This window comes from Berghia stephanieae, chromosome 2 (genome assembly GCF_034508935.2).
Source record: "Berghia stephanieae isolate SIO BIC M18660-M18661 chromosome 2, UCSD_Bste_1.3, whole genome shotgun sequence".
In the NCBI taxonomy this organism is placed as follows: domain Eukaryota; kingdom Metazoa; phylum Mollusca; class Gastropoda; order Nudibranchia; family Aeolidiidae; genus Berghia; species Berghia stephanieae.
This window is the reverse complement of record NC_088361.1, coordinates 117,133,588-117,270,811: the sequence shown is the minus strand read 5'-3', so window position 1 is coordinate 117,270,811 and position 137,224 is coordinate 117,133,588. Positions and strand designations below refer to the sequence as shown.

Below are 137,224 nucleotides of genomic sequence, written 5' to 3'. Positions count from 1 at the left end.
TACTGGAGCTGACTCTGACATTGCTCTTTCAGTTGTTTACGATTAGTGAGAAAATCCATTACCCAGTCGTGTGTGTTACTCATGATTCCATATCTCCGCTGTTTAATAGCCAGAGTATGGTTATTGACTTTGTCAAATGATTTATTGAAGTCTAATAATATAACATCTGTTTGGAGTTGTTTATTCATGTTTTCTGTTAAGTTGTTGCAAGTTGTTATTCGTTGTGTTTCACAAAAGCTCTCCTTTCTGGAGTCATGCTATATATAAAACATTCAAGTATAGAACAGATCAAAGAGAGAGAGAGAGAGAGAGAGAGAGAGAGAGAGAGAGAGAGAGAGAGTCCATAAATTTTCAGAATTAATCAAGATGTATAGCAAAGAATGCTGAGAAAGAGTTTGCACCCAATCGTATGTTCACCCAATCAGGTTCAGAGACAGACTACTAGGCCTCGAGAGCTAACCTCAGGAAAGGAAACATTTTTAGCCTTCAATAAGACAACATATTGTTTTCTTGAACACACTCACATGGAAAAAGCTGACGAGATATTGGCTTTATCTTGCCCCGTTAAAATAATTCAAAGAGGTCAGGATAAACTAGAAAAGGCTGGTGTTGAATTCTCTCAAGTCTTCCAAGAAAAATGTGTTCCACAGTCATTTGTCTAATAAATATGATTTTTGTTGGATCCTAATCATATAAAAATGTTATTATACGTCACCAAGAAAGTTTTTCATTTTCGAAACTAAGAGTTACCAACATCACCATAATCACTACCACCACCTCATCATTACCATATTCATCATCATCGTTACCACGATCACCACCACCTCATCATCATCCCCATCACCATTATCAATACTACTATCTCCATAATCACCTCATCGTCATCATCATCATCATCATCATCATCATCACCGCCACCATCATCACAACACCATCAACACCATCCTGATCATCACCTTCATCGTCGTCTTCGTCATCACCATCATCATCATCACTACCAAGATCAACACCACCACCACCTCATCAACATCATCATCACCACTATTATCACAACAATCACCTCATCATCATCATTATCACCAACATCACTTCCACCATCATCTTCACCACGATGACGACCAACACAAGTAAAACTGACACCAGCACCATCTCATCCTCTCCCCCCCCCCCCCCCCCCCCCCCCCTTCCAGTCCTCATAATAAAGCTATACTACCGGCCCATACGGTTCCTATATCACAAAAAGTCACATTTTTAACAATTATAATTATTTAAACCAAAATAATCAACCGCTTACACGGGCTAAAAATAATATATTTTTAAAGCGCCGAATTGTCAAAAAATATTTCATGGATTACGCCCCTTTGTTTTAATATAGCTCATATAGGCGGATTTTCATCTCCCTATTTTACACTGTTAGAGGAATTTCTCAGTGTGGTTCTATATCAACATCGATTAATAGTGGTCTCAAGTTACTTTGTACCAAATTTGGTGCTTTCATCACTAATTTGCACAATTTTACCCTAATTCCCCTAGCTAGAAGGCCTCCCCCAAATTTTCTAGATAGACCCTCTATACTTGAATTTGAAAGAGCGGAAATTGGAGACCCATTGCTGAAAAGTTGGCAAGCCTGTTAATGTCAAAAACCCTATATTCATAGAATGATGATCGTGAGAACAACTCACCATAAATGAAAGGCTCAACACTCTTGAAAAATCTATTGAAGAGGACAATTGATGCGATAACAACTGCACCGAAACAGACCAGGATTGCTCCTGTTGCGTGAAGCTCATTTTTAACTATTTTTGATTGGTTTAAGAAGTATAACATCGGTAGAGATGTTAAAGAAATGAGTAGCATTCCAATTATAACTGCTTTGCTCATTTTACTTTTATTTTGTCAACACTGTATTTGATGATAAATATGCAACAAGAAATCCAAACTTCGCGCGGCGTCACCTCCACCCTGTCTTCTTACTGACTTACTGACGCTTCCGTCAACAATGAATTTTCATTTTTCAAACAAGAATGTCAGATAGTTTTTGCATAAACTGCCAAACTAATCGTAAAACAAGCCAAATTTACATGAGGTTCATATCCCAAACGAAAGAGTCAGGGAAATATATAATTTGACTTCCAGCTAATTGCAACATAATGATTTTTTTTCACATTTCATTCTATACGATTAAATGAGTAAAGTAAACAATTGTTTTCCTTTATAAAGAGGTGCTCTTTTTTAAATGGAAAGGCGTCAAGAGAAAAGCATGGTATTTAAACAATATAATATTAAGAAAAAGTATTTTCTTATTAATTTTGACTCAAAACATTTCCACCTTGATTTTAAAATAACATTTTCAATCCTGTACCCTTACCAATGAAAATCTGTTAATAATCTCAACAATTCTTTTTTTTTTTTTTTTTTTTTTCAGTGGTGAAATGTTGTCCGTCATGGGTTCCATAGCTCGGAAAGGGACCGAGATCGATTCCGGGTACAGTCGAGATTTTTTTCTATTCCCGTCCACCCAGCAGTCACTTGGGTATCTGGGTTTGCGATAGACTGGCACCATGAACATTGTTATAATGGACACTATTTTACGTTGGTTTGAGAGTACAGTCGAACTTTTACGTGCGGTCACTTGTATAATGCAGCCAGCCAGCCTTCGTTGCTGACCATTGTCTTTTTTAAAGTTCCATTGTGTTCATCTGCGGCCATATTTTCGAGACAATAAAAATCCTTTGGCCGTGTATATTGCGACCAGATGATAACTAATTGACAAAATTAAAGGCATCCATATTGGTCTTTAAAGGGCCCAGAAATGATACAGGAGCCTTTAAACTTTAAAAAAAAAAACAAGATAGATAATTAAATAAATAAAATCATTTTATTCACACACTCTACTCGTCTTTGCAAAAGTCAGACTTGATCAACCATAGTGATATTACATGCTGAGACTGAGAACAATATACCCAGCCCCCTTACGCACATGCATTGGCTTGATGACCAAACGCGAATTGAAAATAATAAATCGCGTCTTATTGTGATGCCAAAGTGATCTTATTAGCAATTCGGGGAAATGGGGGGGGGGGGGGGGGGGGGCAATTATTATTAGTTATTATTATTATTATTATTATTATTATTATTATTATTATTATTATTATTATTATTATTATTATTATTATTATTATTATTATTATTATTATTATTATTATTATTATCATTATTATTATTATTATTATTATTATTATCATCAGTAGTAGTAGTAGTAGTAGTAGTAGTAGTAGTAGTAGTAGTAGTAGTAGTAGTAGTAGTAGTACTAATAGTGGTAGTAGTTATAGTAGTAGTATTTTTTTATTATTATCATTATTATTATTATTATTATTATTATTATTATTATTATTATTATTATTATTATTATTATTATTATTATTGGGTTTTTTTAAATGGATTTGAAAATGCCAAACTGGCCATCCTAATTTCAAATCGAAATCTTTGCCAAATAGGGACACAGACGCTCGATTCATTGACCTGGGAAGAGTTGTCAGGTTGTTTGATTGAAACGAGTTTGTATAATTTATTACAAAAAGCCGAGGCCCTACACCGATAACTATAGAAATTTATGCCAATATGTAAAGTAGGCATAGTGACTTAAGCATTAAGATAATATATCATGTCTTTGTGCTTTATCAAACGCATTCTTGCCTTTTTACACATTTCTTTTTTGATGTGGCAGAAAAACAATTATAATACCTGCCTCATTGAACTTAATCATACAATATTATAGACGGAACGAAATGAACCTCACTCAGCTCTTGTTTTTAGACGCCCATTTTAATGTTCTCACTAAATTAAGGGTTTTACGGTGCTTGCAACACATTAAGGTCATATCAGCGCCAGTAAAAAGGAAGAAAATGGTACAGTAAAAAGTTCTAGAATTACAATTAAAGTACCCAAGAAAAGGTAAGACAAAGGGGAATTGGTTCAAATAGGAAACAGATGTAGATTCCAAGAGCACACTATCAGTGTACTTAGTTTGAGATCACCTAAAAGTCTCATCCAGACACCAGCACAAGTGCCCACTAATGTTTTTTTTGTTTTTTTTTTGTTTTTAAGGGTTTTACGGCGCTTGCAACACATTTAGGTTATATCAGCGCCAGTAAAAAGAAAGAAAATGGGATAGTAAAAAGTTCTGGAATTACAATTAAGGCACCCAAGAAAAAGTAAGACAAAGGGGAACTAGGAACAAATAGGGATCAGATGTAGATTCCAAGAGCATACCACCAATGTACTTAGTTTGAGATCATCCATAAGTCTCAAATGCTTACATTATACATTAAAAATAACAAATATAATAATACATAACAGAGAGATGATTTACAAGAAAAAAAACATCATCTCCCAAAACAATAACTATGCATTTGACTGTTTCCCTCCCAGTCAAGGACTCCGGCCAGGGTCAGGACAAAACCAAGTATTCTCATTCCAAGGCCAAGACAAAGACAGAAGCAATTGGAAAACAGATACAGGGGGATAGAAGACATAGCAAGTTCCTCCCTGCCCACTATGGGAGGTCAGGAACCCCACCTAGTAAGTGCCCACTAAGAGGAATACACTCAAATGCTTATTTTTTGTTTGTTTGTTTGTTGCTTTAGGTCTCTTCCAACACAATTGAGGTTATATGAGAGACCGCTGAAACAAAAAAACAAACAATCTAACAAAAATAGTACAAATGTCAATCAAAATCATAACCTAAAGATATCATAAGCTAAATTATAAATAACCAAGAACAAACAGGCAGCGGATTTACAGGAAAAAAAATATCCCCTGTCAAAAATACAATCACAAACCAAAGAAGCAGGATAGGCTAGTAAAGAGAAGAAGAAACGACATCACTATCGGATCGTACACCCATGCGAACATCATAGGTATATGATTCAAGGGTGATGCTCCCATCCAACCACCCGCTCAAATGCTTACATTATACATTAAAAATAACATATAACAATAAATAACAGAGAGATGATTTACAAGGAAAAAAATATCATCTCCCAAAACAATAACTATGCATTTGACAGTTTCCCTCCCAGCTAGGACTCTGGCCAGGGCCAGGACAAAACCAAGTAATCTCATTCCAAGACAAAGACAGAAAGCATGTTGGAAAACAGATATAAGGGGATAGAAGACACAGTATGTACCCCCTGCCCACTATGGGAGGTCAGGAACCCCACCCAGTGGTTCAAATAGGGAACAGACGTAGATTCCAAGAGCTCACTGTCAGTGTACTTAGTTTGAGAACACCTAAAAGTCTCATCCAGACACAAGCACAGGTCCCCACTAAGAGGAATACACTCAAATGTTTACAAATCATATATAATACATAAACAAAACATAATACAGTAAATAACAGAGAGGTGATTTACAAGGAAAAAAATATCATCTCCCAAAACAATAACTATGCATTTGACTGTTTCCCTCCCAGCTAGGACTCCGGCCGGGGCCATGACAAAACCATTCAAAGACAAAGACAGAAAGCAAGTTGGAAAACAGATATAGGGGAATAGAAGACACGGTATGTACCTCCCTGCCCACTAGGGAGGTCAGGAACCCCACCCAGGACCCGGCAATGTGATGTCACATCTTGTCACACAAATTGTGGTGTCGAATGCAAAAATCAGCAAAGTCAGACCCCATGACCTGTCAAACAAGGCACTTTGCATTCATGTCTTGTTATTTGAAATGAAAAAAAGCAAATGCAAATATTCAATAATGCTCTTTTTATTGTGCACACATAGGTAACAATTTATTGTCTCAAGATTGGTGTGTAAAGCATAAAATATGCAAACCTATATAAAGAAAAAAAAGTATTAAATAATTATGGCAGAGAAATAAATTGCATCAACTCAAACCAAAATATCCTCCCACACAATTTGCTGAAAAGAAGCTTCATGTATGAGTGTATGGCATGAATCAATTATTGCACAGAAAGCGTTGGGACAGACATTCAACATTTATAAATCGTCTTATTTTAAATAAATATATCATAAGATCTAAAAAAATATTTTAAAAATATGCACCAAATTATTATAAAATCGTAAAAGACAATATTATACTACATATATACACTTTTGAAGATTGGCAATCATAAACAAAATCACAGATATCTGATTTGGCCTTAAGAATGTTACAGCGCATACTACTCACGCTTTCAAGTCATTTCAGCACTAGGGAAACAAGGTACACGATGGAATGGTCAAAAGATTGTAAAAATAGATCTTGACAGGGAGTCAGAGAAAGGAAAGATAAAGGTAAAACAGAAGTGCTGGGCTTGTGTAAGCTTCCCACCACCCCCCTCCTCTCTATCTCTCTCACACACACACATATGCACAGACAAAATTGCTATAATAAAAATGTGCATTTCCTACAGCCTACAGTCTAGAGAAATAGCCCAATGAATACACACACAAACACACACACACACACACACACACACACACACACACACACACCTTTTCAAGACAACACAAGTTTTCCTTGAAAACTAATGATGCTTTTTATGGCTACAGCCAACAAATGATTCAGGTTCAAAGGTGTTGATAACAACCAGCATGTGAATAAGTTAAGTCAACTATCTGTACAATGAAGATGATCTCTTTACTAATAATATTCTATAAGAGATCCTAGTATATCATAAAAACTGTCAAATATGGAATGGTTATATGGGATCAGATATTCTACAATTATAATATCACAGATATAAGGTATTCTTGTTGATCACAATAAATATTGATCAATTAAACAAAAATAATCATGCTTTTCCGAAAAAAATTGATGTCCCAATGCAAAGCGACATTTCTAGTTTTCTTTGTTTTTTAATTTACTTTATTTCCTTTCATAGTCTTGGTTCCATGACACTGTCTTAAATATAACTTTGTTTAGATTTCCACTCTTCACTTTTTTTTTCTTCTACTATTTTTTTCCTTTACTTCTTCTCCTTATTATTATTATCATCATCATTTTATTATTATATGAATCGAGCTGCAATTAATTCATCGTCTTTGACATAAGATGCCAATGGGTGGGAATATTGAAACTTAAGCATAATTCTTAAAAATAATGATGATATTGTCAGATCCGTCACTCTGGCTTGGGATATCATAGTAAATAGACAGAAATAAAGTGTATCATATTTATAATGAAAAAAAGATTTCATGAATTAAAACATATTTGTAAAATTTATATCCAAGGCTTAAAAACACACATATATATATAATACTTTCATAACGATAGACATAAAAGATTCTATCTTACAGTATCATAGTAAAAAAAAAATCACATATTAAGTTTTTATTGACCAATATATATATATAATTTCATTAATCGTTATTCAATGGACGGAAAGGTATTGAAAACGATTCCAAAGAGGCTTAGAAAGGTATGAAATTTTTTTAAAAGGGAAAACTATAGATAATAAAAGATTCATACTCATCAATTCACTGATATCCAGGTAATTTTCAAAATTAGTCAGTCCCGTGAGCTAGTTTTCAGAGTTTAACAGCACTTATGTCATGTCCATGCCTAAAAAGTTTAATCTGTCTAGGTATCAAAAGCTAAACGAATTACTTCAAAGGATCTTTGCCTGAGGAAAAATTACATGGCTTGCTTTTTGTATTTGATAAATTAAAAAATATTTGCATCACTACAGGGTCAATTTGGCGCTAGAAGAAATGTAAAATAAAAGGCTCAATTAAAAAGGGAGAATAGAACTACATGATTGAAGAAATGCACCTCTGTATCTCAATTGAGGGGAAAAAAAACATGTCCCAACCAGATCTTCACCAAAAATGAAAACATATTTGTTCAGTGTAATTCTAATACATATCTAGATCAAAATAAAAAATAATATACATACATCTAATCCCTCATGAATAAAGCGTGAATGACAACAGTGACCATATCTCAATGACATGCTACGATCCCACGCCCAAGATGTTCTAATATGATCCCACTCTCAAGATGTTCTAATACGATCCAACACCCAAGATGTTCTAATACGATCCCACGCCCAAGATGTTCTAATATGATCCCATTCTCAGGATGTTCTACTATGATCCCATTCTCAAGATGTTCTAATATGATCCCATTCTCAGGATGTTCTATGATCCCATGCCCAAGATGTTCTAATATGATCCCATGCCCAAGATGTTCTAATACGATCCTATGCCCAAGATATTCTTATATGATCCAATGGCCAAGTTGTTCTAATATGATCCCATGGCAAAGATGTTCAAAATGATCCCACTCTCAGGAGGTTCTACTATGATCCAACACCCAAGATGTTTTAATATGATCCAACACCCAAGATGTTCTAATATGATCCAACACCCAAGATGTTCTAATATGATACCACGCCCAGGATGTTTTCCCTCTCCTCTTTAAGTACAATAGCATTCAGCAATCTAGATAGCTAAGGACTCTATGCACTACAGAAGAAACGATCATTGCATCTTGTTTCAATCACAGCAGAGAATAAATTTTTAAAAACAAACAAACAAAACAATAAATAAATAACATCAAAGAAAAATAAAACCTGGACAAAAATATAATCACAGGTTAGTCACAGATGGTACAATGTTGGTACAGCCCATGAACTCTGCAGTTGAATGTCAGCCATGGCCATTAATCATATCATTTCTCAGCATCATTGAAAATGCCTCGTTACCCTAGATATCTATGATAATTTGAATCACTATATATTACTGTATGACAATAAGAAAAATAACTGATGTCATTGAAGAATTAAAAAAAATAAAGACATTATTGGGACAATGGTGTCTCAGAACATTTTTTAAAAAAGAAGGAAGAAGAGAGCAAAGACTAAAAGTTGTAATCCGTTTGCTGTGGATAAGTTAATGATAGACTATACTTAAGAAAATAGAGAAGAAAAAAAAAACTATCTCTCTTTCACGATTTAATGCAAGTCAGATAAATTTTAACTTGATTTGACTATTTTAAAAATTATTCTTTAATAAAAATGAAAAAATGGAATATCTCAAGAATTGTATTGCGGCTACCTATCCATATATATTCACTACATCAATTGAGGCTTTCAACGCTCCATAGGCGAATTTGATTAAGCAGAGGAGAGCAACGAGGCTTGGTTGGTGGCCTTTGAGTTAAAGTAAGCCCTACATTTTTTAGGTACTTATCTAATCTATTCAAATGAACAGCTGGTATGGCATTTTTAAAACCATTATATAAAATTTGCACAATATCCTTCTTTAAAATCACCATCAAAGTGGGAGCTATTTTTGAAGCAGACGATAAAACATGAGATGGCCACATTTTGGGATTAAACATGCTGTCTTTCATTTTATCTGATAAGCACTTTTCAATTTTGTCCTCAACATTAACACCAGCAGAAGTGCCGACTGGGCAAGCATATCCAATGCACCCACATAAAAAGGTATGGCAAAAGCTATTTTCAATACAAAAATGGATTTCATTTCGGTATAAAGATGAAATTCTATCAAGCACATGCCTGAGAATGTAACTTGATACCTGCTGCTCCATAGAGAGCTTTCTTAAATTTTTGCTTTCTACTTTGAGCAAAGTGGCGACATAGCTGTTTAATTGCATGTTCTGACATAGCTTGCCATCTAAAATGCTCAAAACTCTCTTAACCCTTTCCTCTGATCCCTCACATACTTCAGTTATAATACAGTTAGCCGAATTTGAGGAAGATACATCGAGAGTATTTTCAAATTTTTTATACAAGGCACAATGGTGCTGCTGAGCCAAAGATATTGTTATGGAATTTATGTCAGGACTAATGTATGATATGATAGGGCTTGACATACCTTCTCGTAAGCTATACACGAGGCTAACAATATCTTGAATTGCATTTTGGGCATGAAATTTAATGTCTGTTATTCTATCGGAATGACTGAAATATTTACTCAAACATGTTTTTTCAATAGTTGTTTCATTAGTTCCATCTTGAGAAATGTTTAAATACCCAATCCACATGACCCAAGTATCTTCACTGATAAGCAAAAGAAATGCAGAACTCTTTCCAAACACAGGTGAAGCTATAATTTCGACGCTAAAAATAGGATAGAAATGAAATGGCAGTCTTGGAAGAATTCCATCATTAATTACTATATCCATTTGAATAGAAGTGTTTCCACCTTCCTGCATTGAGAAATGCTCCAAGGTACTACTGCATGTGAGATCCATGATGCCTGGCAAGGCTAAAAATACTCTGGTTAAAACATCATTGACAAGAGTTCCCTTTGGACCGCTTATCTGAAAAGCATCTTTCACTGTAAAAGGTATAGGATATAGTTCATACATCAGAGCATGCGAATACATAAAACTGGATCTAAGGCCACATATCAACCACATCATATACATGTGCTTCAGTGTGCCAATTTTGGTCAGATACTTGGAATGGTACAGCAACTCTTGTCCATTTTCTTTATCAATCTGTAAAAATGAATAGATAAAAAGATTTAGTAATTTCAATCAATTTGATATAATATGACTACAATCTGGATTATGTCCATACCAATCGCAAAGTTAAATGAAAGAAATAAGCTAAAACCCTCCACTTACAACAAATGAAGCTGTCACATTCAGATTCACCAATTTTCCAATACAGTAAAAAGGAATCTCACCTTAATTATTTCTAATTAAGTGATCTCTTCTCAGGATGGCCCTCTGTGGCAGCCGAAGCGTGTTCTAAAAACAGAGGGCAAGATGAGCAGTGAGGAGTAATTGATAAAATGTCTCTGCTCCGTGATTATCTCCTGTGTATTCCATGAAAATTTGTATTGGTCCAATGTCAAATGTCACTTAATAATGTTCTGCTATTTTTCTTTTTCGGCTGACATTTGTTGTTATACTTTGAATTCTCATTGTCAATATTAAGATTGGATAGAAATTCATATCTTCAAACTGCCTACATACCTCGTCATCAACAGGATAAATATAGTGAAACTTGCTTTATACCAACCCTCCCCCTTATGTTGCAAACCTTGTTTATTAACCAACTTAAACACATGTATGGATTCAATGCATTTTACAGTCAACTTTGCTGAGATCCAAAATGTGGCAGTATAATGAGATTTCACTGTATACAGGGTGTCCAGCAGATTATCAGACTTAAAAATCCTACCTCTCCCCAAAAAATCCTACCAAGCAATTTAAAAGCAGGGGTGAGAATGACTGGTCACAAATAAAGGAGGAAATTTTTCATCGTGAAGATCATGACCCATCCATGTGACCATAACCTATAAATTTGAATTTCACTCAAATTTACTGAGATGCGATCCAAAATTTGTCTTGCAGCAATTTCTGACACGACTCAGTGGAATTTCAAAAGTTGAAAGTGTAATTTAAACATTTGGTGGTTGTAGTAGGGATGATGATGTGATGGTTGTAGTAGTAGTGGTGATAGGGATGATGATGTGATGGTTGTAGTAGTAGTGGTGATAGGGATGATGTGGTAGTAGTGATTGTAGTAGTAGTAGTAGTAGTGGTCGTATGGATGATTGTGTGGTGGTGGTTGTAGTAGCTGTGGTAGGAATGATGATGTGGTGGTTGCTGTAGTAGTAGTGGTGGTAGAGATGATGATGTGGTGGTGGTTGTAGTAGTGGTAGTAGGGTTTATGATGTGGTGGTGGTTGTAGTAGTAGTGGTGGTAGGGATGATGTGGTGTTATTTGTAGTAGTAGTGGTGCTAGTGATGATGGTGGTGGTGGTGTAGTAGGAGTGGTGTGGTTGTAGTAGGAGTGGTGGTAAGGATTGTAGTAGTAGTGTGGTCTTAGAGATGATGATGTGATGGTGGTTGTAGTAGTAGTGGTGGTAGGGATGATGCTTTGATGGTGGTTGTAGTAGGGTTGGTGATGTGGTGGTGGTTGTAGTAGTGGTGGTCTTTGAGATTATTGTGTGGTGGTGGTTGTAGCAGTTGTGGTAGGAATGATAGTAGTGGTGGTAGGGATGATGTGGTGGTGGTGGTTGTAATAGTAGTGGTGGTAGAGATGTTGATGTAGTGGTTTTGGTGAGTGTTTTTTATTCAGTGATGATAATAGCAATTTGTCAAAAAGGAGGAAAATGTCTCCGTCTATAGATCAAACACAAGCAAAGTGTAAAAATAATAGGAACATAGTTTTGTATTAGTATTATTTAATATATTACTATAAGTAGTATAAATCCATTCTTATTATTAGACATAAATTTACTTTTTGTAAACATTTAATGAATTGTCCTTTCCATATGTAAAAGGCCTACAATGCTATTCAAATAAAAGGCCAGAAAGTGTTTTTGTTTTGATTTTTACTTCATAAAGCAGGCTACAATATCTTTGTTACCGAACATAGTGGTTATTCAGCTTAAATACAACCCAATAATCTCTCAAATTTAAAGCCATAGCCCAAAGGTAAAAAGAAAGAAGAATAAATTAAGCCAATCACCATTGCTTTATTCTAATAATACATTATTATCTCTGTATAACCATATGATTATAAGAAAGAGAGAAAAAGAGAGAGAGAAAGTGAAAGAAAGAAGAGAGAGAGAGAGAGAGAGAGAGAGAGAGAGAGAGAGAGAGAGAGAGAGGAGAGAGAAGAGAGAGAGAGAGAGAGAGGGGGGGGGGTATTAAAAAGGCAATAGGTACCTACAACGGAGAAAAAAATCCAGACCCATTTGTCCCTCCCTTCCCCTTCAACTATCAACCAGCTAATCAAAGAACACCACTGGTCTTCTGTATCAATTGTGACATCTGGTGCCATTCTGTCTGGCCCGACGTCATAAAAACGGGACCGTCACCAAATTTCAAGAGACTGAGCACAGGTGTCAAAATATGACATAAGACATAATGGTGATTTTGTGGTTTTGAGGAAAATGCTTGACACGGCAAAAAATCCGACCTCGGGTGCAATTATCCGACTTTTTCCTACCAATCCGACCTTAAGGTAAAAAATCCGACTTTATCCGACTTATCCGACCTCGCTGGACACCCTGGTATATTTTCCCGATACATAAATAATGAAATGAATTAATACTGTGAAGTCAATTAGGGTGAAAGTACGAATTCATTAAGGGAGTGGGGGGAAAAGTTTATTGGTGAATTCCATCTCAATTGCAGAAGGAGATTGATGACCTGATCTAATAATCATCAGAGTAAAAGAGACACAAATGTTGCAATGATTGTAGACTAGTATTTAACCTATCCTTCAACCCCATGAAAAGCTCCATAAAAACAATGTCGTGTTATTCATTTCGAAGAGTTAATTTACTGTACTGTAATTAATTTGTCCTGCTTTTTGACACAGGATGCCTACAGGTAGGAAAAAGATACCAACCCTTCAGAAAAAAAAGAAGCTCATCAAAATCTAAATTTGGTCAAATTTGATCAAAGCATTGTTGCTTCAGAGTTATGACCAGCATGAAAAATAATGGGATTTTAATATCTTTTATATAAATATTGAAATTTGAACATGAAATTAACGTTTCTTAACCCTCTATGCTTCATATTCATAATTTTCACTGACCACTGAGCAATGTAACTCAGGCTTTATTAATTCCCAAGTAAATTCACTATCACTATCCCTGCTCTCTTGATGAAAAATAAGGTTTGCATGTTAACACCATATAAATGTCAAGAGAGCATATGATTTGAAAGAAATTGTCTTGGTGTTAAAAAAGGATTGAAACTTGACTCTTCCAGTATACAACAACATTAAATATCCTTTACAGCCTTTGTTTGTGGTGGTGGTGGGTGGGTGGGAGGAGAATTAATAACTTAATAAAAAACTTACACTCATTGCTGTGTGAACCCAATGCCAAAACTCAAAGGGCATCGGCACATTTGCATTGCATACATCTGCGGCTGTTATCAGTGTGCAATCAAATGATGAACGACAATATCCATCTAAAAAGTGTGAGGAGTAGACAATTTTGGCCAATCGAAAATCAGCAAGTGCACATGTTGCAAGTCCCTGGGTGTCCAAATTACTCAAAATATTCTCTATAATCTCCAAAGGAAATGTTAAGAGATCCATGAGGAGACGAGATTCATGGGTAAGAGGGCCTGATGATGTAAGCAGTTTCCTGTTGATGAAAAGAGGTTAATGAACTCGATTTTATTAAATTTTAAGGCACCATGTTTCATATATATAGGGGCCAAAAAATTGGAGACAGTGTCATTTCTGTCATTGGAGCAATAAAAATGGCATCATTATAAACATTTAAAAAAAAATAATTACACCCTTTCACAACGGCACCATAAGATCCCGTCGCCTAGGCATTCCATGAAGGAATATAGATAATCCATCAAACAGAATTTCTGATGTCAACAGGAATCACCCATGTTGTCCAAGTCAGCACATTGGGGTTTAATAATCTTGCTCAAGGAAAAAAACAAAAGTGCCTGAAGCAGGGCTTGAACCTGGGACCTTCCGGACCACAGTGCAATGCCTTAACCATTTGGCCACTTCGTTCCCCCTATTATAAACATATATTGGGTGAAAAAAAATCCCTAGCTATTTTGTATTAAAATATAATTATTTTTTTAAAAATGAGAAGAGAAAGAAATGACCTTTGACAATTTATAAGTTCACAGAGAAAAGTATTTGACCAAACAGAGGCAAGATAAGAAATTTGTCAACATAAATTTCTTCATTATTAAATGGGGAACTGTATCAAGGTAAGTCTCTCTAATTTAGACATGTTAGTTCTTAACATCTGACAAGGATTTGGTGACTCGATATCTTACAACTCAATTGGGCACCATAATCTCATTAATGATCTCCCAACTGTAGAAGTCTTTCACATTGGGCCCAGCATTCTAAACAACTTCAATAATAAAACATGACTTTTTTAAAAAAATTAGTCATCAGCTAGAAAAGTTTTATTTGTTGTTTAGGATTTTACATTACTTGCAATGAAGTTAAAAAATGCTTTGAGGTAATTTCAGAGCCAGTAAAAAGGTAAATGACAGGATATTCAAAAGAAGTTCAGAAGAAAATGTAAGACAAAGGAGACTTGTTCAAATGGGGAACAAAGTTAGACCAAAAAGCTATCTACTCATACAAAAGTAAAGGATCCTGCTAGAAAAGACACACTAAAATGCTTTAACCCTTGCCCACTCCAGGCAGTGCCCGTTACGATCTGGGACTGTAGTGCCCACTATCACCTGCACTTATAACTGCACTGATTCACTTCATTTATCAATCTTTTTTTCTCTGTCTTCCAGTTGAATCGAGACATAGCTATTACAATGATAAAATAAAACAGACATTAAGAATTTATTTGTCATTTACCCTAATGGCGATGTTTTATTGGTTGTGGTAGTGGTGGTAGTGATGCTGCTGTTCTGGTGGTAGTTGTAGTAGTGGTGGCAGTGATGATGATGTACTAGTGGTGGCAGTGATGATGATGTACTGGTGGTGGCAGTAGTGATGATAACGATGAAGCATAGTATACGACCTAGCAGATTTTCTTAGTTTTAATTTGAGTCAATGGGTGATAAAATTAGGCTGAAATTCAAAAAAGGTTTGCAAATTACTTGTATATCAGTCTGTATAAAATAGTTTTATAATTTTTAGATTTGCCAGTAATTCTGTGCTAGGTGATAAAAATTTAACATTGGCAGAACGGAACAATGTTGATCCCCAAACCCTATTTTTTAAAAGAATAGATAGATGTAATTTACTAATAGATACTGATGAAAACCATTAAAAAATTTTTTTAAAAAAGCTTATCATTTGAGTATTTTTGGGGCAAATGTCACAAAAAGACCTTTGGCAAGTCCCTATTGAATTTTTAAAGCAAGCATTTCTGTACTTTTCTATCTTGCACTCTTCAACTGAATCATCAATAATGATCATCGCTGAATGTGTATCTATAATGAGCACAATCCGTTTGTAAATGTTTCCATGAAGATATTGCTTCGTCAAACGTTGAAAAGAAAATGGCTATGTAGGTTTGGTACAACCAAGATCCATGGTGGCCAGACCATAATAAATCATAATTTGTTGACCACCCATAGTCTAGCCGTATCGTAACAAATTGCAAGGAGTCCATGCTGCAGTGCAACCAGACCATAACAATACATGCATTTATAATGGAAAATACGAAAAAATATGGTACGGCCAAACAGAGATGGCTTAATGAAATCCGTTCTATTATGGTACGGCTAAATGCATTCAGGGTTTTCGTAAGGTGCAGGTCCAATGACGACCATTATACCTTTTTAGGTTACGACTGGACTAAGGATATGGGTGTCCCACAAGGAACAGTTTTAGGTCCACGTTTGTTATTGGTCTATATCAGTGGTTCTCAAAGTGGGCGATGAAAACAAACTTTGAATTTGGGGGGGGGGGGGGGGGGGGGGGGGGGGGATGAAGTCTCACAGGATGATCAGGACCTATCCCAATCGACCTTCAAGATTCATACAGTAAATGCCATTCCTATGAATATAATTGGACAATTTAATGGACTGTTTAAGGGCCAATCTACCAGTGTCAATGAGATTATTTGCAAGGCAAATGTCTAGATTTCTGACTCTGTTAGAGGTTTCTACCTGTCGTATGACACCATGATAGACCATTATTGACAAACAATTCCTTATAATCGGTAGATGTGTGGATTAAACGTGAATCTATCATATGATGACATATCTAAGGATGCTAGTGTGAGGGCGTTATCTTCAGGCTGTGGGCACCCTCATGATGACCTCACTACATGCGCTGCCCGCAGAGAACAACAGTCCCCAAAAGGCCTAAATCTCTCCCTTTTGCACCTATCCCCAAAAACAATGCCAAAATGCGACAATAGTTGCTTGACCTGTATGCCAGTCCCACTTTCAACACATGTCCCCACAGCGCCCTACTCTGCATGTCTGGTCCACCAATGGGGATCCATATTGATGAATCAGCCATTCCCAGAATATACAACAAACCTGCCCCAGTGCCGCTGCACTGGCAGCAAAACGTATACGAGGATATTACCAAATTCGAAGCATTAGGGGTAATTGAAAGGGTACCCCATGGGGTTCCTGTGACTTGATGCCATCGCCAGGTAGGTAGTGATTCGTAAGCACGATAGTGGACAGTCAACTTGTCACTTCTCAACAAATTCTGTAAACGGGAGACATTCCTTGCCAAAGCTCCATTCCATCTTGCCCGTCAGGTCCCTGGGAAAATGTGGAAGACGGTGACTGATGCATGGAATGGGTACCATAGCATTTCTCGATGAAAGTCTGACAGATAGCTCACAACATTCATCACATGGAGGTACACATGCGCGCTCAAGGCTTTCTCTCATCTGGTACATTGATGCAATATTGACCGACTTCCCGAGAAAGAAAAGATGTGTGGATGACACCATCCACAGGGTGTCCAGCAAATATTTCCCCTCAAATTTACTACCTGAAAAAAAAAAAAGTACTACCTAGGAATTTGAAAGAAAAATGCCTGCGCGCCAACTACCAATTACCGGGCTTGAACCAATATATATATAGTCTCAAACCTCTTACTAGAATTTTCAGTGATTGCACCCTTGATGAAATATCCACACACCAGACTCTTCCACCTAAAACAACACACCCTTCCTTGATACTTTCTGAAAGGCCAATCACGCAGCAGACACTACACCCTGTACATCGGACACAGACGTGTCAACACTGACAGTCACTGACCAGTCGATAAGCAAAGAAGCAGAAGAGATCACCACAATATCCTGGTCCCTCTTCATAGGTGAGATAAAAAAAGATCACATCCTATCTATGCTCATGACAGCTATTGTTGAAGGCTTCACAAAAGCATATCCGTCGTTATCAGAATACATGAGATACCAAGATTCACTTTACATCACTGATGGTGTGGTTCTCATTAAGATCAGGTGGTTGTCCCAATCATCACTAAGCCACACTGTTCTTCAGAATCTGCATTCAGCCCACCAGGACGTCTCATATATGCAGCTTCGAGCACAATTCTGACTTCTTTGAGTTTGGAGGTCACCACTATCTGGTACCCGGGGATTGGTTATCAGGTTGGTCAGAAATTTTTTCACCTCCTCTGGGAGAGCTTGGTCAGACGCCCATGGCCTGATCGCATGCCTAGTTTGCCATATTTGGTGTTCCTGAGGAGCTGTCAAGTGTTGGTGGATCAGAATTCACTGCAAGTCTCACAAAGGATTTCCTCAAAAAGTGGAGCATAAGTTCATGTATCTCACCAGCATACTATCCCCAATCACACGGACAGGCAGAAGTTGCTGTTAAATCTGCAAAGAGACTATTGCGATCGAACATTGGACCTAGTGATTCCCTTAATAACGATAAGTTTGTTAGAGCCCTACTTCAATTATAATGCAACACCCCTGAACCAGACTGTAATCTTTCACCAGCTCAGATAATTTCCGGTCGACCCATTCAGGGCTCTCCCTCGTCCGTGAATCGTCTGAAAAAATTTTCAAAACCTCACATACGAATGATGTGACATAAAGCATAGGCCAACAAAGATGAAGCACTTCATACGTTTCACAAAATCATCCAAGGCTCTAATTGAGCATGCTAAATCACTGGCCCCTCTCATTGTGGGTGACAAATGTTTCATTCAAGATCAAACTGGAAGAAACCCTACTAAATGGAATCGCACTGGCTAGGTGTTAAATTTGGCAATTTCCAAATGCATATATTTTTTTTATTTACAGCAGGGTTTTTTAAAAAGAAAAAGCTTGTTTTTAAAATAATGTTCTTAACTTTATTCATGCCAAATTTCAGGGCTCTATATCTATGTGGAAACGCTTTTTAACTCTGCACTGAAATGCCATGTTTTCATCATCTTCTCAATATGGCTGCCCGACGATATCAAGTAATTTGGTTATTTATTATTCTAAATTTAGCCCATAATATTTTCAGTTCAATTATTTACTATGTTTTTATTTTGAATACATACTTTCCAACTTTTTTATATGCATTTTATAGTTTTTATTTTAAAATTTCATATATATTTCTTTTTTTGTTGTTGGTAAAATCCGATATTAATCATAGCGATATTTTAAAAATACCAATTGCTTTAATTTTATTTCATTTTGCCCTCAAGTCAAGTTTCTTTCCCATATGTCTGTTGATCATTTGTATTCACATTCTAAAGGTCTTAATAATTATGGTAAGAAGTTCTAATAGTTATAAATCTTGCAACCCACACATTGAGAGAGAAGGGTGGAATAAAATTATATTAATTGTCAGACCAAATGATGTAATAGTTATAAGTAATAACAATAAACCCAAAGTGGTTTAACTTTAGCAGAATTTTTAAAAGCCAGAACTTTCCTTCCAATTAAAATAGACAAACTGCCTTTGTGTGAATCCTTTTCAATTTATTTGAAATTTTTAATTCTGCCATTTTATTTATGCCAGAGGTCTCATTATGTCATTACGCAAAATGTTTATATCTTTTCATATATAAATTCTGTCTCAAACCCTTCTATATTCTGTGTATTTAATCAAAGAGGGGAATTATTTGCAATTGTCTCAGTGGGATGTTATGTCTGGCCGATTTTTAATTATATAACATTTGCGTCAATGTAATAATGTGTTATTTTGAAATGTGTGTACCTTCCTCTTTATTAATGCGAATGCATTGTCCTCCACAAGACGAACGTTTTGATATACAATCTGTTAATAAGAACTCCATATTGGCTGTTTTAACCATTTTTAACGGCACGCGATTTCAATTTCGGTCACAACTTTCCAATGGTAAATCTGGGGTAAAAATCAGTCTGAAATTACAGACTTTGAACTGCGTAACTACATTTCAAACCAAATTCAAACTGTTTTGTAATCAATGTTGTCATCTCTTTCACATGACATTGGTTTCAAGTGTGTGAGTTACATTAAAATTTTTGTTAAACTCTCTAATCGATATTGATATTGATATGCCCTATTTTTATTTTTAAATTTAAATTTTAAGTTTGAAATTTGAAATATTCAAGTTTCACAGTTTTAATTTACGGACTCCAACTCCAGGGGGGAAATGAAATTTGAAACACCACTCGACTCGACTCTAATTATCATATTTTAAGTTATTAATAATAAGTAGAGAGAGGTCTAGGTCTATTTTAATTTTATAAAATGTCTTGACAGGTCTAGACCCTAGAGTCTAGTCTGGATGTAAGTAAGAGTAAGAGAAAGAGTAAGTTAGTAAGGAGACGTCTATGATTCATGATTATAGAATTATAAGAAGAGAGTAAAAAAATCGTAAACGAATTTACAAGTACAAGAAGCGCTCAATACCAAGTGAAAGATAATGCTGGTTTTCATCCACAGTATTTATAAATTTGCCTCCACACACGTCCTGGGTCTTGAGTTATGCTTACTGTTTGTTTTTGTGTTGTAGCTTTTGTTGTTGCCCGTTTGCAAATTAGCCGGTGTCGCTTCTTTTAGACGTGGGACAAGTTTTTTAACTACAAGTCACAGTAAAAAGTCGTTGCAGGAATTATTAACATTTTAACTTTTCATTTCGACATATATTTACCTTATATGACTCAACAATAGCTTGATTTTTGTGACTCAAAAACATGCAAAGTAGTATAACATGTAAAATATCCCCGTATCGTAGACTCCACTGCAATTCTCAGACGGTTTCGTGAACAGTAATGCGGCGAATCTAAAAATATCCGAAATAAGATTTTTACGATTATTTAATATGATATATTATAATCTAAGTCTTGATCATTAAATTATTATTTTTTTTCATGACGTTTATTTCATAGTTCTATCGAATTCAGTAATGAAGATTTTAATTGCTTTATGAATTTGATTAGTCAAGATCTAAAATGACAATTTAAAAAGGAATCTGAACACAGATATGTAAATCGATATATCGAGATTTTTTTCGATATGAGAACATATCCGTCACGATCGTTTTCATCATCTCTATCAACAAACATTATTCTGAGTTGGACCCTGGTCCCCACCAAAAATTTTTTCTTTTTTAAAATGGACGAAAACACTTGAACTTGGACACAAGCCCATAACTATAATTATCAACATGTTTTCGAAGACATTATTACTCGTACTGGGACGTCTCCCATTATTATTTATGGTTGATAGTATTTTGAGAGGTACTTTTTTAGACTTCACTTTCTTTTCGAATGGGACGTCCTTGCAACCTTTTAACTCTGAGAATCCAAACGATGATATATTCTTGTATCATGTCATGTGGAACATTATGCTATTCTGGGGTAAGTGTGATCAAGGCAGTAGTTGTTCGGAGAACTGACTTTATACGTCTTGTAAATTAACAAGTGACTCTAGACTCAGTCTAGAGATAGACGTCTAGTCTAGACTCCATTTTAAAAGAATTAAATTTTAAAGTAAAGTTATGAAGTCTGAAAAATAATTATTTCTTCAGAAAGAAAGAAATAAAAATTTAAAAACTAAATTAAATGCCAACTAGATCAAAAATTGATCATGCAGTGTCATAGATTGACAACAAAGACCAACATTCACCCTGTCTTCATTGTTTCTTTTCTATGAGAAAATAACTGATAAAAGTGTAAACAACCAAAAAATGATTTGAAATTGAAACGTACTTATCAAGATTCTAAGTATTCATTAGATAATTATTATTTTTTTTTTGTCTTTACTTAAAGGCCTGACACTGGTCACTTTCGGTGTTTCTTTTCTATGAAACCTGACAAAGTTATGGGAAGTGGACAGCAATGGGGAGTGAACCTGGGACTATGGGAAGACGGAGGGTGTTTCTTTTTAACAAAACCCTACAAAGTTATGGGGAGTGAACCTGGGACTATGGGAGGAGGAGGGTGTTTCTTTTTTCCGAAACCAACCAAAGTTAGGGAAGTGGGGAGTGAACCAGGGACTTAGGGAAGTGTACACCAGTGGGGAGTGAACCTGGGACTATGGAAGGAGGAGGGTGTTTCAACAAGATCAGAAATGAAGACCTGTGGGAGCAGCTGAACAGAAATCAGTGACAGCATATTCTGTGGAGGAAGTAGGGCTGGATAGGATATAAATTGAGGAAGCAGAAACCAGCACCACACACCAATTCCTGACCTGGAACCCACAAGGCTAGAGAAAGAGATTGCCGGCCGTGCAGCAGCTGGAGGTGAAACTCAGAGGTGGGGCTAGAAAAGATGGGAATAAGTTGGTATGAAGCAACAAAAACAGCAAATAACTAGAGTGCGCTGGAGAGGACTCATTGTTGACCTGTGCTCTTCCAAAAAGCCAAGGGTCTAAGTAAGTAGGATGTGGTTTTATTTTTATCCATGATGCCAATGAAGAATTTTCGGTACATATGTCAAATTTCCTATGTTTTGTAATTATTCCTTTTCTATTTATTGTCTTTTCAGTGACGACTATATCACTTGTTTTGGTATGCAGTCCCATCACCTACATTTTAGATTTTTATAGATGGATTGTTGGATCTGCTCTCATATGGGTCTCATACAAGTGCAACAAAAGTTATGCCCAAGGAATCCCAGTCCCTGCTTTGGATATCAACGAGATACATTCTTCAGCAAACTCTACCAACGGATCAGTGTTGTATAATTCTGAAATACCTTTTTCTGTGAATATCCTCGTTCAATTGATTATTGCTTTAGCTTTTGATCAGATCTCAATCAGTCGTATCTTGCATAAGAAACAAAACATGTTCAAGTATTCAAGATACTTATTTGGTATACTTTTTTCAATGTCCTTCTCCCTCCCAGTATTTTTGGAATCTACTTTAACAACTTTGACTGTCAGCCTTTCAGTTGTATTGCCACTTATAGCTTTGGCAATTCATTTATGTTTTGTAATTTATACAATCAGCCAAGAGGCTATTGTTCCAGGTGTTTTACGTACAACAATAGAAATAAGAGACATTGGTTTAGATGGTCTTATTATGAACATTGTTGAAAAGGCAAATGTTTCATGGCTGCTGCGTTTATTTTTCATTTCTCAAATCTTATATCAACTTGTCTCATCCAAAGTTTTTCAAGATTCAGAGTCTTGGACTACCATGGAATTTCTTAATGCTCTTATACAAGACATACTGTACAATATGTGTGGCACACTTATATCTGTTATGAGTCTTGCTAGTATTGTGACTGTGATAAGTGGATGGTCATTATTTTTTATATACAAAGTCATTCAAGCCTATGAAGAAGAGGAAAGTCTTCAGCCTGTGGTATCTGGTTTTCTTTTTGTTTTATTAGCCATGCAGACTGGCCTTACTGCGATTTCTGGAGACCTGAGACTTCAGTTGCTGTTTCAAAATAGTATTCTACTTGTTGTGGCTAACCAGCACTTTGTACATAATGTTGCAACTGACATGCTTCTCAAAGCTAGCACAGATGATACTCCCATGGAAAAACATATTCGGCCTCTCATACCTTTTGTTTTTTTCTTTACCTTTCCTTTTTTTGCTGTCTTGCCTTTATGGAGTTATCCATTCCGCTTGTCGTGGCTCCTGGCTGTCACTGTCTTTTGTATAGAGCTTATCATCAAATCTGTGTCAACAATTATTATTTATGTTATAAACATGCTTCATACATATACAGATGCAATTTCAGAAGATACAGACAACATGACTTTCTATATTAAAGGTGTTTGTGGATTTCTAGAGTTTATCTGTGGTATTTTTCTTTTTTTAAATGGTGCATATATTTTCATTTTTGAATCAGGTGGGTTTATTCGACTTTTCATGATGACCATTCACTTTTATTGCAACATTTATCAGAGTGCGATCAAAGGCTGGGCAACTTACAAATTACGTTTATCATCATGGGAAAAGGTGAATCAACTTGACTCCGCAAAACAAGAGCAGTTAGATGAAAACAGCATTTGTTCCATATGCTATCAAGAGATGAATGATGCAGTAGTTCTCAACTGTGACCATATCTTCCACAAAAATTGTCTGCAAAAATGGCTATCTATCAAGGAAACGTGTCCTCTGTGTCATTCAAAGCTTAATGGTGAAACAAAATCCGAAGGTGAATCGGATGAACTTGTGGGGTAAAATTTTTGGAACTCGGTTGGAAAGATGAACTCAATGGATGAAATCCCAGTAATACAATTTGTGTTGTTATAAAAGTACAAAAAGAGCTGTGATGGAATGTTTCTCTTATTCACCCATTTTTATCACCAGAGTTTTGTTTATATTGAAATTTGTTTATTGTTCTGCTCACTTGGCTAAAGTATATATAGACACGTTAAAGTTCTGACACCTTTTGAAATAAAAGTTGAATAACATTAACATCTTTGATTGCCATTCAAAGTTGATCAAACTTGGCACACATCACTCCAAGTGATCTAATACAATGAAAGGTGCATAGATTATTAATTTTAAGGGAAATCAGTTTTTGTTAGACTCATGCCATATTTTCCCATTTTCAAGTTTGATCAGTACTTTGTATGTCCCACTCTAGCATCTTATTTACTGATTGAGGTTTCTGATTATGCCATAGGGTATTTGCACCCATTCTTTCGTTAATGCCAAGTTCTTGGTGCATCCGAGGTTGACACTGTCTTTTTCTCAGATGTCTATCTCGCACATACCTTAGATGTTTGATAAAATTGAGGTTAGGAGACCTTGACAGCTAATCTAAATCATTGAAATTATACTCTTGGAGGGTATTTTTAGAAAATTATTGCCAAATTGGGGTGGGCATTGTTTACACTTACAGGCTTTACACAAGCACACTGACCAACAAAGGAAAATGATCAAACCGTCTTTAACATTGAATTATCCTCTTCCTCTCATAAAAAGTGTCTTGAAACTGCAGTAATTGCTAATCCTGATAACTCGGTCACTCTATGAATTTGTTAATTTCATCATTTTGAATTTGTTTTCAAATCAATTAAATTTAACAAGACATTAAATTTCAGTCATGTGCAAAGCGTTCAAGCTCAGATGGAAAGTTCTAGTTTAAAAAACATGTTAGAGTCTTGATTATTGTAATTAATTAGGTGTTTTTAAAATTAATGAGGGTAATTTGGGGTCACAGAACTTTTGCGTGTCTGTATAAAACAGAGTTAGATGTGTGGACAAAGCTAGCATCTGTATTTTTCATTGCCACAATATTTGGCGTACATGCGATTTTTACATTTTTTCAAGAACAAAATAATGGAGTAAAAACAGAAACCAAAGTTTATTTTCACTTCCCCTTCACTTAGGTAGTCTTTTACTCGCTCGTTGACACCATGGAGACTTGTTCTAAACATTCAGAAATTAGCTTTTTAAAAATTTGTTTTATTTTGTGTGGCACATTATCAACCTCATGAATAGGTTTGTTCAAAGGAGTGATTCAAATCTGATTAGTTATTATTATCATTATTATTATTATTATTTTTATGATTGTTATTATTATTATTATTATTATTATTATTATTCCTACTACTACTACTACTACTACTACTACTACTACTATAATAATAATTACTATTATTATTTTTATTATTAGTAGTAGTAGCAGATTGGCTTCATCGTGGAACTCAGAAAAAAAATATCAACAAAAAACTGTCTGTGGTCTGTCACTTTTTTAAACAAAATGTGTTATCAATTAATAACCACAATATAACAGAAATGCCTTAGTGAGGTTCACAATTTTAAAGCCTTGTTTTTGTGTTATAAATAATTGTGTGATCCAGCTTATTTTAATTTGATCTAATTTCTTTTTGTGACATATTTCTATGCCGTCATAGCAAGTTGAAAATTTAAAAATTAAGGGCAACTTTTGGTCAAAAATATGACAACAAACACAGATGCTAGATAAAGTTCACCAAAAAAAAATAATGAAATGTTCATCCGGTCATCACAACTGTGTACTACTTGTACTACTCCTGAACCCAGTTGATGTATTTTTTAAAGGGTCATCAGATGTTTCTTTCATGGATGATATGGTATCCTACTGTCAATATTTAGATACATTTATACAAATGCTAATACTGTTTTGTTTTTTTTTTCAAAATTAGATTATTTAAATATAATTATCATTTTATAGATATCTAGGTTATATACACTGCTGTCCGGTTAATATAAACTCGCTTAAAATAAACTCTTAGGCCAGTACCGATTTTTCCTTGTAATCTCTCTGTTACACTCACACTGTATTATGTTTTGTATACATATTGTATATGATTTGTAAACATTTTGAGTGTATTTCTCTTAGTAGGGACATGTGCTTGTGTTTTGGCAAGACTTTTAGATGATCTCAAACTAAGTAGTTTGATGGTGTGCTCTTGGAATCTACATCTGTTTCCTATTTGAACCAATTCCCCTTTGTCTTCTCTTTTCTTAGGTGCTTTAATTGTAATTCTATAACTTTTTACTAACCCATTTTCTTCCTTTTTACTGGCACTGATATGACCTTAATGTGTTAAGCGCTGTAAACCCTTAAAAATAAAAACAAACAAACAAGCAATTTGCTCAGACCATCGTCTAGTAATGGTAGCATCTCAAATCTCCTATTTTTATCCAACTCTCATTCAGCCTCTCCACACGTTTAGATCATTGTATGTCTGGTGCAGTGTGAAAGATAACTTAAGCAATAAATGAAAGTACATATTTTAAAGGCTAGGGCTATTGGTCAGTACTGACTCCCAGGCGCTAGCACATGCGGGTCAGTACTGACGAACAGACGCCAGTGCCTGGAGGTCAGTACTGACCAATAACCTGGTGTCTATTGGTCAGTATTGAACAACAGGTGCCACCGCCCACAGACAACCTCTCTTCGGTCTGTGCCACCGCCCACCATTGATCAGCACTGACGAACATCGGACCTGTTCGTCAGTGCAAAGACCTCTTCGCACTTATTCGTCACTTCCAAAAGTATACCATTAAAAAAAAAATAAACAATTAAAATTCCAGGCTCTCAGGCCAACTTATCCGATGGCACACAGTAACACTTGGTCACCTAGATAAGTTTGATTTCTAACGCGTTAGATGCCGTTGGGGCAACGATATGACTCGTTATTTCAAGCCACATTAAGATTCTATTTTATTTTATGTTGTCCATTCTATTTCTTTGGGTTATTTTGTTTTTATTGTTTTTTTCCCCCGTATATTTTCGTTATAGCTTTATTTAAAGAAAAATAGAGGAAAATGTGTTCTAATATTTCCTGTTACGATTCTTTTATAATACTTTGTCCATTCTATTATACTACTACCACTCACTACTACCACCACTACTGCTACTACCACTACTGCTACTACTACTACTGCTACTACTACTACTTATATGTCTTTTATCTTCCATTATTTTCTGGAAGATTCTGCTCCCTGACGCTGACCTTTTCTTATCAATCAGATCACCCCCCTGGGGCACCCTATCCTCTACCCACGCTGACATTTCATTCATACTGCAACCTCAACCACCATTGAGTACAGACGACAAAGTTATTTTTCATTATATTTTATTTGTTTTCCACGTTTATTTGTGTATTGTTGTGTTAATGAAGGGTTTGTACCCGAAACGTCCATTGTCTGTTTTGTTCCCATACGAAGCCTTTCATTTTCACTCTTTCGTTAGTATTTTACGATCACCGGCTTCAGGCAGCCCTTACCGTTTTCTACTTTTCCTGTCTCAGTAAGATGCGAGCAAGCCGAATTTCAAATGACAGGAATGAAGAAAGACGAGACAATGAAAGAGCTTTCACTTTCAGTTCTAGCGCCACGCATCAGTGCAGTGAGCATGCGCGTTGGATGAACCGAAATATAGGGCTTCCAATTTGGCGTTTCAACACCAAATTTGGTCTTTTTCTCAGGATTGGACAATTTCACTTGTTTAATTAATTGATATATTTATTAAACAAATCGCACGTAAACCGACAAAAAGATTTAGTGAAAACAAGGGCTTCCCTGCGACTAGTATGGGACAGGAAATGCTGATTTATTTGTCGTAGAGCAAGTTATTTTTAAAAATGGCATTTTTCCATAATTTTGGTACCGTCAACGCCCGTGGCCAGGTCAGAACTGACCAATTGGCATCAGTACTAGTAATAGTAATAGTATTAGTCAGTACTGACCCCCAGACGCCGGTGCCTGTTCGTCAGTACTGACCCGCAGGTGCCAGCGCCTGGGGGTCAGTACTGACGAATAGCCACTCCGTATTTTAAAAGACACTTTTACTTTTAGTTTAGCCAAGCTTTACGGGAGTCTGGGCCGTCTTTCTGGAGATGTGTATTCAATAAAAGGGGGACAACAATTAGATTAAACACACTTTTGTGTCGCTGAAAAGTTGCTCCCCTCCTGTTTTTGTATAAAATAAACCTCAGAAAAGAACAACTTTCTTTCTGGTCCCCAGGAGTTTATCTTAGGTGGACTGCAGTGTATTCTGTTTTGTTGTTTTGTTTATTTTCATGATGGAGGTAGAAAATTGATTTAAAATCCTATTGTGATAGAATGTAAATTGATTTAGAATTCTGTTACTGCATGTGTTTTTTTTTCAAGTGTGATTTGTGTGTAAATATTGTAGTCCCACATGATTGTTGATAGTAATGTGTTTTAATGAATATATTCAGACTGTAACATACTTATTGAGAATTTTTTTAATCTGCAAATATTTCTTTAATTAAGAGGTTTATTGAAAGTGTGATGAATTTTTTTTCAATAATATCCCTCTCTAACAATATAATTGAATACTGATGTAGTGCTCTGATTATCGCATACGTTTATCCGTTTTCATTTATATTTGACACACATCAAGAGAAATAGATGTCCTGTGACAATAGCTTCCAGTTTATACCTATGATAATAATTAAAGTGTTTTTTAAGTAATCTAAAAGCAGAATATCGCATGTACAGAAAAGCCCAAGTAAATTGTATTGAATAAACCCAGCCAGAACTGTTCCAATGGTATATGAAAATTATTTTAGTCCACAACTTTGTCCATGTTGTAATACCTCATTAAGATGTGGAAGGCCATTCAATGTCACAAGACCCATAAATACTGCCTTTTTTGTTTTTTATTAACCAAGGCCAGTTTTGGATCATCAATTTTTTATTTTTTATTTTGTGTGTGTGTGTGGCCTTCTTTTTTTCTTTTTTTTTTTTTCAACTTGTTATTTATAATTGTGACTTACCACTGTGAAGAATTATTATGATCTCATTTAATTTTTCTTATTGACTATGTTGGCAAGTGTGCAATAGTAAATAGATACTAGTAGAATGATAGATCTTGGCAACTAATGCTGAAGGATTGAATAAATAATGAATATTATTAGTGAAGCTTCAATTTCAATGAAAAGATAATGATAAGGAATAATAATTTTTGTTTATCTTATTTTATTTTGTAAACATAATCCATTTGTTCAAATTTTTTTCATGTAAACTTATTTGTTTTGATAAAATTAAAATAGAAACTTTAGACGTCAACAGTGATACATTTTTTCGTATTTAGGGGGAGGGGGGTTGTTTTTTTTTTGGGGGGGGGGGTTTTGTTGTTTTTTTTGGTGCACATCTCTTCATACTGACCCAAATTTTACCTTGTATTTATCCTGCATAAATACAATTATACAAACCAGCGACCAGCTGAGCTCCTCCCAAGGTGGTCAGGGAGGCACTTACTGTGTCTTCTATCCCCCTATATATCTGTTTTCCAACTTGCTTTCTGTCTTTGTCTTAGAATGAGATTACTTGGTTTTGCCCTGGCCGGATACCCTGGCTGAGAGGGAAACAGTCAAATGTATAGTTAGTTTTGGGAGAATTTTTATTTTTTTGTAAATCATCTCTCTGTTATGCACTGTATTAGTATTATGTTTTGTTTACGTATTAGTATTATATATGATTTGTAAATATTTGAGTGTATTCCTCTTCTTGGGGACCTGTGCTTGTGTCTGGATAAGACTTTTAGGTGATCTCAAACTAAGTACGTACTTTGATAGCATGCTCTTGGAATCTACATCTGTTTCCTGTTTGAACCATTCCCCTTTGTCTTACCTTTTCTTGGGTGCTTTAATTGTAATTCTAGAACTTTTAAATTTTAACCATCCCATTTTCTTCCTTTTTACTGGCGCTGATATGACCTTAATGTGTTGCAAGTGCAAGCGCCGTAAAACCTAAAAACACAATACACACAAGCTGAGCTCTAGCCCTTCGGTCTTGTGCTATGATGCAAAAGTTGGATGTGTTTTATAGTTTTTCCAGATGTACAGTTTGTTACTAGTTACTGTTACTGGGAAGAATGTGCATTTGAGATCTTCAAGATGCATACACTCTAGCAAGTGGTGTGTGTTAGTGTTACTGTTTCCTTGAGTTATTGATAAACAGGATAGGGATGTGCCTGTTGTAACTTGTAATTTTACTACACGGATAGTTGTTGAGCGGTGTATGTTGTTATGTTCTTAGTTGAAACTTGATTTCATTGGGTGGGGTTCATGACCTCCCATAGTGGGCAGGGAGGCACTTACTATATCATCTATCTAATATCTGTTCAACATGCTTCCTGTCTTTGTCTTGGAATGAGATTACTTGGTTTTGTCAAGCCCTGGCTGGGAGGGAGACAGTCAAATGTATAGTTAGAGTTTTGGAGGATTATATTTTTTGTCTTGTAAATATCACTCTGTGCTGCACTGTATTATTTTTGTTTTACATATATATGAGTGTGTTCCTCCTAATGGGTGTCACGTCTATGTAGGAGGGTGGCAAGTAGGAGTAGAAAGATAGGAGTCAGATAGTTTCCCCATAGACTAGTAGTGTCTGGTGCCACTTTTATTTCCCTGTTATAGTCGGGTATAGCTTCTGACACTTGACAGATAGTAATAAAATGTTTTAGGTTTAAAGAAAAGTAATAGAAGTAGTGGTAGATTATTGGCACGTTATATAGGGATAGGTGGGTTCAGAAGGTGTATTAATCCCCGTTAAAGAAAGAGTATTTTAATATAAATCAACAGAATTGCCTCATACAATAACAAGTTAACACATAATTAGCCAAAGAATAATAGTGCTGGTTTTAATTCATTAAATTTAGACTATGGGTATCACAAACTATTTATTTTGTTACTGGGTGGGCTTAACTTTCGAGGTGTCTGGGCGGCACTAAGGTTTTTCCGTTATATGGGACAGGAGCCGTTCTGGTTCAGTAGTTTCAGCCGACCACTTGCCAGATTTCACTCTGTATCATTTGTAATTTGTAGCCAAGTTCGAGATGGTTAGTCGATGACCTGTTGCATGTTGGCTGTTTTGTTTTGTCAGTCACAGGATGCAGATTCAGTCAGTATCCGATCTGGGAAAATATCGGAGCAAATCTTTGACTAGGTTGCAACATTTTAATATTCCTATGACTATGAATAGTGAGGTCGTGAGGGATTCCAATTAATACCCTTGCCATCACCACTGATTTACAGCTGTGTTAATTAGTAAAGTAGTGATTTCAAAGTAGATGAAATGGGAGTGGGAGAGAGCGAGTTTTATTTCTGTCATAGTTTATATGCGTTTCTCTTAGGAGTTGGAGAATCACAAGGAACCAATAATATTCCAGGATTTGGGCTTGCCTGGCCCATTACAGGTTGTTTCTTTAGACCAATCGTGTTCTGTGTGTCATAACTGTAGCGTGGGTAATTTGGTGAATTCCTAATAGGTCGGTTATGTACCCATTACCATTGACGATCTAACACATGGCTCGCACCTGGCGAGAATGCGGTGTCAACTCCGTAGCTATAACACATGGCCTTTTTTAAATTGTGCCGAGGGCGATAACAATTAACACATAGCGACGCTGCGATAGTATATATTGAGATTATGTATTGATTTATTTACAATCCTGGGAAAGTTGAGGCGATTGAAATATATCTCTACAGTTGGGACCTGTGCTTGTGTCAGGATGAGAAAATTTAGGTGATTTCAAACTAAATACACTGTTGGTGTGCTCGTGGAATCTACATCTGTTCCCTATTTGAACTAATTCCTCTTTGTCTTCTCTTTTCTTGGGTACTTTAATTGAAATTCTAGAACTTTTTGCTATCCCATTTTCTTCCTTTTTACTGGCCACTGATATGACCTAAATGTGCAGCACGCGCCGTAAAACCCTTACAAACAAAACAAAACTTGATTTTGCTGCATACTAAGTCTTGTTACTTTCTGAGGCTTGTCATTTTAAATCTTTCTGTTGAGATTTGTTTCAAGTGGAACTTAATTGTGAATTAAAATGAAGAGTTTAATCCTGATACTGATATTGAATGTAACATTCCAAAAATGATTTAAAGGGATAAACATTTCAGATAACACATGTTGTATGAATGTTTTTAGATAAGTTTTATTTGATTTAAGGCAAGATCTATCCATCAACACCATATGTAGACCCATATATTCATCATTACTGGCAAATGAACCCTATTTGCTTCTGCGGCACCAGGCTAATAATAATAATGATGAAAATAATAATTTATAATAGTGCCAATCTCTTGTTCAGTTGCACTCTACAAGACAAAAGTGACATGAGAATTTTAAGAAAATTGTTACAATTTTAAGGATATGAAATGTTACAACTGTAGGTGATCTATAAAATTATGCTGATACCAATGACATATGAAGAAAGTGATTTTAAAATATTAAGGAAACGTTTATCTAAAATATTCCGTCGTCAGTCTGGACTTGAAGCACTCAAACTCAATAGTATGATGAGTGCTTCTGGTAAAGACTGAGAGAGGATTCCAGATTGATGGTGATGCACAGTAAAATGCATGTTCCGAGAAATTTGTTAGAGAGATTTTTAAAAAAAGTGGTGTGTTGTTAGGAGCGGAGAGCTCGAGGTGGCCTGTACTCCGATATCAGTTACATTGGGTATTGTGGTGCTAAGCCATGAATACATTTGAAAATTATACAGCCCATCTTGAACACAAATCTCTTTTTTACGACAATCAACGTTAGCTGTTTTTTAGTTTTCTGGGTGGGGTTCTTAACCTCCCATAGTGGGCAGGGAGGTACATACTGTGTCTTCTATCTCCCTATATCTGTTTTTCAACATGCTCTCTGTCTTTGTCTTGGAATGAGATTACTTGGTTTTGTCCTGGCCCTGACCGGATACCCTGGTTGGGAGGGAAGCTGTCAACTTTATAGTTAGTTTTGGAAGATGATTTTTTTCCTTGTAAATCATCTCTCTGTAATGTACTGTATTATTTTTCCACATATGTATGGTTTGTAAACAATTGAGTGTGGCTGGGACCTGTGCTTATGTCTGGATGAGACATTTAGTGATCTCAAACTAAGTACACTGATACTGATAGTGTGCTCTTGGAATCTACATCTGTTCCATGTTTGAACCAATTCCCCTTTGTCTGCCTTATTCTTGGATGCTTTAATTGTAATTCTATAACTTTTTACTATCCCATTTTCTTCCTTTTTACTGGCGCTGATATGACCTAAATGTGTTGCAAGCGCCCTAAAACCCCCGAAAACAAACTTTTAGTTTCTCTACTTTTAAAAGATATTTTCGCCAATAGATTACAAAACCAGATGCCATTTTTAGAATCTTCTGCTTGAAAGTATTCGAATTCAATAAAAATCGAACAAAATAGAATACTTTGAACATTGGCTACACCTATTTGCATTCTTACATCCCTTGCATATTTTGTGTTGTTGGAATTGCCCTGATTTTCCTTTCCAATTTTGTCCAATTACTATTATGATAATATATGTAATTTTACTTGGTTTTGCAATAAAATATTTTAATTTGAAGTTTAGAGAAGGCCAGGGCCAAAGTTTGCTGGATAGCTTGAATATGTCATGTATATAATTATCTCCCTAACCATATAAATAAAGTAAATAAACTATAAAGTTCTTTTTTTTTTTCATTCTCAAGCAGAAATTTGTCTTACGGTCTATACCAAGGGAAGACTGGATTAACCCAGGTGTAAGCTATAGCGGAACGCCGCGAATTGAGCTAGGGAAAGGTGACTTGCTGAAAGCCACATAACATGATGGATATTCAAATTCAGGTATATTTTGGGTGCTGGGTGGGGATCCTGACCTCCCATACTGCGCAGGGAGGTACTTGCTGTGTCTTCTATCACCCTGTGTCTTTTTTCCAATTGCTTTCTGTCTTTGTCTTGGAATGAGATTACTCGGTTTTGTCCTGACCCTAGCCGGAGTCCTTGGCTGGTAGGGAAACAGTCGAATGTATAGTTATAGTGATTATAGTTTTGGGAGATTGTATTTTTTTTCCTTGTAAATCATGTTATGTACTGTTTTTTGTTTTTGTTTTTTGTTTTTTATTAAAGATCTGATTTGTAAACATTTGAGTGTATCCCTCTTAGTGGGGGACCTGTTTTTATGTCTGGACTGGATGAGACATTAAGACTTGACGAAATCGTGCTGATCGACGAACCCGAACGGATCTAGCCTTCTCACGTGACCATGAACGAGATCTGTAATCGAGCTGTTTACCTAATGAAAAGTGACAAGGTGATGAGCTCGCTGTCTTTTGTCATAGCAACGGTGCTATACTTGAGTTTGAAGTGGCTATGGTGGGTGAAAAACAGGAAAAGGAGAATGGTAGAATTTAACCACTGCATTGTTCAAACTTGCTTTATGTCCTGAAATGGTAGAGAGAGAGGGGAGGGAATTGGAGTTGGAGAGATGGAGGTCACTGTCAAGTCCTTGGCCCGTTCTAATGAACACGGACTAACTTTAGTAATTTACTAGTCTAGTAAATGACTAGCTAGTCTTTAGCCCAAGCTTAGTAAGTGTCTAAAAAAAATCGGATTCAATGAGCATTATTTAGTCTCGGACTAGCTGGGCTTTAGCCTAGAAATGGGCGTGGCTAGTCCTGACCTATCCCTTGACTCTATCGGTTATTTTGTGCTGCTGTTTGGGTTCTTCTGACGCAAAAGATTTAATCAGCGCTTCATCCGCTTTCGTTTTGTTTAGATTCTATTTCCTTTTGAAATTCATTGACGAAAATGGAGCTCAACAAGAGAAAAACTATAACTTTTCAAACCCTGAAACTGCAGCCCTCCTGGAAAATACAATTATGTCGAGATTGCAGCACTCCGTAACAGTGCGAAAAAAAGAGAAGTACATATATTTTTTCTTTGTCACTAATGAAATGAAATAAAAATAGGCTATAGCACGGTCACTGACATTGGCATCTGTAGGACTGTAGACTGTAGGCTAATACAACACCTCAAACATTTGTCAGTCCATATCTTTGCTTTTATGAGGTCTATTTTCATTATGAAAAGTTCAAAGTGAACAACTAAATGACGCCGATTCAGTGGTGTATTTGGTCTATCATGAAATGAAATAAAAATAGGCTACAGCACGGTCACTGACACTGGGCATCTGTAGGCTGTAGGACTGTAGACTGTAGGCTAATACACCACCTCAAACATTTGTCAGTCCATATCTTTGCTTTTATGAGGTCTATTTTCATTTTGAAAAGTTCAAAGTGAACAACTAAATGACGCCGATTCAGTGGTGTATTTGGTTTATCTTCATGTGAATAAATATTTTATTATTGACTTTTCCAAAATTCCAATAGGTCATTCATTTGTATGTCTTGATCTATTTTTCCTTGATTTCAGCTGTCTCAGCTCAAACTATACTTTTCTTTCTCAATAAATAATTAATTTTCTGTTTGCAATGTATTACAGAGATGATTTACCACATGTAAAAATTTCAAAGTTGTATCTGAAGCTGTTTCTGAATTATACTTGATTATGCATTGGGATGCTGTGCTTTCGTCACATTTTTTTTCCTATTAAGCTATATAGAGATTTTCCTCCACATTAACGGTCATAACTTTTTAACCAGTTGAGATTTGAGATAGAGCGATACTTTTTTCACTCTAGTTAATGTTTCACTCCCCTTTATTTTTCTACGCTAAATTAATACCCATAGCCACTATTTTGAAAAATTCTTGCAAGTGCCTACTGTAGGTCCCTGTCACTCACAATGTTGCTTTGTATACCTCGTGTTTATCTACTTCCTATCTCCCTGCTCTGCTCTCTGATCCACCCTTTTACTACTTGGCAAGAACAAGCAAGGTGGCAACCCGGTCTCGGGTTTCTATAAAAAAAAAAAGAAAATTAATGAAAAAAACCCAAAAAAAACAGGTTGGCATGTTCAATGAAAATTTTAAAGCATCATAATAGCCGACATGGCACCCATAAATTATCAATAAACAATATAAATAGATGTACTGTAGTGCGGAGGTTAGGCAATAAATTTCACCCTTCCTCTTTGCCCCTACTAAGTGGGGCTTTGTTGTCTTGTAGTATGACACTTGCATTTGGACCCGTAGGCCCAAGATTCAAGTCCCTCCCTGAGTGGTTCAAAGTCGAGTCATTGGAAAAGGCTCCTTATTGAGTAATTGGCCATTAAAAGTAATGACTCTGTCGGGGAAAAGTTGTGATATTGCGGTGTTGCTATTGGCTTGGAGCCCCTTACAGAGCTTTGAGCATGTTTAGCAGTATACAATCTAGCATCTGTGTCAGTTGCCACAAAAAATGACAAAAGTTTTAAGCTTTCAACTCACTTGAATATTTAGAACAAGTCAACCAGAAAAATTCGAAATGAAGTGGAAGTGAAAATAAACTTCTTTCTAAAAGTAAAAGGTTGTTTTTTTTCTTTTTAAAAAAAATTCCCAAGCGGTGTCTTTATTTATTCTTTTTTTTTTTTCAGTGCAAAAAATAACAGAAAATCGCTAATGCGTCAAAAGTTATAACTGCAACAAACGTAAATGCTAGGATAATGCTCTTTATATATGCTCAATTTTTTTTTTTTTTTTGTCTTTTAGCAAATATTTTTAAAAATTAATTATAAATGAAATCTACCACAACATTATCATATTAAAAAAATTATGAAATTTTGAAAAATTAGGAGACTAATTTAATGCTGTACTGGTTTAGGGCAAGCCGTTTACGGGTTTGGGGCATGAGCATACATATTTGGGGTGAGGGGGTTTGGTATCTATTTTCGGTTTTTAAGCAAGGTTAACTGATAATACCTCATATGTATTTACATCAAACTAACAAAAGATGTCAAATAATTGCAGTTAGAGCTGTTGGAATTTGAGGTATTGAAAGCATACAGATTTAGGGCGACCTACCCGAGTACATTTGATAAGCAAGAAATAAATCTTCACCCTCTCCAGTCAGACCCTACAAATATTTAATGATAAAATGCCAATTTAAGAGGTATGACTGATAATAATCTACACTCAAAAGCATGACATTTTTTATGCAAATAATTTAAAGGATACAGACTAATTATACGAGTAAAGTTTGCTACAACCATAATAATAAATAAAGATTTTATGGCAACAAAAAGCAATCAATAGAACTGATTCCAGTGCAAAATGAATGTCCTCAACAATCTCATTACATAATCGTTGATTTACATATTTTTTCTCCTTTTTCATTTTCAGGTTTGGGAAAAGATCAGAATGAGAATCAATGCGGAATTCTCAAAAACCGTTCGGTGATGGAGCTAAAAAAAAAAATTCAAGGACACGAAAAGAATAGTCCAAAGTCATGTTGATTATGTAAAGCAGACTGGAGGGGGAAACCAGGACCCTCTTCAATCTTTACAACTGAACTGAACAAGTACTGAACAAGTACCGGTACTCGTCATTATTGGCGAGTGTAGTAACATTGTTGATGGTATTCAAGGTAAATTTCTGCAATTATAATAGTTCCATACATTGTTCGCGGGTGGTTGGATGGGAGCATCATCCTTGAATCATATACCTATGATGTTCGCATGGGTGTACGATCCGATAGTGATGTCGTTTCTTCTTCTCTTTACTAGCCTATCCTGCTTCTTTGGTTTGTGATTGTATTTTTGACAGGGGATTTTTTTTTTTCTGTAAATCTTCTGCCTGTTTGTTCTTGGTTATTTATAATTTAGCTTATGATATCTTTAGGTTATGATTTTGATTTACATTTGTACTATTTTTGTTAGATTGCTTGTTTTTTTGTTTCAGCGGTCTCTCATATAACCTCAATTGTGTTGGAAGAGACCTAAAGCAACAAACAAAAAATACATTGTTCTGTATACAAATGTAAAAGGCTGTCATCTAGGCATTCCATGAATAAAGTAGTAGTAGTAGCATATGGCTACACCTCCAAATTTATTTCGTCAACCCAGCTTCTAAAGTCTTCCTCCACCCTAAGGACGGTTTCATAGCCACCTTCAAGTTTAGTGACTGGACAGTGGAGGACGATGTGATCGCTGGTCTCTGGGGCTGCCTGACATGAATACAGATAGTACCTTACAATATTTTAAACAAGTAATTTGTACTATGTATGCATGCATCTTTTGTGATCGTCTAATATTGACATCCTTACAATTGCCTATGCACTGATTCATTTTTCTCTAACATAACTATCCTCTTTTGGTAGTTAAGTCTCAAAAGTATATCACCTCTATTGCATACCTAACAACTGCCTCTGGGACACGTTTCCTCTTGATTTTTTATCAATTTTAAAACATTTAAAGAATAAATGAAGACTGAAGTCGAGTATCAAAACAAGATTATTCACATTTAATAATTCAATGGTAGTTAAAATCTTGAAATTTACTTTACACCATCAATCCTGAAGTAGCTGACAAAATTATATGAATATTTCAAATTTGAAATAAGTGATGGAGCAAGAGCTTTTGTGTCATAAGGGATTGCCATGTATTTTTTATCACAAATCGTCAAAGTGGCATCACGCAACATTGTATTGAAATTCCACTTTGGAGTTGGGTCCTGTAAAGATTTATTTTGTTTCATTTAGTGTTTTATTTAGGGCAAGCCAATGGCACAGCGAGTTATCATGCTTGCATATGAATCAAAGTGTCATGGGTTCAATTCCCAGCAGATTTGTTATTTCTGGGATTCATGGGTCTCAAGATCAGAAGATAAGATTACACTTGGATGCATTTCATGGTTAAAAAAAAAAAAGAGCCAGAGACCGGTAATTATATGATGCAAATTTTACATTAAAAATCAATTGATATCGTATCATATTAAAATTGATATAAATAGAATTAAAATCATTATAATTTCATAACAATTCACCTTTAAAAAAAAACACCACTGTGTTCCTCCTCATTAAGTTTGTAATGGGTAATCTGGACTTGAAGTGCAACTTGTGAATTCTATACTTCATTTAATTCAAATTTATCAACAATTTTCTTTACAGTAATGGGCACTGAGAGTTTGGTTCCGAATCCCAGTCCAGCCAGAAATATTATTGACATATCTGACTGTAATCTTGGAGATTACACCATAATCAGTAAGCATAATTCTTTTGCTACAAAGTCATTAAATTATTAATAAAATTTCACCCGAAAGACTAAAGAAAATTTTTTTAAAATGAGCTTTTGTATATAGCAATAAACACAAAACGTGCTCAAAGCGCTTTACAAGGGGTCCCTGACCAACAGCAACATTTAGAACGGGACATGACGTCTGTTAGGCGATATTACAATTTTTCGGACAGAGACAACACTGTTAACGGCCAGGTACTCATTTTACACCTGAGTACGGTGAGAGAATGTGAGTAAAGAGTCTTTTCCAAGGACTCAACTATGCGCCGAGCGAGGCTCAGGGCCAGGACCTTCCGATCCGAAAACGAGTGTCATACCACAAGACCACATAGCCACTAACAGTGTATTTAACATTTACAACAGTACCTACTGAAAGGACTATCACGGCTAGCAAGTTGGTCAAAATGGGGGACATTGAAGTGACAGTGGGACTACGAAGTATAACATAAGTGTGGTTGTGTGATTTTGTTTAATCAACATTCTTTATTTGTTTGTTTTTAATGGTTTTACGGCGCTTGCAACACATTAAGGTCATATCAGTGCCAGTAAAAAGGAAGAAAATGGGATAGCAAAATGTTCTAGAATTATAAATCCTCTTCTGTTTTTAATTGCTTGCGACATATTTAGGTCATTTCAGCACCAGTAAAAAGGATGCAAATGGATAGTCATGCAATTCTAGATTAACAATTCAAAGCACTAATAAGTAAAACAAAAAGGGAATGGTTCTTATATGGAATGGATGTAGATTCCAAGAGCATGCCATCGGTGTACTTAGTTTGAAGTCACCTAAAAGTGTCGTCCAGGCACAAGCACAGGTCCCCATTAAGAGGAACACACTCAAATGCTTACTTATCACATATTACATATGTAAAAAAAAATACTGGTTCCCCCTGAGAGAAAAATACTCAAACAAAAAGATGATTTACAAGGAAATAAAACAAAAATGCATACTGTTGCTGAGTCCATTGTTTTCTCAAATATATTTATATTAACACTTTTAAGCACTGACAAACAGTTTATAAGGATTTGTTTAAAAAGTGGGATGTAGTTCTAAAATCATCTTAATTAAATGGCCAGCATTTCATGTTGCTTAAGGAGATAACATTGTTCAAAAGTTTTTATCATTCCAAATTCTGACTTTGACCTGAAGACTATGTGGGATCAGAGAAGTTTCAAAATGAAATGACGTTTTTGATTTCAGCACCACTTGATTTCATAATGTGGCCAGTTTCATAATTCACAGATATAAACATGTTTTGTTTCAATGCAGTGACAAAGATGTTCTAAAGATTTTTTTTCCTCCACAGCTTCAACACTAGCCAGACAGATGGACATGAATGAGATTAATGAAATCAGTTTTGTTGATTGCTCTGTGGTGGAGTCAGTAGTTTTAGTAGATGATTTGTCAAATCACTTTCAAGAGGAGACAACAGAAACTCTTCCCCATACACCAGAGGAGTGGAATGCCTCAGATGGCATCAGCCAAAAATTACGACAAGCTGGCCCCAAGAGGAGATGACAGATCACTGACAATCCATTAGTGGATCAATGGCTGCAGTCGGAAATACTCCATTATAAAAAAAACCCAACTCCATTGTTGAACAAAATACCATAAAAATTGAATACATGAAATTTAAGATGAGGCATCTTAATTATGACACTACTTATAATTAAATTACTCTTTTTATATGTTTTGATATTATAGCTGTCATCTGCATTTTTTGCCAAATTGGGACCTAAAATTTGCCCAAAAAAACCCCCAAAATTTGCCAAGAAATTTGCCAAAAAGACCAAAATTTGCCAAAAAATTTGCCGAGGAGAACTAAGCGTTTCAGTAAAAATTAACACGCGATACAGAAAACAAAAATTTATAAAAGACAATTTATTACATTTAAGGAGGCTACATTTATTAATTTACACAATGTAAAGCGATTTATGCGCCCAAACTCTTAGACAATCACACACACACACACACAAACAAACGTACACTTTCAGTCAGACTCATCAAAGGCCTAGTTTTCTTTTACTACTCAAAAAAAGAGGCATCGATAAACTTATTGTAGTAAAGGAAAACTAGTCCTTTGATGTTGTTTTCTGTGAGTCTACGCCCTCTGGAAGACAAGACAAGATTGTAAAGAGAAAAACTTCGCTCAGCATCAGCTGACGAGCATGTTGAGAAGGCAAATCGGGATGCCAATGCAGCGAGAGCTAGAACATAATCTGCCACAGACTTCCAAAATAGGGTCAGATGTATAATTCCAGTATCAGACTCTTTCACAGCACTGGGCCCCAGTTTCTCAATATACCTCGTGAACTCATGCTGAGGAATATCACAAAAATTTGGAATTGCAGTGTATGCAGATACACTGCAAGCATGAGATCATTATCCGTAGAGAGTAGCTTCCCTTGGTTTGGGCCCTGGCAAAGCTGCAACATTTCTCAAGTTTCGCACTTTCTTTTTCGTTATTTTGTTTTCGCTTCTTTTTTTTTCCCAAAATTTGCCACGCGATTTGCCAATTTTCCCAAAATTTGCCACGATTTGCCAATTTTGGGAAATTTGCGGATCGCCCTGACTTGCGGCCGCAAAAAATGCAGATGACAGTTATAGGAAATTAATTCATGTATGAAAATCACAGCTGGGAGCGTTCACAAATGACATCATCATTTAGTTTCTATCCATGACCCAATTGGTTTCTAATGTCTTGAATTTGAATATTAATTCAATCACATGTATTTTGAGTCAATTTTAAAAATGGTTTAAAGCAATCCATGGAGACATGTTGCAATACATTTGTCCATAGTGTAGAAAAAATTGGCCTCATAGTATCTTAGAAAATCGCAGTTAAAACCTGTCTTATGAATTGTCTTAAACCATTTTTAAAAATGGTTCTTGAGATTTTCTAATTGTTATTTAGAGGGGTTTTAGTCCTGTATTTATCTCAATCTGTACTTTTGATAGAGCTGATATGTTTTTGTTAAAATTTACTTAAAATCGCATGCATGCAGTGTTTAAAGGCCTTTTTTACTACAATCACTCCATTGTTCCTTATGTTATTGGTAGAACAAATCCTCTGGAATAAATACAGATTGTTATTTTGGCCTATTGTCACAAACTTGTACAGTGGCATGGCGATTTAAGACCCTTATCACAAATGTGACTTGGGACTATCCTGGGCTTTGGCTAAGCGGCTGGTATAATGATTTATACAAAAGGTCTTACAATACGTAATTGTCTTATGACAATAGGGCAGTTAAAATTTGATTGCTCAACTCAGGATTTTGATGACCTTAAAAAAATAAAATTTTAATGCCCCTTTATTTTCTGTTTGATAACCGACTCAGGCATGAGAATTCTTGTTCAGTTTCTCCAATTTATATCAGACACATTCCAGAAAAAATTACAGTGAATGCACTTTAATACTTCCTGCAAAACAGGTTTGTTTTTGTTTTTAAGGGTTTTACAGCACTTGCAACACATCAGCGCCAGTAAAAAGGAGTAAAATGGGATAGTCAAAGAGTACTAGATGCCTGATAGGCGACTTGTAGTTATATGATATAGAAATTTGTTTCCATATGACCAGCTGGAACAATAATTAAAACAGCGTGACATTTATGTAGCTCATCACAACAAGAATACTGCACACAGTATACTTGCAGAGTGATGTACTACATTAATGATTATATTTATTTCCTGATTAGAGAGGTTCAACGATATTTCTAAAAGCACTATTAATCAAAGTCAGCCTGGCTGCCTTGCCAGCAGCAAGACGTTCTGTTCAGATGCTCCTTCCTGAGTCCCAATAGGAGAAAAGTTATGATTGCTGTCATCATCATCATTACGGTTGTTTTCTTCCATGGGTAGGCCAGCATCAACAGCAAAGTTGTGGAGCCAAAAACACATAAATAACCTTGCAGGCTCTGTCAGGCGTCATTCTGAGCTCGTCATGGAGACAATTCCATCTTCTTTTAACCACTCCAATGACTCTGTTGAAATGACAATAATTGCTTGTACTTGTACATGTACACTTAAAACCAATTAAAATTAAATGGACCTCTCTCTCTCTCTCTCTCTCTCTCTCTCTCTCTCTCTCTCTCTCTCTCTCTCTCTCTCTCTCTCTCTCTCTCTCTCTCTCTCTCTCTCTCTCTCTCTCTCTCTCTCTCTCTCTTTATTTGTTTTTTTTTTGTGTTTTTTTTTTTTCTCAGTCCTTTAATTAGAATTAGAAGGGAAAGAATTATAATGGTTAATCTGAGTTCTTCAAAAAAAAAAAATGTAATGTTTATACTAGCATGACAATGACAGTATGATTACAACTATTTTTTTGGTTAATTTTCTTTATTTTCATTGATCATTTGCAAATTGTATTGTTAAAGTGGATATAAAAATAAACCTGAAATATTAAATTTCAAAAATTATCAAAATGTTATTGTTTCCTGGAGGGTGGGATTATATGATTGGTAAAACTCACCTTTCAATCGTGCATTTTGTGATACGATGGGTGGTGTTAAATGCCTCTTCTCCTCTATTTTGGGGGTTTTGGTATTGGGGTCATTAGCCAATTTCTTAACATATAACGACTGTCTCCAAGGATCACACCATCCAAAGCCCTGCGATGTGGATCCTCAAATGCAAAGAATAGCCCAGATTTCCTAAAAAAATTGCATCATGCACTGAACCAGGCCACTTTGGAACCAAGTTTGTAACTTATAAAATTGCATCAGAGACGACCTAAAAATGGGAGAAGGAAAATTTTGCATATAATAAAACCTGTAATAAAATCTAAATCAGGAAGTGTAGTCAACTTACGTACAGTACAGCTCGCGCACAATGGCCTCTTATAAAATAATAAAATTCCTTTTATTCATCCCATAGGAGAAATGTGTCTCAGGGTCTGTTCCAAGGGAAGAATGGAATAACCCAGGCGTCAGGGAATGGAGATGGGATGAGGGTGGGGGAGTAATAGTCATTGGGTGACCTTTTAACAACCATGTACTTTGTGTAACATACCATGACGACTCAACAAAAGGCTAGTGGGTGGGAGGCAAGTGACTGACTGATCAATATGTTGATAGTCCTATGCCTAATAAAGCGAATGATGTGTGACAACTGACTGATTGAGTAACTGTGCCTGATGAAAACTGATTGGGTAATGAGCTTTTATGTGAAGCCTGATGATGTCTTTTCTTATCACTGGGATGGTACTTTACTATTACAAGTTTTGAAGAGCATTTAGTAGTGGTAGTGACTGCCAGTAGTGGGGTTAGAATGGATGGAGGCAGAGGAGAGGGGAACAGAGGAATAAACCATTGACTTGTTCCAACTTGCCCCTTTTTCTGATGTAATGTAAGTGGTAGGAGGGGGGGGGGGGGGGAGTAGTGATAGTCGGAGGGGTTGTGATTCTGTAGCTAAGTCTGTCAGATCTCATGAAAGTACTTTGTGATAGACTACCTTCCTATTCAAAGGGTAGCAAGCAATTGTTATTGTCTGTTTCATGCCATAGAAACCGGGATAAACCCTGGCTCCTTGGGCTTCATGCCTCTGAAGGACTGCTATTCATTAAATTATTTTTTTTTTTCATTTCAAATATTTAAAGATATTTAAACAGGTCTTTGATGCGAAGTTGGTCCCTCTAGCTCAATTATTAGGGTATTCGCTTAACATGCTAAGGGCAAAGTAGAGATTTTTATTTGACCCCACTGACCACCCAGGAATGATGGGGCGGGTAATCTGTATTTGTTAGATCTGGTGGAAAGTTCTTTACAATAAACCTGTGTCCTATCCAAGGGGTAGCAAGCAATTACTATTGTCTGTTTCACACTAAAGAAACATAGATAAACTCCCGCTACACCAGCCTTGCAGCTCTGAAGGAGTGAAGGAAGAACTATTTGATCCGATTACTTTCAGCATGATGTCTTTGTGCAGATGTGGTCTAGTGGTATGACACTCGCTTTCGGATCGGAAGGTCCTGGGTTCGAGCCTCGCGCTCGGCACATAGTTGAGTCCTTGGAAAAGGCTCTTTACTCACATTCTCTCACTGTACTCATGTGTAAAATGAGTACCTGGCTGTTAGCAGAGGTGCCTTTGTCCGAAAAATTGTAATATCGCCTAACAGGCGCTTGTCTCGTCCTACATGTTAAATGTTGCTGTTGACCAGTGTCCCCTTGTAAAGCGCTTTGAGCACATTTAGTGGATATTGCGCTATGTAAAGCTAAATTTTAATAATTAAAAAAAAAAATGTCATTGTACTTGACGCTTGTGCCTCACCAGTATGGTCTTTGCTTCGTACCCAAAAGATACCTAGTTCGAATATACACCATGGCATGTGGCCATCAACAAGCCACCTCTCCCTAGCTCAATTTGCAGCGCTGTGCTGCGGGTGACACCGGAGTTATTCCAGTATTCCCATTGAATAAACCCTAAGACAAATTTCCGCATGAGGACTATTAAAGGGAAATTTATAATTATTATTTACTTTATTGGGAGAAGGTTCCTGTATCACATCATTCATTTAATGACGTAGCCAACTAGTAGCAAATCATGGCATGTGGCATTGAAATTAGAATGAATGGCGAAGTGATAAGAATAAGTAAGAGAGGTGTCAATTATGCGAAATGACAATGGAGTGTGTGAGTGCCTGTGTGTATGCATGTGTATCATATTGTACACAAACGTAACTGTCAATGTAACAGTAAATTTTCGGTGGTCGAAATAACAGGGCGCATTAAAATAAAACCTTGAATTAACCAAATCCTTTTTTACATTGGCTAGGTGAAATTAGTTCAAGTAAGGAATGGAATGACAACTAAAAATAATAATGAAAAAATTTGGGATATTCGAATGAGTTCAAGTTCAAGGAAACTGTACTCGAATGTATTACTTTCACTTTTTAAAGTCTATCCAGTGAAATATTTTATTTAAATTGACCGTCGACAACATCTTTGTAATGTGTATTTGAAGTGAAATTTTAAAAACACGACACAAGTTTTGAAACAACATATTACGATTTTTTAACAGCTTTGGTATAACCGCAAGAGAGGATTTTTACTTGATTCATACTAAATTAAATTGAGCTTTATATAGCGCAATATCCATTAAATGTGCTCAAAGCGCTTTACAACAGTTCCCTGGTCAACAGCAACATTTAACATGTAGGACGGGACATGACGCCTGTCAGGCGATATTACAATTTTTCGGACAAAGACAACACTGTTAACGGCCAGGTACTCATTTTACACCTGAGTACGGTGAGAGAATTTGAGTAAAGAGTCTTTTCCAAGGACTCAACTATGCGCCGAGCACGAGGCTCGAACCCAGGACCTTCCGATCCGATATTTTTCTTTTCTTTTTTTGTTTGTATTTCTTGTAATGTTTCGAATGGCTCTGATTTCTGCTTCGTATTGAAATAGTGTCATAGTTTGTATTTTACTCTCGCATCTATTATAATATTATAACGGTAAATCTCATCATTTAAGCTGGGATGAAATAAACTAATTTTCCTTAAGCCTTAAGGCAACGTGCACTAATTTGCAGGTCTGATAACCCAATACATCATGAGCTCATTGTTATAATGAAAATCTCAAAAAAAATTACACAAAATAATGTCCAGTGCAACAATGTTAAACGAGGCCCATATTGCATTCGGATGTCAGACCAGCATATATGCTTATAAAGATAACATTCCCTTTTTTCATCCAATGGGGAAATTTGTCTGTCTTTAGGGTCTATTCCAAGGGAACACTGGAATAACCCAGACATCAGCCGAAGTGCAGTGCCGCAAATGGAACTAGGACGAGATGGATTGCTCAAGGCCGCACAGTACAACGGGTGATCAAACTAATTACCTTTTGGGTACAAAGCAAAGACCATACTGCTGAGCCACGCTGCCCCATCGCCTCGAGTGAAAAATCCTATTTTAAAGATTGATTCTCCTCAGCAATTTGTCAGTCCAACTGTACAATTTTTTTTCTTCAATTCTAAACTGGTTTTGCTAATGAAAAATGTTCCCTTTCAAAAATATTACAATTACAGTGAAAATAATCTCTGACAAGAGCTCGAAAATTGGTTAAGGGAATGCAAAATTCAATAGTGCCAGAGAGCGGTGAAAAAATTTCCATTCCATGTCATACCAGTAACAGTCATAGTGGTTTGTGTGTGATGATTAGAGAAATCTACCAACACTAACACTTAGTTTGACTAGAAGAAGAGGAGGAGGAAGAAGTGGGAGAAGAAGATGAACATGATGATGTTGATGAAGAAGGACGAGGAGGTGTGAAGATGAAGAGAAGAAGAAGAAGAAGTCTTGGCACCGATTTTGGGTTGGATGCATGAGAATATAATATAAGAAAACTTCTCTTTAAAGATTAGTCTAGTATCAGATTAGAATTAAAATTAAAATGAATACAGATACTAACCTTTCCTCCAGAGAAGACGATCAAGGTCGTCTTTTACAAGATCACAAATTATAAAAATGTGTTCACGATGAAAACGGAAATGTTCGTATATTTCATCGTCGTTAAACGAATCGATGGGATTAAGTCTGACCCGAAACACCCTCTCCCGTTGAATCAGTGTTCTCTGACGAATTTGAAACAGCACAGCTGCCGCCATTTTCATGTGTTGACAGTTGTTTTGGCAGTACTGTCAATGACAGTGTCATAGTCATAGTCATACGAATCACCTCATGTGATCGAGAGTAACTTCGCATTGCTTTGCTTGGCACAAAAATAAAGAAAATAAAAGGGGGTAGGGGTGTTTTAGCTAAACAACATAATTTTCATATTAAAAAATAAGCTAGGTCTAGTTGTGTGTTTGTTATTCTCTAAATATCTAAATCTAAACTTCGAACCAAGCGAAGCTGAAATCTCAGACTCAGACTCACTGAGTCACTCAACTTCATCAGATTTATTAGTTTCCCGGACAAAAATGTGTGCTTTCGACGATCTGTGACCTTTAAAACCGTTTCCTTTAGCATTGGCAAATATCAACAGATTACTTTTGTCGTTATAATTCTTTTTCTATGTATTTTTTTCTCGCGAACCGAGTCGTCTAACATTGGCCGCCATCTTTGTTGACGCCGTTTCTTAGTTACTAGTCAGAGACTAAACGATCAAGTCCGACTCGAGCAAGTGACTAAATCTTGGCCAAACTTAGTCCGAAGGTGACGAGATTTTAGTCTGGGACTAGCTTAGTCAGCTCACATTAAATCCGATTTTTTCTAGTCATTTACTAAAGTCAGAGATAGTCCGGGACTAAGCGCTAGTCCGCGTTCATTAGAACGGGCCCTTGGCTCGAAATGTGATCCTTGCGTGTGTTTTTTTAAAAATTGTTGTTTTTTTAAATAAATTCAGTCAGTATTGCCTTTCTTAACAACCAAAGGGACTGTGGCGGTTCTAGCCTATTTACAGTGGTGGGGCAAAGAGGATTCGGTCATATATATATATATATATATATATATATATATATATATATATATATATATATATATATATATATATATATATATATATATATATTATATATATATATGATATATATTTTTTATTTTTTATTTTGTTGTTTTATTTTAATAAAAAAATTTTTTGATTTTTTTTTCGCCTTTAAACAAAAAATATTTCAACCACCAATAATCACATTCACAATGAAATGACAATACCAGTAGATTTTAATTCTTCCAAACGTAATCAAAAATGAATCACGAAAGAGAATACAACTAAAAAATAAAGCGACGAGACATAATGCGACAACACCTTGACAATACAAGTCCATTTCCTTCACTCCAAAAATTAAAGAGATGCTTTAATCCCTCAACGGCGATATTAATATTGCTTTTACATATTTCTGGTTTTCAGTAGTACGTAGTAACCTTAAAGTTTTCATGGAGAAGCAACAACAGCGATATGACTCGAGTTTCATTCAGAGCTCAAATTGCATAATTTTTACTGCTGTCTTGGTGGTCAGAATGATTGTGCCGGTGGTGGTAGTGGTTGGAATAGTGGTAGCGGTGATGGTGGTGGTGGAGGAGGAGGAGGAAGACGAGGCGGTGAGGGGTAATTATGGTAGTGGTTTTGGTGGTGCTGTTGGTTAGAATGATAGTTGTGGAGACGATGACGGAAATTGTATGATGATGTTGATATTGTTTTTATTGCTATTGTTGTACTTGTTGTTAATATTGTTGTTGTTGTTGTTGTTAATGATGATGATGATGATGATGATGATGATGATGATGATGATGATTATGATGACAACGACGATGTCGTCGACAATGATGGTTACCATACGATATTACAAAATTTATTCAATCTTAGGCTTTCGCCAATTAATCATACAATTTGATGACCACATACATGAAAGTGGAAAATAATGGCAAATGGGACCAAACAATAAACTGATACCATTAATAACCACCAAAAAAAATACAACAATAGTAATACCACCAATACGTACAATAATAAACAATGATAATAATAATAATAATAATAATAATAATAATAATAATAATAATAATAATAATAATAATAATAATAATAATAATAATAATAATAATATTAATAATAACAATAATAATAATAATAATAATAATAATAATAATAATAATAATAATAATAATAATAATAATAATAATAATAATAATAATAATAATAATAATAATAATAATAATAATAATAATAATAATAATAATAATAAAAATAATAATAATAATAATAATAATAATAATAATAATAATAATAATAATAATAATAATAATAATAATAATAATAATAATAATAATATTACCATCATCATTACTACTACCACCACCGCTACCACTATACCACCATCACCATCATTATTACGTTTCCAATTATTTTTTCTCGTTTTTTAAAATTTGATATCTATCAAAACAGACGAAAATTCCGGTGATTTTTTTAAAGGGTAGTTAAAATATCTACGATTTTATTAGCCCTGAAAACTACGATTTTTATTTTCCTATCTAAAGTAGGCAGGTCTGCTATGACAAGTATCAGTATCAGTTCCATAGTCAAAATAAGACAAACAAAAACAACGTTTATTTAATATTAGGCTTTCGCCAATACTTCATACAATATAATTAAGACAAAATAATGTTACCAATCTCTCCTCATGTATTCGTTTGACTATCGTCACAATAATTACCGTGTTATCTTTGCTCCTTACCCAACCAATCCCTTGCTTCCCGCCTCTTCATCGCGAACCATCTTATGTGTGTATTAGCTTCAGGACGGGCAAGTACGGAATCTGCCCACCCTTCCTTTAAAGGTCTCTATAACTTAGAATTCAACTATCTCCTTACTCAGAAGAGTATTTCTCGTATACTAATTCAATTGTTGAGAAAACCAAAATGGTGGTTGTATTTTATATATTTATTTAGTCGTGACTTTTGAATAAAAGTGTTTTGTTTTATTAGAGGGAATACAATAGAAAATTACATTGTTTTGCAAAATTATTTAGTCTGGCAATAAAAATACTGCGGTAATTACTTTAAGAATAATTTAAAAAAAAGAATTAACAAATTAATTTGTTAAAAAACAAAACAAAAAACAACAACAAAAAACAACAACAACAACAAAAAACAAATAAGAAAACAATTTAAATAAATGAGTTTTGAGAAACACTAAAGAAAACGAGGGAAAAAAAAAGAGAAATAATTTAAATGGATAAACAAATATATTAAAACAACACAAACTAATACTAAATTGATATAATATTAGTAAATTAATAAATTTAATTCAATACTGGAACCTTCCCAGCACAAGTAAGGCAATAAATAAGAAAAAGTTCGTTTGCCAAAATCTCTATTTAGTGTACACTGGTTAATAAGGTGGGCTCATTTGAATTAGCCCGACCTAGTACTAGAGAGGCCAGACAGCAAAATCACCGTCAGGCGACGTGACGATGAGATGACGATGTCGGCGGAGTGGAGTGGAGTGGTTGGGGGGGGGGGGGGTGATAAAAAGAACAGGAGCGCATCCTGGTTTATGCATTACGGGGTGCATGGTGATTCGCAATCTATCAAAGATACACACAAATTGATTTCAGTATGAAGTATTAAGTTTAAGTAGTAACTTTTGAAATTATCTAATTTAAATTTGATTATTTCGGACCTGGTAATACAGCATATAACTTGAAAAAACAGGCTGGTATTTGCCCACCCTGCCCATTATTACCAGCCGTCCCTGCAAAGGGACTCAGCTACAACTGGGATTATTTTTTACGAGTTCACTATTCCTGTTGTGTCCAGTTCCACTGTTGTATACAGGAATCTTTAAAATCCACATTTATTTCCCCTCTTTATCTTTATCAAAATATACATATTATCTACTAAGAATAAGAACCATTCATTCAGAGCCCGATCGCTTATACCATTTTACCGGATGTGGATTTTACTTTGGTCCCGCTATCGGGTTTCCAATGTACCTACGCAATCATTTATTTTCTTTTTGATTTGGATGTAGGTCGTGCAAAGGGTGAAACCAGCACCGGTAAGCATGCGCCGCATTCTTTTCTTAGGGTAGCACTTCCACTTGGAATTGGTGGACTAAGTAGTCTCGTTTATTGCTATCTGAAAGTAAAGGTTGGGGACTTCTTTATCGAGCTAATATGAAATTTATCGGAGGGGCAGCCTCTCTACTCCTTAACACGTCTATTCTTACTTGGTGAGAACACAATAAAGATGACGGAGTTACGCTATCACGCTCTTTGGCACTACTACTACTACTACTACTACTACTACTACTACTACTACTACTACTACTACTACTACTACTACGCACCACAACGCTCATTGTACAGTACAACCACCACTCCTCCCCTCCCTCCCCCCATACACACACACTACACTACTTCAACCTAGTTGAACAATTTGATACCACCATGTATTTCATGTGTCAGTAGGATAAATGATAGCTGTGGGATTATAATACCCTCTGAAAATCATAACTTTTTTTAGGTATACTAAACCGAAATAGAATACCATTTCCCTTGAATTTCGGTTTAAACTGTATTGGTGATCAACAGTAAATATAAATTAAACGGACATACATTAAAAATCGTCCGTATTATTTTATTTTCAAACGTAGCATTACCATAAAGCTCTTTGGCTATGTAGATTTTGGTACATATTATGGACTGTAATTATCTTCAAGATGTTGTTACCGACTTTTTTTTTATCCATGATATGCACGTGCTATTGTAACCTCTTTCCAACCTACAGTTAGCAAGAAGCATGTAGGGTAAAAACATAATTTGGGTTTTAAAACAGAAAACAAAAGCCACGATCTAATTTAGTATCACGTGGTTTGACACATTGGTGTTGAAGCGGGTGCTTCCCCGTTAGTGAAGTGGCAAGATTTTAAATTTCAAGATGGATAAGTTTAATCTGCTGGTTTCTATCTGAGCGACTTGACGACAGTTGGTCAATAATTGAATTTTCCATAATTTGGTAAAATTTGACTGTACTGTATTGCTACTTAAGAGAGTGAAGCATTTGCTTCAATTTGCCCACCCACACGATCACGTGCTTAAAATGAAGGTCTTTGCATCTATCGATTGTTAATGTTTGTTGGAGTAAATGAAATGACAAAAGACGGTTCTTGAGTTGAAAGTATTGAAAGGAGTAAAGAAAGACAGCAAATGTTAGCTTTTGCCCAACATGCTTCTTGTCAACAAAGGGGTGATAAAAAAAAGTTAAAACACGTGCATATCATTAAATCATGAAAGAAAATTGAGAGAAAAAGCAAAATCGTAATTATAATATCCAAATCCAAAATTATTTATGCTTTCTACATTTCCATTTCAAAACATGCCTAAACTTTTTTTTTTGCTCCTGCCTATATCATGTTTGTTTTAGGGGTTTCACATAGCTTAAGACATATTAAGGCCATTTCAGCGCCATCTAAACGTAAGATGGGATGGTAAAAAAAAACAATTTAAGATCTAAAGCACATGAGAAAAAGTAAGGTTTTTGTCTTTGATTTTAAGTTTAAGGGCTTTACGGCGCTTGCAACACATTAAAGTCACATCAGCGCCAGTAAAAAGGAAAAAAAAAAAAAAAAGAAATGGGATAGTAAAAATAAAAAGTTCTACCAAAGAGAAAGGAAGAAGGGAAATTGGTTCAAATAGGAAACGTGTAATTCCAAGAGCCAAGTGTACTTAATTTGAGATCACCTAAAAGGCTCACCCTGACACAAACACACGTTGTTTTGGCAAGGCATGGTCTCCTCGGAACTTATTTGCATGTCCCGAGGAGTTCGAGGAAACTGCTGGAGTGTATAAATAGTATGCTTTAGCTAAGCTCACAATATTGCCATCCGGAAGTTTAACTGACCAACAGAAACTGTAACCATGAATTTTTATTGTCTGGATAATACAATCGTTAATTGAGAATTACTCATAAACGTGGATGGCAAAAATCAACAACAAAGACCCGAGAGGTCATTTTATCTATAGATTCCAAGAGTACACAATCAGCGTACTTTGGGATCACCCAAATGTCTTATCTCGACACAAGCACAGGCTCCCACTAAGAGGAACACCCTCAAATGTTTACCAGTCATATGTAAAACAAAAATGATACGGTGCAAATCAGAGAGATGATTTACAGGACTAAACCCAAGTAGCTTACGTAATCTCATCCCAAGACAAAGATAGAAAGCATATTGGAAAACATATGTATAGACCTAGGGGGATAGAAGACAAAGTGCCTCCTGCCCACTTTGGGAGGTAGGGAACCCCACCTAGGAACATACCCTTATACTTATATTATAATTATAAGTTATAGTTCCGTTACCGCAACGTTGACAATATTGCAAGTGTCGTAAGGGGTTTCCACAAACTTTTTTTTAGTTTCGTAGTCATAAAATGGCTTTTTAGCAAGTTTCTAATTCTATGAACACAAGTGATGAGACTCGAGACCATCACTCACTTGTACTAAATGAATCTTTTACATCCAGATGAGTGACTCATGTTTGTTTTTAATGGTTCTACGGCGCTTGCAACACATATAGGTCATATCAGCGCCAGTAAAAAGGAAGAAAATGGAATGATAAAAAGTTCTAGAATGAGAATTAAAACACCCAAGTAAATGTAAGACCAGCCCACAATAACCCATTTCTAGCTTTTTGTCACTTTAATCCCATTTTGTCAATGGTAATAGGAAAAAAATGTCATCTCCCAAAACAATAACTATGCATTTGACTGTTTCCCTCTCAGTAAGGCCAACCGGCCGGGGCCAGGATAAAACTAAGTAATCTCATTCCAAGACACCCGACAGAAAGCAAGTTGGAAAACAGATATAGGGGGATAGAAGACACAGTAAGTACCTCCCTGTCAACTATGGGAGGTCAGGAACCCCACCCAGTACTGCGAGGAACACACTCAAAAGTTTACAAATCATGTGCAATACGTAAACAAAACATAATACAGTGCATAACAGAGAGGTGATTTATAAGGAAAAAAATATCATCTCCCAAAACTAACTATAGACTTGACTGTTTCCCTCCCAGCCAGGGCCAGGACATAACCAAGTAATCTCATTCCAAGACAAAGACAGAAAGCATGTTGGAAAACAGATACAGGGGGATAGAAGACACAGTAAGAGCCTCCCTGCCCACTATGGGAGGCCAGGAACCCCACCCAGTTGAAACATGTAAATGTTCAAAGAATACCACATCATCCATTTAAAAAAAATTAAATTGATTTCTTTCTCTCTCTCTCAAAAACCCTCACATTCACAATTTATAAAACTGAAGATCAAAAGTATGGAAAAATTAACTGTACAGAAAAATTATACCAAAAAAAAAAAAAAAAAAAAAAAAAAAAAAAAAACCAACAAAAACAAAAGGGAAAATATTCAAATCAACATATCTAATAATTCAGAGTACAGTTACAGGCCTGTAAATCATCTTTCCCAAAACTGTCTGAAAATTTATTTTAAAAATGTGTGACCTCAACAGAAATTGATAATAGCAAGACACGTCAAACATCCTGTTAGATGTATCAATCTAATATGATTTTAAAAGATATTGTTAGTACTCACAAATCAAGTAGTATGGCAGAGCATAAAAGGAGGGGATAGTTGTCTTATCTGCCTTTTTAATGCTCCTATATTCTACGGAAGCATTCATTTGAACTTTTAAAAAAACAAAAGTCTGCTGTTGGCTGACAAGAAACGGAGATGGAAAGAATGGAAACTACCTCAGGCCTCACCCTACCATGTGTTAGGGGAGGAGCAAGGTCAGTCTCATTCAATAGTAGATAATTGTGCATGTGGAGCTCTGCCCTAGATACGGAGAGAAAATTATAAATTGATTACGGGGGAAGGTGGGGGGGGGGGGGGGGGGGGGGGGGTTTGACCCACAAACGACCGAGGTGTTGGGCTTCGGGGAGACCATGATACGACATCAAAGAGAAAAGGCCGCTGGTACTTGGATGGTGGAAATCACAGACTACTGTGTTATCTATGGTGGAAATGGTTTGGGGGGGGGGGGGGGGGGGGTAGTGACAATCAGCATGGGATCAAAGGAGAGGTGATATCCCCCCACATGTGCACCTGTCATGGGACAGAACTTTCATTGCGTTATATCATATAAGCTCCGCCTCCTCTTTCTATTCCGGCGTGACGAGATTAGACGAGAGGACGCGAGAAAAAAATTGATCACGTGTTCGTTCAGTCGATCGTTCGGTGTGCAACTATAACTTGGTATTAAGTGATCTCAAACTAAGTAAACTGATAGTCTGATAGTGATAGTGTGCTCTTGGAATCTACATCTGTTCCCTATTTGAACCAATTCCTCTTTGTCTCTCTTATTCTTGGATGCTTTAATTGTAACTATAGAACTTTTTACCATCCCAATTTCTTCCTTTTAACTGGCACTGATATGACCTAAATGCATTGCAAGCGCCGTAAAACCCTTAAAAACAAACAAATATTTCGGGTGCATACTGCTGAACCGCACTGCCCCCCCCCCCCCCCCCTCCCAAGTCGTTATAGCTAGGTACGGTTTTCCTTGAACGTTTTTGCATGTCCCGTGGAGTTCGAGGAAACCATGCTGGAATGTATTCCATTCATCCTTCTTTATGTTGCATAATTTGGATGGGGTCTTTTGCTCTCCCCTGTGGGCGTTGTGGTCACTGGTGCTATGTTCTTTTTCTATAACCATATATTTCCTTTTCTTAGTTTTGGAATAAGATTACAGTGGTCTGTTGGGCAGGGTGGTACTTACTGTATCACTGTATCTTCTATCCCCTTATGTCTGTTTTCCAATTTGCTTTCTGTCTTTGTCTTGGAATGAGATTACTTGGTTTTGCTCTGGCCCTGGCAATAGTGCTTGGCTGGGAGGGAAACGGTCAAATACAAAGTTAGTGTTTTGGGAGATAATTTTTTCCCCTTGAAAATCATCTCTCTGTTATATACATGTTGTTATTATTTGTCAATTTGAATGTATAATGTAATCATTTGAATTTGAATGTATTCCTCTTAGTGGGATCTTTAGCTCGTGTCTGGGTGAGACATTTTGGTGATCTCAAACTAAGTATATTGATAGTGTGCTCTTGGAATCTACACCTATTTCCTATTTTAACAAATTCCCCTTTGTCTTACCTTTTCTTGGGTGTACTTAAATTGTAATTCTAGAACTTTTTACTATCCTATATTCTTCATTTTTACTGGCACTGATATGACCTAAATGTGTTGCAAGCGCCGTAAAACCCTTTAACCCCCCCCCCCCCCTAAAAAAAACCAACAAAAAACAGTGGTCTAAATATAGTTAAAAATAAACTTTTCGTCAGATCTGTTCCCCCCCCCCCCCCCCCCCCCCCCTTATTTAAGCCAAGTAATTTAAGTCTGGATTAAATAAACTCAAATCAATCGCAGTCCAGTTCATAAAACAGGCTACCTGGGTGGGGTTCCTGTCCTCCCATAGTGGGCAGGGAGGTACTTACTATGTCTTCTATCCCCCTGCATCTGTTTTCCAATTACTTCTGTCTTGGTCTTGGAATGAGATTAGGTACTTGGTTTTGTCCTGACCCTGGCCGGAGTCTTTGACTGGGAGGGAAACAGTTGAATGTATAGTTATAGTGATATAGTTTTGGGAGATATTTTTTTTCCTTGTAAATCATCTCTCTGTTATGTAGTTATTTTTTTTAATTCTTAACATATGATTTGTAAACATTTGAGAGTATTCTTCTTAGTGGGGACTTGCGCTGGTGTCTGGGTGAGACTTTAGGTGATCTCAAACTAAGTACACTGATAGTGTGCTCTTGGAATCTACATCTGTTCCCTATTTGAACCATTTCCTCTGTCTTACTTTTCCTCAAGTCTTTTTAATTGTATACCGTATCTAGAATGTTTTTACTATCCAATTTTCTTCCTTTTTACTGGCGCTGATGTGACCTAAATGTGTTGCAAGCGCCGTAAAACTAAAACCCTTAAAAACAAACAAAAACAGGCTACCAAATGACGACTGATAAAGAGTCACTCACTCCCGTTCTCATTGACAGGGGAGACTATTGGTCTTTTACCCACCAGTCATTTTGCATTGAAAGATTGCTTCCATTGAAAATGGATTTAGACAACTCTTGTCTAAGATAAGCTTGTTTTTTTCTGGTCCTAAGGAGTTTTATCTTATTCTTATGAGGACTATACTGGGTTTATTCTGGACTTGGCCGAAGTCAGTGGCTAAGAGGGTAACACTCAAATGTAATATTACTGTGTCCCCGCAGTTTTTCGCGGCCGAAAATGTTAAATTTGCGGCCGCAAATTCCACCATTGACCGCAAAAGCCGCACAATTTTATTTGGCCGCAAAAAGCCGCAATTTTCGCCGTTTTTTGGCTAAATTGACGATTTTTTGTAAATGTTAGCATCCAAAATTGGCATTAAATAACGGATAAACATGTCTTTTTTTTACTTACTTACTATGATGGCTATTATTATTATTATTATTATTATTATTATTATTATTATTATTATTATTTCAAACCATTCAAAATGTAAATAAATTCATATTGTTGCGACATCAATATTCTACAAAATGTCCTATTTGTGTTCATTTTTTACCGTACATGTTGTTTTAATTGTTTGATTTTTGTAAAACTAGCGGCAAATTTTTGGCAAATTTTGCTATTGTGATGGCAAATTTTACCATTTTTTATGGCAAATTTTGGCGTTTGAAATGGCAAAAAACCGCGGGGACAGATTACTTATGGGAGATTATATTGTTTTTTTTGTTGTAAATATTGGAATAGAGTCCTCTTAGGGGATCCTGTGCTTGGGTCAAGATGAAATTTTAAGGTGATCTCAAACTAAGTCCCTATTTGATCAAGTCCTCTTTGTCTTACTCTTTCTTTTGTGCAATTAATGTAAATTATTTTGATTATCCCATTTACTTTTTTGGTGATGTCCTGACCTCCGGCGGGAGGTTACTGTTGTGTCTTCTCTCCCTCTATATTTTCTTTTCCGCCTTTGTCTTGGAATGAGATTACTTGGTTTTGTCCTGGCTCTGAACTGAGTCTTTGGTTGAGAGGGAAACAGTCAAATATATTTTATTTTTGGAAGATTTTTTTCCCTTGTAAATTATCTTTCTGTTGTGCTAAGTGGGGGTTGTCTGACCTCCCATTGCACAGCGGTCACTAGCTGTGTCTCTTTTCCCCTATATCTGATTTCCAACTTGCTTTCGGTCTTTGCCTTGGAATGAGATTCCTTAGTTGACATAGACTTGAGATGATATTTTTTCCTTGTACGTTTAAACCATCTCTCAGTTGGGTACTGATATATTATCTTTCCTTTTGAATGTATAATGATCTGTAAGCTTTAGCGTATTCCTCTTAATGGCATCCTTCTTATTTCTGGAAGTGAATTTTAGGTTATGTCACACCAAGTAAACTGATAGTATCAGTGATAGTGGAACCTACATTGGTTCCCTATTTGAATCATTCCCTTCGACTTTTTCTCATTTAATTGTAAATCTAGAATTTTTTACTATCCCATTTTCTTTCTTTTAACTGGCACTGAAATAACCTACATGTGTTACTAGCACCGTAAACTCTTGAATACAATCCAAAAAAAAGAACCTGCTCAGGTTCTCGGGTAAGGTTAAGATATTATCCTTGCTTTGTCTTGTCTATCCCCTAACCTGTGTCTTGGGATTGGACGACTATTTAATTGATGAAAACAAAGGATTCTTTTCTGTCGCTCTCTGATTGCATTGCACAGTACATCGGGCGATATTCTTGAATTACAAGCACTAGAAACCATGTGTTTTAGATAAAACCTTTGATTGATGTGGGAAAAAAATATGATATTATTTATTGAATCATTGAAATATTCTCATGTTTTTTTTCCTCTTTATTGATTTATTTATTTTTGTTTGGAAGCCCATAGAATGGGTGGGATCTTCTGACATCCCATGGTGGGTCGAGAAGTCACCCGTTGTGTCTTCTGTCCCCCATATGGGACCGAACGTCGGCTTAGGCTGGGGGGGGGGGGGGGGGGGGGGGGTCTGGGAAAAGCTGATTTCAGCTTTGAAAAAAAAAAAAATAGGCTTTGCATCTTTTTAGATAAAAACTGATAAAATGAGAAGTTACAGATCCACCACTGGTACTTTAAAGAAAAGTACTAAACTGCTTTGTCCCTCCTTGAACCAGCCTGTTCTCGCTGTAGCAAATACCACTCCTTCATCAAAATAAGAATGCTCATAATAAGAGGGTTTGCATCAGACATAATAGTAGTGACAGTGAAACTAGGGTATGTGAAAGTGATGATGACAGTGAGTTGAATGAGGAAGTGATGAAATAGTCCCATTCTTGTGTACGATTTTCCAAGAATCCCTGTACAAAGGAACAATGCCTACCAACTGGAAGCATGCCCTTATAAACCCCAATCTATAAAACGGGCAAACAAAACCTAGCTTCAAATTATAGACCTGTATCTCTAACTTCAGTCATTTGAAAGATATTAGAACACATTACATTCCATTCTATCATGGAACACTACAACAAGCACAACATACTAGTCAAACACCAGCACAGCTTTTAGAAATTGCAAGATCACTAGACAACAAAAAACAAATTGATCTGATGATACTATTCTCTAAAGCATTTGACTTTGTACCACACAAACGACTACTATCAAAACACGAGGACAAAAGAATTAGGAATATTGGGGGTAATAATAAAACAAATTAGTTAGTGAATATGGAACAACAACTGCAAAATCTTCTACTTTGGTTCAAGGACTGGATTTGCAATCAAACGCAACAAGTTGTCATTCACAGAAACTCAAGCGGAAAATGTAATGTCTTATCAGGAGTAATAATAATAATAATAATAATAATAATAATAATAATAATAATAATAATAATAATAATAATAATAATAATAATAATAATAAGCATATTTATATAGCGCCTTTCGTCGAAACTTCAAAGCGCAAGGAACAGTACTTGGGCCTTTACGCTTCTTGATATGACCTTGGAAACTAATTATTTCCACAAACAATAACAAGGCTTAAACTTCGCAGAAAATAGCCTTCTTTTCAGGACAATAAATATTGTAGCGCACATGAACTCCAGAAAGATCTGGATTCCCTCTAGACGTGGTCAGATACATGACACATGAATTTCCGTCCATCAAAATGCTATGTCATATCAATATCAAACAAGAAAGAGCCTTATACTCACAATTACACAATGCATGATCATCCCTTAAACCATGTTAACTAGATAAAATACCTCGGAGTCCAGTGTACACAACACTTATCAGCCCAATATTAGAATATGCCAGCGCTGTGTGGGACCCCTACACAAAAAAGAACATAAACAAGATAAAAAAAGTACAAAGAGCAGCTGCATGATTCGCAACCGGATGAAAATCAAGAGACCTGGTTTTGTGTCACATCCTCCCTCCAGTCACTTGAATGGAAACCATTGAAAAACTGGCACAAGGTATCCCGTCATGCTACCCTACACAAAACCATCAACGACCAAACTCACCCATCATCACCCCAAACTACATAAAGAGCAAATCAGATAGGTATACTACACGTAGATACAATGCATCACAATACATGCAACCATTTACAAGAACAGACACATACAAACACAGCTTTTTCCCCACGAACAATAAATGACTGGAATGTCCTACCACCAGATATAACAAATGTTGAATGCTTGGAAACTTTCAGAACAATTTTGAATGCACTTGCTTGTCAAAGTAATGTGTGACTGTTCCCCGTTTTAATTGGACTATACATGAACATTTGCAGTGATGTGCCTGTGTGGCCTTATGCAAATATACAAGCCCTTGAAGAACAGAATGAAAAATTGGGGTCACTTAAATGGGATTATAATACACATCAATAACAAACAATTATAACAATTACAAAAAAGGGAGACAAAAAGAAAGAGTGAAGATATGATAAAGAAATTGACAATTAAAACATAATTTTACTATGTTTATCAATATATCACATATTTAAATTAGTATACATAAATGACAAATGACAGGATGTAATTTGAGACAAGTCCTGTGTGATACCCATGAGTATTTTAAAATTGTTTTTGTCTGTGATAACACCAGTTGGCATAGCCATGAAGTCTGATAGTGTTTTCTGCACTTGACTGATCTTAGTAAATACTTCTTTTGAAAGAGGCATTGAAAAATGCTTACATTCCTCTGAAAATAAAGAAAGCCAATTGTAATAATCTTGGCTATTGAGATCTGGATTTTCAATAAAAGATGAATATATCGCTGAGGGTTGGACTGAAATGACTTTTGATTTGATCTGAGCTGATGAATTATCATTATCCCTTATATTAACATAGTCAGATGGTGTCACTTGGAATAATTCACTTGAGTTCTGATTATCATTTATGGAGTCGCCAGCTGATGACAAGTTTGAACTTTGACAGTTGTCAACAACATTTTGGTTTTGCTCTTCAGAAACAAGATTATGAATTTCTCGCTGCTCTATAGGAATTTTTTCTAAGTCAATACCATGCTCTTCCTCCTTTTCATTCCGGGGGCAATTATCAAGGTCAACATTGTTACTGCTTTCTAAGTCTTTGCCACCATCACCTAAGACTATATCACTTTCATCACCTGTTGGTTGAACCATAATATCCATGTTAGTGCCATTATTGCTGTTTGTCTGAGAAGTATCATCTGCTTGTTCCATCACTGTTACTGTGTTCCCGTCTTGAATAAAAGCAACCAAACTACCGTCGTTCATTTTTAAATCTGATATATTGATTTTCATTTCATTGTTTAAGTCTTGAACTTGGAAAGGTATTTGAGATGGCTCTTTTTCTACCTGTATTTCAAACACTTGGTTGCCTGTGTTGATGACTTTATATGTGGAACCATTGCCTGGTAAACCATGAAAATTGTCTGAACTTTGTGGAAGTTTCATCACAACTGTTTGAACATTATTTCTGCCAACACCTGGAATGGCACATTGCATAGGTGACTGAATGATATCCTTGCAATTGTCCATCTGTGAATGAGGGAATGAAGAAAATAAAATTCTAATATTTCATGTTAAAATAATTTAAGCTTAATCTAAAGAGTATTTAAAAAAAAATTATTATTTTGGACCATCAGTCAAAAAACCCCAAAACAAACCAGTTCGATGAAATAAAAATACAAACCACAAACTATGGTGTACAAATTCTATCTGCTAAAGGGTTATACTTTGATAATTATTAATTCTACTGACTCCCACTTTATGAAACTTGGCAAGAAATTTACCACCAGTTATCAAACAGTTTCACATGTAATCAGGAACAACTTTATAAACTCAGTTGTCTGATCGACATTTTGTACTTTTTACTCAAACATTGGATGGATATCATCATTCACTGATCAAGCATGTGCAACACAACCATTAAATCTTCACACCTATTTAAGACACCGTGAATAACTAGAACCAATGTATTGACAGCAAGCATAGCTACCATAATATTATTAGATATGATGTTAAACAATTTGTAGGTAATGACTATTATGCATGGGTGACAAGGCTAACACAAGAGAGTAATCAGCATTAATTACTACGATGAGGCACATTATAGATATGACATTTGTCTGAGAGCAATACATTTCATTGGCATTGAGAGCATTTCTAAATTGTTGTCTTTTTTTTACAGTTTAGTATTTTCCTTACAATGGCAAGAGATTTACGGAGATCACCCAACCTGTATATGAAGCAAAGCAGAACAAAAAATCGTTTAATCATGTCGTTTGCAGAATTTGTACTGGTGGGGGAAATAGGGATTGGTTTCTTGTAGGTGTAAACTTTCATTGTAACATTTAATCTTCTGAGACAAGCGACACAACAAAAGTACAAGGATGATAAGTTATATTTTTCCATTTTATGGAAATGCACATACTAAGCTCAATGAAAATATGATAAAAGCACTGATTCTCCGTGGTCTAGACAAAGGAAAGCATCAAATATTTATATATACCCTTAGAAAACCCAATTTTACTAAAGCATTGTAGCAAAAATATTACAAGATATCCCTATTATTCTTTATAAATTTTTTTACCTCATGCATCCGGATTTATTAAAACTAAATTTTGATGCCTACTGATACTAGACCACAATGATAATTTTTAAGGTCAAATAAGGTCCTTTGTTTGAAATTTCAAACTTGTTCCCAATGCAAACGCCTAAGGAAATTTGTTCAACATTTTCAAAGCAAGAGCTCAAGAATCTTATAAGCATGTATGAGGATGCAAATTCAATCTTGAACCAAGGAAGATATATAGATGGGCCACTTACCATATCTTAATTATAGTGGATTTTTTAAAAGAATTGTATTAGTTGCTAATGGTGATGATGATGAATTCATTTATCATTATAAACTACTTTTTTAACAATATTTTTGACAGAAAAATTATCTTGTTTTTTTTTCTTGTGATAGTATCATCGAGTTGGAACAATGCAATGGTCAAATTCTACCATCCTCAATTCCTTTGATTTCCATCCATCCCAACTCCACCACTGACAGACACAACAACCACTACTAACTGCACTTCAAACTCAAGTAGCGCACCGTCCCGATGCTTAGAGAAGACAGCCCATGGCTTCACATAGTGCACATCACCTACTCACTTCTCATTAGGCATAGTTACCTAATTAGTCTTGGGTCACAATCCCCTCCCTCTAATCCAAACACATTAAGCCTAAGTGTATCTACAGGTTGATTGGTCATCCACACGACTCTCACAAGCCTTTTGTTGCATCATTGTGGTATGTCACACAAAGTACATAGATAAACGTTGATGGTACCCACTACCATACACTCACCTGATTACCAACTATAGTAGTTACTTATCCACCCCTACACAATCTCCTTTCTCTATGTGTGCCAAATGTACTTTCCTCTTTGAGTAGTTAATTTCTCTTAACTGGGTACTAAACTTGCAATTCACATCCCCATTGTAGCTGTGTTCCAATAAATAATACCCCGTTGTGACCATGCTGATTCATACGAATTGTTTAAGCCATGGAACAGGGATTTTAAAATTTCATCTTGTAACCGAACTCCTGTTGCATCCGAGGCCATCGTATGAGAGCTGTACTGTATAAGTAAGATTATATCAAGCAAAGGACAGTGTTTCTTACACCATTGAATGAGAAAAATCTAGCTGATAAAGACTGTGTCCAATGTCATGAAAAGAAAGTTTGGTTATATTCATTATCATTTCATCCATCCTTACCTGACCAGCACAAGAAGAATCCAATACAATTTGAACAGTGCTTATTTCCTCCCCCAGTCCAACACCAGTGACAGATTCAGAGCTTGTTGCCATTGCCGTCTGTACAATGGATGGTTGGAGATTCATCCCTCTGCTGGTACTATCAGAGTTGTTACTCTCATTATTAGGATCCCACGACAATGATGATGATTTACCATTCTAAATCAGATTTGAAAAATGAAAAACATTTTTTTAAAAATAAAGGAAAATAGGGAAAACCAAAATTGAAATTAAAAGGCATTTATTAGAAGGAAATATTTGCTTGCTGTCCTTAAAAATAGAAATAAATAAATAAACTCCCTTCATCAATCCCATGGGGGAATTTGTCTCTGCTTTCTCGTTTTACAAAAAAGACCAAAATAAACCCAGGTCTCAGGCACAGTGCAAAATATAAATATGAGCCGAGTTGCTTGCTCAAGGGGAAACATTTTTTTTTAAAATGTCAAAATCAGGTATCACACCCAGGTACGGTACTTTGGGTGTGAGTGTTATGCTTAATTCACGCGATAATTTGTCAGTGCTTTTCTCACTGTGATGATATGTCATCAAATCATTCAACTATTCTACTAATTTTCAATTTTTTTTGGATTATACAATTCAGAGCTCAATAAAATTTGAAATTTTATTGAGCTCTGAATTGTATAATCCAAAAAAAATTATCAAATGTTTAATCAAATATGCATTTTCACCTTATGTTTATTGGATATATGTACATTTGTGAAATTATATGTGGAAAATGAACTTTTAAACATAAGACAATGGTGCCTTCCTTAAAATTAAAACTACTTTTTTCATTCCGGATGACTGATACGACTCTAGTGGGTGATAATCAGAACTATAAAAATAACTATATGGAAGAATAGGAGGGTGGTACTTTAAATTATCATTAAAAATGAATTCTACATTTAACCTAATGCAAACAGCTCAACGACAAGTGACATTTTCTTGGAATATCTAAATGAACAACAAACAACATCTTCAGAGTCAGTGATAATCATGATAGGTGATTTTAATCATGTCACACTTGACGCACCTCTTAAATTTTATTTAAAAATTAACATCCTTGGATGTTAAGAGAATATGTTTGATTTGTGTTGCAGCAGCATTTAAAAATGCTTAAAATTGAATGGACTGCCTCCATTTCGAGACTCCAACAAAAATATGATTCTACTCATGCAAGCTATACTGATGATATTAATGTACCATCCAAAGATATATCAAAATATGGACGTAAAAACACATAAACTTAAACTTAGATCAAATTTTGAAAGCAGGGATTGGGACACACTTGTTCATTCAACATAAGACCTAGAATTGACAGAAATTGTATCAGAATTCAAGAAGCTAAACAGTAATCAGTAAGAATACAGAGAGCTAATTGAGGGAAATGTCATTCAAATAACATAAAATCTCTTTGAAATGGTATAAATACTGTTACAGATAATAAGATAACATAAACATTACAATTGAGCAAGATGGATAACAGATCTCGTTAAGAACTTAAATAATTTTTACTCCTTATTTACAGTGGTCTCCTTTTATAATCACAATCCAGAATATGACAGCGTGCTTATAAACAGATTATGCTTATACTTATAGGATGATTCTAATTTTTGTACTAAGTCAATGTCCCTAAGATCCAATTACTTAAAATACGTTTCCCCTCTGAGTTTCTTTAAATGTAAACACTGGGTTGTGTGTCTAAAGCTGTCATTGGTCCATTCAAAAGTCATTTAAAATATTTTCTTTTTCTTTACAGGTTGATTTTTAAGCTTAGACCAATGTTTTCTCTTCACATTATGCAACTACATCATACCTTAAGGTTGGAAAGAGAAATGAAGAAGCTTGCAATTTGTTTCAATGTCTAATTATTGTTTAGATAAAATCATTTATGTGAGCTTCTATTTCTCTGCATTGGTCCTGACTCTGTACTCATCAATTTGGTTAAATGAAAAGTCTAACGGTTTGCTTGCTTCTTTAATTTTTTGACTGTCTTCTTCTTCTTCTTCTTCTTCTGCAGCATTAGTTCTCCATTCTCCCCTTCCTATCGTGTCCATGTATAACATCTAGTTCCACCCCAAAAATAGGACACATGTGTGCTGCCACGACCCCGACCCAGTCGTCCCTACCACCCATCCACAGGGTTTTTTTTTTAAATCTGCCACAACCTGCCTAATGTTATTCCTGTAGATTTTATGATGATCCATTGGTATTATTAAAGAGAATGGGTATATTTCATGCAATTGTATTGATAGAATAGGTGGATATCGTTAACACCTGTAGAACATTTTGATAGTTAAACAAACCATGTTTAATGGTTAATTTGATCTTTCTATTTCAATATTTCAAAACCTTGGTAAGAAAAATGAACATGCTTATAAGTGGATCCCATTTGGGTTAACATATTTATAAAGGAGTAAATTTGTGAAGTAAAAATTCTGTCTCATGCCTGTATTAAAACCAGAGTGCTTAAAATAGAAACCACTGTAACATTAACTTTTCAAATGAAATTGATAAAACTAAATTGACCAATCAACAGGATTATTAATTTTTTAAAAAAATTTCCAGAGCATGGGGCAGATCGGTGCTAAATGTTGTATCATACTATTTAATATGACATATGATATGGGTTTAAAGGAAAAGGCATTGGGCACTGAAAAATGAGCACAAAAGCAAGGGTGGAGGGGCTTTGAGAGGTGATGAAAAATTTGTGAGTTAAGTCGACTAAAACGAAGAACTTCTGATATAAAGAAATTTTTTTCTATCTGGGATTGTTCGTTATATCTGTCTGTGTTCTACTGTTTACCATTCATGAAAACTGATATCACAAAAACTTCATTAATTATTCTTTAATAGAATTGAAAATATAGGGAAACAGAAGCAAAATTAAAATTTTCTAACCTGACTATTAGTATCAGTTTGTTCAATTTTAATTGGAAATTGAACAATACTGTGTTGATCTAATGTGGTCGTAGTGGAGCTGTGTTCTTTAACCAAATGAACGCGAAGTTGACCTGCTCTCGGAAACTGTTGTTTACATAGATGACACACACACTGTGGTTTACTCTCATGCTCACGTTCATGACGTCTGCGGCTTGATGGATCACTGTATCTCATTGGACAAATAGAGCACTGGTATGGCTTTTTACCTAAAACAAGGGTAAACATTTGTCAAATAAAATAAATTCTTGATTGTCTTTTCATCTTAATCCTTTCCTGTCAATTTTCACTGTAGCCTGCTTATGATAAACTCCCGGACCTAAAAAACAAATAAGTTTATCTGAAATTTATATTTGACCAAAACATGAGAAAGACAACTATTCAGTCCCTTAAATGATTATCTAATTTCTCATCTGAAAAGAAATGTTGGTCAGTATGATGAATAATTCCTCTGCTCTTACAATCTATGTCAAACTCAAAGCATGCGAACTTTCTACAACCTGTTTTGTTATATTTGTATTTTTCAAATGATAAAACAAAATTACACTTTTGTTTTAATAAGCAACAAAATGTTCAATCTAACTTGATTTTCAAGATTTAAAATAATTGTAAAGGTATAATAAAAGTCGGTGTATCATCGCAATCACGAAAGAGTTATAGGCAACTTTAAAAAGGGTTGATTTATTAATAAATCTATATGTGTTCAGGGTGTAAATGTATGATTGAGATCTAACAGTTTGCTAATTTTGTAAAATTTGTCTGACTGACTTGTCGTAGTCCAAAATCAAGAAGAGGATCGGACAGATCTCTACAACCCATAACACAAGCAAAGATGGCAAGGAGTAAAATATGAAGCAACCTCATTACAAATAATTTCAGAAAGTAGGAGGGAGAGGGAGCATTTGAGTTTGTCTATGGGCCAGTTTCCACTGAAAACCAGTACATGATAGTGAGTACACAACAAAAAAAAACACAATAATATCAATATTGCGGTTACATAATATATATGTTAGTATGTGTCATACTTTACAAAATGGAACGATTAATTGAGGACATTTTCTTTTACTATAACATAGAAGAGATTTTTTTTTTGGTCACATATCCTCACTACAAATTTTCTGGTAAATCCTTTTCAGTCAAAATTACCTCTGTCAACAAAAGGTGTAACTATGTTCACGTCTTTTGTTTTTGCCCTAAATTGTGGCCATGTGATGGTATTAAACTTATCTGAAACAAGTCCCTTTGGGATAACTATAACCGCTAAAAAAGAACAGAATGACGGTTTCAATATTTAGGTAACATGAAGTTTAAATAAGGACAGAAGGAAATTGTTTCACTACTGGAGCTTCAAAGAGCTTGAATAAAATCACCATTTGAAAAATAATTTTGCCTAAATAATGTAAAACTTACAAAAACAATCAAATTATTGTAAAAATAGATAAATGATTATGACAATTACCTGAATGAATTATCTTGTGTCGATTAAGATCAGATGCATGGGCGAAGCATTTATTACATACATCACAGGCAAATTTTCTTTCTCCTAAAGGAAAGAAAGATTATCATAAAAATACTATCGTATTCTACTTTTATCTTGATATAAATACATCTACATTCTATAGCAGTCAAGTCTGTCTTGTTTATCTTTTGTTTTACATCCTTATTTAACTCTTATATCTTAAAAGCCCCAATAAAAGATAAATAAATATTGTCAACAGGGATACAATTCCAAGTCTAGCCTATGCCAAGAAATCTTTGAGCAACAAGGATATCCATTTTGTTTTCTGAACTGGTAAATGGCACTTTCAAAAGTAATAATTTTCTGTATTTATCAAAAAGCATACAAAGATATATTTTTTTTAACTCAGAGGACGGATTTCTCAAAATGAAGGAAAAAGCATTCAGATGAATTTTTCAGGTCTCCCAATACCATATTTACTTTGAGAATAAAAAATTGTTTTGATTTTTAAAAAGCATAGTGGATCAATCCTTCTCAACCCTTCAAGGTCTTCTTAAAAATCTTAAAATTATGTGCATAATTAAGCATGCAAAAACCAAAGTTATTGCGACTATAGGCATATCACAGGCCTGTAAATGGCTGGTGAAAAAATTGTCGGAATTTTTTGAACATGCAAAAATAGACCAAAAGGACAAAATAATATGGATTAACAAACAAAACACAGATAAGACACATCAACTGACTAGTCAAATCATGTCATTTTTAGTGGTTCTCACTAAATTCTATCAGTTAGTCTATTATCGTTCAAGGGTACACATAGTTTTGAGCATTGGTATATTATATCCGGCTGGAAGATGTTATGTATAATTTAGCTTCATGTGCAGCATTAATAGTTAACTGGTTAGTTTTGTTTATGAATCCATTTTTCAAGGCAAAGAAATAAAAACTCCTTTGTCTTTCTTTTATGTTTGATTTGTCTTTTAACGAGGTGGATTTTTTTTTCTTTCTTTCTTTTAAAAAAAAATTATTTTAAAATATGTTTAATGTCGACACTCGACAAAATTTATCGAGCAAAGTTGTACTGTCGGAAATCCGACAATTGTCGGAAGATTTACAGGCCTGATATAATTTCACCAAATTATATGACCAAAAAAAAAGGCTAACATGAAAAAAAGGCAAAATCATAAAAACTGATTACTAAGACATATTGTTTTTTTTATTGGGTAATTTCTTTTTTTCAGCGTTAATGTCCCTTTGAAATAAACAATTACTTTACCAAAGGTGATTTATTACTTTGAACTAACAGCATTATAATAAACCTACAACAAACCACACATTGAAAACATCACTCAAATAACTACGACCAAAAAAATAGAAATAATAATTTTGAAATGATGCCCTATGCTAAGCTTCTCTTCCTTTCACAATGAACCAAATTGTAGAGGCTGAATCTCTGCTCTGCATCTGAGCTGTTTGTAGTGGGAAACATCAAGTAGTGGATAAGTTGTGCTAACTAGGAATGTCCCACAGTGCACCTTTCTATAATAGCTGGAAATCAACACCAAATGCTGATGCAGTTTTCATGGCAGCAGGTACCACAATAAAAAGTAATTAATAGATAAATGAGTCTGGTCTGAAAAAAATGTTGTCGTGGTGCTACTGCAGCACACGTGTAATTCTGCAGCAACAAATTAGTCATTAAGACTGATCCAGAAGAAAAAGAAATATCATCAAACTAACAAGTTATGACCCACAAAAATTAAAATGTAAACTGTCTTCCAAGGACAAGTCTTGTGCAGTTTAATTTTAGTAGATGTGGATCGGTGCTCAAGATTTGATAGATGTTTAATCAATGTAAGGATAATGATAATGATAGTCATATTAAGCACTGGACAAATGGAAGTAAAAATCAATCATTTCTTAGTTTTTCAAAAGAAAAAAAAAGTAATAAATAACGTTCAGACTTTCTGATACTTGAAAATATAGAATCACTGTACTATTTGGAATCAACCACAAGACATGCTCATAAAACATAGCCAAATACAAGATCCTAACAGCGTAGGATGATCAGATGCAGATTAATTAAACAGAAATTATTATTTTAAAAATTGCAAATTTCCCCTCAACACGTTCAATTTCTTATGAGTCAAATATTTTGCTGACCCCAAATGAATATGTTTTACAGTAAAAGTTCAAAGAAGCATAGGTACCTGTGTGGGTTTTCATGTGAGATCGTACATAAACCTTGAGAGAAAACTTCTTCCCACAAACTTCACATGCGAATGGCTTATTGTTGGAATGTGTTGTCAGGTGGCGTTTTAAAACAGCGATTTGTCTAAAATGTGTTCCACAAATATCACAGCTGAGAGGCTTCTGACCCGTATGTAGAGTCATATGTTCCTGGAGACTCAAATTGCTGCTGAATTTTTTATTGCATTCTGAGCACTCAAATGTTTTTATACCTGAATAAGACCAACAACAAAAAAACATGTTTCTTTTCACAAAACAATGAGACTTTATCATCTTCAAACAATAAACATTTTGATACAATAAATAACCAAATATTTTCAAAAGTTTTAGTTCTGGCCTTTTACACTTCTTTTCAAATTTCAAGATCAATTGTGTTTTGTCCGTTATTGTTGTTATTGTTGATGTTTTAGCAGTAGTAGCAGCAGCAGCAGCAGCAGTAGTAGTAGTAGTAGTAGTAGTAGTAGTAGTAGTTGCTGTAGCAGTAATAGTAGTAATAATAATAGTTGTAGTAATGGTGGTGGTTTTGTTGGTGTTAGTAATGATGATGATGTAGCGGCTGTAGTAATGATGGTGATGTAGTGGTTTTAATAGTAGTGGTAGCAGTAGTAGTAGTAGAGATGATCGTGATGATGATGATGATGATGACGACGACGATGATGATTATGACAACGATGATAATGATGATATGTGTGGTGGTAGTAGCAAATTTAATGTGTTTTTTTGACAGTTCCATGACGCTTGCAATGTAAATGTTGGTGCTCGAAACTCGAAGAAATAATTAATAATGTGAAATTAAATGTAAGCTTCAATTTAATTATAAAGACAGATCAAATGAACATTTCGGGTTTCCCCTTTATCAACAAAACAGGATGAATGAAACACCACAGATGAATGAGATGATGTAGTAGTGGCGTAGTTAAGATGAATAAACAAAACATTGGACATCACTATCGGATCGTACACCCATGCGAACATCATAGGTATATGATTCAAGGGTGATGCTCCCATCCAACCACCCGCGTGAGGAATCATGAATTAAAATAGAATACTAGATATTTTTTTTAAAGTGTGCAATTAATTAAGTGAAAAGAGGGGAGGCGGGGAGGAACTGTGTAATGCAATATAGAAAGTGAAATATAAAAACGTGTAGACTGTTGTGGAAAATAAGTACAATGGAATTGAAAATAAATACAAAAAATAATAAATAAGGGATGTCGGTATAAGTATAATCATTAGTGGCAGCAGCAGTAGCAGAAGGAACGGTAAGTACTTTTATTATTATTATTATAAGTAGAAGTAGTAGTAGTAGTAGTAATAGTAGTAGTAGTAGTAGTAGTAGTAGTAGTAGTGGTAGTAGTAGTAGTAGTAGTAGTAGTAGTAGTAGTAGTAGTAGTAGTAGTAGTAGTAGTAGTAGTAGTAGTAGTAGTAGTAGCAGTAGTGGTGTTTCATTCATCCTGTTTTGTTGATAAAGGGGAAACCCGAAACATTCATTTGATCTGTCTTTGTTATTAAATTTAAGCTTACATTCAATTTCACATTATTATTTATGACGCTTGCAACATATTTAGCACATTTAAGCGCCAGTAAAAAGGAAGAAAATGGGATAGTCATATAATTCTAGATTTACAATTAGAAGCACATGAGAAAAAGTACAAAAAATGGGAATTGTTCAAAAAGGGAACAGATGAAGATTTCAAGAGCACACTATCAGTGTACTTAGTTTGGGATGACATAAAAGTCTCATCCAGACATAAGCATAGGATCCCACTAGGAAGAATACACTCAAATGTTTACATTTACAGATCAATATATATATTCAAATATAAAATATGAGATGATTTACAAGGAAAAAAATACCATCAACCAAAACTAATACTATTACTATACAATTGACTATTTCCCTCCCAGCCAAGGACTCAGGGCAGGGCCAGGACAAAACTAAGTAATCTCAGTCCAAGACAAAGACAGAAAGACCAGGACAAAACTAAGTAATCTCAGTCCAGGACAAAGACAGAAATCAAATTGAAAAACAGATATAGGTGGAAAGAATTCACAGCAAGAGACTTCCCTGCCCACTATGAGAAGTAAAAAAAAAACCCATCCAAGTAGTAACAGTAAAGATGATGATTCTGTGATAGTAGTGGTGGCATGCCTGTGAACTTTCAACTCAATCACTGGTTTAAAAAAAAATATGGACCAACCAGCAAGACCACCCAAGAAATTATAATTAGCGGCACTGCCAGTGCATTGTCAACAAACTTTGATCCACGCAAACTTAAGATTTTGGAAAGCATTGGTTTCCAATTATTTCCTTACCCTTTCATCCAGTCCATAATATGGCATGACTGAATTTGTCAACTATGACAAATGACACTTAAAGAAACCACAGCATCTATACTTTTGGTGTTCATCTCTCTGTATCTGAGTTGTTTGTCAATTCGAATTAGGAAATTTGACATATACTGTTTAATGAATCATTGTCTCAATTGTTCAACCAAAACAACTCAAGACATAACATAAAAATTCCCTTCCATTACAGTCTCATACATAAAAAGGTAAGCATCACCTGAATATGATCCATACCTAGGTGGCTTAATCTATGTCGCCGAAGACTCTCTTTGGTTCTCAATTTCTTGCTACAATTTTCAAAATCACACTGAAAAGGTTTGTCATCTGTGTGAGTGATCAGATGAGTCTTCGCATTACCTGATAAAAGAAAAATTAATGAAAGGTATAAATATTTTAAAGCTGCATAGCTTGTAACTTCTACAATGTCATATAGTATAATTAACAATTCTTGATTTACTTTTAAGAGTTTTGTTTGACTAATCTTTTAACAAATATCAACCAATCATTAAAATCAAATTTGTAGTTTAATCGATTGAATAACCTATATTCATATTTCTAATTAATATTTTTTTTAATACGACTCCAATAACATTGCTTAAAAGAGGAGAAGAAGATGGATTAGGAGGAAGAAGAAGAAGGAAAAAGAGGAAGAGGAGAAGGAGAGGAGGAAAAAGATGAAGATGAAGAGAATAGATGTACGAAAAGGAGGAGGAAGAGAAACGGAAGTAGGAGAAACAGGAACTGGTGGAGGCAGAGAGGAGGGTAATATGAGGAAGAATATTCTCCCTATGTCCGAGATGGGTATCATATCATACTGTTTACTCTTCAGCAATTCAACAAATCTAAAATACCTCTTAGAGTGAATATTTTGCCGCAGATGCCACACTTGAATCCATTAGATACTTTTGCAATTGGATTTCTCTTCCCATTTTCATGTCCAGCACTTTTGCTATCACCAGAAGAACAAGCATTTGTAGTATCTGTTCAACAAATCACATTTTTTAAATGAATAAACAAAATGACTGTTACTCACAAAACTTTTTCTTTAAACCTTTGATAAGTCCTCTACATATTGCATATACAAGAATTAAATCACTACAACTACAACAGTTACTCTCAAATTTTAAATACTGTTGAGACTATTTACAGCAGACCAAAGCTACACATGGAAAGAAAGTAACAAAGAAGAATATAGTTTTTGTTGCTGAATGAACTTTGTCTTGTTACGTTTTGAACAACACTCCAGATGTCAACGTGTGTGTGTGTGTGTGTGTATGTATGTGTGTATGTTTGTGAGAGAGAGAGAGAGAGAGAGAGAGAGAGAGAGAGAGAGAGAGAGAGAGAGAGAGAGAGAGAGAGAGAGAGAGAGAGAGAGAGAGAGAGAAGAAGAGAGGAGAGAGAAAGAAAGAGAGAGAGAGAGAAGAAGAGAGGAGAGAAGAAAAGAGAGAGAGAGAGAAAGAAAGAGAGAGAGAGAGAGAGAGAGAGAGAGAGAAATTTGAATGGATTGATGTTATTGTTAGGTGCCTAGAGCTTTATTGTATAGAGGATTGGGCGCAATATAAATAAATTTCATTATTATTATTATCATCATTATTAACGTAAACATGTTTTATTTTGTCTTGGCTACTTTTCTTTTCTTGGTCTTTATTGGGCTTTCTTTTTTATTTTATTTTTATTTGTGTGGTTGGGGTTTTTTGGGGTTTTTTTTTTTGTCTGTAGTACCTAGTTGTATTTTTGTTTAGATTGTTGGTTAATTCTCTGGGGGTTTTTTTTCTTTCTGATTTTTTTTATATAGGTAACTAGTTCATTCTCCTGAAATACGTGATCTTTTTCTACATTTAATGAACTTGAGATTTTTTTTATTATTCAATTTTCACTTAACTTAAAGTTTTAAATGACAAAGCAGACAAATCATATTTGGTAATAATTACAATGAGACAATCTATTTATTACCTTTATTTTTTCTCGGTCGACCTGAAAAGATAACAAAGACAAAGACATAAAATGGAATATCCTCCAGTACACTCAAGTTTGATGGGCAATACACACACACATACATATGTGTGTGTGTGTGTGTGTGTGTGTGCCCTAAACGCAAAATTTTCCACAAAAACAAAATAAATATTAAAAAGGAGAGTTTTTGGTAGGATTGTATGATTTCAAACTTGTTATATACAACTTATTATTATTTATTTATTTTGGGACTGGAAATGATTCATGTTATCTAGGCATATTAGTATTAGACAACAATATTAAGAACAAAAGCATTCTAAAAGGAAAAAATCAAAGATACATAAAAAGTACCTTAAAATTTTAAAAGTGATAAAATCTTTCAAAAAATATATATAAGTTTTATAAAATTAAAATTTACCTCGGCTTCTCTTCTGCTTATCGGCTCTGTTAAGGGTCTGTTTCACAATAGTTTCTGTTGGAATAAAATCTGCATCTTCCACAACATCAATCTCTATTTCTTCTTCCTTGACATTTTCAGCAAAAATGCCATAGTCACTGAAATAATACATTTTAATATAAGTGTCATAACTCTCATTCTGGACACAATTAAACAATTGTAAGTGCCAAATGAAAAGTATTAGCAATCATGACCTTCCATTTGCTTTTATCAAGTGCTGTTCTTGTATTCTCACTTGCTGATATACAGCGTAACCCCTTGATATTAGATAACATTGCCTGGCACCAGAAAATTATTTTGGTATCCAGGGGTATCATTATTCCAGAGTTTTCAGATATGGCAGAAAAAGGGGGTGTGTTGAGACCCATGAATACAGCAAAGTAATGAACAGACCAGTGTCTGTGATAAGACATGTCCCAACCACACTAACATGTGTATTTTTCCTGTTGACAAAGGGTTTATCAGTTACTCTTTCACACTCTGATGTGTATTGCCATTGTTTTGATCGTAAGCAGTGCTCGAATGCCATTTTCCCTCTGTAGTTTATCCCGGCTTGAGAGTTTTCTTTTCTTGATCAGGGTAGACAACCTGCTTCTTTATTCATCAGCAGGGTTGTCAGTGACCAGCGATTGGTAATGACTCCACTGTCGATTGCACCAAGGCAACAGCAATAGAGCGATTTCATTGGTATGTAATGACATGTTCTCATTGGTCAGTATAATTGGCAAAAAAACGGAATTGATTAGGACATCTCATTGGTCAGAAAAGAAGCGTGTTTATTGAATTCAGTAATTGAGCTTTGCTTGCGATTGAAACAATGCTCTGATGCACACTCCTTGTAATTGCCTCGAATTTAGTTGGAGACACGAGACCAGATGATTCTATAAAAACACGATTAGTATTCAAGCTTTGAAACAGTTCTAAGAAAAGTAGGCATTTTGTTGCCACTTCCATTTCGTCATTTTTTTTTTCTTTCACCTTTACTCTGGGTCGCATCCTTTCAAACGTATTTTGAACAATATCATGGAAGATAGTGGACAACGATAAGAATGAACAATCAGAAACAGATACGGTATTGTAATGAAGCGTACCTGAAGCTGATGTTACCATGCTTAAAGGCATAAAGTTTATATCTTAAAAATTAGGTAAGAGCCATTTAGTATGCTTGAATCGAAACATGCTTAATAACAGTGTGCTAAAGATGGTATGGTCTGTATTTGCAAGTAAAGGGGCTTTTTGATACCGGGTCAAAGCAACGATTATTTTTTTTGACTTTTTAGTCAATTGGCAGTGATTTAGGGTACCAGGACTTATTACTGTTAAACAATATCCTATCCAAAGAGTAGTAAGCAATTGTCACTGTCTGTTTAATACTACAGAAACTGGGATAAACTAGCTCCATGTGCCTCATAATTCTCAAAGCCTCCTGTATAAAAGTCGAGATTACATGTGCGCATAACCCAGTCCCCAACAATTCATAAAATATAATATGAATATATTTACATATAATTTGTGAAAACCAAACTACATACCTAAATCTTACGGGTATGAATCTCTTCCTTAAAGGAAGTTGACCTTGACTTCTTTCAATCTCATGAGGATTGGTTTGGATAGCAACTTCTTTTCCTGTACCCTCTTCCCTTATGGCACATTCATCATGTTTAGAAAAGTCATTCTCTCTCTTGGATTCCATTGACACGGTATATTCATTTCATGATTAAACACTCTTGATGTTGAGCTCCAATTCTTTGACAACACTGAAGTCCCTAAATGTAAAAGATGATTTTATATAACAGTTCTTGTACATAATCCAAACATTTTAAAAATATTATAACCCCAAAACAGATTCCTTCCCTACCTTCACATTCACAATATATTCCATCCTTTGCTGAAAACAAGAAAGGAAGATGAAATTCCTGTCAAGGAGGACAGAGCCTTGTAAAATGTTATTTTTAATGCGAAAATGAGATGCATGAGAATGTGGTGTTGAACGAGTGAGCACAGAAAAATAAAAGAGATTAGACATGGAAAGGAAGATAAATAAAGAAAGTGCTGTCTTTGGTTTAGTTTGCATGTGTAGTTGACTTTACAAGCTATTTATGTTATATCAACAATATGTCAGTAAGATTTACAGATTTAGTAAAGCCTTAATAAAATGTTGAAGTCAGTAGTAAGTTCAATGAGTGGGCCCAAAAAATTGGAATTAGTAGCTCAGCTGTAGGCTGTATCCAAATTACAGTAGAATTACTTTAAACCGAAATTTTGGGGACCTTCTAAACCATTTCGGTTTAAAGCAAGTTCCCGTTTTGCAATGTTTTTCACAGGTAGTAACTATTTAAGGAATTTGCTCATTTAATCGTATCATGGGTTTCCCGTTAAATGGAGTTGTTGAATAAATGCCGTCTTCGTAACCATGAACTTTTTTTTTTTTTTTTTTTTTTTTGTGTTTTAAAAATATTTTTGGAGGTTTTCGTTTTCAATTCAAAATTGTTGAAAGAGTTGAGTTCGGGATGCCGTGTTTTTTACATATCTCCGTCTTGATCAACTTTTTTTTCATCGACTTCACATAGTATTTTAATTTTAAACTCCAACGTGTAAGCACAATGCTTTCTTTTAGACATCTTTTAGTAAAATGCAAAGCTAAAATAAGATCGAAAGTTCTTGTGCGATAATTGATAATGAATGACGCGCAGCTACTCAGAGGTGAAGTGAAATGGAAATGAAAAGGCGTGTCAATGCTAAGCTGTCTACTAGGCATCTCTCTTTTGTTGAAAAGCCATTAGGTTCAAAGGCCTAATTACATAGAACCTCCCCCCCCCCCCCCCTCACACACACACACAAATTGAAACAAATTGGAAATGAAATGCCATGTCAATAGTAAGTTGTCTACCCCCCCCCCTTCCTTATTCTCGTGTTGAAAATCCAGTCAGTTCCAAAGCATCAACACACGAGCGAGAACATCTCGCTTGCGTGATTCTACACCCCAACTCCCCTTCTTTCCTCATTTTTCGCCTGCCAGTCACCCGCTGTCTTCCTTTTCCAGTCTGTGTGATTGTGGTGTTGGCCAAGCCCAAGTGCAGTGATTGAAGTGTTTGCCTACCCCCACCCCACCCATCACCCTCATCTTATACTTACGCTCTTTGTTTAATATCTTCTTCTTCTTCTTCTAGGTTCCATGCCTGGTCCAGGCTTCGGATACTGCATGAATTATCTCTCTCCATTCCTCCCTGTCTCTTGCCTTTTCAAACAGCTCTTGGATTGTTAGGCTGGTGAAGCCCTTCAGTTGGTCTATGAGTGTTTTTCTTTGTCTCCCCCGGGCGCGTTTACCAGGTATTTTTCCACAACTTGCCAGGTATTCATTCTTATCTTTCCTTACTATGTGTCCGAAAAAGGATAGTTGTCGATCCACTATTAAGGGCATTAGTTTCCTTTGTTGGTATGTTTGTTTTAGCACTTCTTCGTTCGTTTTGTGTGCAGTATACGATATTCTCTGCATCCTTCTCAAGCACCACATTTCAAAAGCTTCAATGTTCTTTTGTGTTTCTGCATTTGTAGTCCAGCTTTCGCATCCGTATAACAAGATTGGCCACACGTAGCACTTCAAGACTCGGAATCTAATCCCGAACGACATCTGTTTGTTTTTCAAAATGTTTCCCAGGTCCATGAAGGCCTGTTTGGCTTGAGTTATTCTTGCTCGTATGTCTCGGTTACATCTTCCATCTGTTGTCACTATTGAACCTAGGTATTTAAAACTTTCTACGTTGGTAAGTTGCTCGCCGTGAATCGTTATATTGCAGGTGTTGTTGTTTTCAGGGTTTTTCTGTATTACCATGCATTCCGTTTTGGTGATATTCACTTCCATTCCCTTGGCTTCACTATCTACTACCACTTTGTCAACAATCTTTTGAAGTTGGATTTCTGATGTTGCAATGAGTACCGTATCGTCTGCGTATCTTATATTATTTATGTTGTGACCTCCCACTTTTATTCCCTCCATATTATTTATGCCCCTCATGATTGTTTCTTGGTATAGATTAAACAGATCTGGTGAGGCAACACACCCTTGACGGACTCCTTTCTTAATAGGAATGGAATTTCCTGTAGAGTTTCCGATTTTGATAGATGCCTGCTGGGTGTAGTATAATGTTTGCATGAGTCTGAGGTCTTTCTCATCAGCGCCAATGGAGTGCAGTTGTTTTAGTATTTCTTCGTGGCGTACTCTATCAAAAGCTTTTTTGTAGTCGACAAAACAGAGGTATAGTGGGGTCTGAACCTGTATAGCTCTTTCACTTAAAACACGGAGGAGGTATATTGCGTTCCTTGTCCCTCTGTCAGGTTGGAATCCATATTGTTCTTCTGCGATTTCGGGGTTAATCTTATTCCTTAGCCTGTTGATAATTATACGCAACAGTATTTTGTTGATGTGGCTTATTAAACTTATAGTTCTAAAATTTTCGCATCTGACTGCACCTGCTTTCTTTGGTATTGCTATGAAAATAGAGTTACAGAGATCTTCTGGAATTTTCCCAGTATTGTATATATTGTTGAATAATATGTGAAGTTCATCAATTGCTAGATCTCCTAGGCTTTTTAATACCTCTACAGATATTTCATCAGGGCCTGTTGCTTTACCATCCCTCATTCGTTCCATGGCATGTTCAATTTCACTTTTGGTGATGTTTGGTCCGCTTAATGGTTCTTTGAATTTCAGTGGTGGTTCATTTCTATTTGGATCATTGTACAGTTCGCCTATGTATTCTACCCATCGGCTTTCTATATGTTGTTCTTCAAATAGCAGTTCCCCTTGTTTGTTTTGGATACAACTTCCTGCTGCTTTGCTTTTCCTTTTCCCTGATAGTTCTTTTATTCTTTGGTGAGCTTGTTGGGGGTTGGGTTTGTATTCTCTTTCGATTTCGCAGCATTTCCAGTCTAGATAGTTCTCGTGTGCCTCGATGCATTTGGATTTAATGTGGTTGTTCAATGTTTGGTATTCTGCAGACCCTCTGTTGCATTTTCGTCTTTCTTCAAATAGGTTTAGAATTTCATTTGTCATCCATTCCTTTTTGCTGTTTATTTGAGCTATTGGTAAATGCTTTTCTGCAGTTGCTTTGACACACTTTTGGAATATATCAAATTGTTTTTCACATTTTTCATTATCAGGTTCACTTTGGCTTTGTATCATGAGTGCATTTTCAAATTCTTCTCTCATTTTTGTTTGTATGCCATTGTCTTTGCATAACCTGTAATCCCTCTTTATTCTACCAGCTGTTCTCTGAATAGCTTTAAACTTTATCCTTATTGTACAAACAACTGGGACATGGTCACTGTCTACATCGGCGCCTGGGTAGGTTTTGCAATTTAATATGCCATTTCTGAATCTTGATGATACTGCTATAAAGTCTATCTGGTTCCTTGCTCTGTCCCCTGGTGATTGCCATGTCCAGGTTCTTCTTGGGTGTTGTTGAAACCAGGTGTTTGAAATCATTAATTTATTTGTTCTACACCAATCTGCCCAGATGTTTCCTCGTTCATTTCTGTCTCCGAGTCCATGTGGTCCGATTATGTCACCATCTCTGCCTCTGCCAATCTTAGCATTTAGGTCCCCCATTACCATAAGGACTTCTTGTGATTTACACATTCGTTTTGCTTTGTCTAGTGAATGGTAAAACTCTGTCATATCTGCATCTGTCGCCTCTTCTGTTGGTGCATAAACTTGAATAATATTGGTGTCAACTACAGGTCCTCTTAGCTTAACCAGCAAAACTCTGTCTGAGATTGCTACGTGCCCTTTGTAAAATTTGGTTGATTTTTGGTCTAAGATCATCCCTACTCCTTTTTGGAAAGAGGTTCCACCACTCCATATGATCTTATATGTCATGTTGTTTTCTTGTTTTGACATGGTTCCCTGCTCTTTCCATCTCATCTCTGCCAGGCCAAGAATATTTATTTGGAGCCGTTTCATTTCTTTCAGAATGTTGTTTAGTTTTCCTTTTTGGGCACAGGTCCTGACATTCCATGTCCCAATTTTGGTTTTGTCACATTTGTTAAATTTATTTCGCCTAGTAACTGGCTGACGGTTCGGTGTGACCTGACGAACATCACGCTCCCAACCGAGCGAGGCAGCAGTCTTCCGTGAAAACATGCTCCCCTTTACGCTGTCACCGTTTAACTTTTTGGACTTATTCATGCAGTTAACTCGGCAAAGTTACAAGAATGGTTTGCCATTGCCTATTCTTGTCGCCCTCTGCAGTTGGCCAGCTTGACCTGTTACCGTTCGACACCACGAGGAGGTTGCAGTAGGGCTTGATGATGATCTATCTTTGCAGACTTGGCATCATCCATTTGTCGAACTGTTTAATATCGCCGGGCCTTATTACGTGTGGCTACCTTCCCCAATCTTTGAAGAAAAATAGAAAGAGAATAAAGGAAGGTGCTCTCAAGTTGTTTCGGTTTAAAGAAAGTCTGCACTTAGTGTTTAATATCGCCGGGCATTATTACGTGTGGCTACCTTCCCCAATCTTTGAAGAAAAATAGAAAGAGAATAAAGGAAGGTGCTCTCAAGTTGTTTCGGTTTAAAGAAAGTCCTTTTTAGAAGTATTTCGGTTCATCGTAAGAATTAGTACAGATAATGAAGAAACTAGTACAATTTATTAAATTCTTTGCGGTTTAAGGTATTTTTCGGTTTAGCTTCTTTCGGTTTAAAGTAACTTTACTGTATATAAATTTTTACCACTATTTCTAGTCGGTTTGGTATTTTCAATCTACAAGGAAGTTTCAACTGAAGACAAAAATGCTTGTCCTGGATTGGATGTAAAACTGACCCGAGCATTAGGACTGAACTGTTGTTAGGAAGCATATGATGTTTTATTTAAAAGAAGGTTGGAATGTCGAGAATCTGATGATGTGTACATTTCAGATTTGAAAAGACTTGATTCGTTGATTGAACAGCACCATTATTGAAATGTGAATTTGTAAATGGGGTTCCAGTTGATGTTTCAATCCAAATCTACCCCGTAACCACCATGGAAAGTCTTGATCTGACTGAATATTTTTAATGATTGTAATTAAATTTGATTTTAAAAATTTAATTATTTAATTTTATATAAACATGCTCCTGACAGATCCGGCGTTTTACATAGTAAGTCATCTCTTAAACCTGTAGAATCGCTCTGTTAAGTTGTGTTTCTGTAATAGGGGTCTGCTAGAAATAGCACTTTATAATATGGCTCGTATGTCTATCAAAGGAGTTGACCTTCATAATAAAATTAATGATAAAGATGAAATAAAAATTTCCACTCTCACTTACATTTGACAATAAAATGGTGGTCAGATTTACTTTGATTATAAAGACATGTTAATTTACAAAACAATTTTATTTCTGGGGAAATTATTTATAGCCACTTAATATATTTGTCTGCACTTAGTGTGCTTATCTGTAATGGTTCCGATTTCAAAGTTTTCGTGGGCCACTGTCTATCCCTCTGTGAACTCTGCAAACAGGTTTAATATGGCATTCTTTTTTGTGGGAATGTCAGTGTTGGTTGTCTGTCTGAAATCCCTTACTCACAACTCAAAAATGTATAAAGATATAGGCATTTTAGCCTGTATAATTAAAAAAATGTAGAACATGTAAGGAAGAGATGTCAAGTTTGTAAAACCTCATCTAGTAGCCTACGAAGATTGTAAATATTTTGAGCGGTGAGACAGTCTGGCATGTCTTACAGCAGATAAAACCCATGTGTCAGGGATTCCTTATCTAACTGTGGGCAGAGTTGATTTGCTAAGAAACAAAAACACAGAATTGGTATGTGATTAACTGAGAATCATTTTAAGAGAGGACTTTGTTTTAGTAGTGACAAGATAAACGCTTTTGTTAAGAGTTCAGGTGTTCACCATATTTTCAGTTGTGCATATTGTTCTTTAGGGAATGGAATTATTGAAAGAAACCATCAGAAAGTGAAAAGTGCAGTTGCAAAAACTGGGGGTAATATAGAGGACATAGTGCTCTGATACAAACATTCTCCAAATGTAAATGGAATTGTTCCTGCTGAAAGCATGCATACGTATGTGGTAAATCTGCCCAGTGGAGCTGCCAGTGGTGCTAAAGGAAGTGTAAGTCACAGTATCAACACAGTTGGAGATTGGGTGTTTGTAAAGCCAGTGAATGCTAAGTTTGAGAATGTATGAAAGCTTGCTAAAGTGATAGGAGCTGTGTCTAAGCTGGTGATTAAAGTAAATTAAACAAATATGCATGTGGCAGATGTCCATTATGCTACACTGGGTGATCCATATGGTGGTAAACCAGCAAATGATGGAAATACTGAGTGAAATAACTCTTGATGCATTGGAAGTATTGAGGGGTTTGGAAGAAACAATAAATGTGCTGAAGAGGAGGGTGTATCTGAATGTGGAAGAGACGAGAATGAAGGAAGCCAGAATGAATACATTGAAATGCACAAAACAAAGTTCATAAAGAATCATGCGAGAGACGACCTCCACATACTATGTGAGTGATTAGTGATCTTAAGATCAAAGGGATATTAATGCAAAAATAAGATGCATAAGAATGTGGTGTTAGACGGAAGTGAGCATGGAAAAGAAGATACTAGTAATAGACAAAACTTGACAAGGAGCATGATGCAGAAAGTGCTTCTTTGATTTAGCTTATGTATGTAGACAACATTGTTGTTGAGTTTGACCTTACAATAGTATTAAGCATGATCAGTGACTCCATGGGTAATATTTCTTTTATAATATAAAAACTGGCTCAAAACAATATTTGCAAAAGTGGCCCCTTAATTGTGTCGTTAGGTAATATTCTATATATATATAAATTCCAGACAGATATTGTAAGAGCATGAATTTGTTTTTAAAGCACAAACAGGTTCCTTGCACTGCTTGAGATGGAAATTTGGTGTTCTGGATGGTCTTGTGGGTACATATATACGAAGCTTTTTGAAGGGCACAAAGTATATTGAAATAGTGGAATGTGCTCAGTGCTACAACGTCCAATTATCAATACAGCAAATGAGTCACCTGTGAAGCCAGGATAATTTTAGGGGTCCACTTTGACTTTGATTCTAAAATCAATTTCGATTTGTTTTGTTTTTAGAGGTTTTGTAATTTGTAGTGCTTGCATGCGGCCATTATTCAATTATATTAATATTTAAGTCAGTTCAGTCCCAGTAAAAAGGAAGATGATAGAGGAAACGTTATAAATCTGAAATTAGAAGAACCAAAGAAAATGCATGATAAAGCGGGTTACTTACTTCAAGTAGAGAATGGAAGATTCCACGAGCAATCGACCAATGTGCCTATTTTGACATGACCTAAAAGTAAAAGGCCTAGACCAGACACCATCAAAGGATTCCGTTATAAAGGATACACTCAAATTTTTACAAACAACAATATATTCAAAACTAATAACTATTGTTAAGTACAATAGAGGATTTTTTTAATGAAAAAAAAACCTCTCAAAACAAAGTTACTGTTGAGTTACTCAACTGTCTGGCAATAAATAATCGTCGTTCATCGTTATTGAGATATTAGTTAGACAGATATCCTAGATAAAACTGAATAACGACGACAGTCGTATTAAATGACAAGACATTCGCGGTAAAAATAACAATCGTGAAGTTAGACTACCTCTTAACATGAATAGAATATGGGAACATCGTAAACTTTGTATTTGTTTTCGTGAAAGAAATAGATAGAAAGTAGAAGGTGTTGAAGTGTTGACATTTTCCAAGCTGAGGGCGACTGTGCAGTCGCTTAACTAAAAACATTTTCAATCCCTCTAAATCTTCAAACCCATTCATAATGTCATGATTATTTTGTTATCGAAAGTGTCACTTACTCAATCTGCTAAGGCCTGCATTGACTGGTGAATCTAGTCATGTTATTTAAAAACGTTAAATCCCCTTAAATATATTTGACAACAGTGTAAGCGACAGTGTCTCTCTCTCTCTCTCTCTCTCTCTCTCTCTCTCTCTCTCTGTGTGTGTGTGTGTGTGTGTGTGTGTGTGTGTGTGTTAGGTTATTCGTTTGCATTTTTTCGAGTTCGAGCGAAGCTCGAGAAGCAAACCGCGAATAATTATTCGGACGCTGTCAAGCAGACTCGAACGGTAAAATAAGTCTGGAATAAATTCAGACGATACCAAATCAGTTGATCTGATACCAAATGCCAGCATGAAAATTATTCGATCAAGATGCATTTTTTCTTTGTTTTTTGTTTTTTTTTTGTTGGAACAGTGTTTTCCGTCCACCAGTCGACTCAATACACAGCCGTGTTTTCCGTCCACCAGTGGACTGAATACACAGCTGTGTATTCAGTCCACCGGAAGAGATTATAATTATACGGGCTAAATCCATGGCGTACTAAAAGAGTTATAGTAGGGCTATGCATCTGACTGATTAGATCAAGCCTCATAACATTCGCTGTGTTTGGGTGTAGTCATTCCGTCTATATCCCTCGAATCAGACCGCTCCAAAACTAAACCACACCCTTAGTCCCCGATATGGCCACACCCCTCATAATATTATGATTATGCCCATAGTTTGATGTGACAAATTATTGAAACAAGACTAATGTGAACCTCTGATGTTCTGTCCTGACGTAACTTATGTCATTTCCCGTGGATTCAGGAACATCCCTACCAGAAAAAGACGTGTGGAAATCACGTCTAAGACGTAATCAGTTCCTTTGAACCCCCTACAACAGGGGACTGAGGAACACTGATGATGCCGGGTTGTGCAATAATGTCCAACCGCGCCCTCATCGTATTGGTCCTCAAGTATGCTAAAATCTATTATCTAGCAGCCAAGTTCCTACAACTAAACAATCCATGAGCAAAAACACCTAAAACATATAAATAACTAAATAGAACTCATCAAAATCATAACAACAATATCATATAGCAGCTACTGAATAGCTATCAATTATATATATAAAAACGTAATAAAGATAAGAAACGGCGATGCTTGTATAATCATGGAAAAGGCAGGGTGTTAAATGAGGCAACTTACTCTCAATCTCCAGACACAGTGATTATACAAAATTAAATCAATGTAACGAATTATTTAAAACACGATACACAATAATCCACTGAAATACACTCAAGAATTAAACACATCATTAACGTAATAAAAAGTTACAAAAAGAAGTAAAGATTCCTACAATAGCTGGGTAGTATTAGTATTATAATTCTCGTCACCAATACGAGAGAGAGAGACCAAAAATGCGTGTGATCAGTTAGACGGAAAGATTCCAAGTGATCGGTAAATGGATGGTTCATCACTCATATGAATTCACAATTCGACCAATTGTGTTGTAGAATAAACTGTTTGACCGAGCGCGAGAAGGCGAGGTGGCCGGCTGTTTTAGCACAGCGTCTGTAACCGAGGTGGGGCGCCGAGCTCCTTTCTAGGCATAGTATTTTCTTTCTTTCTTTCTTTCTTTCTTTTTTTTTTTTTTTTTTGTACTCCCTTGGCAAAAAATTCTTAATTTTCAACTTTTACACGTTGATGACTTGAGGAGCTTGAAACGACATTTAACATTTTTTTATCTATTTACTTTTACTCACTTTTAATATTATTATTTTCATTTAGAACACAGTGAGACGTCAAAATTTATTGCCTTGTGCATTCCTTTACGTAACAATATGAGTAAGGAGAAAAACGAAACAAAAACGAACAAACAAAACAACAAAAACAAAAGAAAACAAAAAAAAAATGTTAAGAGAGCAACTTTATAGTTATAGGGTCTTGAATATGTTTGAGGGATCGTCAGAGAGAGAGAGAGAGAGAGAGAGAGAGAGAGAGAGAGAGAGAGAGAGAGAGAGAGTGGGGGTGGGAGAGATGAGAGAGAGAGAGAAAGAGAGAGAGAGAGAGAGAGAGAGAGAGAGAGAGAGAGAGAGAGAGAGAGAGAGAGAGAGAGAGAGAGATAGTAGAAAGGAAGAAATGGGATACCAGTCAAAAAATTATTAATTTTCACATTCAACACGTTGACACCATTCCTGGTGACTTGACATTTAACATTTTTTATTTATTTACTTTTACTCACGTGAGACGTGAAAATTTATTGCCTAGTGCATTCCTTGTAGGTACATAACAATAGGAGTCAGGAGAAAAACTAAACAAAATCGAACAAACAAAAGAAAAAAAGAAAACGATGTTATCGTTGTTGTTGTTGCTGTTGTTGATCATCATGATGATGATGATGATGATGATAATGATAATGATGATGATGAGGAGGGTGAGGAGGAGGAGGAGGAGGAGGATAACGAAGATCAAAATGGCAATGATGACGACGACGAGGTTTGTTCTCTGTCACATTATGTATTACATTTGTCTTTACTTTAACGCTCTCACATATTTACTTGTTGCCATTGTTATTTTTATTCACAACACATATAAGGGTTGATGGGGGTCGAGAAGGTATGCAGTGCTGAATCAGACGGTGGCCAGTATGTACAGAAAGCTGTTTTTGTTTGCGACGCCAACCTCTCAACGTTCGATGAAAATGAGGTGTGTCATTTAATAACATATGTGTACTATTGTGACAACATCAGTGATCGAAAAGTGAATAAAAACAAAACGATGTTTCGAAAGTCTAAAAATCATGTTACAAAACCTGGGGATATAACAGGAAAGGATCGCTCGCCTAAATAATTTTATTTGAAAAGAGGAACGAAAAGTTTAGTTTTATCAGATGATGACCTCAGTGAACTTGGAGGTGTATAAGGATGTAATAGTTTGTTTTTTGTTGTTTTTTTTTTAAGTAGGTCACTTTTTAAGTAAGTGTAAGTTAATCTCTCTCTGATTGGTAGCCAGTGCAGTTCGTAGAGAATTGGGAGGGAGTGGAACATACGAGCATTTCTTAAAATTAATTTTGCGACAGTGTTCTGAATGACTTGAAGACGAGAGAATTTATCTAACTTACACTAAAAGACGGGAATTGCAGTAATCAATGCGTCATAAAATAAACGTGGTAAAAGCTGACTGGCTACCTGAAAAGTCAAACAATCTCTGAAAGTGGCAAATTTCTTTAGATAAATATTTAAAATTGTACAACTATAATCGATTTGTGTCTGCATGAATATATTGTTATAAAAAAAGACACCAAGGTTTTTAACACATAAAAAGGACTGTATCGGTCATCCATTGATATTCAGACTGGCTGTTGATAAAACTTTATTTTTTTCCAATGGTATTTCTACATAACATCAATTCCGCCTTTTCATTATTTAACTTCAATTTGTTTCATTCCATCAAACACTTTACATATCTTCATATATTCTTAATATAATATATCTTCATATTTTCATATCTCCCAACTCTAAAATAAATAAATGAGATTGAGCTACTACAATCTTCGCCAATAGCTGTTCACTCAAAATGTTCATGTTTTCTTCTTATACTGTATACTGATTGTGTTGATAAAACTTCTTTTTTTTCCATTGGCATTTCCACATAACATCAATTTCGTTTTTTCATCATTTAACTTCAATTTGTTTGATTCCATCCAACACTTTACACACCTTCATATATTCTTCACATCTATCTTCATATTGTCATATCTCCCAACTCTAAAAGATGGAGCTGCTACTATCTCCGCCAATATCAGTTCACTCAAAAAGTTCATGTTTTCTTCTTTCATTGTATACTGATTGTGTTGCTATATTTTCCTCTCAATCTAATTGTAATCAATTGGTTGTTGACAGGTTTCCATTTTACACGGCATTAATTTATCCATTTTATGCTAAAGAATAACGACAACACCCTCGAATGTATATCATCATATCTTCCAGAAAATAAAAAAGAACTGGTTCACCAGGCGCGATCGTCATTTGCCATAAGTCTGTCTACCAGTGTACACTTACATTTAGAATGAGCAGGCTGTAGCGCCTCATTTCCGTTGTCACTTGGGTCAATTTGTCTGTCTCGTACATCATTCACATGCTTCCAGAACTATACTCTTATTTTGCATTTTGCGCTGAGGTTCTCCATTATTGTATCATTAGCTTCATTCCGATTTTTTTTGTTAATGCCAATCATACGAGACTTCTAGAGAAATCCCAGGTAGGGCCCCCTTCACAGTTGTAGTGGTGTCATATGTTGCTGTTTCCGTTTCATAAAAAAATGGGATAGGACTGTCGGCCCTAAGCCCAACCCACAACCTCGAGGACTAGTGACTCTTTTCATGAGTCCCTTCTAATGCTGTAACCCTAGCAGAATGACTGAAAGGTACTCGGTCCTTAACCACCCACCCCTTCCTCTAAATGATTCCGGTTTAGTAATGCCAGTCATACGAGACTTCTAGAGAAATGCCAGATAGGGCTCCCTTCAGTTGTAGTGGTGTTTATTTGTTGCTGTTTACGTAACATAAAAAAAATGGGATAGAATTGTCAGCCCTAAGCCCAACCCACAACTACTGGGACTAGTGACTCTTTTCAGGGGTCACTTCTAATGCTGTTACCCAAGTAGAGTGGCCGAAGGGTACTCGGTCCTTAACTCCCCCGCCCCCCTCCCCTTTTTTCCCCTCTCGATGATTTGAAACAAGCCTAAAAAAAGTGAAGTAAAGTTAAATCGGCGCTCATCGCATCTTTCATCCACGGACAGGTCATGAAAATAAGTCGACACGCACTTATTTGCGGGTCTTATGAACATTATGGGCTCATTGTTGTAATAGATTAAAAAAAAAAAAACAAAAAAAAAAACGACGCAAAATGTTTGCAACCTTGTTAAACTAGACCCATATTTGGGTTCGGCTGTCAGACCTGCATATATGGACACGTCGAAATAAGTCCTTAAGCATACACACCGATATTCATGCATACATTTATCCATCAAGTTTTTTTGTTTGTTTGTTGTTTTTTGTTTTGTCTTTTTTAATGATTTTTTTTTTTTGCCAATAAGTCCTTAAGCATACACACCGATATTCATGCATACATTTATCCATCAAGTTTTTTTGTTTGTTTGTTGTTTTTTTGTTTTGTCTTATTTTAAATATAAATATATTTTTTTTGCCCCTGCCTGTCATCGAAAAATAACGATGACTTTCAAAAAAAAAAACAAAAAAAAAAAAACAATAATAAATAAATAAAAAGAAGTAAAAATGACTATCGAGGTTTCCATACTCTCAGTGTAACCAGGTCAAGGAAACCGGAAATCAACCGGCGTAACTCGTTATGGTGGCATCGTGAATGTCCTTTTCTTTGTACGTTATTGTTGAATTTAATCATCAATTCTCGAGTCTCAGCATTTATTAAAAAGTATCTGTGGCTGGAATCGACGTCCGAATCCACTGAACGGTTGCATTAAGGTAAAATTTTATATTTGACACAATTTATCAACAAAATGATTTTTATTTCTGATGCTGCGCAATTGGTCGCATGGCCATGGCGTCGTCCTCAGCCTCAACTCAAAATCAAACACTGTGATTCGTGATTTATTGCAGACATGTCTGCCAATAAGAAAAAAATGATTATTGGCAGACACTGTCTGGCAATAACGAGGGACGGTTATACACAGACACTATTTTGAAACTCCGCTTTTTACTTTAGGCTAGCACTATTCAGTATCTGATACTGAATAGTGGTTTTGCACTATTCAGTATCTGATACTGAATAGTGGTTTTGCACTATTCAGTATCTGACACTGAATAGTGGTTTTGCACTATAATACGGTGTTTTTTTTTCCGAAACCCGACAAAGTTATGGGAAGAGGGCAGCTGTGGGAGTGAATCTCGGACTCAGAGAAGTGTACAACAGTGGGGAGTGAACCTGGGACTGGGTTTCAGCGGGTTTCGTAATAAAAAGCCGGACGACACCTGGCAATATCCGACAAAGTTATGGGATGTAGGCAGCAGCGCGCGTGTGTGTGTGTGTGTGTAGAGGCTGAGGGGGGGGGGGGGGGGGGGGGAGGAGGGGGTGAACCTGAGATTCAGGGAAGTGTACACCAGTGGGGAGTGAACCTGGGACTCTGGGTTTTATAAAAAAGCAATAACAAATTGGGGGGTGGGGGGGGGGGGGGGGGGGGATTACTTTTGTACGAAACCCGACAATATGCGGCAAAGAAGTGGAAAGTAGGCAACGCGCGGGGAGTGAACCTGGGACTCAGTGAAGTGTACACCAGTGGGGAGTGAACCTGAGACTATGGTTTTCGGCGAGCTTCAGCTAGTTTCATATAAAATCGATTATTTTTTTACAAAACCCGATGAAACCTTGCAATATCCAAGAAAGTTATGGGTAGTAGGCAACAGTGGGGAGTGAACCTGAGATTCGGGGAAGTGTACACCAGTGGGGAGTGAACCTGGGACTGGGTTTCGGCGGATTTTGTTATTTTAAAAAAGCAATTACTTTTTGATTACGAAATGCGCCAAATGCCAACAAATTGGGGCAAAGTTATGGAAAGTAAGCAAATAATGGGGACTGAACCTGAGACTCAGGGAAGTGTACACCAGTAGGGAGTGAACCTGAGACTCTGGGTTTAGGCGAATTTCAGCGAGTTTCATATATAAGCAATTACTTTTTTATGAAACCCGACGAAACCTGGCAATATCCGACAAAGTTATTGAAGTAGGCAATAGTGGGGGGTGAACCTGAGATTCATGGAAGTATACACATGTGGGGAGTGAACCTGAGACTCTGGTTTTCGGCGGGTTTCAGCGAGTTTCATATAAATGCAATTACTTTTATACGAAACCCGGCAATATCCGACAAAGTTATGGGAGATTCAGGGAAGTGTACGCCAGTGGGGAGTGAACCTGAGACTGGTTTTCAGCGTGCTTCAGCGAGTTTCATATAAAAGCAATTACTTTTTTACGAAACCCGACGAAACCTGGCAATATCCGACAAAGTTATTGAAGTAGGCAACAGTGGGGGGTGAACCTGAGATTCAGGGAAGTGTACACTTGTGGGGAGTGAACCTGGGACACTGGATATTGTAAAAAGACAATACCAAGGGGGAGGGGGAATTACTGTTTTACGAAACCCGCCAAAACCCGACAAAGTTATGGGAAGCAGGCAGCAGTGGGGAGTGAATCTGGGATTTGGACACAGATGAGGATTGAACCTGGGACTGCGAGAGGCTGATACCAGTGGACAGTGAGCTCAGAATGTACTTTTATTTCGAATCCTACCGAAATTATCAAAAGTTATGGGAAGTGGGCACCATTGGGCAATGAACCGGGACTCAGGGAAGTGCACACTGGTTGAGAGTGAACCTGGGACTGTGAGAAGAGGATATCAGTGGAAATTAAACTGGGACTATGGGAGTTGGGTACCAGACGAGAATGAAGCAATTACTTTTTTACGAAACCCGCCAAAACCCACCGAAAAACCATACTTAGGTTTACTCCCCAATAGTGTACACTTCCCTGAGTCTCAGGTTCACTCCCCCACTGTTGCCTACTTTCTTTCCATAACTTTGTTGGATATTGTTGGGTTTCGTAAAAAAGTAATTGCTTTTTTGTTACGAAACCCAGTCCCAGGTTCACTCCCCAATGGTGTACACTTCCCTGAGTCCCGGGTTCACTCCCCACTGCTGCCTGCTTCCCCTAACTTTGTCAGGTATCGGCGTGTTTCGGCAGGTTTCAGGTTTCGTAAAAAAAGAAACACCCCTAAAAATACCACGTGTATTCAGTAAATAGATGTCAATTGTAGTCTAATATTCACTATCTGTTTAAATTATTATTATTATTATTATTATTATTATTATTATTATTATTATTATTATTATTATTATTATTATTATTATTATTATTATTATTATTATTATTATCACGTAAATTTTAATATAATACTGCAATTAATTCACGGAAGTACATCATTCAATTAAAAATGGCAGAAAGTCTGGCCACATATTTATAATGAATCGGGATTGTCTTAGATAACAAAACAAACAAACAAACAAAAACAACAAGTACAACAACAACAACAAATGTGACAAACAGAAAAAAGCAAGATTTTAAAAAGTAATGAACAATAGAAGAGCACATCAATGAAAAACAACAATGAGATTATAACACATAAAAGATATTCGTAATAAATCGACAACTGATTAAATAACTCCTACTACTTGATTTAAAAATCATAATCATAATAATGATGATGATGACGATTACAACAGCAACAATAATAATAATAGTAAGTAGAAATAATAATAATAATAATAATAATAATAATATAATAATAATAATAATAATAATAATAATAATAATAATAATAATAATAATAGTATAATATAAACATTAAAATATATTACAAGCAAATAAAATGATTAAAACAAAATATTGGGGAAAAATAAAAGTTAACCCGGCCGGGATTTGAACTCTCGAACCTTAAGTTCAGAGTCAAACAGCTTATCCACCAAGCCATGGTGTCACTGAAATTTTAGTGACATTTAATCATGTCTATTTAGACATTAAAAAATGTATTTGAATGCCACTCTTCTTTTGATATTTTGAACTATGTTAATTGCACAGTAGCAGAAATTTAAAAATAACGGTCAAAATATTTCTACAACTTTGAATCGGGCTGTCAGTTACTGCACGAGTTCAATCTGGTAGTAGGTCAGCAGTTTATTTACATTCAACTGAGATTGTCGCACTTTTCACTCTCTCTATAATAAAAGAGTTCCTTATGGATACTGAATAGTGGCAAAGCACTATTCAGTATCCGATACTGAATAACCACTTCCTTTACTTTAAAACATTTATCCACATTCCAGAATATCGAAAATTTCGAAATGCACATCACATAAAAATTAAAAATAAAAACATAAAATCATAAAACATTAACCAACAAATAGAGAGGCGTGCTTCTAGGCCTGCGTACCAAGTCCGTGAAAAGTCCAATTCGCTTTGACTTTGAGCATGTAATGTATTCTAGTTAAAGAGAAATATTTTTTAAAAAACCTACCTCTGTTAGTGTTAGAGAGCCTCGCCTTTGGCTTACCATTACCAACCTCAGCTGAATGTCCAATTCGCCTTGAGCCTGAGCATGCATTCACTCATTCCCGTAAAAGATAAATATTTTTTTAAAAACCTACCTCTTTTTCAAAAACTAGCATCTTTAAACTTTCTAAGAAACATTTTGATTTTTCAGAACTTTAGTTCGTTAAAAAATACCCGTTGAGAGTCGAATGAAAACGAAATTTTGTTGTTTACACGGTTTTTAAAGGAAATGCCATAAATAAGCATTCATGAACTTCCTGTGTTGTTTTTACAGTGTCACGTGACCATTTTGAGAAATTTGTCGTCTGCTACAAATAATTAGACCGGTGGGGGGTAGATATTTTCGTTGGAGCAGAAAAAAAGTGAGTATTATTTCTTGTACTTTTAGAGAGGAACCAAAGATAGAGGTGTCTAAATGAGCCAATAAAATGGAGATAAAAAAATAAAGTGAGTAGATGTGACTCATATAATATGAGTCACATCTACTCACTTTATTTTTTAATCTCCATTTTAGAGAGGACTAGGGTTCAACAGCAGTCAAGTTGATTGAATGAAAGAAAAAACGGCCTTTTTTATCTGCCGCCACCACCACCGTGAGATTGGAGGAGGGGGGGGGGAGGGGTTGCATGAAGACGAAAGGGAGACGTGTCGCTTGGTGACCTTGGTGATGTAGAGCATGTCAAGGATGCTCGCAGGTGTTCTTAACCCCTTAACAGCGAAGCTAATTTTTTGCTCACAGAGAATACAGCGTTTCCACCAAGAGAGCAGTCAGACTATCGCAACTCGGACTTCAATTGTCTATAATCGTTTTGCCGTTACTTGTCTTTTGATGAAAGAAGATTTCGCCCCTTAAAGGTTGCATTGCTACTGGGTTTGCGTTGGAGGTGTACAAAAATGCACTGTTTTTATGCACCTCCATTGGCGGTGATCAGGTTTAGTTTTAGTTTGTAGTTTAGCACGCTGCTTAGTGATTACCGATGTATGTTTATACAATGATAATAAATTAAAGAATAACAATAATTTTTAAAATTAAAAGTAAAAAGAAACATGGCACACAAATACTGATCTCAAATAAATAAATAATTTTAGAAAATTAAAATCCAAGTTTTTTAAAAACATGATAAAAAGTCTTTGAAAAACAAAAAGAACCCAGTACTTTCCAGGTTAGAGTCTGACAGCTTGTCTACTGCGCTACAGAGCCACCTGGCTGTTCATCACATTTAATAAGGTTTTTCTAAAACGTAATTTTACCTTCAATGCAACTTCTATTTTCTGGTTTTATATTTCTATTTTTAAAAAGTATTGTTATTTTTATCGCAGTGGCTATTTTTACAGTCCCGTAAAGATGGTACTCGGGGCTATTTTTACAGTCCCGTAAAGATGGTTCTCAGGGCTATTTTTACAGTCCCGTAAAGACGGTTGTCAGGGCTATTTTTACGGCGTTGATGCAATTCGGTTCACAGTTATTGATCCGCATAGTTATAGATGTATGTAAACGTGTCTTTTTGCAGTATTCACAAAACTTCACATATTATTTCTCCCGATTTTAGATGTACAGATCTAGAGGCGGTGAATGAAAGCAAAATTAATTTCATTTAACATATTTAGATCTAAAGCTAAAATTAACAAACAATTAATGTAAAGACAATTCTCTTAGCGATTTTTGCTGTACTGTCATTTTTATGACATATAATTTGTGTTTATGCATAAGTTATGCATAAGTACAGAACAGCCCGTTTTCTATAATCAGTGGGCAGGTTAGGTTGTATGTCTTGAATTTTTTTCTGTCAAACAGACATAATATAGATCTAGTTTATCAAACACTGAAAGTATAATTAGTTCCTGCTTGAACTCGACCAGTCAGGAAGGACTAATGGTTTATACAATTTTAAAAGATGTAACATTCAGGGTGCAGTCTTCTCATGTGTATGTGGGTTCGAATCCCCTTTCAGAAAAGAGGCCGTTCACAAACCAATTGGACACATTTTGACCATTTTAGAACCCCCCCCCCCTCCCAACCATATTGTGGACAAATGACTACCCCCCCCCCCCCCCCATGTGGATGTCCATGGTAAAGATACACATTGCGAAACACCCCATATTGTTCTCTTGAATAATTAAAAAAAAAAAAAAAAGAAAGTAAATAATGATGATGATTCTCTACCATGGGCGGTCATGATCCAAAAGAATAGAGGTGCCCAAGACTGATCCTCATCAGGGCGCCGAGGTGGAGAGGGAATTTTGCTTTGGTCCCACCATCACATTGCTCCTACTCCTTTACCGATTGACCCAGCGATTGTTCCGACCAGACAAGGGTGGTCTCTGTATTGCTCCTCCCTTCACGAGGTTGTTTTATTGTTCTCCGCCAAAGCGGTGCTCACCTTGTGGTCAGACCCCTCTGCCTAGACTTTGAGGTACCACTAGGGAAAGAGATTGAGAAAAAGAGAAAGGAAAAAGAGAGAAGAGAGAGAGGAGGAGGGGGGGGGGGAGAGGAATAGAGAGAAAGAAAGAGATTGGGAAAGAATGAAAGAAAGAGAGAGGGGGAGAGAGAGAGAGACGAGAAAAAGAGAGATAGGGAAAGAAAGAAAGGAATGGAGAAAGAATGAAAGAAAGATTGTGAGAGAGAAACAAAGAAAGAATGTAGAAAGAAAGGGAGAGAGAGAGTGGGGGGGGGGGGGAGAAAGAAAGAAAAAAGAGAGGGAGAGAGAGAGGGGGAAGGGGAGAGATATAAAGAAAGAGATTGAGAGGGAATGAAAGAAAGAGAAAAGGAGAGAGATAAAGAAAGAAAGGGATAGAGAAAGAATGAAAGAAAGAGTGTGTGAGAGAGAGAGAGATAGGGGGGGGGGGGGGGAAAAAAAAGAAAGAAGGAAAGAGATATAAAAAAAAAAAGAGATTGTAAAAAGAAAGAGGGGAGAGAGAGAGAGAGGGGGGGGGGGAGAAAGAGAAAGAAAGAAAGGCATAGAGAAAGAATGAAAGAAAGAGAGAGAGAGAGACAGGCTGCTAACTAGCCGCATCTGAATGAAGTAAGTGAGAGTTTTAGAGCCCAGGGCGTCTACTCAGCCTATCTGTTACTATTTATAAATCTGTTACCGCAACGTCGTAAAAATAGCCCCGAACCGTCTTTACGGGGCTGTAAAAATAGCCCCGAGAACCATCTTTACGGGACTGTAACAAAAACATCCTACAGATGTCACGATATAGCTTTTGCCATGTCCAAATACAGAAACACAATAACGCTGATGAAATTGGGGAGGATGCGCATGCATGACGGAGGTGTATAAAAACGATCCGTTAAGATACACTGTCAACGGAGGTGCATAAAAACACTACGAAATTAAAATGACCATCATTATCATTACTTACCGCTGCTACTGCAACCACTTCAACACCACTATCATCATTATCTGTCATCATCCATCATCATCATCATCATATATTGACTCAACCACCATTACTGCAACCACCACCACCGAATCATCATCTTTTATCACTGTCATCGCTACTACATCACATCATTATCATCAACATGATAAGGATTCTCTGCCACCTCTCCAACAACCCTACCATTGGTTCATCATCATCAATTTTACAGCTAATAAAGTCAGGCCTGTAACTCTTCCGTCTATTGTCGGATTTCCGACAGTACGATTTTGCTCTATAAGTGCTAAAAGAAAAAAGATACAATTCGTAATGTCAAAGAACAGAACCAATAAAAAAGAAAATAAAAGACTTTTATTTCGTTCCTCAAAAAAATTTGATTTTATTCCGTTTCAAATGGCGACTTTAAAAAAAACAAAACAAAAAAATTTTTTATTTGTCGCATCAAAGACAAGACAAAACAAAAGCTATAATATTATCATGCCACCTACACATTCCGCTAGCCGTGGATGTATTCACTGCCTGGCTACTGTGCCATAGCCAGCGAGAGAGAGGTCGCGAAGTTCGCGCGAGTCATCTTCACACACACACACCTAGTCAGGAAATAACGCACACACAGAAGTGTGTCGAACCGGACCGGAAGGTTTCTCTCTATTTTGCTACCGACACACATGCATATCTCCGGTTTTCATATCGTTTTTTCTATATTTTATTGGTTCCGTACCGGTGTGAGACCGGGAAAAAAATAATGCGAAATAATTATTTTTCTTCGAAAGCTCTCGCACCACCTCCTCTTCTTCTTCTTCTTCTTCTTCTTCTTCTTCTCTTTTTCTTCTTTTCTTCTTTTTCTTCTTTCTTCTCTTCTTCTCTTCTCTCTTTTCTCTTCTTCTTTCTCTTCTTTCTTTCTTCTTTTTCTCTTCTTCTTTTCTCTTCTTTTTCTTCTTCTCTCTTCTTCTTCTTCTCTTCTTCTTCTCTTCTTCTTCTTCTCTTCTTCTTCTTCTTCTTCTTTCTTCTTCTTCTTCTTCTTTCTTCTTCTTCTTCTTCTTCTTCTTCTTCTTCTTCTTCTTCTTTCTATCTTCTTCTTTTCTTCTTCTTTTACTTCTTCTCTCTCTTCTATTATCTTCTTTCTTCTTCTTCTTCTTCTTCTTCTTCTTCTTCTTCTTTTCTTCTTCTTTCTTCTTCTTCTTTCTTCTTCTTCTTCTTCTTCTTCTTCTTCTTCTTCTTCTTCTTCTTCTTCTTTCTTCTTCTTCTTCTTCTTCAAGAATTAATCCAAATAAACGAAAGAATCAGCGTAAACATTTAACACAAACAGGAGTGAAGATACACATCCTTCAAAAGGGTAGAAAATGTTCTCTTCCTTTCATTTTACAACTAACTCAGACCTGGGCCCTCAAATAATTGGGATTTTTTTTTTGGTACCATATAATAAGGACTTCGTTATAAATAAGTAGGGGAAAGTGACATGATTTGACTATTCACGTGTTCAAAAAGTTCCGACAATTTTTTCACCAACCATTTACAGGCCTGTAAAGTTACAACCACCACTCCATCATGATCACTACAACCACCACTTCATCACCATCATTACTTTCAATTAATATAACCAATGTTTTATTTATAATTTTTTTTCAAAGAAATTAGAATGTGTGTGTGCGGGTGGTTGGATGGGAGCATCACCCTTGAATCATATACCTATGATGTTCGCATGGGTATACGATCCGATAGTGATGTCGTTTCTTCTTCTCTTTACTAGCCTATCCTGCTTCTTTGGTTTGTGATTGTATTTTTGACAGGGGATATTTTTTTTTCTGTAAATCTTCTGCCTGTTTGTTCTTGGTTATTTATAATTTAGCTTATGATAACTTTAGGTTATGATTTTGATTTACATTTGTACTATTTTTGTTAGATTGCTTGTTTTTTTGTTTCAGCGGTCTCTCATATAACCTCAATTGTGTTGGAAGAGACCTAAAGCAACAAACAAACAAAAGAATGTGTGTGTGGTTGGGGGGGGGGGGGGGATAATATTTGACATCCTTAACTATTGCATGTATATGCGGGTAAGTGTATATGGATGTTTGTGTTTACAACAAAAAACACATATTGGTGGGATTTTCGAAATTTTTAGCCTTCTCTTGTAGGAAAAATTGTGAGGCAAAATAGGAGGAACCTTTATTTGTGTATTATATTCCTCAGGAAAATGGCACATTTTGTCTACCCTACTGCAAACCCAATTGCACAATGTGCTCCTACTGCCCAGACTGCATACCCTTCGGCTCAAAGTGCATATGTAGCAGCAGCACCTCAAGCAACTGCTTATGCGCCAGCACCTGCTGCAAGAACTGGGCAAACTTATGAGAGTTATCCCACAGCAGCACCTACTGTTCACCCAACAACACAGTACACATATTCAAGGGCCCAAGTTGCTGTCACAGTAAGTGTTTGTTTCATCAGCAAAATTGTATAAAATTCTTTTATTTATATATATGATTTAAAATACACCAAGTCCTTTTTAATTTTACCTCCCCTCCCCCCCCTCTCTCTTTTTCTCCCTTCCTCTGTCAGTCTCCTTCTCTCTCTCTTTGTCTTCTGTCCCCCTCTATCTGTTTTCCAACTTGCTTTCTGTCTTTGTCTTGGAATGAGATTACTTGGTTTTGTCCTGGCCCTGGGAGGATACGTTGGCTGAGAGGGAAACGGTCAAATGTACAGTTAGTTTTGGGAGATGATATTTTTTTCCTTGTAAATCACCTCTCTGTTATGCACTGCAATATGTTTTCTTACATATATATATTTATTCCTTTTTACCTGTGCTGATATGACCTTAATGTGTTGCAATCGCCATAAATCCCTTAAAACATTTAAAATCTCAAAATGATGTCTTCAGCAATATTAAATGTTACTGTAAAATTCTATCTCCTGGTTATATTGACTGCCTTTGTTATGAGAGTTACTAATAAGATTTTATATCAAATTATTGCTTTTAGCCTATTGAATTCTAATATTTCTTCCAGCCAACGGTAACATATGATCAAACTAAAACGTATTATCAGCCAACTCCTGCTGCCTCCTATACAGCATCCACTGACCCTCAATTTCAAGCAGGTGAGTTTGTGTCACTTACTCTTACATTTTCTTTTTTTCCTGAAAACTTTGATTATTTATTTATTTTTTGTTTTTTTCAAATTTCAAGTCTGTAGATCAGTTTTTTACACTTTTGGATTAGTAACATTTTGTACATTTGATCTTCTATTGCTCCAACCCAGTGGTGAGTCTAGGTCTTTTTTTTTTAAGTTGCCCCCATTCATACATCAGAATGCAGATAAAGTGTTATTACCTATAACTAAAAGCTGCCTTTTTTGTGAACATTTTAAATCAATGGCTTCATTACAAACAATTCACTTGTGTTCGTTTTCAGTTTTTTGTTGTTGGCAATATGTCATAATCCCAGTGCTGATAAATCGTTAAAGCTAATCTAGAATAAATTTATATTTACATGAAACAATTTTTTTTCTTTAAAATAAATTGGCTGGCATATATGATTATTTGTTTATATTATCCTGTCTTTAATCTGTCTTCAGCTAAGCCAGTGTTCAGCACTGGAGCAACATATGCAAGCACACCTCGACAGACTGCAGTTGCAGCACCAAAAGCCCAGGCTTTGCCAGCTTCATCATCTGGTACCAGTTATGTGTATTCTTCCACTACTCCCACTGTGACCACCTACTCAACCAGTGGATATACAGCCACCACAGCTGCCCAGTCAAATTTATCTGGTAAGTTAACCATGTCGGCCAAGGATTAATCAAGGTGTGCAGTCCAATTTTTGAAGATAAAAGAAATTGCAATCATTTGAGTTTATCCCTGTTGGTAGAAGTCTTGTGCCCAAGTGTGCAAACGACTTGTATGTAGTCTGAGACTAGACAGACAGAAAAGATTGCTCAGTGATATGAGGCTTTCTTAAAAGTAATTTTTGTAACATTCAATACAAAATGGTTAAAATATGAATTCACTTCAGTCTTTCTTGGGGGATGTCATTCAGATTTTCACCTTAAGGAAAAAGACTATGTGCCTACAGATTACAAATACACATACTTGTTCATATATATATTCTTTTTCCTTAAGAAAGCAGATATTATGTTGGATTATCTGGCAACCCGGAATATCAAACTTTATTGAAGTCCAGTGTTAATATTTTCCCTGCAAAAGCTGCAGCAATCAACCATAACTGTATTGGTAACCATTTCCAGCAATTAAGTTTTTGGACAATTTTCATGTAGATAATATTCCTCTTTTGGTTTTGCTATTTTTTTTTTTCCCATGGTGAAACCAAAGTCCATTGAGTCTTGTTTCAATATTTTTTACTATGAGATGGTGTAGCCGCTACTCATAATAATTAACAATACAAACAACAAAATTATTAAGTGTAACTTTTATTTTTATAATTTTTTGTTGTTCTTGTCTGATGAAAATAAATTTTTAAAATGTAATCATTTTCAAAAATATATAGCAAGAGAAGCTGATAATGATAATTATAATCTGTTTCTGGCATCAGAATTTAAATATTATTTAGATATATCCACAAAGTTTCTGTTATGTTGATTGAATATTTTTTTTTTGAAATACCACTGATCTGTGCAGACTCCAGAATATGGAATTTTTAAAAAAGCTTACGATTCAGTGAGTTCAATTATTTTGAACTTGATCTAACTTTTATCAGATCTCTTAATTTGAATATTGACTAATAATCCAGAGACTGAGGCACTGGCATCAAATTTATAGCATCAGTAGCTTCTCAAATTGTTGACAATTTAATAACTGTTATTTCAAGAATTTTACAAAGATAACATGATTTCTATTAAATTATGTGCAGTTTTATTTTCATTCCAATTTTCCCATTTTTTCTAGCATGTGTTTTTTTGTTTTTTTTACAAGTTGCCTCTGTGGAGATTGCTATTTCAAAAAACTTTCCTTATTAACCGAAACAACTTTTTAAAAATATGCCACCCGTTTTCACAATTAATCTGAAATAGTTTAGGCAGATGCTCCTACCCTTCCGCTTTTCGCAAAAATTTCACTTTTCAATCAAGAAAATTTTATAAAAATGTTAAGATATGGTTTATTTCATCATCATTCTCTATGGTCAATCAACACACATTTTGTGTGTCTGATTAGTCCCTTCATAGTGTGTGCAGTTGATTATAGTTTAGGGAGGGGTAGGGGAGAGCCAATGGCTGAAGTATTATTATTATTATTGTTGGCTCCAATACTGCCGTTGTTGTTAAAAACACAGTGTATGCAATGTTAACCAAATAGCACATACTGTTTTCTTTAATAAAAACGGCAGACTATGTGAGGTCAATGACCTATATAATATTGTATGTTGGCTCCAATCGGTAGTATTATTGAGTAGGCTTCTTTACCTATTTAATTTTAGCCCTGTGTATTCGTGTGTGCCGGCAGGAGCGTTTGTTTGATTAGGTGTGTGTCAGTGGGGGGGGGGGGGGTCCTGACAAGGTTAAATCCAACCATTCAATGATTTACTCTGACTGCCAGGGCCTGTGTCCTCTATTATTATTTGACCCCCTTTTTAGTCTTTAAACAATCTGCACTTTTGTACACATTTCATATTGTATCATTTGAGTACTTTGGGTTGTCTATTATATTATCTGCAGCAAATCATGTCATAGTTGATCTCTGTAAGTTGATTCCGCTTTTTAGTTTTCCGCTTTTTATGTACTATGATTTCTCTTTGGGGCTATTGGGGATAGGAGCCTCTGGTTAAGGTGCTTCAATATGTGAGCATAAAAATTTTTTTTGTCTCTGTTGGTCATAAACATGCTGTTTTAATTTTTTAAGTAAGTCATTAAAAAAAATGAATTATCATTTAAGGTCTTTTATATGTACTATGAATTTAAACATATTACAGTGAAGCTGCTTTGTAAGACATTCAGAGTATAGATTTCAATATTTGTGATGTGTATAACTTAATATTAATAATTCAATAAGATTATTGGTTCTAATACTAAAGCAATTCAGAACATTCTGTGTTTCCAAGTTCCTTTGTATCATTCAGATTTTTTACTCTTTGTTTCAGCTTATTGTCTTCCTTTTTATTTAAAAAAAAATGATTTCTTTGAGGTGTTTTATTTATGAAGTTTTCAATAGTTTTACACAATGGAAAATGGGTGGCAGGGTTTGATTTGAAATAGAACATTGAGCAAAATAAAGATAATAATTTCAATTCACAATAAATAAAATGTAAACCATTGGCTAAAATCTCATCTCCATCTTAGTTTTCTATATCGCAGAGATAAATAAGTAAGAGATTGAGGAGCAGTCACTGGTTTAAACATAATTCTTGTCAGGGAAAGCAGAAATATTTTAAATATTTAATTTAAAAAATGTTTGTAAAAAATTAGCCTCCCTTGACTGGAGATTGCTGGACAAATGTTCTACTTTTACCTTTTTACACTACATCATTGCATAACACAATAAGTAATGTGTAATGAAAGCATTTATACGTATGCTTGGCAATCCAGCCTGAGTGTTTTGTCACGGAAGGTGGCTATTTGTGATAATTTTTTTCCCTTGTTTTTCGTCTTTGTCTTTTGTCTCTGTAACACATAAACTTTGCAGATTTTTATCTTGATAAATAAATTTATTTGAACGCCTCTCAAATCAAATCAGATCAGAATAGATAGAGATGTATAGTCATAATGTTGTGGTGAAGGCAGTTAATGATCTCTTCTTTATGTCATATCTCTTGCTAAAAGGCCTTAGATAAAAACTATGTTCTATGGTGAATGAACTCTTTATCTGATCAGAGGGTGCACAGTCACTGCAATAATATATTTTTTTCCGTCCCCTAAATTTCATTAGGATCAGTATACTATATAGTTATCACTAAATAGTGGGTGATTTATTTGTTTATTTATTTATTCGTTTATATAATATATTATTATTATTATTATTATTATTATTATTATTATCATCATTATTATTAGTATTATTCTCTTGACTGTAAAGCTAACAGGATATGGGATTTTTTTTTACGACAAATGTTGATTAAGGTTTATGGTTTTTGATATCAAATGAGACCAGTTTTTAATAAATGTATCCTCAGGCTATGATGCTGCTTTATACTCTGCTGCATCTAATTATTACACCCAACAACATCATGGAAAGCCGGGAACTGCTTCATGGATGTTGAAGAAGACAACAGGGGGGGCACCATTCAAGCCGAAGCCTAAAGGCCCACCCAAAACAGTTCAGCTTCATTATTGTGATGTATGCAAAATCAGTTGTGGGGGACCGCAGGTGAATAAATTCTTTCTTCTTCTCTTTCTCCTCTTCCTTATTGAAGAAATGATTTTGGTGAAAACGTCTTGAACACTTTCATTTTAGGTTGTCACACATTTTATTCTTGAAATTAATTTTTTTAAAAATCTTTTTATGAGGATGAGGTGGGGGGTGTTGGGTAGGAAGCCTTTTTTTTAATGACTGTTAACGATGGCAGGGATAAAACTAAAAAAAAAAAAGAAACGTAGTGTTTTTATGCACCTTCGTTGACGGTGTATCTTAACGGATCGTTTTTATACACCTCCGTCACGCATGCGCATCCCACCCAATTTCATCAGCGATATTGTGTTTCTGTATTTGGACATGGCGAAAGTTATATTGTGACATCTGTAGGATGTCTTTGTTAATAAATTTACATAGAAATAATAATAATCTAAAAAATCGAAATATAAAACCAGAAAATAGAATTGCATTGAAGGTAAAGTAATGTTTTAGAAAGACCTTATTAAATGTGATGAACAGTCAGGTGGCTCCGTAGCGCAATGGACAAGCTGACAGACTTTAACCTTGAAAGTACTGGGTTCAATTCTCATTGTAGACAAAAAAATTTTTTTGATTTCTTCTTTATTTATTTTTTTTTGTTATAGTTATTCAAAAACTTTTTATCATGTTAAAAAAAACTTCGATTTTAATTTTCTAAGATTATTTATTTATTTGAGATCAATATTTGTGTGCCATGTATCTTTTTACCTTATTCTTTAATTTATTATCATTGAATAAACGTACTTGGTAATCACTAAGCAGCATGCTAAACTATAATCTAAAACTATGTAACTTATTTAAACCTCATGGACGTATGCTATATGATATGATATCGATCAAGCACATTATTTTTATTTTTGGGTGTCATAATAGGGGAGGGGGGGGTCGGAACATATAACAGAACAGAACTTTCAATCCAATGAAATAGGTACTAGATGCTAGAATTGATATCAACTTCAAAATTTCTTTTTAAAAAACAAACAAATCTTATCTTTTAATGACCCATCTTATTTTAGTCATACCGTGATCATCTGGAAGGACAAAAGCACAAGAAGAAAGAAGCTGCTTTGAAAACCACCCAACCCTCTGGAGGGCGACAACTTCAGAACCAGATGAGATGTGAACTTTGTGACTTGACTTGCACTGGAAAGGATTCATATGCTGCTCATATCCGTGGTGCTAAACATCAGAAAGTAAGACATTCATTTTAAAGCCATAGTTACATTTAGTAGTGTGCTATATGTTTGATTTAAAAAAAAATAAAATTTGGGCCTAAAACAGGTTAATCCATAATATATGATTTAAATTGTTTATTTTTGCTTTTGAATAATCTCGTTTCATGACAACGCTCTTAATCAAATATTTTTGTTTTAAAAGGATAATAATTGTTCTTATTTTGTGGATTACAGGTTGTTAAGTTACATACAAAACTTGGAAAGCCAATTCCATCTACTGAGCCAGTTGTACCTCCAGCACCAACTAAAACAGACTCAAAGGCTGTCCCTGGAAAATCTGTGGTTGTGCAATCTGCCAATGCTGCCAAAAAAGTGTTGGCTACACCTAAGATAAACTTTGTGGGTAAGGAATTCTTTTATAGAATGGGCCCCATCTGCTCATCCAGCAGTAGTGTGATAGTACTTTGGTAGTTGGATAAAATTGAAGTCTTGTGGGGATGACATTTTGATAGACTAAAAATAACTTGTAACTAACAAATCATTTCATGCTACTGATATCTGAAAAAAGCCTGCCACCTATTAAAATTAATTCAAAATGAGAGAATGAATTATGTTCAAATTTTGATTTTAATGTCTAATTACAATCCATATTCTGGGTGTGTCTTGACCTCCCATGGTGAGCAGGAGGTCAATATCTGTTTTCCGAGTTGTTCTCTCTCTTTGTCTTTGAATGGGATTACTGGTTTCATACCGGAGCCCTTGGCTGAGAGGGAAACAGTCAAATGTATAATGTTAGTTTTGGGAGATATTTCCTTGTAAATCACCTCTTGGTTTTGTATTGATAGCTAAGTGTATTTCTCTTGAGATCTTGTGCTGGTGACTGGATGAGACTTTTAGCTGATCTCAAACTAAGTACATTGATGGCATGCTCTTAGAATCTACATCTGTTTCCTATTGAAACCATTTTTCCCTTTGTCTTACTTTTTCTTGGCTGCTTTAATTGTAATTCTAGAATTTTTGACTATCCCATTTTCTTCTTTACTGTCACTATATGACCTATATGTGTTGCAAGCTTCGTAAAACCCTTAAAAACAAAAACAAGCAATCCATATTAAAAGGTAACTTTTCATTATGTTGTTTCAGGTGGAACTCAATTAAAAAGCACTGGAAACAAACCAGCAGAGGAGAAAATGGAAACAACAGGAGCAGGAAATGAATCATCTGATACAGCTACACCTGCGGCTGAAGGTGATTATTGCTGGGTTGTTTTTTTTTTCATTTGTAAAGCTATAATTCATTCTTGATCTTTAGTTGTTTAATTTTTTTTCTTTCCTCAGTATAGTCGCACCCTGAACGGGTCATGATCACGCGCTGAAAAATTTCTTCCTATTTTGAGCCTAGTCATTCTCACCATCTTCCACTGACACGAGCATCAATACCACCAACATGATTAGGGTCTTTTGGTCTCTGAGTCTTTCGAAAGCAACATCCTTAGTTATTGCAATTTATGAGCCTTATACTAATTTAATATTCTCATTTAGATTAGTTTCTTGATAAACCAGATCATTTTGTAATTACTAGAGATTGCTATGAATGAGTGTTTGAATGATGAAAATCAAGAGTTATTTTGATTTGGGTTTGGTGTTAACATTTATATATAAATTTTTGTGTGGGGACACAATACACTTTTCATTCTGGGAAGGTTGGCAGGTCTGTTACTCACATTCTCTCACCCTACTCAGATGTATCACAAGTACCTGGCCGTAAACAGCTTTTTCTCGGTCTGAAAAATTGTGATATCTCATAGCAGGTGTCCTACAATGTTTCTGTTGGTTAGGGTAGGGACCCCTTGAAAAGCTATTTGAGCAAGTTAAGTGGATGTTGCGCTATATAAAAGCTCACCCTGTCCACCCAGATGAGCTGGATGAGTTAGATCTAAAGGAAAGTACTTTGTGGAAACTGGTGTTTTACCTAAATGATAGCATGCAATTGCTACTTTCCGCTTAATTATATAGAAACCAGCTATGTTTCGGTTCTATGGCCTCATAGTTGTAAGAGAATACTTATCACAAATGGTTAAATCATCTGACATTTTGAAACACATTTTAGAGATAAAGATGAATTTATTGCACTTTTCTTAGATTATAAAATCGGATGCCTTTAGATTAAGCTTCTGGCAGATACTCAGGTATGTCCCAACCTACCGTTCCCTTCTGACATTGTAACATTCTTTTCAGATGATGCCAATGCCTCAGAGAATGATGTGGCTCCAGTTGGTGAGTAAATCACAGTATAGTTCTTAGACCTCTTTTGGGAATTGATGTCATAAAGTTGTGAACTTAATATCTTGGTCATAATGGTTGTAAATTTCCTTCTAAAAGTTGGTAATGTGAGTTTATGTAATACTTGAAAATTCTCATTTCAGTTGTAAGTACTTCTTTCTCAGCTTGTTAATTTTTGACAAATGAAAGTTAATTTCTACAGTTTTTGATACAAAGTCTATAAATTTTGTGAATTATTATGTAAATCTTTCAGAATTTTTCTGAATTTAGGTTATTTTAATTTAGACAAAAAAAAAGGGGGGGGGGGGGGGGGTAAAAATAGATAACATGATGAAGTAATACATTTTACCAAAACTTATTGAATACAACAAAATAGTATAGTGCATATGGGCCCAAACATGACAAAATACAAAACAAAATGACATTTTTATCACTACACTGGTTGTGATTTTCTTCATGATTTAGTTGTTTGATTAGATTTTATTGTCATTTTTGTGCTTAGGTCTAACTTGAAGAAAAACAGTTGTTGTGAGAGTATTTGCATTTCAGAACACACTTAAAATTCTTTTAAAAATTCAAGCCTTGGCTAATTCGGAACAGAATTGGAAATCTCGTTTCAAAATAACTTTGTTGCAATCAGGAATAATTTTGGTTCGAAGTGACAGATTTGACCAAATGATCATAAAGTTGTACAACAGTGTTGAATCATTGTATTTTATCAATTAAAACGTATGGAACAAAATTAAAATAGCTCATTTCTGTATTTGATTCATACTTGCTTGAAAATTTTCAAGGGAAGGGAATTATATGAGATTGAGGGACAGCCATAAACGGGTACTGTAACATCAAATGCTGCTGATTGATTTTATAATGTAATGTAATCAGTCAATCATCTATGAAAGTTAAAGTGTGTTGTACAATCCAATTTCCCTTATTTTCTCTCCAGGACATGAATACATTGAAGAAATTATGGCTGACAATGGAAAAGTTGTCAGCTTTAATTGCAAATTATGTGATTGCAAATTTAATGATCCTTATGCCAAAGAAATACATCTTAAGGGTAGGCGTCACAGGCTTCAATACAAGGTAAGGATGAATCTGTAAGGTGAATACTGATACAATTACTATCGTTGTGTGTTTGGTAATTATTTATTATTATTATTACTAACAAGGTATGTCCCTGTTAAGATGTTCAGAGAGCAGTAGATTACACACTGTCAAATTCATACTGTTGGGCCCCCTCTTTCCTTTTCTTTCTCTTTCTCCCTCTCTGCTTCTTTCTCTCCAATCTCTCTTTTAAATATCTCTTCTCATTTTTGTTTTATCCCCTCTCAAGGGAATCAAATTCTGTGTTCTGTAAAGACCACTTGATAATGATTCATTCCCACTCCCACCCTTTACCTGTGGGATTAATTAATTACATTTCATCTCCGACACCCACTGTCCAGTCTACACTAGCTTTTACTATCACTCATTTTCATACTACACTAGCAATCAACATGTATGCTGTGCATAACCATTCAAAGTGTGTCATGTTTTACTCTGCTGTTATCATAATTAGGAACCCACCTCTTCTATATTTTGTCACATTTCTCAACAATAATATAAAATCAAAAATACAAGTTCAAAATTGCAAATTATATAGAATACTTTTCAACACTTCTTGCATCCTCAGAAAAAGGTGGATCCTAATCTTTTAGTGAAAGTTAAATCTAAAGCTGGAAAATCTTATCAAGCAGCACAGAAAGAGGATTACTGGCGTAGGAAGGACCAACAGGATCGTATCAGAGAAGAGATGAGGTAAAACTTTCTATTTTATGGAATATTGAAGTGTAAATTATATTGTGAAGCACATAGGTAGTGTTCCCTCATTTCAAATGCTTTGTGCAATGCCCTAAATGACACACCTTTCTTAACAATTTTAACCTGTAACCACTTCCCTCCTCTTCTCTTGCTGAGTCTCCATCATTGATTTTTCTGTATAGGATACAGCCACTAGTAATTTCATAATCTTGTTACAAACTTTGGATATGAGACAATCCTGACAGCAAGGAATGGATTCTAAGAGTAAGTCCTCCCAGATGGAGGTGTAACCAAACGATCCTACTACTGTCACCACTAAATTTGTTAGACACACCTTCACAGAATGTTGTAAACCAATCAGGATACATTATTTTTAATCAACAAAAATACTTTTTTTCTCTTTCTCAAAGAATGGAAGATGAGATCTACTGGGGTCATCGTCGTATGGAAATGATGGGTGGTCCTATGCCTCCAGAGTTCATGGACTGGCAACGTTTTGGTCCAATGGGTCCCATGATTCGTGGTCCTTTCCCTATGCCTCCCATGGTTTGTAATTTATTTTTTCAAATTTACTCCTTGTGGTTTGCAAGCTATCAGGAATGATTATTGATTTTTGACATGTTTTATCTTGACTTCTGGATTCCAATTTTTATTTTGTTTTTAGGGAAAAACGTTTTAATTGCTTTTAAAATAAAAACAACCATAAAAGCGAAATCAATGCATAATTTATTTGATATAGTAGGGGGAAAAAACTCCATTGACCTTTAGAATTTCTTTTCTTATATAACAAAACAAGGAGAAAAAATAGAACAAGGAAAAAGCTTCATTTCTCAGCTTTGTTTTTTTTTCTTTTTTTTCTTTCTCTCTTTTGATTAATGTTTGCCAGACATGAATACAGGCTAGTTTTAATGAAAATTTTATTCACAATTTTTGAACACAATTTCTTTTTCAGATGCGAAGACCAAAATCATCAGACGATAAACATGTGATGGCAAAACATCGTGCAGTGTATCCCACAGAAGAGGAGGTAAATTATTAATAAATATTATTTCTATTACTTTAAAAATCAATCAAATTCTTGCTTTATGGAGCATGCAAGTTGTTTGTTTTTATTTCATTTCTGGACCTGAGCCATTGTCAGATCCAAGTTTTTCATTAGATCATTGAATATGTAAGAGAGCAATACATTACAGGTTAAGCACTGTGGGATATTAAGTGGATAATATGCTTGTTTTCGCAACAGAGCTGATAGGCCTGAAAAAATCGTTTTAAATTTTTATTAGTCAAAATGCTATCTGGTGAATTGTGCAAATTCAATTTTGGATCCAAAAAGGTTTAAACAACAAGGGAAGCAATTTTTTGTAAGTGAGTGATAAAGTGCTCGACTATGCCTAGGGTTTTGGTTGGGTACATTGTGATTAATTAACTATCTTAACTAAATCAATATAGATGGGGGGAAAATGCAAGATTCATTACTTATTTGTATTAGCAGCAATCAACTTGTGTACATCTTACATTGTTCTTGCTGGCTTCAGTAAAATTATTAAAAGAATTCAATTTGTGGGGTTAGTCCTTTAGTTTCGTCACGGTTACACTGATAATGTTATATTTATCTTGTGATCGTATTGAATATTGGTGTTATTTGTGAAATATTCTGATTTTATTTGATATTGATGAGTATATTATTGCCATATTGTTGCAGTTGCTGTCTGTTCAAAACATTGTATCGGCTTGTGAAAAAGCATTAAAGCATGTGTCAGATTTTTTGGCTGACAGGTAAGTGTTTTCTGTTAGAAGAGGGTAGTTTCAAAGAAATTTTTTTTTTTCAAATGAGTGTTTAAAAACTTTGTGGCATGTGTATTTTCTATAAACAAGTAATTTTGTTTTGTTTTGTTTTTGTAGTTGCATACTAGTTTGAATAGATTTTACAAAGCTTACAACAATGTTGATGCCAGTCCTAGGTGTATCAGCTTTGTTACAGAAGTTTCATAAATATATTTTGATTTCTGAAACTTTCTGTTAATCATTACATCCAAATGAACCTTTTTTTAAATTGGTCTTTGTGCCACCTTTATTGAATTAATGGATCAGGTTATTGCAAAGAATAAAAAAAGTTCAAAAATAATTATACAAATTTTCGTTATTACAATTGCTTCATCTTTTATAAAGGCTAAATATCCAACTCTTTCGTATAGCAAATGATGCTGCTCGATTTTCGAAAAAGGAACAAAAAAGATCAATGAAAAAGTAAAATGAAAGCTTCAAATTAATTCACAAAGACAATTGATGTCGATAACATTGACATTGAATAAGACACTGAAGACATAAGTGGGATTAGAATGATCAGACAGGAAATAAAATGCTTTGGGGCTTGTGGATTCCATCTGTCCAGAGGTCATAGAATTTCTTTATGTATGATTTATTCATTTTAATGTATTATACTCATTTCACGAAAGCGTAGTTAAAAACTGGATCAGATTTAAAGATAAAGAATTTATTGCAGTTTTTTATGTTAAAATTCTGACATTTATTTTGGGCTGTCCAACTTTTGGCTTAGGCTCTTCACAGCCTTGTTGTCTCTTTTACTCCCCCTCCCTATGCCATTTGTCTTTTCCTTGTTGCTTTGTCTCTTTGTTATGGAATGTTTAACCATAGTTTTGCCAGGCCCTTCCTGGAGTCTTTTGGTGAGAGGGAAACGTCATATTTTTTATTTGAGAGATGATTTTTTTACCCTTCTACTTACCCAAGTAAATGTATCCCTAACCGGTACAAGGTACATCCAGCACATTTTCCAACCCCAAGTTATTCCATTTTTTCATGAACATCCTAATTTTTCAAAATGAGAGATAATTGATAGTACTATGATCACACATAGCTTTTAAATAAACTATATAAATATTTCATACCAATTTTGTAGATAAAACAAGTTTATACTTTCATTTGATCCCTAGTATATAAATAAATTCGGGATAATATAATGTATGCTTAGGACATTCCTAATATTGCTGTGAACTTTTCAAATGCCCTTGCAAAATATATTTTAAAATTAAAAAGTTTTATTTTATGTCACCTGTTGCTTTGTAATAGGCATGTTGACAAATAAAAAATGTGATTTGTCCTTAGTGATGCTCCTGTAAAGGAAGACTCAAAGACTGACGATGAAAAGGATGTCAAAATGGAAGAGGATGGGTAAGCAAGCCTTTATTGTTGAACTATCATTGCGTTACATCAGCTTTTATACCTTTCTTAGAGATATTTACAGATAAATAATAATTAATGATTTTAGAATTTAGTAGTTTAATTGTGCATATTTGTTAACATGTATATAACAATAATAACACCTTTGGATATGTTAAGCCATAGAAATTTAGGTAAGGAATGGATGGTACATGTATATATTAATGAAAACATTTAATTAATTATTAAATTGGCAGTGAAGCAGACCCTGCACAAAATGATGATTCATAGAAATATTAATGTCTTGCGCGACACATTTTTGTTAATAAATTTTACAACATTTGTGAGAAGAAACTGATTTTTTTGTTTTCTCATTTCAGAACTGAGAAAAAAGATGATGGGACATCAAATCGTGTGCTGAAGGGAGTAATGCGTGTAGGAGTACTTGCCAAGGGTTTACTTCTTCATGGGGATTTAAATGTGAATCTTGTTGTCCTCTGCTCTGAAAAACCCACTCGAACCATACTTGAACGGGTTGCTGATTCTCTACCTAAGCAATTGGCTGTAAGTTATTTGTAGTACAGTTTTGTGAATTGAATTTGTAGATACAAGTATTTTCGAATCTTAAATACCAATATTTTGTATTTCTTTCAATAAGGTGTTTGATTAGCGATAATCATAAGATATTTGAGTAACATTATAGCGGACATACTTAAATTAATTTTATTTGACGGAGAATGATAAGCTTGAAATTTTAAAAGAATTTTGTCTGTTTCAGAATTGTCAATTTTAATCGAAATTGGTGAAAAATTTCAGTTGATAGAGCAATAGTGAACAGAAAGGAAAGGATATGCTTCTTTCTTTCTTTCTTTCTTTCTCATCATTCATATTTCTTTCCCAACCAACCTTATCTTGATGCTATGTTTATCTGATTATAAACATATAATATTGCAATGAGCAAGGACGATCAGCTTAGTTTACTAGGTAGATTATCCATGAAGTTGTAGTAACAAAGATATTATAGCCTGCTTTGGTAAGTAAAGTAAAACAATTAAATTCTGGTCGTTTTACCAAAAATAACCCCTTGATGTAGTTGGTATAAGTAATATTACTCCAACCCTCCCATTGCAATACCCTATCATTTCTTAGTATATAGTATGACTTGACTTGACTTACTTGACTTAGATGCCTTTCGCGTCTCGACCGAAAGATCGGGTCGCCTTGGCTGTTTCCAGTATTTCCTGTGTGAGGTGTCTCCAATATTGCCGGTCCTCTGCTAGGGTTCTCAGATTTTCAAGGTCCCCTGCCGTTATGAGACTAATGCTTTGTCCAAGTGTTGTGAGGTTTTTGTTTAGGATCACGGGGAGTGTTGTGATCGGTCTTCCTCTGAAAAGGTTCCCGTGTTTTTGGAAGTATCCCGACATGGCTTGGTTTGCTGGTATGTTTTTGTCCCTGTGTAGTATGTGACCGAAAAGTTGCCATCGTTGTTGTAAAATGTCAAGGGAGATTGGTCTTTCTTTTGTGATCTTATAGAGTGATTCATTTGAGATCTTTTTGGGGTATTTGATGTCCAGTACCCTTCTTAGCTGTGTGCGATGGAAGGCATCCAGATGTTCTTCTTCGGATTTTGTCAACGCCCAAGTGCCGCAGTTATACAGAAGTACCGGTTTTACAAGAGCATGGTACAGTTTCAGTTTGGTTTTTCTCTATATAGTATGTAATTACTAATTAATGATTTAAAAATTTATTCAACGATTGTAGAATAGTTTCGCTTATTTTGTTGGTTTAAAATAAAGTGTAAAAGACAGCTGATTGCCAATTAAAAGCAATCTTTGATGCACATGAATACAAATCCAACGTTTTTTTTTTTTTGGTTCTAATTGTCATTCAAGCTGATGGAGAAAAACACAAATTATGGTGATTGGAAGTACTGCTACCATACAATTGGTCACGAAATATCTTAGAATTTTACTTGGAGGTGTGGAATAAATGTATTCTTTCATTTCTTTGTATTTATTAAACTCATTATTTTTTCATTGTGCATTAACACATACTCGTAAGCTGGTAATGTTATTTGGCATGATAAAAATAGATATTTAATAAATACAAAGAAATGGAAGAATTGGATATTGTAGGCCATTAAAATTGTTTAAAGTAAAGGTAAATGTTGCTGCTCGAAGCTCGAAGAAATAAATAAAAAACAGATCAAATGAATGTTTCGGGTTTCCCCTTTATCAACAAAACAGGATGAAAATGTTAATATTTTTGCCAACCAATGTTTTGTTTATTCATCTTAACTATGCCACTACCACATCATCTCACCCATCTGTGGTGTTTCATTCATCCTGTTTTGTTGATAAAGGGGAAACCCGAAACGTTCATTTGATCTGTTTTTATAATTAAATTGAAGCTTACATTCAATAAAGTAAAGGGCAATTCATTAAACGTTTACAAAAAGTAAGTTATATCTCTAATGATGAGAATGAACGCACACTAATAGTACATAGTAATACATTACATATTATTAAGTAACCATTTTCATTTGAGTTAGACTGATGGACCGATACTCTTTCCTCCTTTTTGACAAATTGCCATTATCATCACTGATTATAAAATTTACAATATTTTCTGTCCAAAATCTTTCCTTTTGATTTACGCTCTTTTATCCACAAAGGTGTGAATGTGCGTTGGTTTTTCCCCGATGAGAATTAAGTATCCTAAATTCAACCAATTTGTTTTTCCACCCAGAATGCTACAAAAGAGGAATATGAGGTTCGTCGCTGTGTAGAGGAGGCAGCAATAATTGTGAGCAGTAAATCAGAACCAGTCACAAACTGCACCATCACACTCACCTCTCCAGTCATGAGAGAAGCCAATCTTTCTGAAGGAGGTAATTTCTTTACAATTACAAGCTTTGATTCACATGTACTTCATATGAATAATCATAACAAGCAATTTTAATTCCATTTCATTTCAAGGTGATCCCTTTCCTTATGCTACATATTTTTGAGTTTGGATTCATTGAGGTATAAAAAGCAGAAGAATTAAGGCTGGAAAATCTCTTATCTTTAGCTTGGAGAAGTACAGTAGACTGGTCATGTTTTTAGATTGTTAAAATATTTCCAATAAAAGCTATGTTAGAACTTTACTTTTTATCATCCATTATGTGATTGAGTTAGGAATTTAAACAATGTAAGGATTATTAACATGCTAGCCTATTTGTGACCGTGTTGGATAAACTCACAATGTTAATATACACATTCGTATAAGTTAATTTTAGGACATGATCATTCTACTCTGTGAATTCTTCTACTCTGTGTATTCCTACTTTTTCATTTAAAGCTTGTCTGCTTCTTCTCGACACGTTATATATTTTCATTTGATGCTGTTGATATATATTATACACAAAATTATTTAGTACCCACAGATGTGAATTTTTAAAAAATGGAGTACAGAAGGATTTTTGACCACAGGTTGGCTTTGGGAGCACAAGATCCATTACTAATCTGGTTTTTGTTTATCTTGACTATCTAAAAAGGAATAGTTTTAAATTCAAATACTACTTAGTTTTGTCCAGTTTTCATCCATGTTATTAATGACAAAAGATGTTGTTTTAGATGTGTTTTTGTTTTTTGTTTTTTGTTTGATTTTTTTTTTGAGGGGGGGAGGGGGGGGGGGGGGGGTTGTAGTGGTTGAGGAGAGGTGTGCTATAAAATTTAGTGGAAATTAGCTAAATTTTTTTTTTGCCAAAGGATTGATTGTGCTCTCAAACCCACACATGTTAACGTGTGTATATATGGTCAAACACCCATCCTGTCAGTCCAGTGACACAAGTACTTTGCCTTTCTTTAGAGACTGTTAGCGTCAAAGATCCCCCAGATGTCCTCGACAGGCAGAAATGCCTTGATGCTCTAGCCGCTCTTCGACACGCTAAGTGGTTCCAGGTTTGGCACTTTTCTTTATACTTTGCAGCCTTATGAAATTTCCCAAAAAAAAGAAAAAAGGAAATTGGGTGGGGAACTGAATTAGTTCGATTAGATAATTATTTAAATACAGTTCCCAGTGCCTGTTTCCTTACAATGTTTCTATGAAAATAGTAAGTGAGATAATTCATATACAAATCATTGCCCCAATTGTATTAGTATTACTGTAGAACCTCTCGAATTGGGAATGAAGTGATCCTGAAGAATTGCAGTCAGTTGGTAAAGAGTTAAAGAGCTGCATGTTTGTTGTTTTTTTTAAAACTCTTTTTTCTTTCTTTTTTCATAGTCTGGATAAGTATGGACATTGCACAAATCTATCACAATATATAATTGTATCCATCAGACCTGAATATTACCCAGCTGTTAAATCGCTGAGTAGATATACCAGGCTTGAAGGATTGTAAAGCATCTGAGATAGCCTTCTCTGTTTTTGTTCAAATCGTTAATGTTTGTCACTTAACTGAATATAATCATTAATCAATTGTCTTGTTTGTTTCATGATTGACAAATAATGTTAAGTTTCATCAGGCAAAATTTCTAATGTTTTGAAAGTGTAGACAATAAATTGGTGTGGACACCCTTTTCTCTTTAAATTACACCATAACTTCCTATTTCAGTTGGATATACTCATGATACACCATAATCTGTGTTAAATTAGATTATTTTACTGGATTTTTTTAAAAATTGGGAGCATGACAAAAAAGAGCGAAAAAGTGAGGGGATTTATTAAGTCAGGATTAAAAACTGAATTATTTCTTTAGATTTATTAAGTCACATATTTCCTAGGGATCTGTCCCAAATAGAGAGGTTCCACTGTATGTAATTCTGTCAAATCTAATGATTTTTAGATGTTGCGTTTGATTGTGTCTTTTTGTTAACTATTGTCATGAGTGGGACAACTGAAGTCGTTGAAAGTTAAGACAAATCTTGACTATGTGCAATTGAGTGTTTCAATGCATTATTAATACAACATATGTTCATGCTGCAAACATGATCTTGCTGATATGAAATGAACTGCCCACCTTGACACTGGTTAACTGTTGAATATTGTGATGGGCATGAGGGCTGGTATGATATGTATCAATATACATGAGGCTGGAAAGTCGGGTGTTAGAATTCCAACAGTGAAGTGTCACACCTTTTTTTTTTGCAGACAGTGCATATTAGATAATTCTAAGGTAATTAGTTTCCATATTTTATTTCTTAATGAATATTAATGAATCCCAATCACAACATGTTGTTAATTTTGCGTTTCATATCTTTCTTTCCTTGATTCAGGCTAGGGCCAATGGATTACCATCTTGTGTGATTATTATCCGTATTTTGCGAGATTTGCGTCAACGAGTTCCTGCCTGGGCTCCATTGAGTGAATGGGTAATTATTTTCTTACTCTTCAGATTAGGACATTATCAATGGTTTTTTTTTTTTGGTTGTATTAGTTTTGTTTTATGCATTAAGTAGTCATTTAAAGCCATGGAGCCCTTAATCTGTAGCATTAAATAAAATATAATAACAATTACTTGCTATTTGTCAGATAAAAATTTGAAAAGATGTGTATGAAGCAGTGCCAGACCCATTTTCATTGCCATTTCTAATGCACAGGTTTTGAATAATTGGCGTGACGTGAAAACACATAGGCAATATTATAATTTTCTTATTGGTAACAAGGTAAATGAACTACGAATATTGCATTCTTCTTATTCCCTTCATGTGCGTGGATGGGGTTCCCGACCTCCCATAGTGGGCAGGGAGGTACTCGCTTTGTCTTCTATCCCCCTCTATCTGTTTTCCAATTGCTTTCTGTCTTTGTCTTGGAATGAGATAACTAAGTTTAGTCCGGATCCTGGTCAGAGTCCTTGGCTGGGAGGGAAACATTCGACTGTATAGTTTTGGGAGATATTTTTTCCTTGTAAATCATCTCTCTGTTATGCACTGTGTTATGTTTTGTATTCATATTATATATGATTTGTAAACATTTGAGTGTATTCCTCTTAGTAGGGACCTGGGCTTGTGTCTGGATGAGACTTTTAGGTGATCTCAAACTAAGTACTTTGATAGTGTGCTCTTGGAATCTACATCTGTTTCCTATTTGAACCAATTCCCCTTTGTCTTACTTTTTCTTGGGTGCTTTAATTGTAATTCTAGAACTTTTTACTTTCCCATTTTCTTCCTTTTTACTGGTGCTGATATGACTTACATGTATTGCAAGCACCGTAAAACCCTTGAAAACAAACTTTTAGTTTCTCTATTTTTAAAAGCAAACAAACCCTTCATGTGCACTGTATGAAATATCCTAAACTCACTTTAACAGAATACATTGAGAGCTGTGTGATTTATTTATTCTTTTTTTGCACTTGTTAAAAATGCCAGCTCATGTAAAACAATAAAATTTGTTCCTGTAATCATTTGTTATAAAATTTTAATGCCGTTGTCAAAATTTCAAAATGACTCGAATGACCAAAATATTATGACTGAGTGCTGTAGGTATGTTTGAATATGTGACGTGGCAAGACGGATACATATCGCAGTACTGTGAGTAATATTAAATTTAAAGTGGTTAGCAAATATTTCTTTTGTTGAAAATTCTAAGGTGCCATGGCCACCAGTGACTAGTTCTTGTCAAAGTTGTGGAATTGTTTAGATCTTTTAAGAGATAGGACACTTACTGCTGTCCAGACATCATGGGAAATTACAGGAACACATGTATCTTCTTTGCTGGCCTAGTTTCATATACATCTTTTCAGATTTTTATCTTGTAACAGTACTTCCTCCCTAATTTTTAACTTTCATTTTCTCTATATTTAACACTAGTCTATTGCAAAGTACTCAGACCCGATACTCAGTAACTGCTGGGGTGGTAGAGAAAGATACTTTTTCTCAACCTGAAAGTGGTCCTTTTACTTGTGAGTTCATTGGTCAACCAATTGGTTGTTGGGAGTTTTTGGGATTCCTTTGATTTATGCAATTATCATAATAGTGTCCTATGTAAGAGTACTACTGAACATTGCACTATGTCTTCTACATTAAACTATTGAAAATACTTGGTTAGTTATAAGCTATTATTGGAGTTCATATAATATTTGTATATTATTTTTTCTAGGCCATGGAATTATTGGTAGAGAAGTGCGTAAGCACTGGTGGAACTGCTTTGACTCCTGGAGAAGCTCTACGCAGAGCCTTTGAATGTATTGCCTCTGGAATTTTGCTTCCAGGTAATAAACTTGTGTGTATTTGTCAATGATTTTTTCACCCTTTGATAGTGTCACAATGTAAGGAAGTTGAAAGATACCATCTCCCTTATTATCTATCAAAACAATTTCCCATTCGTACAGTAAACCCTTATCACTGCCTTAATTTTAAAAATCGGTTGCTGCTGTGACAGCTGCCTAATTGGAAATAAAGTTGTCCCCAAAGAGCAAGCAGCCTGGAATTTAGAAAATAAAGGGATATTATTTTAATTGTTAAAAACATTAACACTAAGTGTTCAATTGACTATAAAACAGTTATGATAATCTTCCGCGGAATTCCGGGATTTGGGGAATTTCTCAGAAATCTTCCGCTGAATTTGCCGTGTCAAACATTTTCCTCAAATTCACCATTATGTCTTATGTCATATTTTGACACCTGTGCTCAGTTTCGTTCAATTTGGTGACGGTCCGTTTTTATGACGTCGGGCCAGACATAATGGCTCCAGATGTCACACTTGACACAGCCCAGTGGTGATCTTTGATTAGTTGATGGTTGAAGGGGAAGGGTAGGGACAAATGGGTCGAGATTTTTTTTGTCTGTTGTAGCTGCCTGTTGCCTTTTTATTCTCTCTTTCTTTCTTTCTTTTTAAAAAATATAGAATTTATAAGATCAATTCATAAACTATTCTAGTAAAGAAGTCTTCCCTCCCACTCCCCCTGTACCTCTCTCCTCTCTTTCTGTCTCTCCCTTTCTCTCTGTCTGTCTCTCTCTCTCTCTCTCTCTCTCTCTCTCTCTCTCTCTCTCTCTCTCTCTCTCTCTCTCTCTCTCTCTCTCTCTCTCTCTCTCTCTCTCTCTCTCTCTCTCTCTCTCTATAATTTAGCTTATGATATCTTTAGGTTATGATTTTGATTTACATTTGTACTATTTTTGTTAGATTGCTTGTTTTTTTGTTTCAGCGTTCTCTCATATAACCTCAATTGTGTTGGAAGAGACCTAAAGCAACAAACAAACAAACAAATCTCTCTCTGTCTCTCTCTCTCTCTCTCTCTCTCTCTCTCTCTCTCTCTCTCTCTCTCTCTCTCTCTCTCTCTCTCTCTCTCTCTCTCTCTCTCTCTCTCCCTCCCTCTCTCTCTCTCCCTCTCTCTCTCTCTCTCTCTTTTTTTTTTTACATTATCCAATAAATCATACAGAGATAATAATATTTTAAGGTGGAGAATTAGGAAAAGGTGAGATTAAATCGTCACAATGAATGCCAGGTTCTGGCAAATTCAGCCTGATTAGCTGGGGACCTTTTCCCAGGGGTAAATTAAATAGAGCAAAGCTGCCAACCTACCGCAAAAATTGCGGAATTGTACGCATTTTCAGCGATTGTACGCTTGTACGCATTTCCCCCAAGATTGTACCCATTTTCAGTGTATGGATGTTGTGTTACTCTGTTATTCATATTATTACTAGCCTATTGAGACACCTTGGTGACCAAGTGGGTATTCATATATTTTTTGCCCAATTATGATCTTCATGCTGGGAGGTAGAATTCTGAAAGGATTGGATTATAATCTTGGGAACATCATTGTTGCTGCAATTGAGCTTGTGCTGTGTGACTTTATGAAAGTATACCTTCCTCTTACTTTCACAATGGTTAGTTTCCGTCGATTTCAGGATTGTACCCATTTTTATGAAATCTCCCCCATTTTGAGGTCCCATTGTACACATTCTCATCAGATGGTGTTGGTAGCTCTGATAGAGAAATTTCTGTTCCTGGGATTTTCCCCCAATTTGCCTGGTTTCCGATTCTCTCTTTGACTGCTACATAGCTGCCAATTGTCCTGATAAAATAGGGGATGTTCCGATTTGGCAATTAGGAGAAATTTTCTAAAACAGAACATTGAACTGTTATATGTATGGAAAAGATGCTTGGATGTCCCAGGATTATGCTTTTTTGACTAGAAAATTAGAAAAAAGGAGCAGAAAAAAGCTCTAAATCTATATTATATTATATAATAGTCCAAACATACTGGAGTTTTGGGTCATGACGGTATTGTACGTAAGGGTGTCCCTATTTAGCTCTTTGAAAAGTTGGCCGCTATGTTTTAATAATCATTCTTTTATGTGTTTGTTCTTTCCAAGGTGGCCCTGGTTTGTATGATCCTTGTGAGAAAGAAGCTTATGATGTAACAGCCACGCTTACAAATCAACAAAGGGAAGATATCACTGCTCTTGCTCAGGTAAATTGATCAAGCCCAAGTTGAATGGAATTATTTTTTTGTTAATCATCCACTTAATTTGTAACTAACCCTCTTGGGTATTTTATGCCTTTAAAACAAATAGCAAGGCTACCTTCTCAGCTGTAAGCCAAAAAAAGAATAAAGGGATTTGTAAGTTGTTTCTTTTTCATTTGTAAGATTGTATGCTTTTTCTATCAGTGTACTTTAAAAAAAAAAATTATGAGAGTCAAATCTTAACATTGAATGTAAAAAGCTGTTTGTATTTTGTCTCTCATTAGATTTTTTGGTATTCTCCAAGCTTCCTACAATAGATATTTTAACAATTATTGTTTGATCGGTTTTATGGTTTGCACTGCTCAGTAATTTTATTTTCAAGTTTTCGTTAAGCTTGTGGACAGTTGTCACCCATACAAACTTATTACAAGAATTAATTATCTCCAAAATTACCCAATGGAAGGGAACGAGTTGACTGAAGGGTTCCATTTTCACATTGTACACTTTCTCTCCAAAATTTATTCTTAAAAGCAATCTTACACATTTTCTTCTATTGAAGTTCGCTGCAAATAGTTAAAACTGATAGACAATAATTGATTATGTTACATGAACTTGGAACAATTTTTTTTCTTCATCCTCAGCATGCCTTGAGACTTATAGCTTTCCATCAAACTCACAAAGTCCTTGGTATGGATTTGCTGCCTATGCCGAAATTTCTCCAGAAGATATTTAACAACAGGAAGAGAAGGCACACCAACAGCACTGAGGAAGAGGGTAAGCCTTCCATTCTCTCTTTACATCATTCTTCATTTGAATCAATTTTTTTTAAAACACTTAATTTGATGTCAGGGACATTGAGAGCAAATGAGAAATTAAAAACAAAAAACAACAGTATAGCTTGGAATTAAGAACCCATCAATAGTTTTCATTACCTATCTATTTAAATATTAATTTATTTTTATCATATTTTTTATTTCTATTATTATTTTTTTTTATTCATTAATTTTTATTATAAAACTTATTGATTTCTTTTGTTTAAAGGGAAATACATTGGATATCTTTTGTAAAGGTGTTATATTATTGAGAGTTAGAATAATCCTAAAGAATGCTACTTCTCAAGTTAATACAAAAAGTTTTATCTTCATTTCATTGAAACCAGGAGGTGAGAAGAAAGACCGCAAGGAATCTGATAATGCTACCTCTACCTCAACGTAGACTACGACTTGATTTAGCAAATCTTCACATATGTTTTTTAATAAAATTGATAATATATATTTTGTTTTGTTAAGTGTTTTTCCCCCTCTTTCTTAAACAATAGAAAAGGAAAGAAAGACACTGTATTGCATCATTGTTGGAAGTCGCTGATGTTAATATTTATTTGTTTAACATTATTTCATCTAATTTGTAATGATCACTATGATTTTGAATATGTCTTGAATCTGTAAAATATGTAATTATTGTTGTTTTTATGACTTATAAATTTTTTTTTTAAGGTATGAATATTATTTTCTTCTCGGGCCTTGTAGTAATAGGCATGTTCACTATTTCATATGAAATTTTGTTTATATTGTTGTCATGGTCGCTAAATGGCTCTGCACCCCTCAAACGACCTTGTGTCCTCCTTAGAATGACATTACTTCTCTATGTATTAATCTATGAGTAACACTTTGTATATAACACTTCGTCACAGTTCATTGTCTTAATTTGATTATAAATTAAATTTAGGGGACATGTCATATCTTAAAATGAAAAGGAGTTAACAGATGAAACTGGGCCTTAACCTACTGGCTTCTTTTTTTAAATGGATTTTAGAAAAACTTCGAAATTCTACTTGATCCATTGTAAAATACGTCAGAGAATATGATGGTTACCAAAACAAAAAAGTGAGATGTACTCAATAAATTCAATGAAATAAAATGTTCGCTTTCTTCTAGTGTTCGTGGCATACTATCACATGATTTTGTGGTGGAAGAAGCAGGCTTTGTTGCAGTGGTTTTTCTCAGAAAGCAATAAAATAAGGCTCTTCCTTGTTTTGATATGAGGCTTAAAAGTTTTTGGCTGTTACTGAGTAAACCAATTAATCAATAATCTCAAAGCTGGGTGGGGTTCCCTACCTCCATAGTGGGCAGGGAGGTACATACTGTGTCTTCTATACCCCTATGTCTGTTTTCCAATTTGCTTTCTGTCTTTGTCTTGGAATGAGATTACTTGGTTTTGTCCTGGCCCTGGCCTGAGTCCTAGCTGAGAGGGAAACAGTCAAATGCATAGTTATTGTTTTGGGAGATGATATTTTTTTCCTTGTAAATCATCTCTCTGTTATGTATTATGTTTGTTATTTTTAATGTATAATGTAAGCATTTGAGTGTATTCCTCTTTGTTGGATTTTGTGCTTGTGTCCGGATGAGACTTATAGGTGATCTCAAACTAAGTACATTGATGGTTTGCTCTTGGAATCTGCATCTGATCCCTATTTGTTCCCAGTTCCCCTTTGTCTTCCTTTCTCTTGGGTGCTTTAATTGTAATTCTAGAACTTTTTACTATCCTATTTTCTTCCTTTTTACTGGCGCTGATATAACCTAAATGTGTTGCAAGCGCCGTAAAACCCTTAAAAACAAACAAAATCAATAATCTCAAAGGAAATACATGCTGTGTTGTATTGTGCTTTTTTATTCTTTTCTCTGATTTTTTCCCCCCCTACTTCTCTGATGTAAATTCGTGGCTCGTAAGAGCTGATTTCCCCGTAAGTTTGTGTGTGTGTAAGTTTCAATTGCTTTTATTAATTGCTTACTGTTTTACCTCAAAATGCATTGTCATGTGTCTTTTTGCCGATAACCTCTCATGCTCCACCAATCCTACCTAATATTCTTCCTATTGGATAAAAAATATGTAGCATTGGTATGCTGTTGGGTACATTTATCTTGGCTTGGGACTTTTTGGGTTTCTTTTTCTTAAACTCACTTCCATTTCATATTTTGTTTGGATAATTTTGAGGTTTGAATTTTCATTCCATAAGATTGTCAAAATTTTGCATTTAAATTGAGACAAATCTGAGCCTGTGGAATTTTTATTTTCATGGTGTTTGTTTGAAAAACGTGTATTTTAAATTGTAGTGAGATTAAATTTATTAGAACTTATGTAATCCTGCTCGCAACTTGATGTTTTGCAGATCTCCATTAAATTTTTTTTTTTATGTAAGAGATTTAATTTTTTAGCCAAGCTTATCACTACACAGGTCATTTTACCAATTCTTTTTGTTAAATAAAGCATTTGTATTCTTAACCCAATTTTCTCTGTTTTCTTTTATTATTGTTTTTTGTTGTTTTTGTTTTTTGTTTTGGATGTTGTAACTCAAGAACTGATAGTTTCTGGATCTGGATAGGGGATTTCTGCCATGATCGGAATTTACCTAATATATGGAGAAAATTTGCTAAATCAGTCATCCTTTGCTGTCTGCTTTTCTCTTTACCATTCATCCTTTCCATATGGTTTTGTGAGACCCATTTTATTTTTATTTTGTTCAGGCTCCACCCCTGTGTTTTTTCAAGGTAATGGGACAGTTGGATCGTATATTTTGTTGAGATCTGATATAATTTTCCATGTCAATCATATCTTTGTTATATATTCAGTTTTTAATATTAATTGTATAACCATCTTTTTACGGGATCCTTTGCCACTGGGATTGGCTAGGTAGGGCTTTTAGATGGTCTCATCTAGACACTTGGATAGACCTTTTAATCTGTACCCTGTTTGAACTAGTTCCATATACAGGGTGCTGGGTGGGGTTCTTGACCGCCCATCTTCGACAGGGAGGTCACTTACTATGTCGTATATACTCCTATTATATCTATTTTCCAACCTGCTTTTTTCTTTGTCTCAGTATACTTGGTGTCTTCTTTCCCTGGTCCTGGGTGGGGTCCTGGCCTCCCATAGTGGGCAGGGTGGCACTCACTGTGTCTTCTATCCCCTTATATCTATTTTCCAACTTGCCTTCTGTCTTTGTCTTGGAATGAGATTACTTGGTTTTGTCCTTACCCTGGTCGGATGCCCTGGCTGAGAAGGAAACAGTCAAATATATAGTTATAGTTTTGGGATATGATATTTTTTTTTCCATGTTAATCATCCCTCTGTTATGCTGTATTATGTTTTCTTTAGATTATATATGATTTGTAAAACATTTGAGTGTATTCCTCGTAGCAAGGACCTGTGCTTGTGTCTGGATGAGACTTTTAGTGATCTCAGTACTTTGATTGTATGCTCTTGGAATCTACATCTGTTTCCTATTTAAACCAATTCCCCTTTGTCTTACCTTTTCTTGGGTGCTTTAATGGTAATTCTAGAACTTTTTACTGTTCCATTTTCTTCCTTTTTACTGGCGCTGATATGACCTTTATGTGTTGCAAGCGCCCTAAAACCCTTAAAAACAAACTTTCCCTGGACGGCGTCCTTGGCTGGGAAGGAAACATTAAAATGCATAGTTATAGTTATAGTTATAGTTTTGGAAGTTGATTTTTCTTTTTGATGTAAATCATCTTTCACTTATGTATTGTTATATGAGTTGTATAATGCATTTGTGTTCCTCCAAGTCGGATCCTGTACTTGTGTCTGGATGAGACTTTTAGGTGATCTGAGACTTTTAGGTGATCTCAAACTAAGTACATTGATGGTATTCTCTTGAAATCTACATCTGTTCCCTATTTGTACCAATTTCCCTTACTTTTCCTTGGTGCTTTAATTGTAAATCTGGAATCTTTTGACTATCCCATTTTCTTCCTTTTTACTGGCGCTGATATGACCTAAAAGCGCCGTAAAACCCTTAAAAACAAAATACTGGGTGGGATCTTCTGACCTCCCATGGTGGGCAGGAGCAGGAGGTCCCTTGCTATCGCCTAGAAACAATTGAGGATACAATTTATAATTGACTAATGATAAATTCTAATGTGAGTTCAAATACATCAGTTAATAAAAATATGTATATCCCGCTGTAGGGCAAAATGTGGGATTACATTCTGACATCATGTGAAGAGACATAACTGAAATTGTCAATTGAAACCCGAAACGTCCCCAGTATCTGTCTCTGTTTAATAAATTGAAGCTTACATTTCAATATTTCTCGCTATTGTTTACTGGTACTGGTAGCATGATTATTTAAGTCGATTAAGTTGTAATACGCGCACAATTACCAAGATAGGAAAGCAAAAGCATTTCAATTTATTGAGTGTTCGAGATTGGCTTTTTTTGTACGTACCTCAATACTGGACTTTTTTAATCTTAAAAATTTGCGTTCCCTACCATAGAAAGTGTTTTACCAAAGAGCGAATGTTTTGATATACAAGGATATAGCAATAGTTCAAATTGGAGAAAAGGATGTTGACAGAAATCAGATATTTGGCATGGAATATATTTTGGGAGACAATGCAAATATGAGGCGCATAAATTAATAGATTTCATCATTCAAAACTTAACTGGCAAACTCTTGTATTGTAAGCTTGTGATAGTACACAATCCACAAACGCACACCACCTCCAACTTCCTTACCAAAATGCATTCCGATCCCATCTTACTCCAAAGATCGGACAAGTTTTCTATATCAAATGGGGAATATGTTTTATTAACAATCATGAATAACACCTCACCTCACTTTCCTGAACTGATGTCGAGGAATCATGAGCGATGATCTTGTAGTAAGGGTCTCCATTCAAATCTGTCCTTGGCTTTCCTCTTTAGTGATGAGCTGTCCATCCTTTTTCATTCCTTTGCATTGTCCATCCAACATTATGTTTGCCATCCCCTCCTGCTCCCTCCAAAGTCCCTTGCATAATGGTTTTTGCTAATGTTTCATGGCGAGAAATAATATGGTCCAACCAAAACAATTTTCTCTTTTTTTACTATAGACAGGAGGGATTCGTGTGGTTCTGTTAGAGAAACAACTCTTTATTAAACCTCTCCGTTTGACATTTAGTCTGTCCAGATGGGGCCTAAAATGCGCTCATAACATTTGTTTTCAAATGGTTGTATCATTTTTGAGATTTCATAACCATATGAGAAGATTGATGTAACAATTGCCTTATATTTTTAAAGTTTAAAACGGGGTGTCATGTTCTTGCTTTTCCATACTATATCCAGTCTTGCTATTCCTATCTTGTTTTTTAATTTCGGTTGTTGAGCAGCCATCATTGGTGATTGTAGCCCAGTTAAAAGATGCTACGTCTTCCAGATGTTGATCTTCGATGTTTTCTTTGCCGTTCATCATCACTTTGCATATATTTCATTTAACCCAATTTCAAAAGCAGTTGCTTTGATGACCAACTGGTTAGTGAGGTATTGTAATTCGGCAAATTTTGGTAGACACACGCTCACGGTTATGGTAATGGGCGTACTTAATTCGCCAAATTCTTCGACTTATGATATTTATCATTCAACAAAGGAGGAAATACTCGAAAATACCAACACAAATGGCTTAAAACTCCAGATATTTGCATGTTAAGTTTTGTACAATGGTAACCCACACAGTATCCATTTAAATAATATACGTTTACGATTCGAAATTATTTTTTAAAACATTGGAATATCTTGTAAAAATTTTTGTTTTCTTTTTAAAAAGACGCCATCATAACATTAAAAAAAAAAAGACCTATGGCGTGACTTGCATTAATAAGGAGCAGCAATTCTCAATTACTCACTGTCACAGTAAAGATTGTTCACAATTATCTTATTAAATTTTATTTTATTAAGAACTGAATTCATCTCACTCCAGTTATATATCGGTAGGCTTAGATAAACTTTACCTTCTAATATTAGATCGTCTTTCCTTTTATAGCCTTCCCTCGAATTAATTTCTAATTAGTGAATACTATTCGTTCTACATTCTGTCACGTAGCCACTTATTATAAAAGCTGATAGGTCTAACACTCTACACTCACTTTCTCTCCACAATCTATGCCGGACGGCCAGTCACTCTATTCCTATATATATATATTGTAAGATTTTTATCTTTTGGGACTTTGTAGATATTATATCTACACCATTAAGACGCCGGAGCTTTTAACTTTGATTGTATAATCTTCAAGGATCAAACCCAAGCCCGCTGTACTACACTATAACCTCTTACCAATTGCCTGGAAGTGGAATTTTACGAGTCCAATCCTGTTATCAGAGGAATAGATCATCCAAGCCCATCAACTGCCTGGAAACGTAAACTTACGAACCTGAGATATTATCATAAGTTACGTAAAATATTCATATCTCTATTTGTAACTGCCACGATCACTGTTTATCTCTTTTAATTAAATTTCATCATTATTTTTATTTCATTGTAAACAAATCGTTAGTTGTTTTTCATTTATAGTAACTAGTAAATTCTGGGGCCTCATTCTACATATATCTTTATGCATAGTCGAGTAGCTCTTTACTCACTTGAGACCATGACATTTTGGAGGGGACACATATAAAGAATTGAATTTATTTAGTTACTTATATCTATTTCATCTAACTTTAAAGTTTAAATTGTAAAACTCTTAATTGCCCCACTTGATCATATTTTAATTGAACTCCCTATTTACAGGATTAATTTTTTTTTCTTTTTCATTTCTTCATTTAAATGGAATAGCAATTTATCCATTCATTCTTTCATTCAAATTGAATAGCATTTTATTGATTCATTCCTTCATTCATTTATTCATTTATAAATTATTCATTCATTCATTGTTCATTCATTTATTCATTCATTCATTCATTCATTCATTCATCCATTCATTCGTTTATTCACTCATTTATCCAATCATTCATACATTTAGTCCTCCCTTCATTCTTTCATTCATACATTATCCATTCATTCATTCATCTATTCACTCAGTTTTTCATTCATTCATTCATTCCTTGTCCACTTTGTTATTATATCACTCATTTCATTTTGTTGTTTGCCTCATTCATGAATTGTTTTCAATATGTTTACATTCCATAACGATTCATTCACCTGTCATCCAATCACTCAGTGTTGTGAACACATTTTGTAACTATTGTAAATCTTACGATATTTTATTGTTTTGTATTTCAGACATCACTGTTAAACACTCTTCAATGCCTAATTACAATTGTTGAACAACCATTGAACAAGAGAGAGGTCCCAGCCACGAACTGAGTTGGTAAATATATCCTTCATTATTCTCTTTTACATGAGTTGGGCATCACATAGTAACTATAGACATCGTGATTTGTTTTGCATAGTGATTTGTTTTAAATGCATTTTTGGCATACTACTGTTACCGAAAACCACTTATATATTATGTTCTGAAAAGTGAGTCTTTAAAAACTAAATAATAATAAAAGGAGTCTACTAGCCGTCGTGTTATATTTAGTGATAGATAACTTGGGATTATTTTGGCATCCTATTATTGTTATCACACTCTAGTATATTAGCGTCATTGCGAATAATTGTACACAAACTAACGACGAGTCACACACATTGGTGATACATTTTTCGTAGTAACATAGTTTAGAGTACACGCGATTGACACATTGTTATTGACACAAGTCATAATAACTCCGCATTGTATTGACACATTGCTTTATAAGATATAACGATAAAAGGCATCAAATTCAACATACATAATAAGTTGAAATAAGAGAGAGAGATTTCTAAAAATAGAACAGTTCATTCCAGTAAGTGTAAATAAATAAAACAGTCAGTAACAGTATCCTGTCAATATAATATATATAAAATATCGTAACTAATTTATTACAACATGGAAGCATATAAAAGATACTTAAGTCTCGCAAAGGACTTAGAAATACCCCAGGAAAGAATATTTTCATGGTGCGAAGAGAAAGTAAAAGAAGAAAAAGAACATGAAGAAAGAATTCGTAGAGAAGAAAATGAAGAAAGAATTCGTAGAGAAGAAAATGAAGAAAGAATTCGTAGAGAAGAAAATGAAGAAAGAATTCGTAGAGAAGAAAATGAAGAAAGAATTCGTAGAGAAGAAAATGAAGAAAGAATTCGTAAAGAAGAAAAAGAACACGAAGAAAGAATTCGTAGAGAAGAAAATGAAGAAAGAATTCGTAGAGAAGAAAAAGAACACGAAGAAAGAATACGTAGAGAAGAACGAGAAGAAAGAGTCCAAGAAAGGGAACTAAAAAGACAAATAGCATTAGCAGAAGAAGAAACCAAAAGGACCCAAATGATGCTGGAAATTGAAAAAACAAAAACCGGTCATGAAAAAAAACATAATAATAGTGATGAATTTTTCGTGAAACTTCCACGCATGCCAACATACGATGAACGATCAGACTGTTTAGAATCCTTCTTACACCGATTCGAAGTTCAGGCTAAAGGTTATCGTTGGCCAGAAAGCAAATGGGCCACAGCCTTGATTAACTGCTTATCTGGAGAACCGCTAAAAGTTTTCTATACCTTAACAACTGAAGATGCAGATGATTATGGTAAAATTAAAGACGCTCTACTAAAAAGATTTAGATTAACGGAAGATGGTTACCAGGAAAGGTTTCACACTGCAAAACCGGAAAATGGAGAAGACTTTAATACATTCGTGAACCGAATTACTCAATTTCTAAATCGGTGGCTTGAGTTGGCAAACGTAAAACAAGACGACTTTGCAGGCCTTTACTATCTCACGCTGAAGAATCGAATCTATCAAGCTTGCAACCCAGATTTAGTCGCATTCTTTAAAGAGAGAAAGCCAGAAAACTTGGACAAATTAAAAATCTACGCAGAAAACTTTAACAGCGCACATCCATTGACACCCCTTAGCAGAACATTGAAGGAACCATACTACGCTGCCGCTGCTCAGAGTCCATGTACACCTAAAGTTCAGTACTCAAATAGAGCAGTAAAGTTAGGTGCCCCAAACGTAAACAAAGGTCGAGAAGCACGTGGCAAACCACATGTTCCTGTCTTGACAGCTCACGTTCCAATGTAAATAATAGAAAAAAATAACCTTTAAAATTTGGCTGTTAGGTGGCAAAAGAAACACATATTCATAAATACTCGATCATGCATCAAATAATGTCTAGATATGGATATTTTATGGAACAAAAGGTAAAATTTTCTAAAATTTATCAAAAGTTACAGTCTATCTATTTTTAGACCAGAGCAAATTATTGCGCTGGTGTGAACAAAACGAGAATTATTCGGAGCCTGATTTTCATAATAATTTAGCCTTATATTATTATTTCTGCAACTGTTAGATTTTATGTAAACATATTTTCAATACTGAAAGTGTATTGCCTACAACTCAAACTACAAAATTGGGAGACCTATATTGTGCGTAAATTATTCCGGTCCCTAACGGAAATCACTAGCAACTTGTTATTGTTTACGTTTGGGGCACCTAACTTTACTGCTCTATAGAACGAGCCGATCAATCACTCGGAACACGCAAGTGAAACAGGAGGATCATAGTAACAAACCATGGAACAAACAGTTCAATAGAGACCATAGCCGACCCTATCAAAACAAAACAAGAAATAGCACTGACAATAATACTGAGTATAAGAAAACCAACAAACCTATAATTAAATGTCAATATTGTGGAATGAAAGGCCACACAGCAGACAAATGTTACAAAATCGTGGGATATCCAAAAGAAACTGCAAATGCATCACTCCAAACAGGTGTAAACAATCAGACACGAGTAATGTCAGGAGAAAATATAAATGTGTATTGCGTGAAAGGTATGTCACTTTTAACACAAACTCACAAATCAGGATCGCTATTTTTTTGTGAAGGCAAAGCTAATGGAACTGATTGCAAAATATTGAGAGACACAGGATGCAGTACAGTAGGAATAAAAGCATCTTTGATCAATGACGAAGACAAAACTGGAAAAACGGTACAATGCATCACATTCAGTGGCACAGTCGAAACCTTTGAAACAGCTAATGTGTACATAGAAACCCCATACTATACAGGAATAGTGGAATGCTGTATACTTCCCAACCCCGTCGCTGATGTTATTGTTGGCAATATAAAAGGTCTTAAAGACAACCCAACAGATGTAAAAGAATGGTCATTAACCCAAGAAACAGCTTGTCTAGCAGAAACAAGAAAGATGACTAAGACAACAGAGAAGCCAATGACTATTTCTCTAGAACCACAACAATTTGACAGGAACAGGTTCATTGAAGAACAGAAAAAGGACCCGACTTTAACTTCATATTTCAATATCGCAAACAAAGGGACGAAATCAAAAGTTGAATACATCATTGAAAAAGATATTCTGTTCAGGTTACATAGGAAAAGAAACAAAATAGCTAAACAACTGGTCACGCCGAGTATTTACAGAAACAAAATCCTTGGAATAGCGCACGATTCAATAACTTCTGGACATCTTGGGAGCTCTTCCACATTGAAGAGAATATCCGAGAATTTCACATGGCCTGGAATTACTAAAGACGTCCGAGAATATGTGAAATCGTGTGACACATGCCAAAGAAGAGTCGCAAAAGGCAGAATACCGAGATTGCCATTAGAGACAACCCCAGTTATTGAAAAAGTTTTTCAAAAAGTTGCAATTGACATTATAGGCCCTTTAACAAAATCAGATAGAAACCATACACACATACTAACACTAGTCGATTACGCAACCAGGTGGCCAGAAGCGATAGCATTGAAATCAACTACATCGGATCACATAGCTGAAGCATTGATGACAATTTTTACTAGAATAGGCATACCAAATGAGATACTGTCGGACAATGGACCCCAATTTACATCACATATGATGCATGAAACCATGAAACTCATGGGAATCCAACACTCATTCACAACTCCCTACCACCCCCAAGCAAATGGTCTTTGTGAAAGATTTAATGGCACTCTAAAGAATATGTTAAGAAAAGTGTCAGCAGAAAAACCAGATGATTGGGACAGATACTTACCAGCAATCCTATTTGCATATAGAGAAATACCCCAAGAATCTACAGGCTACTCCCCATTTGAGTTGATGTATGGACGATCACCTCGCGGCCCGATCAATATAGTAGCCGACATTTGTAAAGGGAATGAGGAGGACAATAACGAAATTATGTTTGCTTACGAATATGTAAGAAACCTGAAAGACAGAATAGAGGACACATGTAAGCTAGCACAGGAATCCGTCACTAAAAAAAAGCAGAGAAATACAAGGAATACTCCGATAGAAAAAGCAAGTCAAGAAAATTTGAGATTGGTGACAAAGTACTAATACTCTTACCCGATGACTCGAGTAAACTTTTAGCTACATGGAAAGGACCATTCAAAATAACAGCAGTAAAATCTAATGTTAATTACGAGATTCAAATTAACAACACAACAAAGACATTCCATACAAACATGCTAAAAAAGTATTTTGATAGAGACACAGTGTCGCAACCTATGTTTACTAATATCGAAGCTTCAAATGCAGGATTGATCATACCGTTGGTCATGGGACACAGACACCCGAGACAGAAAAACAAACAAAAATCGCACAATTGCAACCACCTAAGACAAAAAAAGAAGTACGCAAAGTACTTGGGCTCCTAAATTTTTACAGGAAATACATTTACAACTTCGCGCACATCGCGACACCGCTAACAAATCTGACAAAGAATGGGTCACCGAACAAAATTGTTTGGACAGAAGTGTGTCAGAATAGCTTTAACCAATTAAAGGCATTACTCTGTTCAGAACCAATTCTTAAATTACCCGACATATCAAAAGAATTTGTTGTAAGAACTGACGCGTCTGATAAGGGCATCGCAGGTGTACTATTACAGGAACATGAGGGAACTCTAATGCCTTGCTTATATGCAAGCAGAAAATTATTGGACAGAGAATCACGATACTCTGTAATAGAGCGTGAAGGACTGGCCATCGTCTTTGCTTTAAAGACATTCAGCAGATATCTACTGCTAAAAGAGTTTGTGGTCGAAACGGACCATAAACCACTCACGTACATAAGAAATAACAAAATGAATAATAGTAGAGTACTAAGGTGGAGTCTATTTTTGCAAAATTACACTTTCAGTATCTCTCACATACCAGGTTGTGAAAATATTCACGCCGACCTACTTTCTCGATTAGTGTAAACACGTGAGAAGGGTATAACTTAACCTCTCATGCATACTGTTAGTTACCTCGAAAATTATGCCAAATCAGAACACACAAATTCGATAATTTTATTTGTAAACATGATGACCCAACTTAATGTAACATTGAGTATTGTTTGGATATATATACCATACCCATTCATGATTTGGGAAATCTTCTCTTTATCTATTATTGTTATGAATTTTCACTCATTTATGATTAATAAT

The 137,224-nt window shown here is 35.3% G+C and overlaps 6 protein-coding genes across 14 annotated transcripts in view; 3 read left to right on the top strand and 3 right to left on the bottom strand.

Annotated features, from left to right (window-relative positions):
- The window catches only part of LOC144966363 (transmembrane 6 superfamily member 1-like), a 26,364-nt gene extending 24,344 nt beyond the window's left edge, over positions 1 to 2,020 (bottom strand). Inside the window, exon 1 of the mRNA XM_078902705.1 lies at positions 1,683 to 2,020. Within this exon, the coding sequence (XP_078758831.1) occupies positions 1,683 to 1,881 (199 nt within the window). The 5' untranslated portion in view covers positions 1,882 to 2,020. The remainder of the gene's footprint in view (positions 1 to 1,682) is intronic.
- Positions 2,021 to 5,753: 3,733 nt separating this feature from the next.
- LOC144966368 (uncharacterized) lies at positions 5,754 to 20,649 on the bottom strand. Of its 5 annotated transcripts, none has more exons than XM_078902712.1 (3): positions 20,530 to 20,649; positions 13,810 to 14,101; positions 5,754 to 10,479 (listed from the first exon to the last, which is right to left on the bottom strand). In XM_078902712.1, exons 2-3 carry the CDS (start codon positions 14,050 to 14,052, stop codon positions 9,088 to 9,090), a joined length of 1,635 nt encoding a protein of 544 aa, XP_078758838.1. In that variant the 5' UTR covers positions 14,053 to 14,101; positions 20,530 to 20,649; the 3' UTR covers positions 5,754 to 9,087. The 5 variants fall into 5 exon arrangements, with proteins under 5 accessions (XP_078758838.1, XP_078758837.1, XP_078758840.1 ...); XM_078902711.1 differs by lacking the exon at positions 20,530 to 20,649 and adding an exon at positions 20,289 to 20,472; XM_078902714.1 differs by lacking the exon at positions 20,530 to 20,649 and adding an exon at positions 20,372 to 20,447.
- A 284-nt stretch (positions 20,650 to 20,933) lies between these two features.
- LOC144966367 (protein TRC8 homolog) lies at positions 20,934 to 33,771 on the top strand. Its single transcript, XM_078902710.1, has 2 exons — positions 20,934 to 21,238; positions 22,367 to 33,771. Exons 1-2 carry the CDS (start codon positions 21,046 to 21,048, stop codon positions 24,016 to 24,018), a joined length of 1,845 nt encoding a protein of 614 aa, XP_078758836.1. The 5' UTR covers positions 20,934 to 21,045; the 3' UTR covers positions 24,019 to 33,771.
- An 861-nt stretch (positions 33,772 to 34,632) lies between these two features.
- On the top strand, positions 34,633 to 43,241 carry LOC144966366 (uncharacterized). The gene is made up of 4 exons (XM_078902709.1): positions 34,633 to 35,010; positions 37,364 to 37,607; positions 39,129 to 39,221; positions 40,563 to 43,241. Exons 3-4 carry the CDS (start codon positions 39,131 to 39,133, stop codon positions 40,772 to 40,774), a joined length of 303 nt encoding a protein of 100 aa, XP_078758835.1. The 5' UTR covers positions 34,633 to 35,010; positions 37,364 to 37,607; positions 39,129 to 39,130; the 3' UTR covers positions 40,775 to 43,241.
- Positions 43,242 to 61,705: 18,464 nt separating this feature from the next.
- On the bottom strand, positions 61,706 to 86,447 carry LOC144966362 (uncharacterized). Of its 4 annotated transcripts, none has more exons than XM_078902702.1 (12): positions 86,292 to 86,400; positions 85,705 to 85,779; positions 77,968 to 78,201; positions 76,397 to 76,533; positions 75,979 to 75,999; positions 74,877 to 75,005; positions 74,260 to 74,382; positions 71,637 to 71,888; positions 69,427 to 69,510; positions 67,929 to 68,176; positions 64,989 to 65,186; positions 61,706 to 62,757 (listed from the first exon to the last, which is right to left on the bottom strand). In XM_078902702.1, the coding sequence occupies exons 3-12, from the start codon at positions 78,126 to 78,128 to the stop codon at positions 61,729 to 61,731; spliced, it is 2,382 nt and encodes a 793-aa protein (XP_078758828.1). In that variant the 5' UTR covers positions 78,129 to 78,201; positions 85,705 to 85,779; positions 86,292 to 86,400; the 3' UTR covers positions 61,706 to 61,728. The 4 variants fall into 4 exon arrangements, with proteins under 4 accessions (XP_078758828.1, XP_078758829.1, XP_078758827.1 ...); XM_078902703.1 differs by lacking the exon at positions 86,292 to 86,400 and adding an exon at positions 86,081 to 86,186; XM_078902701.1 differs by lacking the exon at positions 85,705 to 85,779 and having other exon boundaries at positions 86,292 to 86,447.
- Positions 86,448 to 91,585: 5,138 nt separating this feature from the next.
- Positions 91,586 to 127,218, top strand: LOC144966361 (zinc finger RNA-binding protein-like). 2 transcript variants are annotated; one of them, XM_078902700.1, is made up of 25 exons: positions 91,600 to 91,757; positions 95,665 to 95,752; positions 100,962 to 101,199; positions 101,777 to 101,867; positions 102,344 to 102,538; positions 105,889 to 106,082; positions 107,123 to 107,299; positions 107,516 to 107,684; positions 108,425 to 108,529; positions 109,519 to 109,557; positions 110,510 to 110,649; positions 111,239 to 111,363; positions 111,777 to 111,912; positions 112,319 to 112,393; positions 113,069 to 113,142; positions 114,490 to 114,555; positions 114,924 to 115,107; positions 117,292 to 117,433; positions 118,396 to 118,487; positions 119,805 to 119,900; positions 121,627 to 121,738; positions 123,843 to 123,940; positions 124,576 to 124,708; positions 125,094 to 126,034; positions 126,571 to 127,218. In XM_078902700.1, exons 3-24 carry the CDS (start codon positions 100,966 to 100,968, stop codon positions 125,147 to 125,149), a joined length of 2,733 nt encoding a protein of 910 aa, XP_078758826.1. In that variant the 5' UTR covers positions 91,600 to 91,757; positions 95,665 to 95,752; positions 100,962 to 100,965; the 3' UTR covers positions 125,150 to 126,034; positions 126,571 to 127,218. The 2 variants fall into 2 exon arrangements, with proteins under 2 accessions (XP_078758825.1, XP_078758826.1); XM_078902699.1 differs by lacking the exon at positions 95,665 to 95,752 and having other exon boundaries at positions 91,586 to 91,757.
- Positions 127,219 to 137,224: the final 10,006 nt, after the last annotated feature.

Bases quoted from the DNA above. Each gene is read 5' to 3' on its own strand.
- LOC144966367 (XM_078902710.1), top strand. From the start codon at position 21,046: ATGTTTTCGAAGACATTATTACTCGTACTGGGACGTCTCCCATTATTA. The intron at 21,239-22,366 runs GTAAGTGTGATC...TTGTCTTTTCAG, and splicing joins GAACATTATGCTATTCTGGG to TGACGACTATATCACTTGTT.
- LOC144966366 (XM_078902709.1), top strand. From the start codon at position 39,131: ATGGGCACTGAGAGTTTGGTTCCGAATCCCAGTCCAGCCAGAAATATT. The intron at 39,222-40,562 runs GTAAGCATAATT...TTTCCTCCACAG, and splicing joins TGGAGATTACACCATAATCA to CTTCAACACTAGCCAGACAG.
- LOC144966361 (XM_078902699.1), top strand. From the start codon at position 100,966: ATGGCACATTTTGTCTACCCTACTGCAAACCCAATTGCACAATGTGCT. The intron at 102,539-105,888 runs GTAAGTTAACCA...ATGTATCCTCAG, and splicing joins TGCCCAGTCAAATTTATCTG to GCTATGATGCTGCTTTATAC. The intron at 110,650-111,238 runs GTAAGGATGAAT...TTGCATCCTCAG, and splicing joins GTCACAGGCTTCAATACAAG to AAAAAGGTGGATCCTAATCT.
- LOC144966368 (XM_078902712.1), bottom strand. From the start codon at position 14,052: ATGGATCTCTTAACATTTCCTTTGGAGATTATAGAGAATATTTTGAGT. The intron at 10,480-13,809 runs GTAAGTTTTTTA...TCATTTTTACAG, and splicing joins GGGTTCACACAGCAATGAGT to ATTGATAAAGAAAATGGACA.
- LOC144966362 (XM_078902701.1), bottom strand. From the start codon at position 78,128: ATGGAATCCAAGAGAGAGAATGACTTTTCTAAACATGATGAATGTGCC. The intron at 65,187-67,928 runs GTTAGAAAATTT...AATCTGATTTAG, and splicing joins AAACTGATACTAATAGTCAG to AATGGTAAATCATCATCATT. The intron at 62,758-64,988 runs GTAAGGATGGAT...CCTCATTCACAG, and splicing joins ATTCTTCTTGTGCTGGTCAG to ATGGACAATTGCAAGGATAT.